The sequence below is a fragment of the Vicia villosa genome, linkage group LG3 (assembly GCF_029867415.1).
Source record: "Vicia villosa cultivar HV-30 ecotype Madison, WI linkage group LG3, Vvil1.0, whole genome shotgun sequence".
Classification (NCBI taxonomy): Eukaryota; Viridiplantae; Streptophyta; class Magnoliopsida; order Fabales; family Fabaceae; genus Vicia; species Vicia villosa.
The window spans coordinates 34,476,418-34,620,596 of record NC_081182.1 but is presented as its reverse complement, the minus strand read 5'-3'; the positions used below and the strand labels follow the sequence as shown (position 1 = coordinate 34,620,596).

Genomic DNA, 144,179 nt, shown 5'->3' with positions numbered 1-144,179 from the left:
CACCTTGGATGGTTAAATGTGACGTAAGAACTGGGATTGGAATGTATGAAACATGTTTCCCGTTGGTTATGTTAGATGGATTTTGAGGATTGACTGATGGTACTGTTAATTGAGAGCTGGAGAGTCAGGTGAAGGACTCTTATACGAGCTGGTTACTTGAGGTATGTTTTCGAGGACGAAAACTCTTTTAGTGGGGGAGAGTTGTAACACCCCATATTTTCTAAATTTAATTTAATTGGAAATTAAATTATTATTTGGAATTATTCAGTATTTTGAGGAATTATTTGGAAAGAAATATGAGATAGGCTATTGGGCCAAGTGTGGTGTTAGTAAAGAGGGGGTACTATGTTAGTAAAGCCTTTACTAATTAAAATGTTATGTTTCATAAAATAAGGAAAATTGGGAAAGGAGGAAAAGAGTCTTTAGGTGAAAAATGAGAAGTGGAAGAGAAGAGCTGAGGAACGTAAAGAGGAACCAAAGAGGAAGAGGACCAAAGATCAAGAACTCTTGGCTAAGGTAAGGGGGGACTCTCTGGTTATCATCTATTATCGTGTTCTTAGATAATAATATTGATTAGGGATGTTGTTGAGTCAATTGGATCATATGTTAGGTTTAGGGAGGTTATGAATTGATGAAAATTGCATGGATTATTGGTTGATTATGTGTTGTTTTGATGTGTGATGATGAATAATGATGCAATTGGTGATTAACTGCCTATATATGACGTTTAGAGACAGTTTTGGACTCAGATTGAGTCAGATCGCAGGATCTGACGCAGACCCGAAAGTCTGCGAAATCGCCAGTTCGCGCCGCGTCCCCGTGTTGGCGCCGCGAAGGCGTAACTTTTTCTCGTTCCGCGCCGCGTGCATAGGTTGGCGCCGCGAACGTGTTTTTGTGGTTCAGGTCGCTCCGCGAACTTTGGTTGCGCCGCGTGCTGTAGCGTTAGTTGTTTCTTGGAAAAGTTAAATGATGTGTAACTTTTGAACCGTAGGTCCGTTTTTAGTGCCGTTTCGTGCACGATGAATCTTATGAGATAGCCTACGTGTTTAAATGATGAAATGAGGTGTGAATCCAATTATTTATTAATATGATTTTATTTCTTGATGAATGATGTATTGTACATATATGTGATGAGATGTGTAAATACATGCTATGTTGAAATATTAATCATGTGACGATTGTTTGATTGGATGATGTATTGTTGACATATATGATGAAATGTGACAATATAGGATGTTGTTTTGAAAACATTATGATGTGATGATTTGTAGAGAATTGTATGATGTTGATTGATTTGTTTTGGAATGATGTGGATACATGTGTGTTCTTCTTATTGATGATGATGATTGATATGGACACATGTATGTTCTTTAAATGATGATGATGATGATGATGATTGATTGTATTGAATGATGCTAATGTATATAAACATACTTTGATGATGATGATGATGTTAATGATGATGATGAAATGAGTATTTGATGATGTTACTCATTAGACTTGACGATGGTATAAGTATGTTGTATATGTTGCATTCATTCATGTGCATTGATGATACTGTATCCATAAGGGTGTGTTGGATCAGTGAAGGGCATGATTCCCATTGTGAGGAATCTGTGCTGGCAGGGCCGTATCTGGATGATGTTGGATCGGTCATGGGTTATTCCCATTTGACGATGTTGGTACCACATGCATAGTGTCAGTTCATACATATGCATACTTTTATAACATGATTGGAAGTATTCCAGTGTTATAAATATTGATGATGTGATGCTTGCGTGTTTTGTTGAATTAGTGTTGAGTATGATTGTCTGTATGAAAGATGTGTTCTGATGATGTTTGTGTAAACAATGGATGTTCCTGATAATCTGAATATGATGTAATTGGGTGAATGATAAACTATGATGTGTTGTTATTTAAGATGCAATAACATTTGTTAACTGTGATGAGACTCACCCTTACTGTTGATATTTTCAGATTGAGGATAGCTGCTTTCGACTTGGTGAGGATTAGCTCATAAGTCGGTTTAGTTGTTGTGTCGGTGTCATGCTCTGATAGATGTAACACTGGGAATGCGATGTTTTGAGTTTCGAGTATAACTCTATTGTTTATTTTATTTGAAGTCTGATACATTAACGATGTAATGTTGACTTGATGATTTGATTCCGCTGTGTAAACATGATTTTTATCTAATGAGTTATAATTGAGATGTTTCAGTGAATGCATGACATATGCCGAACGTGTGTTTTCTTTTATTTTTGAATTGTGACACCCTTTGCATGTTTACTCTGATTTAATTTTGTTAATTACCGCGGGGTATTAGAGGGGTGTTACAATTGTCACCCTCATCAACTCCATAAATATCTCTCAACCTATTCGGAAACTCCAAATTGGGACTCCTATTCTGAACTGAGTTAAGATTCGGCCCAATTTACTTTCGGCCCAAATAATTTTGGAGGCCCAAACCACCCCTGAGCCCACAAAGAGCAAACAGTGCCCGTCTCCTCGAGGACTCAACGACACTAAAGCAAGCTATCTGGTGTCCGGCATAAGTGCTCCCCGTGAGCACCCCACCTGACGAGGACTTACCTCCTCTCCTAGACCCTAGCATATCAAGTGTGCTCCCCGCGAGCACCTTCTCCACCGAGGACCCTTCTCTTCATAGGGTTCCTTCACATCCAACCCCCCGAATAATACGGAGTCCACGTGGTCCCTAAAAGACCGCGTCTCCCTTGAACTTCGGAGTGGTTGACCAGGACGGAGAGCACTCACGCACCTCCGATATTTCTGCCTAGAAAACTGGCAGTCTCCTAATTGGGCCTGGAAATCCAGTCCAGTAGCGAGATCATGGTCCAACGCTGGGGGCTATAAATACCTTCTTTCACTAGAGGGTCAGGTATTCATTCTCTTCTAACCTTTAGCTTGTACTTACACTCTGATTGCTCGTCTTCTCACTTTAGCATCGGAGTACCTTGCTGGTATACTCCCCTCCACTTCTCAAAGATCCAGTTCCGTGCAAGCCTTGAAGATCCGTCTGATCAGATACGATCAACTTGTAATCTATGTCTTTGTTAAATAAAATTATGATCTCAATCACGCAGCGTGTACTACATAAATTAACTAAATAAGATAATTCAATTGATATATATATATATGATATTAGGTTTCCTATAAATTAATAGTTACATAAATTAACTAAATAAGATAATTCAATTGATATGTATTACGTAAAAAAAAAAAAAATAGTTTCATAAAACTCTTAAGTTTCACATAACTCATCAAAATCAAATACGCACAACAAAAAAAATTATTTTGATACTTGTTTTTAAGTGAACTACTTTGTAGCTTTGTGTCCATTTCAATCCTAACAAACTTGTAAGAACTTAAAAACATAAGTAAAAAATAATAATAAAGTCAAGAATAATGTTTTAAAATAACATTTTCAAAAGAGAGGTCTACACATAACAATACTAAAATCTTGCAAGAATATTTATATATTATGTAAAGAAAACTATTCTTCTAACATGACAACCTAGTAAAATAGAGTGTGTTTGCACGCATAAATTTATTTAATAGGATATAGATTTTATTTAAAAATAAATATAAATTTAAAGTGAGTTATTTAATTATAAAATATATAATATAAATTCAATTGTATTAAATAAACACACAAATAAAAAAAAGCCCGTGAAATGGAAAAAGAAAAAAATAAAAAATTTGGTATTTAAAAATAAAAAATTTATTTCTTAAATAAATCAAATTTTAATTAAAATAAAATAGATATTTTGTTCAAAGTGATCAGTAAGATAAAAAGTTAGTTGATTGTGCAACTATTGAATATTATCCAATTTGATAAAATAAGTTTTTAATATTATTAAAATTTAAAAATAAATTATTTAATTTTTTTAGTAATATTAATTAATATGCATAAATGTGACATGTCAGACAAAAAATAATTTTAATATGTATAAAAAATAGAATATTTTATTGATAATTTAAAAAAAAAACTATACAATTATTTTGTCTAATTGTATATTATAATATTTAAAAAAAATAAAAAGGAAATATGTCTTTCCTTTTACAAATGTAGTGAACACAATAAGGGACTTAAAATAAATAAAAAATGAGTTAGATTTATTATATTTAAATGATGAGTTTTTTTAAACTTAGTTGTTTCATTTGTTTGGATTCACATGTGTTCTTAATGTGTTTTTTTGTTTCTTTATTTATATTGTTGATAGATTTGAAAAAGTAAGATATTTGTTTGTATTCATCGGTATTTTTTTTTTTTTGTTTTTTTCTACTCTTTTATGTGTTTTTATGTTATATTATTTGTATTATTATAAATTCACAAAAAAACAAAAATAGATTAGTAATTATAAAAAGTATATAAAAGATAAAATTTCAAAATGTATAAAAGATAAAAGGTTATAAAATAAGATACCTAAGCAGTGGCGGATCTAAAAAATTTCTTCAAAAGGGACAAAAAAAAAATTCTATATACTTGATTAAAGAATTTTTTATAATTTTTTAAAATACAAAAAAAATAATATAATTTTTTTTTTCATTTTCGATAACACCATCAAATATACTAGTTTTCATATTCTAACAATGTTTTATGACTTTTTTTCATCGCCAAAAATACTATCAAATATATTAGTTTATATATATATATATATATATATATATATATATATATATATATATATATATATATATATATATATATATATATATATATATATATATATATATATATATGATCATGCTAACCTGTCCTAAGGGCACATGTTAAGGATACTATAATTAGAAAAAGTTAAATATACTTAAATGCAATAAAGTCATATTTAAAGTTTTGATACATTGAATGCACGCGTTTCAAAAAAAAATTCTATAAATATCACATTAACTTATGCCCTTAGGGCACATGTTAGCTTTTCCCACACACACACACACACATATATATATATATATATATATATATATATATATATATATATATATATATATATATATATATAACTAGTAACACAATAATCATTTCACAATTCATCTTTCATACGGTTGTGCATTATAGTTTTTTACAAAATTTCTAATGAATAATTTCTTTTAATAAAACTTACAACCAATTTTTTTTTCCAAACTTACTTTTGTAGCAGAAATAAAAAAGTAAATTTATATCCATTAAAATAAAATAATTAAAGAAAGGGAATTGCTAACCAGTGTCCGCAGGACAATGATTAAAACTTTAAAAAAATAATAAATTTATTTCGGTAATCTACGTATTTAATGCTTTGAAAATTGAAATATTAAATTTTTTGTAAATTTTTTTTAGAATGCTTAACCATTGCCCTGTAGGCACTGGTTAGCAAGACCCTTAAAGAAATAAAAGACAAAATCTATAATTTTAGTTTTAAAAGTCAAAATTTTATAGGTTGAAGTAAAACAACTAATAGAAAGTCAAAGGAGAAAATGTCTAAAAATTAAGGAGTATAAATATGTGGAGATTTTAATTAAAGAGTTATAATATGACTTTATGGTAATTGAATAAGTGTAATTTAATGAATTTAATTAAAGTGAAAAAATTTTGTGGGGCTACTGTACCTAAGAGGTCTAGAGTGATGAAGAAGGAGTAGTAAAGTGAAAAAAAATCTAAGAGATAAATGCATATTTGAAATGAAGAAACTAAATTGAAGTGTCAAGTAGTCTCATTGCATAGATGAAAGTTAAAAACACATAATTGTTACATCAATAAAATACTTATTAACGTAATTAAATTGAACATGAAAGGGTAAATTAGGCAGTGTGTTGCTGTGTTTCCTTAATAATATACTTGATTGATTGTTGAATGATTGATGATTAAGATAAAAAAATACTTATATTTAAAAAACAATTTATTGTATTGCAATATCTGTTATAGTAAAATGGAGTACTCCATAAAAGTGTATATATTGTCTCCTAGTGATTCATTTAACCATTAAGTTTCCTTGTTAAACCATCACACAAGAACAAACAACAAAACTGAGACATGGCAGAAGAAAAGAAACAAGAAACAACAGACACAAAAATGAAGAGAATTCTTCTCATAATCAACTGTTTATTATTAGCCTTAGGAAACTCCGGTGGTCCCCTCATAATGCGTCTCTACTTCATCCATGGCGGCCACCGCGTCTGGCTCTCCTGTTTCCTCGAAACCGCCGGTTTCCCTATAATGATCCTCCCCCTCACAATCTCATACATCAACCGCCGCCGTCTCCACCTAAGTCAACCACCATCAACCACCGCCGAACCCGCCGCAAAGCTAAAAATAATCTCCATGAAACCTCCTCTATTCTTCGCCGTAGCTTTCATCGGAATCCTCACCGGCCTCGACGACTATCTCTACGCGTACGGCGTTGCTCGTCTTCCGATTTCCACTTCTGCTTTGATAATCGCTTCTCAGCTTGGTTTCACGGCGGTTTTCGCCTTTCTGCTTGTGAAACAGAAATTCACTGCTTTCTCTATAAACGCCGTCGTTTTGCTTACGGTTGGAGCTGGCGTTTTGGCTATGCATACTTCTGGAGATCGACCCGCCGGTGTTTCTACGAAGCAATATGTTATTGGTTTTCTCACTACTCTTGGTGCTTCTGCATTATATGGATTTGTTTTGCCTTCAGTCGAATTGATTTATAAAAAAACCAAACAAAACCTTACTTATTCTCTTGTTATGGAAATTCAGTTTGTTATGTGTTTGTTTGCTACTCTCTTCTGCATCGTCGGCATGATAGCAAATAACGACTTTAAGGTAAGGTGTCCAGTTAGATTTATATCTTCTATTCCAATACAAAAAGTCAGACTCAGAGTCGTTGACAGATAACATATTTCTCAACGACTCTGAGTCTCTTGAGGAGATGATTTATATTAAATGTTTTTTGTTTTGGTTATCTAGTTAATTTTAATTGTTTTTTTTATTATTATGAAGGTGATTCCGAGGGAGGCAAGGAATTTCGGATTAGGGGAAAGAACATACTATGTGGTGTTGGTGATGAGTGCAATGTTATGGCAAGCGTTTTTCTTGGGAGCAATTGGAGTTATATTTTGTGGTTCATCTTTGTTATCGGGTATTTTAATTGCTGTTTTTTTGCCGGTAACTGAAGTGTTGGCGGTAATTTTCTATAAAGAGAGATTTCAAGCTGAGAAAGGGGTTTCTCTTGTGCTTTCTCTTTGGGGGTTTGTGTCTTATTTCTATGGTGAGATTAAAAAAGAGAAGGAGAAGAAGAAGAAACGTGCTATGGAGACAGAGATGGGTCATCCTCTTGAAGTACTACCTGCTCCGTGATTGTTGTAGAGTTATTGAAATGTGTGTTTTGTGTGTGAATTATTAATTAAGCGAAATGCTTTAATTAAATGTCTGATTAGAGGATAAAGGGTTGGGGCGTGCAAGTGTGAACTAAAATTTGGGTAATTTATAACTATTTTTAGGAAAATACTACTACTAAAGAGTGCTATGAGAGACTGTTAAATACTGTTACTAGTTTACAATAATACTCCTTCCAAGAGATTGGGATCTACCTGGGGTCACGGCTCTATTAATAGTTTAACATAATGTACATGTAATGTAAATATGTAATGTCTTAATGTAAATTCTCTGTTTAATTGTATATACCATTATATGCTATTTATTAATAATTTATTAAAAAATATTTAATAATTATTTTTATAAAAAAACTTGAATGAATATATTAAGGCTCTGTTTGGTAAGCCATGTTTCCGAGCTTATAGCTTATGTCTTATGTCTTATAAGCTCATATAATAATTTAGACCCGTTTGGTAACGGTCTTTTCATCACGAGCTTATAGCTTATTTTACTAGCTTATAGCTTATTTTCCAGACGCTATTTCAAATAGCGTTTTAGCTTATGTCTTATAGTTTATCATTTTTTCTTCCTTTTTTATCCTTATTATTTTAATTAAAATCCATTTTTAACTCTTATAATTTATTTTAATTTAAAATAAAATAAATATATATTAAATATCTTTTATGTCATTTTACATTTATAAGTTAATTGAACCGCTAATTTTACCAAACACTTCAATTAGCTTATAAGCTATCAGTCTCAATCATCCGCTATAAGCTATAAGTCATCAGTCATCAGCCATCAGTCATAAGCTATAAACTATCAGCTAGCTTATCAGTCAACCGCTATTTTTACCAAACAGACCCTAATGCTACATTACATTATGTGTAAGATATGTCTAAACTAACAAAATAAAGAATGACACTAACATGCTACAGCCTACAGGTAACTTGAAAAATAAAAACAACAACCTCAGTTTTTTATTATAAGTCGTTTTAGACATTTTATATATATTAAAAATAATAATAACTATGAAAATGAGAAATTATAAAGGTTTTTATAAAATTATTCTTCATTAATAACATGTGTAAGATAAATTTAGATGATTGAAATGAGAGAAAATAATAAATATTTAAGAATTTAATATGAAAAATATTATCAATTATTTATTAGAATTGTAAAACGACTTATATTAAAATTCAATTTTTTTCCAAAACGACTTATAATAAAAAATGGAAGGAGTAGTAATTTTCATTAAATTTTCATAAAAAGACAATAGACAATGAGGTAGATCGACGACAGTTTTCATCTCTTTCATACTTAAATTTTAGTTTTCAACCAATTCTTTTTCCCACTTTGATCATAGAGATGGAAAATTAAAATTTACCCTAAATAGGTTTTAGTTAGATTCAATTTCATCATGTCCACCATCATTTATGTAATGAAATTATTTTTTGTAATAAAAATAGTTATTTTTTCGACCATTAATTTACATTACAAATAACAAAGTAAAACAATCTTATAAAATTTAACTCATATATTTAAAATAATAAAATACAAACTAAAATGGTTATGTTAATATACCTTTGACCATTATCTTTTGTCACGTTACGATCCATCGGGATCTTCTGGCAGCAGGTCACGACCCACTAGGGTCCTCTGACCCTTGAGTAAAGTCAGTATAAACTCCAACTTTCATCGCGCTATGAATCGGGGCTTGCCAACCTAGTGCGTCTCAATTTTATTTTGGGATTCAATTACTTATCAATGACAATAAGCTCATTAGGGCTATTTAAACTATTTGCAAAAGAATTTAACCAACGAGGTAATTATAAGACGGGGCCAATATTATTTTAAAGTTGTACAATATTATAAAATTGTCATTAATAAAGAATATTTTATTTTTTTTGTTATTTTTCTTCTTCCTAATTTTAAAACAAAAAACCAAAACTAAAACTTCTAAAATCTATTTTAATTTTTTTTAGAACTCTTAAATAAAAAATAATTTTATAAAATTAAATTATCAAACAACTTTTATTGTTTTAAATTTTAAAAAGTAAAACACATTTAATCTTTAAAGATAATTAGGCTCTGTTTGGTAAGACATATTTTCGAGCTTATACCTTATGTCTTATAAGCTCATATGGTAATTTAGACCCGTTTGACAACGGTCTTTTCATCACGAGCTTATAGTTTATTTTACTAGCTTATAACTTATTTTCTAGGCGCTATTTCAAATAACGTTTTAACTTATGTCTTATAGCTTATTATTTTTTTCTTCCTTTCTTATCCTTATTATATTAATTAAAATCCATCTTTAACCCTTATAATTTATTTTAATTTAAAATAAATAATTATATATTAAATATTTTTTATATTATTTTACATTATAAGTTAATTGAACAGTTAATTTTATCAAATACTTCAATTAATTTATAAGCTGTCAGTCTCAACCATCGACTATAAGTTATAAGCCATCAGTCTGTCATAAGTTATAAACTGTTAAATAGCTTATCAATCAACCTCTATTTTTTTTTAAAAAAACCTTAATAGAATCTTGCTAGTTGCTGCAATCTAGAGAGAAATGAAAAGGAAAAAAGAGAGGAGAGGATCAAGTCCTGGAATTTATTGGACCAATAATTTGATTCTTAAACTTTTAATAGAATGTAGCTTCGTTGTTGCTTTGCTTCAACTTCACTAAAACGACTGGATAACAAACGGCCATTCTGTTCCACCATTCATTGTTGGTACAAGAATAAGATCCTACTATTACATTATCCACACCAATTTCAAGTTTCAACATGTCAAATCAAAACAAGCTTATTTGAAATTAAAGGTTTACTTTTTCTACAAGGTCACAATATATAGATTCTTCATACTACCATATATTGATTGCATTGACTAAGTTCCCAATCACTAAGAACTTGATAAGTGTTTGATTATCACCAATCAATAATTAAATTTAAATTTAATTTTATATCTTTAAAATAAATATAAAAATAATTATAATATAGTAATTTAAGTTTAATTAATATAAAATTCATAATAGACTAGATATTTGTAACATAAGAATTAATAAAAGCTAGAATTTATTTTAATATAATCGAAGTAAAAATCAGTTAAAAGCTGTTGAAGCTACAATTTATACATAAACAAATATTAACACAAACCAAATAGTTAAATTTATTATGTTTTTACGACTTCTAAATAAAAATAAGAAAATAACATTATACTAATTTGAGTCTAATATATACTTTAAAAAAATTGTCACGTAAAATACTTTTTACAATAGATTTAAGTTATGGCATCTAACTCATTTTTTTGACATTTCAGTAATAGTTTACACAAGAAAAACATCACTCAACTTCATTCGATTTAAAAAATTCACCCCAAATACTTTTTACAATACTTTTAAGTTATGGCATCTAACTCATTTTTTTGACATTTCAATGAGAGTTTACACAAGTAAAACACCACTCACCTTCATTCGATTCATAAAAGTAAATGACATCATATATATATATATATATATATATATATATATATATATATATATATATATATATATATATATATATATATATATATATATATATATATATATATATATATATATATATATATATATATATATATATATATATATATATATATATACATACAGTGGCGAAGCTAGAAAAATTATAAAGCCTGGGCAAAAATTTATAGACTACAAATTTATTGTATATAGTATATAAATAGTCATCAATCAAAATAAAAGAGACTCATCATTTTGTCAACAAAAATATAATTTAAAATAAAAGAGTTGAACAAGAAAATCGACTTACAAAACATGAAGTATGGCTTAGTATATGGACCAAGAATGTAGTGATACGGTCAATGACGATGCAGATGACAATCGACTTACAGAACTTGGGATATGACTTGGTATATGGACCAAGAGTGCACGGGTTCATAATTTATTCAAGCATAAAAGCAAGCAAGCAAATAAAACTCAAGAAAATAAAAAAAGCAATAAAATTATTACAAGGCTTCGGAAATGAGGATGAAATGAAAGCAATACAAGTCCCATACAAACAAGCATACACAAAGGGATTAAACATGAAAATAATAAGACAGTCAAATCAAATCAAATTAAACTACAAGTGTACTAGCAAAGTGAACTAGTCTTCTAGACGAGTAATTGGATCAATTAATCGAATAGGCCTCACTTTAAGAAAGCCCAATATCAAACTATGAACGTGTGCAAGTAAGCATGTGTCTCATTGCAAGAAAGGCTCACTAATGTGTCTTTCATGAAGGAGTAGTCATGAATATTAATAAAAAAATTACAAGCATAAAATATTGGAAAAATAAATTGCATAAAATACCTAAATTCAAATAAAGATGCATTAAAGTTATTAATAAATTAAATGAATTTATTTAATAAAATTAATTAAAAAAATAATTTTGAATTAAATAAAATTGTTTAAAATAATTAACCATTTTTAATTTTTTTTTTCATTGTGAAATTAATAATAACAAATCAAATAATCAAGAAACTATTAAAAAAACCTAACAAAATAGCAAAAAGGGAGGTTCAAGTAGAAACATAAATTTCGGTCAAAAAAAAAAAAGTAGAAACATAAATTTATAACAAAAAAGAAACAAACTAAACTTAATTAGCATTTAGTTACTAATAAGAAATAATAAAAAGAATAATTACATTTGGTTAATAATAAAAAATTTAAAAAAAATGAAAAATAAGAGTTGGTAACATAACGTGGTAAAACCAAACATAACGTGTCTTCTTTATAATTCTCTTAAACAATTTTTTAATATTATTAAAAGAATAAAAAAATGGCCAAAAAACAAGGGAGAAAGTTTGACTAATTAAAGAATAATTGAATATGATATTTAATTAACACAATGAAGCACCATGGACACGTGAGCTAACAACTTTAATACTCTCTGACGATGGAATTCATCTTCTCCGACAAACAAAACGCCATAGCCACCATGGCCGATTTCCAAAAAAAAACGCCATGGCCGATTCTCTCATCTCCAAAACTCAACAAAACAAACAAAAACTAGATACCATCATGTACGGTTTTTTCCTCTCATCACAATCATACAGTTAGTCAGTTACCCCTCTTCTTGCCCTTTCTAATTTTTTTTGCTTTTTTTTTAAAACTTTTTTGGGTCAAATTCAAAAAATAATTGGGCCAGAGCCTGGGCATGTGCCCAGCCTGGGCAGGCCCAAGAACCGCCTATGTATATATATATATATATATATATATATATATATATATATATATATATATATATATATATAGAGAGAGAGAGAGAGAGAGAAGAGATCAAATTACACCCGAAGAGTTACACCACGAGTTACACTCGTTCAATAACTACATCTCGAATTAATATTTTTTAAATTCAACCGTTGGATTGAAACATAATATCATATAGATCATACCTATAAAGTTTGAGCTTAATCTATAGTGATTTACTATATCATCAAGATATCCAAAGATTAACGTCAAAATGAGCTTTCATATAACGTTAATTTTGATGTGATTCAATGACATAGTAAATCCTTATAGATTAAGCTCAAACTTTATAGGTAAGATCTATATGATATTATGTTTCAATCCAACGGTTGAATTTAAAAAATATTAATTCGAGATGTAGTTATTGAACGAGTGTAACTCGTGGTGTAACTCTTCGGGTGTAATTTGATCCCTCCTTATATATATATATATATATATATATATATATATATATATATATATATATATATATATATATATATATATATATATATATATATATATATATATATATATATATATATATATATATATATATATATATATATATATATATATATATATATATATATATATATATATATATATATATATATATATATATATATATCAACATATATTCTATATATCATGTATATTTTTTTTTATCATGATAAAAATATTTATTATTGATAAATACAAAATAACAAATATTTATAATAAGTAATTATAAATAAAAACATATAACACATGTTTTGTATTGATGCAGAAAAAAGAGGAAAATGTTTATCATTGACGAGTATAGACTAATAGGGAAGAAAATATTTCTCACATATACATAAAAAAGTATAAGAGAAGTATTTATCATTGATTAATATAAAAAGTTTAATTATGTAAATTATATATATATATATATATATATATATATATATATATATATATATATATATATATATATATATATATATATATATATATATATATATATATATATATATATATATAAGGAGGGGTCGAATTACACCCGAACCGAAGAGTTACACCACAAGTTACACTCGCTCATAACTTCATTTTGAATAAATATTTTTTAAAATCAACCGTTGAATTGAAACATACTATCATATAGATCATATCTATAAAGTTTGAGATTAATCCATACTGATTTGTTATACCATCAAGATATCCAAAGATTAACCCCAAAATGAACTTTCATATAACGTTAACTTTGATATAATTCAATGACAGAGTAAATCATTATAAGCCTCCTTCACCATACTGATTTGAAGCCCCATCTAAACCCCTTCAATCATCCCTATCCACTTCTTCAATTATATCGAAAAACCAATTTTGACTCACATTTCTAACACCTCTTTCCACTAAGTTAATTCATCTCCACCACAAAGAGCTTAATTTAAGATCTACCCTTACCCTCTAGGGTTCCTAAAGACTCTCATATTTAAGGGTTAAAATTTTAGCCAAAGACTTTTTCTTATCAATTCTGAGACACCGCAACCATATCCCCAATAAAACCATATTAAAAATTCTCAAGTTCTTAATTCTGAATCCCCCGGTCTCAATACTTCTATGAATCTTATCTCAGCTAACCCTACTAATTTTTTTAATCTACATCACTCCCCCATCCAAAGAAATTTTGTTAACAAAGATTTAAGGCATGAGATGATACCTGGTGGAGCTTTGAAGAAAGATAGGTAGTAGACTAGGAGCGCCGACAAGACTAATTTGATAAGAATCACTCTTCCACCATGTGATACACTTTTACTAGCTCACCCAGTAGTCTCTTTTGAATAGATTTAATGACAGGTTGTCAAGTAGCTAGGCTTATAAGAATAGCCCCAATTGGCAACCCTAAATAAATGAAGGAGGGCTTCCAAATTGGAAATTCAGAGCCTTATAGGAAACCAACAACCTATAACGTGACACATTTATCCCCACTGAAAGGCTTTTATGAAAGTTAAACTTTAAACATGATATCAATTCGAAGAGGTTTAGAACCGTATTAATGGTTCTCACATTAACCAGTCTTTTGCTTCAATTAAAAAAGTACCGTCTGTGTACTGCAAGTGGGAAATATGATCATTTTGGTTATCAAACTTGAAGCCTTTGAATTTTCTTAACTCCACAATTTTATCCATTAGGGAATGAAATCCTTTCACCACAATAAAAATAAAATAAAATAATGGATCTCCTTATCTCAACTCTCTCTTCATTACAAATTTTTTAGTTAGACTTCCATTAACCACCACTGACACCGTAACCGCGCTCAAAATAACATTGACGCCATAATAAATTATAAAGAATTTTGATGAAATCTATCGTGTAAAGCTATGCGATTAAATCGTGGTGATTAAAAATATTAAATTCCTCCAATAAAAACATGAAGATAGAGAAACTAAATTAACTCTTTTTTTTGCCTAAATTTTTTTTACAACATAATTTCATCCCTTAAAATATGAATATGCTAAATATTGTGAATTCAAATGTCTAAGTTTACAATTGAATATCTACTTTTTTTATTTATTTTCGAATTAGATATTTTTATACAACCATCAATTATATGGGATTCAAATGTTCAACTTTATAATTGAATGTCTAAATTTTTTATTTTTGAATTAGATGTCTTCATAGAACTATTGATTATATGTGAATATAGTGTGGCTATATTAGTTATAAAATTAACAATAATGCTATTTGTACACCAAAGTGTACACCTACACCGTATGTACGGACGGTACTGTTCATGTACGGACAGTACTATTCACCGTCCGTACATGAACAGTGCAATATTATATTAATTTTTTTTTTTTTACATTTTTTTTAAATATTATTTTTTAAATATTTTTTTTTTATGTTTTTTAAAAAAATATTTGACAATACCTGCGGATTTATTTCCGGATTTACCTACGGATTTGATAATACCTGCGGATTTACCTACGGATTTGACAATACCTGCGGATTTACTTGCGGATTTACCTACGAATTTGACAATACCTGCGGATTTACTTGCGAATTTACCTACAAATTTAAGTAAATCCGCAGGTAATTTCAAATGCAGGTAAATCCGGAAGTAAATCTGCAGGTATTGTCAAATATTTTTTTTAAAAATAATATTTTAAAAAATAAATAAAAAACGTAAAAAAAATATTAATATAATATTGCACTGTTCATGTACGGACGGTAAATAGTACCGTCCGTACATGAACAGTGCCGTCCATACATACACCAATACGGTGTAGGTGTACACTTTAGTGTACACATAGCATTGCTGTAAAATTAATGATATTACTTGCATTTTTTAAAAATCATTTTCACAATCTTAGATCTTTAAGGTGATTGAGAATGGCATCTCACCATGATGTCATTTTCTTTGTAGGAGAAGTAACCAATTCTACAAATCAATTAAAGAAATTTGCTTCCCGGGGCCCGATGTCATGCCAAGTTATATCACAAATTTTAAGACGCCATGAGTACAAACGTCATTATTTTTATCATTAACATGCTTAAAAGTAATTGTGCTCCTAACCTTTATAATCTTACTTTCATTTACATAATTCAAAAGGTTAAAGTTCGACCTCCCTCCCAATGGGTTTAGACTTACTTCCTTTAAGCAAGGTTATCCTTAAAATCATTACTAAAATTATTGTCATTAATATACTTAAAAGTAATTGTGATCCTAACACTTTTAATCATGCTTTTATTTACTCAATCCTAAAGGTTAAAAGTTAAGAATTCTACCTCTGAATGATTGTTTACTCATTTCTTTATGCAAGGATAACTTTAAAATCATTATTAAAATTATTTCTGATAGATGATTACGAAAGTATTTTGTTCTTATTAGACTCTGACAGTAATGTATGATCTATAAATTTTATAATGAGAGATTAAACATTAGGTGCATAAGAACTACTTTTAAAATTTTTTGTTTTGTTTTGGCTACTCATAAATCCTAAGACAAATGCTCCAATGATAAAGTGAATGTAACAGGTGCGAAGAACAAGTAGTCATATTTTTTTTTAAGTAAGTAATTTTGTTCTCAAGAGCATTACTAGTCATCTAGATTAATCAGGGGACTGGTAGTGATCCCCGTCTCAATCCCCATTTTTTTTTTCAAATTGTTTCCATTATTTATGAGAAAAAAATGTGTCATCTCATTCTCATGTATTCAAACACATCTCACTCTCACATCACTTTGATTCTCTCAAAGATTTGTGCGTTGGAATGTTAATTTTGTAGGTCAACCTCTACCGTATTAGAACCTCAAGTTCACCGTAAGACTATGTACAATGGTTACATTATTCAACACCCTACTTTTTCACTTTTTATCTTCCACATCATCTTCTCTCTCTTCCACCTAATAATTCAACACCTATTCAATTTTTTTTCACTACAATGGTTTTGTTTAATAAAATTCAACACCCTACCCCACATCATATTCTTATTTTCTTTTAAAGTTTTGTTTTTATGATTATATATTAATATCTATTATCAATTAAAAGTGAATTTTTTTTTATGAGTCCAAATCAAATGAACCAAGTCTCTATTTATAGAGGAAAAAAAATAATGAATTTTGATAAAAATAAATAAAAAATTTATTTACTATGAAATAATTAATTTTAAATGATTAAAAGAAAATAAAATATAAATAATCACAACAACCAATAAAATTGTGTAAAGTGTTGCATGTGGCCCCACTTTTTTCTCATTCAACATGTTGAATCTTTTCAACACCAATTAATCCACATCACATTAAACACCTCATTCAACAAACCATTGTAGACATTCAACTATTGAATAATTTTTTCAACACCCCCATTGTAAATGGTCTAACAAACATTAATTCATCGTTCATCGAACAATTCTGGTTCCCTTGTCACTTCTTTACCACTCAACCCTCATAAATTAATAATTGTATTTCTGTTTTCTTTTCCAGCACTTATCTATGTAGATTTCTACCTGACTAAATGTCCAATCAAAGCTCATTTATGGTTGTATTATGCTTAATTATTGTTCTATATTATGTTTTGTGTTCTTGCTGGTGGTGTTTTATTAGTCGTTGATTGGTTTTGTATTCTTGTTGTTGTGTTTATCTATTTTAAGTTGTTCACTTGAAAGAATGGCTAAAATTACCGGATGCAACACTTTATTTTAATGTTAAATAAAGTTACAACTACAATTTGAATTTATGTAAAATTCGAGTTTATTAGACTCTTGAATACGACACCCTTGCTAGATTTAGAAATGTGAAGAACTGGATAATGCTTACATAAGCAGTAAAAGGTATGGACTAACTACGGAATCAGAGATATAAGCCTTTAACCCGTAATAAAATTTCAAGATTTTATGCACCTCTTTGGCTTGTACACCTTGTGAGTTTGAATATTTAGTTACTCTAACTATTAGGGTTCGTTTAAGAGTTGATTTTCGAAAGATTTAGAAGGGGAATATGTTGGAAGGTTGTGTTTAGGGGTGGCAAAACGGGCCTGACCCGTGGGGAAAGCCTGTTTTACCCGCACTTTTTCACGGGGCGGGGAGAGATTTTAGGCCCGCTCCCTTTAGTGTGCCCGCCCCGTCCCGCCCTGTTTTTTTACGGGCTTTTGCGGGCATGAATTTTTTCATACAATTTTACTATTTTTAGGCCTAAAAGGTTCAATGCCCGCGGGCTTTTTCTGCCCCACCCTCACTTTTTTGCGGGGCGGGGCAAGATTTTAGACCCGTACACTCTAATATGCCCGTCCCGCCCCGCACCGTTTTTTCGCGGGCTTTTGCGGGGCGGACTTAAACGGGGAGGGCATGCCCTTTTGCCACCCCTAGTTGTGTTTATATCTTAAAATACGTGTGATAATTTTAAAATTAAAAAAAAAACAATATACTACATTAACATATATAATCCGGGACGGACCCAAAGCTAAGTGTGTGGGTGTTGTGGCCCCCACTAAAATTGTTTATTTGTTAACTAGTATGCTTGCAAATATGTTATTAAATATTTATTTTATATGCAAATTATAATCATTGTTTATAGAGTAGAGAGATATAAAGTCATGTATCAAAAGGACTATGTAAATGTATGTCTTCAAAACTATTACAATATATAAATATGTATTTTATTTAAGTGCACTTGAAGTTTTTAACAATTTGGTATACAAATATTTAGGCACTTTAAAAATATTTGTTATATGGTGTATATTTATTTTTAATAATTATAATATTTGTTATATGATGTATATTTATTTTTAATATTTATAATATTTGTAATGTTAAATTTATAATACAAATTTTGCCCCCACATTCTAAAATTTCTGGGTCCGTCCCTGTATATAATCATATTGTTTTTTAAACTTTTTTAAAATATCAAACACATTTCAAAATATAAACAAGACGCTTCATAACATTTTTCTCTAAAACTCTCTAAAAACTTACTCTAAGCGGACATGCAACTTTTGATCGTACATGTGTGCTTAAGACTTGCGAGTCATGACTTGAGTTAATCGTTAAAAAAATGGTTAAATATACAATACCTCTTTGTAATACAGACGAAATTCGTTTTCCCTCCTATAAAAAAAATTGAATCACCCTCTTGAAATGTTAAAATCTATATTTTTTGCCCCCTAAATGCAAAAATTATAACCTGTAATATTTTTTTTCATTTATCCCCAAATTCGGTGTTTAATTTGTTTGTTTAGAAAAGAATCAAAAAAACAATTTTACAAGAGAATAACCCAAAAAAATATATTAAAGTGGATAATGCAAATATCACCAATACAGAAGAATAAAGTGGTATTAATCTTTAAAAAAAATGTTCACATAAGGTCATCCAATCAAACATTACTTTTGTATCTAACTTTGGTACTAATGTAGTTCGCCCTATCTTGGATCGACAACTATGTTATATGTTCTGAGAAATTCGATTATAATAAATTATTATCTCTGGTCCTTAATATAAAAAAAAAATTACTTTTTAAATTCATTAAAGTATAGATATATATGAACTATATATATAATATAAATACATTGATTTTTCAATAAATCTAAAAAATAAATTTTCTCTTATATTAAAGAGCAGAGGGAGTATAAACATAGTGAGAACCAAAACGAGAATAGTTTATATTTATGTAGCAAAAACACTCTGAATATGACTCCGATACTAACACGACAACATTAATAATAATTTAAAAAATAAATAAATTAAATGTAATCACAAATACCGATACAAATGCTGGTACTAATGTCCAATAGTGACATAGACACAAACGTGTTTTTTCACAATAGTGCTACATAAGTTCATCTAAATATAAAAACATTGACCAAAATTTGGTGCACCAAAAAAGCTACTGCCTTATTAAATGTAACACAAACACAATCCACACATCATGAGATAAAATACAAGCTAACAATGACCAAAGTTAATCAGAATAGGTAGTAAAATCATATGCACCAAAACACACACTACGCTCAGTTTTCAGAAATCTTGAATGTATCGCGTCATCTTCTCTTAATCAAATTATAGAATTGAAAAACTAATATAAATAATTAAATAAAATACTATAATTATTACTCTGGTCAGATTTATAAGAAAATATTCTCTTTTTAAATATATTAAATAAATAATATATTTGGATAAGAAACTATCTAAATACATTATTTATTCAATGTATATAATAAGATAATCTTTTCTTATAAATGAGACCGGAGATATTAATATATAAAAACAGTAAGAATATCGAAATTGTTCTATGGGTCAGCTGTTGTTGCTTGCTTCATGTTCACAAAACGACTGGACAAGAGACTGTCATTCCACCATTGAATTTGGGCATAGGAATAGGATCCACCAACATTATTTACACGGGTCACCAATTTCTACAGGTCAAATCAAAGCACGTTTATTTTAAATCATACATTTCCTTTTTTGGGGCCATTAAAGTAATTACTAATTACCACACCAATTGGTAATATAGGAATAAGTTTTGGAAAAATTTTATTAGGTCATAAAAATCTAAAATTATAAATAGGAAGGACCACTAAAACAAATTGAGAAGCCATTTGTCTAGCTAAAAGACAAGAGGAAATAACAAAGATGTCAGCAAAATAATTTCACTTGGATCATCTAAAGGAAACCACCTAGTTGTACTCTAGATGATTTTAGGCGGCAATTATTGGAAAAAATATATATCTTTGATGTTAAAAATTACTCCCTCCGTTTCATAATAAATATCTTATTTGAGCAATGCGCAGTTTTTAAGAAAATGATTGGATGTGTTGGTTTTAGTAAAAAAATTAATGTCATTTACTAGAATACCCCTATTAATAGTAGTTCAATAACGTCAAAGTTAATAAATAGGAGTATAATAGTGGAAAAATAATAATGATTGATGCATTAGAATTGTAAATGGACAATTAATTTGAGACAATAAAAAAATGCAAATGAAACACTTATTATGAACGGATGGAGTATGTGCTTATAAGTTTGAGAGAGAGTCAATTTAATCGGAGCACAACAATATATCCTTATAAGCATCTTGCAAGTTTCAAATATACACGTTCATTTTTCAACTCAGCAAGAATAACTGAACCAAAAGATGCTTATATTGTTTACATTAACACTTATGATTTATGAGAAGAGCTATAGATTGAATAAAGATATTACCAAGTGGTGTGGTAATTACTTTAGTAATACTATAAAGGGTTTTTATAGAGAGATTATATTTCATAAGAAAATATGTGTACAAGCTAAGCTAGTTTTAGGGGTGGAAATAAGTCAGACCGATAATAGGGACTTACAGACTCAAATTAGACCATACATTTTTTTAAATAGAAAAGGCTTAGGCATTTTTATAAGTCTGTTAGTTAAAAAGGCTAGACCTCAAGCCCTAAAAAAAGTCTTTTAAGCATATCAGGCCGGCCTATTGAAATAAATATAAATAATTTTTTATCATCATTATGTTATGTTTTGTACTTTGAATTAAAATACATAAATAAAACTTGTTTATCTTGAAAAACATGTGAAAATAAGATGAAAACACCTGATACACATTATTTTCGTAAATTCTCTTAAACAAATAGTCTCACAGAACTTATGCTAATATGTAAATTAAAATAAGTCAATGCAAACAAATTTTTAGTCTCTTGGTCTTTAGGTTAGTTAGTCTATTTAAGTATTGTTTTAATTGCTTATTTACATATGTCTAAAACAAATAGGCTTTTATGTAGGCTAATAGGGTAACCAGGCCTTCAAAAAGGTCAGAGTCAGACCTAAAAATAAGCCTACGATTGGCTACAGGCCAAACTTAGGCTTCGGTTTTTTGACAGGCCAGGCTTAGGCTTGGCAAAGCCTAGCTCCGCCCAGCCTATTTCCATCCCTAGCTAGCGTACATTAATGGTTTTAAGCAAGTAGAAAGTGAATCCCTCTACGATGAGTCAATTTCTCTACTGGTGAGAAATGTATAAACTCATGATTAAAAGATGATCATCGCATAATCTTTATGATTTTGAGCATATCGGAGGATGCCTCAGATGGATGTACTATGAGAAGGAAGTCTGATACGGAGGTAAAAGAACTGATTAGAAATATGGCCCATGACGAGTATCGTGCAAAATCGGATGAAGGCGTTAGAAGAAGAGAAAGAGGACCAGTTGATACTCAAAGCATGTTATTAGCAAGTCACAAACAAATGAAAGTTCAACTGGACTTCCTGGCCAAATAACTAGTAGGCTTTCAAAGGGGCAATATTAGATAAAATCGATACAAAAAGCACTAATTTGTGATTTATTCATGGGTGGTCATGAAAATGGCCAATGTAACTCAAAGATTTTCCTTAATAAAGAAGATAATTCCATGGTAAATTATCAACAGAATAATCTTTTTTTAAGAACGTACACATGTGCATGTAGAAACCACCCCAATTTCAAGTGGAGTCACAACATTGGGTAAGTTTCAAATTGATGACAACAAAACCAACCATAACTTCAAAATCAGCATCATAAACAACCTCATCAATTATGTCAAAATCGTCAACAACAATCTCAACAACGCCAAAATAAATATCAACAAAGATATCAACAGAGATATTAGAATGATCTCTAACAACAGCAACACCAAGATCAGTCTCAACTATATCAATAGTCAAATAATCCTTCTAAAAAAAACTTTACAAAGCAAGTTATTAGTAGTATGTTATATTTACAATAGTGTTATGCATATTAAATTTATCGATCAAGATCGCTAGGCAAGGTGGAATTTCGCTAGTGAATGGTAATGGAGCTTTAAGATCTCTTTGAAAAATAAAAATATCTGTTATTTTAAAATATAATTATGCAAGTCCCTAAAGACACGCCATTTGAAGTCTTATGTAATCTCTCAGACAATTATATAATTTCTACTTTTTCAAGTTTAACTTCACCTATCACTCAACTCGTGTTTTCATTATCTACAAATAACACGGAATCTATTGAACAAATAAACTTTTGATTCTTTGTTTAGTTAGTTGAATCAATAGCATTGACAATCAAATATTATATAGCGATTGTAATTCTAATTGTATTCCTAATAATTAGCATATACAAATTCAATTATTCTAAATATTTTAAGTAGAAAATCAATGTCTAGAATTTTCTAAATCAAAGAGTCATATTCGTAGTTTTACGTCGGAAAAGCATTAAGAGCGAGAATAACTACATCAATATACCAGATTTTTTTATAATTGGCTGACTAAGAATTTTACAATAGAATCTTAACTAAATAATCTCAACACAAAGAAAACTATCTACTCATACTCATGGTTGACTTACAAAAAGATAAAGAGAAAATGAATTTGTATCTGATGGCTTGATTCTCCCAAGTAGAAAAGTTTCACCTTGATGAGAGCATTGCTTCCATTCCTTTCATTTGATTATCTTCTTTATAAAATATATGATCCTTTAATTTTATGAACTGCATGACCTATTTAGAGAGTCTAATAAGTAAAATCTTGCCTAAAGAAATGTGTGGTCTCCTCACAATCAAGATTTCTTCAAGATGAAGTTTTTGTTAGCTCATCCAAATGGATCATTAATAAAATATTAATTCTCTATGCAATCAACCTTGCCCTCCTACGAATTTTTACTTGTAGAACCTTTGGAAATCTCTATTATAGGCTCACTATATGAGCTTTCTTGCTCGCCATGTCATCTTTCTCCTCTTGAAACCCTTCAAGTTCTTTTACTTTTCTCCCTAGGTCATTGATGATCCTGCCTTACAATTTTCTTGTAGTCTTTAGATCAATTGATTTTTGCTCCTTTATTATTCTTTGTGGGTTTTCCTACAAAAAGTGGGTGGAGTGGGGGTCATAGATATAATTTTTATGATTAAGTTAATAAATACAATGACTTAGGGGTTTTATCACAGTTTCTTGTAAAATAAGTTAATAAGTTTCGTTATTATACTATAGAAAATCACTTCAATTAGGCACTTATCATCGTACACGAAGATTGAGTTATGTGTTAACTACTTCATTTCGATTAAAGGACATCCTTTTTCATAAACGCGTAGGGAGAATATGGATTTGCTACTACAAAAAGATGTGTTTTTTTACTCATATGCATATTAACACAGCACATGTTGACTAGATAAAGTTTTTTTTCCCATTATTGTTTGATCAGACTTGGATTACATATAGGGATGTCAATTGCATCTGTTAATGGGGATCCCTGTGGGGAATATCTGTGCGGAGATCCGAAGTTGGGGATTTTTTTCCCCGTGGGGATGGGGATGGAGGGAAAAGTTCCCCCGATAACACTTTGGGGCGGGGATTGGGAAAGTATCCTCCGTCCCCGTGGATTCCCCGACTCCGAAGATATATGTTAATTTATATATTTTATATATTATATAATTATATAATTTTACAATGTATTAGAAAATGAAGAGTCATTAGAAGTTATAGATTTGTCACACATAATCAACCACTTGCGCTGGACGACATCGGTATTGTGGTAGTAAATTAGTGGAAGCACGGTAGCAAGAAGTTATGTTACTATTTATTTATTTTTACATAAAAAATATTAGCAACATCAAGTTCTTTTGCTTTTTTTATTTATTATTGATGCAAGATGTATTTTGATTTTTTTTATAAAATAAAGATGCAAATATATGCGTTTTAAAAAATACGGAAAAAAAACAAAATACTAGTCTCATAGTTTTGATCAAAAAGTGTAGAAATTTTTTTAAAATTTGATCTCCGTGGATATCCGTGGGGATCTGTGGGGATGGGGATGGAGGGAAATATTCCCCCGTGGCGGGGTTTGGGGATGGGGATGGGGACTAAATTTAGGGGCAGGGCGGGGAGTGGAGAAGCATCCTCCGAACAATATCTGCCCCGTTGACATCCCTAATTACATATGGTCTGGTAACTTCCAAAATGAGTCTTGTGTCAGTTTTGGTACGTGCAGAGAATTCCATACATTTAGGCGTCTATACCAGACCTCTTGTTAGTCGATATCAGGTTGATTAGAGGTATGTTGAGTACATATACCATGTGTTGTCTGCACAGAACCGGGCGATTGTATCCTACATTGTTGTGAGACTGGGGTGAGATACATGAGGTGAAATTTTCCAGATATCACATCACTTCCTGATTTCAACACTTGAAGGTAAGCTTATGAGACCACTTGTGGAGGAAACATTTGCATGCATCTGTATATGACACTTGAAAATTGAGTTATTATCTGGCGGGGACGGAAGGGAGAGCACTATAGTTCACGATGTTATACAATGGATTTTGAGGGAGGCTAAGGTTGCATTATGACCCAAAAGGTTGAGAAGGAGTCGAAGTAGTTCGCGCACGACACAATCGGATATTTTTCATATTTTGTATATTTTTTTTTAGGATCTTTGAGATTATAGTTTTATACATGATATCATCTATTATGTATTTGGGACGTTTTGTAATATTACGTTTTTTTTGTTTGTATTTTTTATTATAATATATTTGTATAAGTTAAAGGTTTAATTGTCAATTAAAAATACAATTTGTTGTAAAACATATGTTTATATTAATTGATAATTCAAATACGTGATGAGGTTAGTTCTAAAACTTTTTAATCTAGAATTTTTTTTATTGAGTGGTCTAGATTGAACCAACAACTTTTTTTTTTTCTTTATACCACCGGTTTAGTCTGGTTCGGGGGCGAGTTCTGGCATCAAGTGGTTCAATCCCACTCCCGATCGCAGTTGCGGCGTGGTTCTCCCTACCAAGTCCAGTACCAATCACCACTGGACCAACTAACGATTGGTGATTGAACCAACTACTTTTTATGGACTAGAATGCAATCGAATTTGTATAAATGATGTATTTGATTTATTCGCAGTTTATAATACAAAATAGTGAATTCTTATCCATACCCAATCAAATGAAATAGCAACCTAGCTATAATTTACTACAACAAAGAGGATTTTTCTATTTAATTAGGATCAACGTCAATTTTATATGGTATGATTTAAAAGACTAAGTTATGAGGAGGGTCATATTTACTCCAAGAGTAAGTTATAATAACTTACTCCACATCTTGACCATTGAGTAAGTTATAATAACTTACTCCACATCTTGACCATTAATTCTTTTCAATCTAATGGTTAAAAATAATAAGTCATTAAATGTGGAAAGAGAAAAATATTTCTTATTATTTTTAACCATTAGATTGAAAAGAATTAATGGTCAAGATATGGAGTAAGTTATTATAACTTACTCGTAGAGTCAATATAACTCTCCTCTTTTATATATATATATATATATATATATATATATATATATATATATATATATATATATATATATATATATATATATATATATATATATATATATATATATATATATATATATATATATATATATATATATATATATATATATATATATATATATATATATATATATATATATATATATATATATATATATATATATATATATATATATATATATATATATATATATATATATATATATATATATATATATATATATATATATATATATATATATATATATATATATATATATATATATATATATATATATATATATATATATATATATATATATATATATATATATATAGGGAATGTATCAAGTAGGAGGGTTTTTAAATAAGAGATAAGAGGATTTAATGCTAACCATTGGATTAATCAAGAGAGAAATAATAATTACATCAATATTTTAATAAATAATTTAATTTCCCCTCTTGATTAATCCATTGAATCCTCTTATCTCTTATTTAAAAATATTTACTCCAATAGTAAGTTATAATAACTTACTCTACATCTTGACCATTAATTCTTTTCAATCTAATGGTTACAATACGGGCCCTAACTGAATTAGATTTTCTTTTTCATTTAATTAGGATCAACGTCAATTTTATATTGTGTAATTTAAAAGACTAACTGAATTGTTATCTCAACTATTACAACCCAAACCCAAGAATGATGGTTCAAAATAATTTTTGTGTTAGGGTAGTTGAGATGGTAATTTTGTTAGTCTTTTAGATTATATAGTATCCTAATTAGTGATATCATCCTATCTTAAGTTTAAATTTTCCCTGGCTCATAATAAATAGTTATCAATAGTCATTATCATGGTGTGTTTTCTTTTTCCAATTTTTACTAATGGATTTCTTGGCTATTATGGCTAATCATGTTACTTCTATCTTTTTGATTTGCCAAGGCGCATTAAAATGTTAAGGTTCGGTAAGTGTCACACTCGCTAGTTGGGTTTTGTTTCATTTATTTATTACTGGAATTACTGGAATACATGTGGAATTCACTTCATATTTTTCAAAACTTAATTGTGTTTCTATTCTCGTTCTTATCAAAATCACTAAAATAATTTCTATACTTTAAAATTAAATATTAAATATTTTAATTATCACATTTGTTCTAAAAAAAACATATGTTGTATTCAAATAATGGTGTTTTTTAGCTTAAAAAATAGCAATAATATTTTACTTAAAATAACTTTTTTCCAATTTATATTTAGGACAATAAATAGAAGGAAATGGTTGCTTCTCTGGGCTTAAACACTAGTTAAAATGAAGATTATAAATTAATATAATATAAATTAAAATAATAATTGCACAATAAATCATTAGTTAAGAAGCTAAAATTTATTAAAGGTAAAAAAATATAAGGTATGATCAAAATTAAATAAATGTGATAATTGAAAGGTTAAAAAAATGCAATTTTAAAATTAAAACACTATTTTTATAATCATATTGATCAGGCACTCTGCAATTTGATAAAAATTTAAGTAATTTTAAAAATAAAAATATCTTAAGTATGATTTTTTTTTTCTAAATAAGATAAGCAAGTTTAGATTAATAAATATTTTAACCAAACTTTCAAGAAATAAATATAAATAAATAAAATTGATTAAATTCATATAGCTAATTTGATTTTTCATATAGCTAATTTGATTTTGAAAAACCATAATTTATTTAAATTTGGTCTCATGAAGTACAAAATTAAGAAAAATCATTTTGTTTCGGGTCGGACATAAGTTCAAGGGAGAAGATCCAATTGTAATATCTAATCTAGAAGATCCAACACAATAGAGTGATGAATAGGTCGACCCTTTTCAAAAGGTCGAACACCTTATCCAAATTAGTAGTACATCTTCCATCGTTAGATCTTAGACAACTTCCCACACTACACTACATATTGGGTTAGACATTAGCAATTTTAACCATCAGCCATATATATAAGCCTTACCACATGCTATAGCCATATATAAGCCCTACCACGCGATATTCATGAAAGGATTGGGAGGACTGTATGTTTCACGCAATGTTATGGCTAGAATGGGTTGGGAGCTTGATCAACAACCTCTTGACTAGGGCTCAACCTTACATTAACTATAAAAAGGAATTCACAGATAAAGAAGTGGAAAAAGGGCCAAGGATTAGGAAACACAAAAAATAGCTGAACGATGAGACAAGGTTTTTTTGTTTTCACAAGAGTCATTGGCATAATATGAATGAATGTGTGCACTTGAAATGCAGTTTATGAGCTAATTAAGAAATTGAGGCTAACTTGGTATACTCATGAGGCTGATAAAAAAATATGAATGTAGAAGAAAGAAAGAATTTGAATCTATGTGTTTGCAAGTATAATCGATTATTTACATCACCTAATCAATTAGCTAATCGATTAGGTCATTTAATTGCCCCATGGATTGTTTCCAAATTTACACAAACTCTTGGCCTATAAATAAAGAGATTATTTATCATTTCAATTCATCCAAAAAAGGTGAAAAGCCTCAATTTTCATTTATCTCATAATCTCTTTAAATCATTTCTACTTTTCTCGCATATTTTAGTCATAACGCTTTAAGAGTGTTCTCGAGTTTAGTAGGAATTTTGTTCTAGGTAAGGGCTTAATTGTAAATTTATCAAGAGTAAATTTTTCTCTTGAGTAAACTATTCTTCATTAGGAAGTGATTATTTTAGTTGGGAGCTAAACCATTATAAAAGTTATTTGTTTGTTTTTGGGGATTAGTATTAGTCCATGTTTGGCCGGTAAGCTCCGCCATTGAAGAAAAGCTTTATTTTCATTCGTGAAGATCAACTAGTGAAAAATATTCACAACGGTTCTCAAACTCATATTGGTTATAAGCTCTATTGGTTCGAGATCAGTCTGGTGTAAAATCTCACTCGGTTTCTTTGTTCACCCCAGTTAAAAGCTTAGTAGATTCCAGATCATCCCGGTAAAAATATCGGTACGACTTATGGTCAGCCCGTGTAAAATCTTCGTTTGGCTTAGAGACTGATAGCTTGATGCATTATTTGTTATTTGGTTTGGAGACTAGCCGTTTCAAGCCTCAATTTTTTGTTTGATTGGAAGTTAATCTCAAACTTCATTTATAAGGGGAGTTTGTGGATTTAACCTTATAAAAGTTGTCAAGAAATGATGGATACTCTCAAGATTAATTCTTAGCTAGTGGAGTAATTCACTTCATTAGATCGAACCTCTATAACTCAAATTTCCGCTGCATTTTTATTCAAACATTTTTTATAAAATGTTTCCAAACTCTAATTTCAAAAATAATTTTGTTTTAAATCAACAATTTTCAAACCTCTATAATTCACCCCCTCACTTCTTGTGTATTCAGTCAAATGTTCAGCAAGGAATAGAAGAGGTGAGACAAATCGCCAAAAAAAAAGGTCATCTATGCGAGAGAAAGCGTCCCACAAAAAGATAATCAAAGTTGCGACTCAGATAAAAAGAAGGATAACATTTATGAGAATAAGACCAAAGAGGAAAATGTTAACATATAGAATCTATTAAAGGAGGTCTTCCCAGACCAAAGAACCCTTCGAAAGGGACAATCAAAAGAAGGATTTTCTAGCTAATGAAAATTATTAAAGAGGGGGGAATAGTCCCCGAGGGGAAACCAAAAAGACTCATTCTTGGATTAAGGGACATCGAGAAGGTGGGAGGTATCGAGAATGAAATTTTTCCTCTAGTGATAACAATAACTATGGCCAAATTTGACGTGTCAAGAATTCTCATTGACGGAGGAATCTCATGTCCTTATTTGTAATTCGACAAAGGAAATGTGGGACACTCTTGAAATGATTTATGGAGTTCTCCAAGCATCAAATAAAAGAGAATGAACACTCGAGGTGAAGAAGATGAATGCTTCTTTCATAAAGGTTTTTCAATCTTTAGATATTTTGGAAATAAGATTAGAACTTTCGTCGCTAACGGATATCTAAGAATTAAGAATTGGAATCAGAAATCTGATCCTATCCTTAAATGGAGAGATGAGAATGTTTATGATTTTCAAGAAAAATTCAAGAAGGAAGAAATTGTTGAGAAATTAAATTAGTTAATTCAATTGTTAAAGGATGAAGGCATGAGCTTAAATCGAGAAGAATCTCTAAAAACTTCATCAAAGAACATCAATGAAGAAGAAAAATCAACTCCGCCACTCTCCTTTAAAAGAGCAGTCTCAATGGTTGAACGATTTTTTGAAATATTCAACATCAAATGGAAGAACTTCACCAAGAAAAAAATACGAAGAAGGAGTCTTTTCTAGTAGAATCTTCAAAAGAAGAAAGGAGAATATGACTCATGGTATTTCTCTTAAATATTGGTGGTCTAAAATTTCTTTTCTATTACAAGAGATATTTTAATTTCTCAAGCATTAGATGAAAGTTGCTATCTTCACATTTTGGATTTTCTTACCTAACTTCCATCTAGTAGAAAGAAATATTACACTTTTATGTTGACGTAGAATACTATGAGAAACTCCAATTGTTTTTCAAATATCATAAGTATTAGCCATTATTTAAAGGATTTCTATAAATAAAATAGTAAGTTTGAAAAATCGGGTCGAAAAATATATTGGACAAATAATTATTAGTAAATAGATCCCAAAGAATGTCATTCTGAAATGGCGAGAGGTTGTGGCGGGTGATACTAAACAAGACTCACTTAGGCCTCAAAATAATAATGAACCAAAAAATTTCAAGTCTTTAAAACCACTATTGATGTAGAAATTGTTAATGTGGAAAACTTATAAAAGAAAGACATGAATACTCCAATGGTTAGAAAAAAATGGTTCAAAAACTGTTAATAAGGAAGGAAAAGTTAACGATGGTTCAAATTATAATTTGAATTTTTTGCTAAAAAAGCTCATGTGATTCAGCATAGAAAAGTAGAGAAAAAACATTACATCGTATGGCTTAATTGACACTTTCACATATTGTTAACCATATTCCCCTCACGAATTTTACTAGGATGGTAAAAAATAAGAAAAAAAATTTACCCACCTCCACATGGGGTCACCCCCAGCGAAAACCTCATTTTACTTCTGTTTCGGAAATGCATTTCCGAAGTATTTTTTTTTTAAAATTTTCTCAGATTTCGGAAGTGCATCTCCGAAAACACCTCATGGGGGGTGTTTTCGGAGATGCATTTCCGAAAACACCTTTTTTCAGATTTAAGGGAGTTTCGGAAATGCACTTCCGAATTATGCAGAAACTGTGTTTTTTTTTTTATGTTTTTCGAAACAGTCTCGTATTTTTAATTAAACTGCAACGCCAAATAAAATAAGCCGATCCAAATAAGCGACATATAAACAGAAAATACTAATATGATAAATCAAATAGTAATAGGGTGCGAATGATACAATCCAAAAACAAAAAAAAAAATACCCGGACTCCTACTGGGTATGCCTAACCCTCTCTCCCTGGGACCTCCTCTGCCGCCTGTATGCCGCCGCACGGCCCGCATCAGTGACGATCATCTCCATCACTGCGACTGCCTCTGGACCGCCCTGATGAACGACACCTCGATCCAACGCGTCCCGCCCAAGCATCTCTATCCGCTGGCAGATCGGCAGGAGATCAATGGCGTGGTCATCCTCGGCCTGCTGGTTCTCCAGGATCTCCTCGTGTGTTGGCCTAGGAGCGTCGGGATCGTCGCGTCTCAGCAGAGGATGTGACACCCGGTAGAACCATGTGACGTACCCCTCCACACTGTGTCAGTCCTGGGTGACCCGAATGAGACGATACTCCTCCGGTACCACATGACGCTCCCAATCCTTAAATATGCCAGTGAGCTGCACTCGGGTCACTGTGTCGGGAGCAGCCTCAAAAGGTGACCTGGGTATCATCTGCACATACCCAAACTGCCGCATGCACCGCTCAGGATTGATGTGGAAGTCGTGGATGCGGGAGAAGTAAGAGATGATCCAGCTCTGAAACACAAACACGATAATGTATTAAAAATAAATACGAAACATAAATAAATACGAAACAATTAAAATGAAACGTACCGTAAGTAGTGTGCAGGATCCGGTCAACTGCCTCATCCTCCAGCTGGAGGCCTCATTCAGCTTCTAGTATAGGTATGCCAGAGTAGCTGCCCCCAGTTCCACTGGTGAACGGTGGTCAAGTCCATGAAGTAGCGGAGGTAGGTCACGTCGACGTACCTCGCACTCTTGTCCACAAAGATCGCAGCGTCCACCACAAACATGTACCAGCACCGGAGAGCGCAGCCACGGTGATACTGTGTAAATAGGACGTCACCCGCATCCTCGAATTCGGCCGTCGACACCAGGTGGTGCTCGAAATAGGCGCTCAGTATGGTGAACCGGATATGAGGCCCAAATGTCGTGATGCACTCATAGTCAGCAACTTCGGGCTCCATACCCAAATAGAGCGCCATCCACTGACTGGCTTCGACCCTCTGGATCCGGGAGTGGGTCAACAGCGCCCCCTGATCAGCAGGTGGAGAAGACACTGCACATCATGCAAGGTGATCGTCATCTCCCCAACCGGCAAGTGGAAAGAAGACGTCTCCTTGTGCCACCGCTCCACAAAGGCCCTCTGCATGCCATGGCTGATGGTGGTGTACCCCGTCATGCAGAGCCCACTAAGCCCTGAAGCTCTCACCTCGTCGTTAAACCACTCAGCAGTTGGTTTAAACAGACTGAAAACCTTCCGGGAGTGGTTCACCATTTTCAAAGGCTCTCTCTCCTGTTACAAAAAAACAAATAAAAAGTATGTTAAATAGACCGTTAAGAAAATATTGAATAAATGGCTAAATTATAAACGGTTAAATAATATAGTCGGGCAAATTATAAAAAATACCTCTCCCTCCCAGATACGCTGAGCGACGTGCTCGTGGTAGGTAAGCAGCACGGAAGTGTCACTGGGCCCTCCCGGGTAGCCCTCCTCCTGCTCATCCTCCTCCCCGAGTGGAGGGTCAACATCCGGTACCTCCTCCGCCTTGTGGTATGGCACTGCCTCCTCCTCCTCCTCCTCCTCTCGCTGGCGGGAAGAAGATACCCGAGGCAGACGACTCCTCGATCCAGATGTAGAGGTACCCTCGTCCATCTCCACGGGAACTCGCACACGTCCCCGACCCTGCCCCCGTCCCTGCGTCGACGCCAGCTGCGTCGCCCGCTCGCGTCTAGCCGACGTAGTCTGGGTCTCTCTACCCTGTCTGATGCGTGCTTGGTTGCCTGACATGTTCTTGAAAACAATTGAAATCGATTAATATGCGAGACAACAGAAAAAACTAAAAAAAATTGAAATTCTGATACACTTCGGAAGTTCATTTCCGAAACTGGGAATGGAGGTGTTTTCGGAAATGAACTTCCGAAACACCCCTGCGAAGAAGTTTTCTGCAACCTCCAATGGCAGACCCCAAAATCCTAAATCATAACTAATTTTATTCATTCTAAACAACCTAAATAGCAGTTTAGAGTTTGAGTAATGGATCTAAACAACCTAAACAACCCTAATAGAGATATAATAATGGATCTAAAAATTGAAAAAAAATTGATAAACTTACCACTAATAGAGTTTGAGATGATTTAGGTTGAGATTGGAAGAAGATGTTGGCAATCTCTGATACTTCACACTTGCTTTTTGCAGAAATTTTGAAGAGAGGCTGTGTTTGGAAGAAGATTAGGGTAAAATGAATGGGGGAGGGGGGTTGTTTTGCTTAATCTGTAAAACGCGCAGTATTTCGGAAATGAACTTCCGAAATGCTGTTTTCGGAAATGAACTTCCGAAATAAGACAAATTTTGAAAAAAAAAAAAGACGCTTTCGGAGATGCATCCCCGAAAACACCTTTTTCTTGCATTTCGGAAATGCATTTCCGAAGTCAGGGGTATATGTGGTTTTTCACCAAAGGTGACCTAGAAGGTTGGGAGGTGGGCAAAGAAATTCTCAAAAATAATAGGTAAATCAATCTCATATTGCAAGTATTCTTCAAAATCATCAAGATACTGATGGTGAAATCCTAAATACCAATGTTGCTTAAGATATTTGCATACTGAAAGAATTTTGGAGAAATAATAACCAATGCTTTCTTGAAATTGTTTCCAAATCTAAAGAAATAATAATTCAAAAAATTGTTTCCAAATCTAAAAAAATAAGAATTTAAAAAGACTATAAAATTAGTTGTCTATAGTATAGAGAGGTTATCATGGTTCTCACTAATTTGTTTTTGTTTTTGTTTTTGTTTTTGGTTTATGTCCCTTAAATTTCTCTTACATTTAAAGTGAATTTTGAAATGACAATTTGTCTCATATCTTATAGATATTTGTAAAAAATATCCACAATAAAAAAGATAAAATGAATATGGACACGAGCACGAATAATTACTTATTAAAATAAGCAGGTATAAGTGTATACACATATCTTATTATCCACCCCGTTATAAAACCCGTATTATATATTTATTTAATGTCATCGAGGTGAGACTGCTAAGCGGGAAGGGGGCATGCAAAAATATGAATTTGTTTATATTATTATGAATTCCTTCCAACTCCAAGTCACTCCCATCATGGCCAAAAGTGATTGTATCTCGAGTTATTAATTAACAATTTCTAAGAGTGTGTTTGGATGAGATAATTGGAAATTTTAAAGAAATTTAAAATTCAAAGCAATTTAAATGATTCAATTGAAATCCATTCATTTTAAATTATTTTGTATGGATGGAGTATTAAGGTAATTCATTGTTAGATTTTTTGGGTCATTTTTTATAAAATATAATTTTTTGGATCAAATTAAAAAATTGAAAAGTAGGGACCAAATTGCAATTTTTAAAAATTTGAAGGACTAAATTGTAAAATTTAAAAATTATTAAGAACCAATTTGCAATTTTTTTATAAAAATTAGGGTCAATTTTGTAATTTTGGAAAAAAATATGAGGACCAATTTGCAAATTTTGAAGAACTAGTAGTAACAAATACATTTTATGGAGTATGAAGAAATTTCAAATTCTTTGATTTTTGGTGTCATTTCAAAATGATTAAATTTAACTTAGATAAAATACTCCATAAATTTCCATCATTTTAACAATTCTTCATTTTTGTATCCAAACAATAAATTTTGTGCAATTCATTTTAAATTCCCTCAAAACATTACATCAGTGGCGGAGCCAGAAAAACTATGAAGCCTGGGCAAGTTTTCATTCGTTCCGTCATTGGCTTCATAATTTTCTACCAAGACATATTTGAAATAATAATTTTATGACGAATCGTAATAGAGATACGTTTTCAAAAAAATGTTAAAGGCTCTCACAGAAAAGAAGAGGAATGAAATCCTTCAAAGGGTGTCCCAATGGTCCATTTTCCTGCAATCTAGCTTCCATTGAGAGCAAAGAAACTGAGACTTGTTCCTGGTGGAAGACCGAAAGTCATGAGAGGTTTGTTACCCTTTTCAGATGGAATACTTGGTTAAAGAAGAAATTGAGACTCGTTCCTGGTGGAAGATTGGAAATCATGGAAAGTTCGTTACTCTTTTCAGGTGGAATACTTGGTTAAAGAAGAAGCCGAGCCCTATTCCAAGTTGAAGTACATCCGCCGCATATCCCATTATTTGCTAAAAGAGATATAATTAATTTAAAGTCCAAAAAGTATTTGATTACGTACGCGATGAGAATTATTTAAAAGCTAATAATTTATTTTCAAATGAAGTGAGAATTTGAATTTAATCGGAAAAATATGGACAAGAGTAGTGAAATATTTACCGGTGGTTATGAGGCATTAACTTAAGCCGAGAATAAAAATATACAGCTTATTAACTTAATTAACTTAATTGAATGGATAACCTATTTTATTTATTTTTTTGTATTTTCATATATTGATTAAATGAAAAGAAACATACTTTTGATATATTTTTTTATTTTATTTTGAGGACATCTTCCTAATGGTTATAAGCTAAATAACATAACATGAAATTAGAAACTAAATTTAATTAAAATAAAAGAAAGCAAAAAATAGACTAAGAGTGTATGTTGCAACAAAGAGGTATGAAAGAAAAATAGGGCCCAGAGCCCACTTGTCTTAAACCCTACTTACCATCAAGATTTAAAAACAACAATAAAATCTAAAGAAGTGAAAAAAAAAAAAAAACAAAAATATAGGGAGTCAGAGGCGCCTCCCCCATTGTCTTATCAGCATTTAATAAAAAAATAAATTTGCCTCTATTTGACTTTTCAAATTTTAAACACTACCACTTAAACTAAGACACTTAGATCTAATTAAATTAAACAGATAAAAAAACAAACCACATATTTACATCAAAGTAGAGAGAGAAACTAAAATAGTTTAACTTAAATCTTCTTCCTCTCTCTCGTTTTTGCAGGAACCGAAGGAAAAAAAAGGGAACAACAAAGAACAGCAAGCATGATTAATCAATGAAACCCAAAAAAAAATGTGGTGGAGGCAATTTTGTCCGCGTGCGCGAAGGGTGCCTTGAACGGTGGTGCATCGGTTTCATTGGACATGGCTTTTTCGGAGACGACGCGGCTTGTTCAAATGGAGCATATGAGGTTGATCTTCAGAGTGGGAGCTCGTAGCCAGCGGAGCCTGGGCAGCTACCCTATCTGGTCGGGCGCTGGCTCCACCACTGCATTACATTACCTTATTAAAATGCTTCATCCAAACAAACTCTAAGAGTCTAAAAACCAAAAAATCTACAAGTACATGTAACATACTCCTAGAAATGCTCTCGAACACTTCCTTGGCAAACTACTAGTTTTGAAAATATTAGTACTCACAACTCTTTGCATCCTATGATAATTAGTCATCAATCACTCATGGGTTATCTTCCAAAACAAACAATGAACAAACGAATATGTTCATGATCCTTCAACCATCAAACCCAATATTTAAAATTTTATGGTTGTATTATTTACTCCAACTTGCGAATATTACAATAAGATAATTTTGAATAAAACATTTCATCACCAATATCTTTCTACATAATCACATGTGATGTGTGCCATTAACACTAACAATGAAACAATGATTATAATTATTCACCAGCTTCAATAGAATGTGATGACACATTCTTTGCTCGTTTCACTCCCGTTATGCTAATATAAAGCTTCTAACACTACTACATAACTCAAGAACCAATACATTCTTAATCATTGAATCTATGATACGCCTTCCCTTGTGGAATCCAAGGGTAATCGTAAGATTTAACATTAACGTGTTTCCCACCCATTACACTCACACTATGGATTAGGTGATCCCAACATCCATAAAGATTCCTTCAAAATTTAAATCATACTTTTACCATCACAACATTTGGAATCACATCTTGACCACACTTATATTTGGGAAAAGGTGAACCTTAAGGGTGTGTTTGGTTTTGAAGAGAAGTTATGAAGAGAGAAGTAGGTTAGAAATAGTGAGAGAAGAGAGAAAAATGTGAGAAATATAGTAAATTTGGTGTATTATTTGTTATAAGAGAAGTATGAGAGAAATAGAAGAGAAAGAAATGTAACTATTTTTGAAAAGACAAAAATATCCTTTACTAAACAAAATTATTACACCATGAATTTAAAAAATAGATAAAAGTTAATATTTTAATAATTGGATAAAATTGGAAAATGGATACTCTTTCTCATTGGAGAAGATTAAAAAAGTAGTGGGGCCCATTGATTATAGTTTTCTCTCTTCTCTTTCTCACCTCAACCAAACAAGAGAAGTTCTACTCTTCTCTTCAACCTCTCTCGCTTCAACTTCTCACTCTTCTTTTTCTCCTCTACCAAGCACACCCTAAGAGTTTATTCACAGTTTCTCTAAAAAAAAAAAATCTACATTTTATATCCTTAAGATCATACACATGACAAGATAAACAAATAAATTGCATAACATAACTCCAAGATTGAATGACCGATTTGGTTAAAGTACACCTTTTAACAAAAGAGAGTGCTATGCTAATCCAAGTACTTAGGGCCTGTTTGAAAGGCTTTTTAAAAACTCTATTTTAGTTTTTGAAAATTTAAAAACTAAAAATTTGTTTGAATATAATATTTTACAAATGTGTTTTTAAAAACTCTTCACAATTTTTCAGTTTTTAAAAGCAAAAAACTGAAATGGCTAAATTGTGTTTTAATTTTTACTTTTCAGTTTTTAAAAACTAAAAACAAAAACTATTTCAAACAGATCCTTAATCTTTGATCCACTTTTTTAATTATAATAAAACAAAAGTAATTCTTACCAAAACGACATAAAAAATTTATATTATTCATTATTGTATGAACATAAAAATAGTAAAAATATGACACTATAAAGCGCAGGGGTTATCATGAAACAGGTCAATCAGCGAACCCAACCCAACCTTTATTTTTATTTAAGCCAATCATATATGGATCCAATTTGAACCAACTCATTTAAATTCATTGGTATTTGATTCAGATAACATATTTAAAGTTTTAAATCTACGAACCTGCAAAGCCAATCATGTCACGCTATGATTATTTTATTTTATCTATAAATTAGTAACAAACTCGTCCGTCCACACGAGTTCTGGTCTGGTACGCACATTTGTTTATATAATATATTTATTCTAAATAGAAGATTTAAAAAGAAAAAAATATTTCGATCAATAATAAAAAAAATTGTATATAAAAATATTTAGATCAATAATAGTTTTTTTCCCATATACCATTTTTGAATCATAAATATATGGTCATAAATACTATTTTTCGTATATAACAATATTTATAAAAATAATAGATTTTTTCCGTATATAAATGTTATTTTTGTTTAGGCATCGCTTACAAAAATATTTGGATCAATAATAAATTTTCGCATATAAAAATATTTATATCAATAATAGATTTTTTTCCGTATACCATTTTTTAATCAAAAATATTTGGATCATAAATACCACTTTTCGTATATAAAAATATATAGATCAGAAATAGATTTTTTCCCGTATACAATTTTTTTTTAGGGATCATTTACAAAAATATTTGGATCAATAGTAAATTTTTCAATATAAAAATATTTAGATCAATAATAGATTTTTTCTCTATGCCATTTTTGAATAAAAAATATTTGGATCATAAATACCATTTTTACTATATACAAATATTTAGATCAATAATAATTTTTTTTTCATATACAACTATTATTTTTGTTTAGGTGTCATTTACAAAAGTTTATGGATCAATAGTAAAAATTTGTATATAAAAATATTTAGATCAATAATAGTTTTTTTTTCCATATACTATTTTGGGATAAAAAATATTTGAATCATAAATACCATTTTCGTATATAAAAATATTTAGATCAATAATAATTTTTTTTCCGTATATAAATATTATTTTTATTTTTACAAATATATCTGGATCAATAGTAAATTTTTGTATATAAAAATGTTCAGATTAATAATAATTTTTTCTCTATACCATTTTTGAATAAAAAATATTTGGATCATAAATACTCTCTCCGTCCCAAAATAAGTATCGCTTTTAGTTTTCAATACAATTTTAGTGTTTATCTTCCAATTAAATCATTTTATTAATACTCTTAATTTACTAATAATTTTAGAAGAGCGTTTGAGAAACCAATAATTTAAGTTGTATCAATACTTGGTTTCTATTTGTATAAAATCAACATTTATATAAATACATCTACATGTAACCAATTGCTTCATGATCATATTAAGATTATTTGTGATATGCATATGTTTTGTATAACTATGTTACACTATGAAGTTGAAGACCATTTTATAGCTAACACCTAGGGGTGGAAATAGGCTGGGCCGAGCTAGGCTTTGCCAAGCCTAAGTCTGACCTGTCAAAAAAACTGCAGCCTAAGTCTGGCCTGTGGTTTGTCGTAGGCTTATTTTTTAGGCCTGAGTCTGGCCTTTTTGAAGGCCTAGTTAGCCTGTTAGCCTATATAAAAGCCTATTTGTTTTAGACATATGTATATAAGCAATTAAAATAATTTTTAAATAGACTAACTAACTAAAAGATCAAGAGACTAAAAATTTGTTTGCATTGACTTATTTTAACTTACCTCTTAGCATAATTTTTACAAGACTATTTGTTTAAGAGAACTTATGAACACAATGTTCATCAGATGTTTTCATCTTATTTTTACAAGTTCTTCAAGATAACCAAATTTTATTTATTTATTTTAATTCAAAGTATAAAACATAACATAATGATAATAAAAAAAGTATTCATATTTATTTAAATAGGCCGACCTGTTAGGCTTAAAAGGCTTCTTTTAGGGCCTGAGGCCTGGCCTTTTTAACTAAATAGGCTTATAAAAAAGCCTAAGCCTTTTCTATTTAAAAATAATGTATGGTCTGGCCTGAGCCTATATAGGCTAGCCTGTAGGCCCCTGTTATCGGCCTGACCTATTTCCACCCCTACAAACACCCAAAGTCAAGGTAATATAAAAATGCATAGGTTATATTATAAATTATTACTATGTATCTGAAGTGTTACAGGAAGTTCACAATGAGATCCTTAAAAAAAGCCAAAGTAATAAAAGAAACATGAAACGAATATTAATGTAACAGAGTTGTCGTATAAAGTACATATAGAAAGTATTATAATATGTCAAGGGTGTACTATCATTGTTCATGGTACAGTGAAAAACAAGAAAGCAAAAAGGAGAACATACGTAAAACTTTGTTTTTTCATTTCGTTCAGAATTTTCTTTGACATCCAACCATCAATTACTTTAAAAAATATTAAAATAATGACTACAATGTAATAGTGTGGTAAACGGTGTTTCAAATGTAACCAAACGTGACATTTGGTTGGAATCTGGTTCATTTAAACATATTTTGCCCTCAATTTATTTATGTGACAACAAACTAATCAAGGTTAAAAATGGTACTTTCAGAACCATTAACTTTCTTATATTATAGATTATCTACCATAATTCTTACAATGCATATTTTTAAAATATAATTATAGTTTTTATTAATTGTAAAAGCTTAAATCTAAATAAAATTTGAGAGATCAAATTTCTTTATACAAAGTGAGATATATCTTTACCTTTTAAATTATATTTTACACCATTTATATATTTTTTTATTTGATCGGAATCTTAAAGAGTTTTTAGGTATTAAACAATAAATTTTATTCAAGTTAAATACTAAAATTTTATGATTTTTTAAATATTTTTGTAAAATAAATGTGTTAATTCAATTGATATTTTATTTAAAATTTACAAATTATATTTAGTGGATAACTCGTGAATTCAATCCAACCCAATCCATTGATGAGCGAATTAGTTTGGTTCGAATTTAGTCTTAGAAGTATGGGTTAAACATTCAACTCAAACTAAAGACTATTGATTGGATTTTGGGAATCTCTTAATGCATCTTATATGGTCCAAAAGAACCCTATGCAAAATCGAAAAATATCGATCTATTTCTAGAAATACATTTTCGGACACACCTTTTGTATCACACACAAACGAGCAAAAATGGTTTCACCCTACAAGCAAATTAAAATTTTTCCGGAGATACATCTTTGTAATTTTGATAAAATAAATTGTCAATTGACCATTATAGGGAGTTATCCGGAGATGTATGTCTGGATAATTAAAGTGGGAATTTAGAAATCTATCACTTTTGCATGTCAGGTTATTCCGGAGATGCATCTCCGAAAAAATCAATTGTGTTATTGCTAAAAACAACCAACTGCATGATCAGAGTTCATTTCCATTTTTCCATAAACCCTCTCCAAAAATCCATCCATTCTCAATCCTTTTTTTCACTCTAAAACTCCATTCTTATGTTTCATCAAATCAAAAGGAGCAAAAGTAGTTTAAATTTAAGGTAAAGTTCATTCATTTTAACCCTCATTGCTTATATTAATCATGTTTTGAAGCTGAAAAAGGTTACGCTGTCTCCAGAAGTGTATCTCCAAATTTTATATGAACTCATATGAAAATGCATTTTCGGAAACTGTCTATACAGATTTTCCAACAATCTATTTTTTGTTTTTGATGCTTCTTAGTATTTTATGTTTTTGTTTTCATTAGGGTACAGGACAGGGTTTGTGAGGTCCATATTTGTCTCCCACTATTATAAATGAGTATTGCTATTCTTACACCATTTATTACACCAAATACTTACACCAAACACTGTTCACCGTATTTGGTTAATGCAGTGTAAAAACTTGGTTAATGCAGTACTGAAGTTGGTTAATGTAACATACAGGTATTAAAAATAATTTTTAGCAGTCACCAAACTTGGTTAATGCTGTGTAAAAACTTGGTTAATGCAGTAATAAAGTTGGTTAATGCAACATTCAGGTATTAAAATTAATTTTTAGCAGTCATCAAACTTGGTTAATGCAGTGTAAAAATTTGGTTAATGCAGTAATGAAGTTGGTTAATGCACTTTCAGGTATTAAAAATAAATGTCCGTACATGAATAGTATTCGTCCATACATGAACAGTGTCGTCCGTACATGAACAGTGTCGTCCGTACATACGGTGTAGGTGTAAGAATTGGTGTAAGAATAGCATTTTTGATTATAAATATAGATCACTTGTCATTTTGTTTCATACCAAAACACAATACACCATAATGAACATCATTTGACATGTTGAAAATGTTCTCTTTACCAGCGTTACACCATCGAGAGAATTTAAGATTACTGAGTACACCTTTCTTGAAGATCCATAATACACGCTACAAGAGCTTATACCATATTATGACAATTTCAAAATTGTGAAGATCGAGTACCGCTTGTCATCCATTGACAAAAAAGGGAAAGCTTGAGTTCAGCAACTATGAGCTGAAGACGGCCATTGATTTAAAGGTTATGTGGATAACTTTTTTTCGTTTAGAATCAAAAATTTCGATCGAATTGGATGTGACTGTTTCGAGATCAATGTTAATTTTATTTTGTGAACATGTTATTTTTGAATTCAGTTTCTGCTTCGCAACATTCCAAAAATATATCCCTGAAATTTTTTACAAATATACATCTCCATAATAATTGTCTCATCACTAATCCTTTTATACGTCGGAATATACATCTTCAAAACTTTGAATCATTTGAAATATATGATGCATTAAAACTTTTTTTTGGACTTAATCAAATTAGACCCAATCTAACCTAGAAACATGTAGCTCAAATTTGAATCTGCGCCATCTTACTTGTCACGTTTAACCTCTCACTTGGATTTAGCGGCAAATCTGTGTGCCATTTAACACAGTGAATCTACCGTGTAGATCTTGATCGGCGACGCCGTAGCTTCAGATGGCGACCCACTCTCTCAACACCTTCCTACAACGGTACGACACCCTAACTCTCACTTCAATCCCTTCTTCTCTCTTCGTCTTCTCACGATGAAACATTTCGCAGCAGCATCAGTTTTGTTTTGAGCGCACGAAATCTTCGGACCCAAGCAGAATCTCGCGCTTCTGCATTTTCAGACAAACCGAACCTGAAAAGCCTAATTGCTGGATTCAAATCTCCTAGTCGGAGTCCATTGCCGGTGCTTCAAAATTGGATCGACCAAGGTAACAAGCTTTCGCCCTCGGAACTCAGGTGCATCTCCAGAACCCTAATAAAATCGAAACGCTACAACCACGCATTTGAGGTTCGATTTTGAAACATTTATTCAATTATGCTTATAAATGAATTTAAATTTATATTAGTACTTGAAGTGTGATTTAACGTTTAATTATCTTACTTGGGAGCTATGCTTATGAATTTAAATTTACACTATAAATTCAAAGATTTTCCTTGTCCTACTAATGCTATTTTATATGCTTATTTAGATTTTTCTATAATCTTACAATTGATGTTAGTGATGTTACGGTTCCACAATTTCTTATTTTACTCCCCTACCTTGATAATAAGTATGTCATGCCTTACATTTTGAGTACTTTTAGAATATTGAGCATTCATTGTGTATAATATAACTTATAATTTGCTTTATTTCATCTATCTTTTGCTACAATGGCCACTCCACAGTCTGTTATTTCACTACTTTCCACGATTGGCTGCTTACAGCCCTGCACCACATATTGTAACTGATCATTGCTTCTTTTAGTCTCTAGCGGGCATGTTGATTTATGTGTTTTATAAGACAGTCTATTCAATTCGCCTAGCTATTTAAATAGGTCAATTTGTCTTTTGCCCAGGTATTGAAGTGGATGGAGAACCAAAAGCAATTCCGTCCAAACCCAGCTGATCATGCTATGAAAGTGGAGTTAATCATTGAAAATTATGGCCTAATGGAAGCTGAAGAATATTTTATGAGCATACGTGACTCGGCTGGAAAGAAAGCTGCCTATCTCCTACTTCTACGTGGCTATGTTAGAGACAGGGACACCAGTAAAGCTGAGAGTTTCATGGAGAAGCTCTATGAACTGGGGCTAGTGGTGAACCCTCATCCGTATAATGAGATGATGAAACTATATCTTGCTACATGTGAGTACCGGAAGGTACCCCTTGTTATCCAGCAAATGAAACGGAATAAAATACCCTGCAATGTTCTGTCCTACAACCTTTGGATGAATGCTTGTGATGAGGGAAAAGGATATGGGGTTGCAGCAGTGGAAACAGTTTTTAGAGCAATGCAAAATGATGAGAATGTTGAGGTGGGATGGAGCAGTCTTGTTACTTTAGCCAATGCTTATATGAAAGCAGGACAATCTGAGAAAGCCATTTTGGTTCTCAAAAATGCTGAAGAGAAACTATCTACCTGTGATCGTCTCGGTTATTTCTTCATCATAACATTATATGCCTCTTTGAAGCAAAAGGAGGGAGTCTTGCGGTTGTGGGAAGCCAGTAAGACAGTTAGTGGAAGAATCAGTTGTGCTAACTACATTTGCATACTAACATGCTTGGTGAAGCTTGGGGACATAGCACGAGCCGAGAGAATCTTCAAAGAATGGGAGTCTAATTGTCTGAAATATGATATCAGAGTCTCTAATGTTCTTTTAGGTGCTTATGTGCGGAATGGGTCAATTGAAGAAGCTGAAGCATTACATCTTCACACATTGCAGAAGGGTGGTTATCCAAACTACAAGACATGGGAGATTCTCATTGAAGGATATGTCAAGAGGCAAAGGATGGACGAGGCTATTATTGCCATGAAAAGAGCTTTGGCTATGGTGAAAGACTGTCATTGGAGGCCGCCACAAGGACTTGTATTAGCCATAGCTGAGTATTTGGAGAAATGTGGGAATTTTGAATATGCAAACGAGTACATCACAGATATTCGTAATCTAGGTCTTGGAAGTTTATCATTGTATAAAATATTGCTTAGAATGCACTTTTCTGCTAAAAAACCACCTCTACATATCCTTAAAATGATCAATGAAGACAAAATTGAGATGGATAGTGAGACATTTTCCATTCTTAAAGCCTTCACAGATAGGTAGCATAAAATCCCTTGGGATTTGTTGATTGTTTGTTGCAAGATGTACGTTTTTTTGTTTCCCATAGAATAATTCATGTCATGTGTACATGTTCAGGTTGAAGTGTTTGGAGGAGAAGCAGTAATCTGGAAGTCAACTTTTTCATCCGGTGAATATTTTTTTAACAGACAATTTAATTTGTTTTCATACTAATACCATTCTTAGGGTCTTGCTTATTTGTGCCCTTAGAATACCATTCTTAGGGTCTTGCTTATTTGTGCCCCTAGAATTATAGTTGAGCGGTTGAAATGGAGGAGGGTTTCAAGGATTTTATGTGAGAGAAAGATACCGCTCAAGTTGAAGGGAAAGTTTATCGGACTGCGGTAAGACATGCAATGTTGTATGTGATAGAATGTTGGACGCTTAAGAATCAACACGAGAATAAAGTAAGTGTAGCAGAGATGAGGATGTTGCGTTGGATGTGTAGTAAGCTATGTGTAGCGTATGGGTTATAAGCTAGTGTTGTAGCAAACTCTTTCGTAGTCGAAGAGCTAGTGTAGCTGTCGAAATGTGCTAGGTTATTAGCATGTCAAATTGGACCAGTCTATTAGCCTAATTGTGTAGTATGTTAGTTGAAAGCTAGGGTTTAGTTTTCTTATAATTAGCATACTTGTCCTCACTTCTCAATAATCCTGATTAAAGGAAAAAGTGGTGTGGTTGAGATTCAATTGTAAACATTGTTCCCTAATGTGTAATTGAATCAAGAATCTAGAGTTTTATACCACTTTGAATCGTCTTTCTCTTCTATCTTTTCTCACTTTGTGGTTTTTTTGCTGATAAAGAAACCAATCATACTCTGTTTTCTGGGCATCGTTTTCACAACACTGTGTACCACCGACACCTCTGAAAAAAGGCATCTCAGTTCGTATCGGTGTCAGACACCTGCACCGACACTTGTGATTACGTTTAATTTATTCATTTTTTAAAAATTATTACCGGTGTCGCCTTGTCAGTGTTGGGGTCGTGTTTGAGGTGTTTGTGCTTCATAGGTGGTAAGACTAGACATGATAAGATTATAAATGACTATTTTAGAGAGAGTGTTAGAAAAATGGTGGAGAATAAACTTCAGTGGTTTGGGTATGAGAGAGAAACTTGTGGATTCTGTGATAAAAAAAGTAAATCAAATGGAGAAGAGTCAAATAGTTAGAGGTCGAGGAAGACCTAGAAAAATTGAGAAGTTATTAAGAAAAATTTCGAGATTAACAATTTAGGTAAAAACATGATCTTGGATAGAATTTTATGGCGGAAGTTGATCCATATAACTGACCCCACTTAATAGGATAAAGCTTGATTGTTACTGCTTATTTGTGACCTTAGGGCACCTATTAAGGATTCAAATAGTATAAATTTTGCATTGATAAAAACAATATTTTCAACTTTTACCGCATTGAAAGCATGATTATGATGACATTATTTTTATATTAAATTCTTTAACACGTGCCTTTAGGGATGGACACGTGTTAGCGTTTTTCTTATTGAATTGAAATTTTTGTCAATTGCAGATCACAGAAAATAGACATTTGTTCAAATTCTGCTATGCAACTGGTTATAGTGCTGCTATAGCCGGCTAGTTGTTATTTTAAAATACTTTATACTACTAAATAGCATATCATAGAACAATAGTATTGATTTGTTTGAGTTGTGCTTGTAGCCGCTATTTAACCACACACCTTATTGAACACAGAAACCAAGGTGCAACATTGTCACATATGACTCAGAATGAAGGCTTTGCAAAGATTAGCAGCTGACTACAATCTACAATATCTTTATTCATATATTTTTGTAAGTCCCATTTGAGTTAAGAAGGAAGTGGCAAACTCTTTTGTAACTAGTTTTGATATTCGAAACCCCCAATTCTCAAAATCATAGAAATGCGGTGTCTATAATTTTTTATAAAAATTCAGTATGGTTAATAATACCTTAAATCTTGGTGATTTTAGTTGAATTAGAGACGAGCCACTTCTTTATCTTTGTTGATCTGTTACTCACAATTGTCTCTAACTTGCAGAACAAAGACTGACCCTATTCCTGTCATACTTTTTATCAGCTGGTCAATGAAACTATAAATTCCTAGACGAAAGTAAAAAATTAATGGCTTTCTAGCTTTTGGTATATTTGCAGAATCTGCCAAAGATGGCCACCAACCAGCTAAAGAAAGAAAATCTATAATTGGTAAGAAATTTTGTTTGTCCCCATTACCTTTTGTATTTACTTTTCTTCAAATCATTTTTGTATTTCTTTAGCAGGTTACATCATGAATTCTAAAAAAAAAGTATATCTTACTCGACCATTGGTGTTTGATATGTTTTATGATGAAAAATGTCAGAAATTAGTTGTTAGATATGTTAGTGGAGTGATTCAAACCCACACTGCCTTATCTCTCTTACCCCGATAATCCTATACAAACCACCTGATCTACAGTGCATTATGATCATATTGATGTTTTTTAACTCTCGTCTTTATAATATTCAGTGTAGTGAGTTCTCTATTTCTCCTAAAGTTAGTCCTCAGCTTTTCTATTTCCACAAAATACTAATTGTTTTTTTTTTATTCATCTGTATATGATTTGCGGTTCAGTGTTAAATTTTCAGCCCAAGGTGCGGACAGAAATGGTTGTTCATAAAACAAAAGATTCAGATTCAAATGGATATTCAAAGATTGCTTAAGATGATAGAAACTGGAAAGACAGATAGAGACGAGCACCAGTAGCCTACAGCCCTCTACTAAATTGGGAATTCGGGTTTGGAGGACAGGCACCATGGCTACTTTAGATTGGTATTTTGTTTGGGAGGCATTCTGATGAGCAAATTGCTGGTTTAACGTTGAAAACACCAAGCATATGTTAGCTCCAAAAGAACTATGTAGTTTCTTTGTGGCCAACCATTGGTTTGCAATGACTCATCAGTAAAACAAACATTATAAATGATATGACTGACAGTTTTTTGTTCTTCTAGTTTATCATCATGCAAAATATTGCTTAGGATGAACCTTTGTAATGATAAACTGGCCTCTTCCATCTTCAAATAGTGGAAGAATGATTGAACCATTGCTATTTAGCAATTAACATATTGATGAAGTAGGTTACTTACTTACTTCCCATCAAAATTTCATTACAAGAAATTGTAATTTTTCTTTCTGTGCTTACATGACTAGATTAGGTACGATTGTTTATTTATGGCAACTGCACTGCCCATTTATCAGACACATCAAACATGAACATAGCTGTAATATATTGATTATTCCCACACCTCAGTAAAAAATCATTAATGTTGTTAAAATTAGGAAATGCACTTCCAAATACTTGGCAATTTTTCATTGGATCCTTATACATTTTTTTAGGTTTGGTGCGAAATTTCTAAAATATTTTTTGTTTTCGGAGATATATTTTCGGACGTACTAATTTTTTACTTTATGTAAAGGTAAATTCCGTGATAAAAATATTTTAGAGATCCATCTTCTCCTTATTCATTTAAAATAAAATTAATATATTTTATTTTTATTTTTAATTTGTTGACGTTGTAACGATATGATTACACAGTATAATTACACAATATAATATTTCAAATTTATTTAAGAATGCAATTTCATATATATTATAGTATTATCAAGTTAGAATAGTCACATGCACACCCTTTCTTATAATTACACAATATAATATTTCAAATTTATTTAAGAATGCAATTTCATATATATTATTCTTTAAACAGAAGATAGAATTGTAAGATACAATTGATATTTATGCATCAATTATAAATTTATTTTATGGTATATATGAATGACAAAATATAAAATCATGTTAACCAATTATGTTAACCTCTATATGTGTATGTATGTCTCAATAAAAATCTAGTAAAAAATCGAACCAATCTAAATCGCATTGAACTAGGTGAATATATTTAAAGCTCGTGTCAAAGTCTCTCGCTCACATTTAAAATGAATTGATATATTTTATTTTATTTTTCGTTTTTTATTTGTTGAAGTTGGTAACGATAAGATTAAAATAAAGTGTACATATTGAGGATAAAAAAAATTATAGTATTATCAAGTTAGAATAGTCACATGCATACCCTTTTTTATAATTACACAATATAATATTTCAAAATTATTTAAGAATGCAATTTCATATATATTATCCTTTAGACAGAAGATAGAATTGTAAGATACAATTCATACTTATGCATCAATTTATAAACTTATTTTATGGTATATATGAATGACTAAACATAAAATTATGTTAACCTCTATATGTGTATGTATGCCTCAATAAAAATATAGTAAAAAATTGAACCAATTGAACCAATCTAAATCGCATTGATTTGGTTTAGTTTGATTCGATTTTACTTCTAAAAGTCAATCAAACCGTATATTTTTTCTCTTGTCGTTTGAATGTTTTTTAACACTAAAACTGCCCAAACTCACAGCGAACACCCCAAATTTAATTAATATTTAATTTTTTAAAATAATTATTTGATATAATTATAAATATTTCATCAATATTTTGATTTATAACAAATTATTAATGGAACATGTTAATGGACGTGTTTTGTTATTTTCTATATGTTAAGCTTTGAAATCCCTTTCCAGCATGAAATGTATTATTTTAAAAATAATAGCATAAAATACACCAAAAGACACGACAACAGAGAATATACCGATGAATATGATGTTTTAAAAAAATAAACATTATAAACTGATCAACCAAACCAAACCGAACCAAACCGATTTTTTTAGTTCGGTTCCAATTTTGAAAAATGTTGAAAATCGAACCAAACCAAACCGATGAAAATATCATTGGTTCACACTTTTTTTGAACTAAAACCGGTCCAAACCGATCTGATTACACCTCTATTCATTCATTATCTAATTCCTAACCAAATTGCACAATGTATGAACTAAATTCAGATTGCAATTGAGATATTTTCATTTCAAATTTCACAAAATTTCATTCAGATTTGAGTCACACTTTGTGCATTTTTGCACAATCCCTAGACCAACATTTAACCTAATCTCTAAGCCTATAAATCAAATCATTGCCAGCAACAAATAACAATACTACTAGCCTAACCAAAATTCGGCATCAAATTCAAGTTTCTTTGTCTTGAAGAAACTTTAAATTAAATTTGAGCAAAAAGTCTTCTATCTTGATCCAATTGCCATCCAATTTCCATGAGTCATTACATGGCATAATTACCATCATAGTTCCTAAAAAAAACCACTCACGAAACTCAAATTCATTCAAGTTCATTTTGAATTTGATTTTAAAAAAGTTTTCAAAACTGTGAAATAATGCTAAATTAAGGATGAGGAAGTTACAATGATTCCAAATCTGAAAAAAAAAGGTGAAAAATAAGTTTTGCCGAAGCTTGATCAGAATGCGGATTTTTGGCCGGAAGACTTATTGCGTTCTTCATTTAGGTAGTCCTCAAATCTTTGATTTTCTTTTTTTTTCATGTCATTGTGTTTCGGCACAGTTTAAATCATCAATTAATTTTATAAAAACACTTTGGGTTGATGATTTCTAAAAGTTTGGTGTTCTTGACTCATGAATGTTGTTGAACCTTAAACCTGAATTTTTCAATTTTCGCTTGTTTCATGCAAATTAATATAACAAATCAATTCCAAAGCAATGTTAAATACATTTCCATAATCTCTTTCACGTAAAATCAAGAGTTATGGCCAAATCAAAGTTTTAAGTTTGAATATGTGATTTTTCAAGTTTTGCTATTTTGTGGTGGATTTGTTGTTTTGATCATGAATTCATATTTGTTTACGCTCATAATGCATGATTGCTTTCATTTTTATGAATTTTGGTGTTAATTTGGAGTTTCGAGAACTTGTGTTCATGAGAATAGGGGAAACTAGAGAAAGACGATGAACTGGGGGTGGGGTCCATACGGGCTGCTCACGACACCCCCTCCGCTACTTCGCGCGCCCCTGCGTCTGTTTTTTTGTTATTATATCTTTTTAAAAACATTGGGCTTTGAGGCCCTTTTAGACTTTTCACTCCAACAATTCTATTGCAGCCCCTTTTATTTTAATTTGATTGTTTTCTTTCATTAATACAATAAAATAAAATAAATTATTTTGTTCTCTATAAAAAATCAAAGTTAGTTGATTTATTTTTATAAATTAACTAATAAATCAATAAATATAAAAACCAAGTTAATTTTAAATAAAAGAATGTTTTAATTAGATGCATGGTGGTGATTGGTTGACAGTGTAAAAATATTTTACACTGTCAGTGCATGACCCATTTTCTCTTATAAAAATCAAAACCATTTGATTAACATCAAGTTCTTTTTCAAAATTAAAACCCTTTCATTTCAACAAAATCATTTTTAAGTCCAAAAAATCAATCAAATCACTGGATCAAAATCAAGTTCTTTTTCCGTTTAATAAAAAACATATCAAAAATATTTTCTTAATGAAATTGAATGAAAAAGGAATAGTTTGATGTATATCCCTCTTTTCCTCGAGTATTTGGATATCTACTGTATAGCTTGCATTTTGAATGTTCGTCATCCTCTTGAAATTACTTTCTTAATAAAACCGAACGAAAAAGGACTAGTTGGATGTATATCCTTCTTTTCCCCGAGTATTTGGATACCTGTTGTATAGCTTGCAATTTGAATACTCTTCATTTCCTCGAAATTATTTTCTTAATAAAATCAGACAAAAAAAGACTAGTTGGATGTATATCCTTCTTTTCCACGAGTATTTGGATAACAGTTGTATAACTTGCATTTCAAAAACTCGTCTTCCACCTAAAAACAATCTCAATCAATCAAACCTATATTTTCCTTCATTAGTGTGACGAAAAATTTTCATAAATGAATGATGTTTTATCCATTCTGATGCGAAGCACGAATTAACACTTCAATCCTTTCATGTGCGAGTAGTAAGCAATGATGAGCAAAAAATGTGATGAAAACATAATCTGTGAGAATCCAGATTATGTTGTCCATTTTGAGGTGAAGCACGAAGAGCGTTCCCTAATCGCATGATTGGATATCAAGCAACATTGTCCGTTCGAATGTGATTAAAGCATAATCTGTGAGAATCCATATTATGTTTTTATCCATTCTAATGCGATAGACACAAAAAGTTTCTTACTCCCATTACTGGGTAGCAAGCAATATTTTTTGCTCAAAGGCAATTTGTGCATCTTTCGCTGAAATCGACCAACCCACATATATTTGCTACCCAGAACTCTGTAGCTTTGAATTCCTCATTGCACCAGAGTATACGTAGGAGCGAGATTTAACGTCTCGTCAAACACCCTAATAAAAAACCTAAACATTTCCCCTTCCTTTTGTTTTTGTAAATACAACATAATAATTAGAAGAAAACCTATAATGTAAGCTAACACTCTTATTCACAAAACTAACTAAATAATTTTCTTTGAGTATAACGGATGTGAGGGGTGTTAATATCTTCCCCTCGCATATTCGACTCCAAAATTGAATTTAATTGCAATGACCATGTTTTTATTCTTTTAGGGTTTTATCGATATTTTCTCTTCAAAAATAAACTTTGACGGTGACTCTTGTTGACTTTTGAGCGTTCGTGCGATCAGGTATTTTTTGCGCCGCTACACGATTCATCGAAGTGATCTCTGATTCCACACCGACGAGGTGCTAATTATTGTTAAGGTGGTCGAGATGAAGTATTTGTACCTTCATCCCAGAAAAAGAATTTTTATTAATGTGCCAAATTCTAAATTTTCCGTCGCGCTATCATAATTTAATATATTAAACCATAATGTGTGAGTTATGTAAAAAAAAAAAATAGCGAAAATGAATTTATTTCAAGTGTGGGTTCGTATCAAAAAATGAATTTTTTATGAGAAATTATTATATTTTATAAGGATGTTACTTTATTTTCTGCACACATGTTAATAGTGATATTAATGTTCATATCAACCATACAACAACTAGTCTTACCAATTCCACAAATCATAATAACCGTATAGCTACGCCTAGCCTCAGTGGCGGATCCAAACATTTTGTATAATGGGGGCAAATATTAATATAGTAAATTTTTTCTTTAATACATGAATAAGAGTTTAAAATATTGTAATTTAAAAATAAAAATTTTAAATTTGTAATTATGGTGTGATTTGTCACAATTTTTCTATTTATTAAAAATAAAATAAAAACTTAGAATAAAATTTAATAGATAAAAATGTTGATATAAACAATATGAAATAATTATATATTTGTTTAGTATTTCAAAAAGAGATAAAAGTAATTATTCAAAAAAGTGAAGATGATAAAAAAAATTAAAAAAAGAAATAAAAGTTTAATAATGTTAAGATACTCTTTTAATAAGCTCCCTTTTGATTGTTAAATTTTTATATAAAATCCATCAAAGTATTTGATTCCTGTAAATTAAGAGAAACTTTAATAAATTGTAATAAATAGAAAACATGTTGGATGGTATAATACCATAATTTCTCAAGTAAATTGTGTATGTTAGGTAATGAAAAAAATAACAAGATATTACCTTACAAATTATAAAGAAAGTAATAAAATTCTATAATGACATTGAATGAATTTTATAAAGTAAGAAAATTCAAGCAGGCAGCCAAATAAGATATGATTATTAGAACACAACAAATAGTGTGATGCAATGAATAAAACATAAAAAATTATGGGGGCAGACTTCTCTAAACTTGATATAGAAAGAAAGAATATTAGTATTGTCAAAGAAAAAGAAAATTATATGGTGGGGGCTTAAGCCCCCATATCAATGTACATGCATCCGCCCCTGCCTAGCCTCGTTCCATTCATTGAACATGAACTTTGCACTCCTTCTGAACCCTTGTATTCTCTTGCCTTCAATATGAATATTCTCTTACCAACCCTTGCACCCATTAGATAGCCCACTAGAACCGAACATGTATCAAGCTACCTAAAAAACTATCATTGTTATAATGCTTTAAGCCTTTTCTATCCTAGTACATCATTCATTACTTATCCATTATCCCATTATATGATAAGCATTCCATCCTATACAAACATCAATGTTTACTAATGAACCTAAAACCTACCAATGAGCCTAAACACTTGATCGTGACAAGAAAACAATAGATGCAGAATTGCGTGCTCTTGTAAAAATCAAAGTCATACCATGATTGATATTCCTAATGGCAAGGTCCCTATTGGTCGTAAATGGATTTATAAGCTCAAGTATCATGTTTATGGACGATGTAGATTACTTTGACACATGTTGACGTGTTGCCAAGATTACTACAGTCACGATCTTAGTGTCTTTGATAACTATCGAGGATTGGAAACTTGATCAATTAGATGTAAACAATATAGAAATTTTGGTACTTACAAAACAGAAGTCAAGACTGATGTCCTTACACCACACAATGTCAAGACATATGTTATAACATCTGCCGACTGACAACACAGATATCAAAACTAAAATAAACTGCAGAATGATAAATAACACAGTAAATTGTTAACTCAGTTCAGTGCAACAACACATAATCTGGGGCCTACCAAGTCAGGAAGGAAATCTAGTGTAATAGTATTTGTTCATAGCCTAAACAGTCCCAGTTTACAACTTTTTCTCCTATTTACTATCCCGTGCAACTTCTACCTATAAATCAACATCTAGATATGAGAAATCACCGTCTCACTTCCAATTCACACGCCTTGTGACCATAGGAACCAAATAAAAAGATTACACTTTCAAATAAACAATCATTTATCTTGCTTAAAAGCTTCAATCAAGAATAATGCTTAACTCTTTTTCTTAAAAGCTTCAAGAGTGAGAACAAACAGTCCACCTCAATGTATCAAAAGATACATGAGTGACACACAAACAAAACACACGAAAATCTTGAAAGACTCTCAAAACACTAACCCTTATTTGCACTCAGGGTTTCTATTTGTGAATGCTTTTTATATTAGGTTTAACAAGTCTTTATCTATAGACTCTTGCAGTATGGGCTTGGACTTCTGAATAAAATCTAATCTTCTCCTTTTTCAATCAGCTGGAAGATCTTCGCACAAAATATAAACAAATCAAATCAAATCTTAGTTTCCTAAAAAAGTCTCAATGATCCTTTTTCTGAAACTAAATTAAATCTGCATTGTCCTAAAAACTCCTTGATTGGCTGTGCTTGTATGAGTGTCTGAATCTTCCAGAATCTCATATTTTTCAATCAAATCTTCAAGGAATAAAATCCAGTCTGAACTGTCAGAATATTCTGGTATAACATGTCACAACATCTGGCAGAACATCTGTCTAAACTCATGACAGCAGAATCTGTCATGACAGTTGGTGATGTTTCAACATCTTGCTCAACATCAGTTAAGAACTATGTTTTAGCAAAACTATGTCAATCACAAAACTATGGAACTAACAAATACATTTTTAAATGGTGACTTGAACAAGGAAGTTTACACATCACTTTGGTTATCCCACTTCAAAACTCTCACAAGTTAATAATAAATCCCTTTATGCTATGAAACAGTCAAGTAAACAATGTAAGTTATCATTTGCCTTGGTTTCTTTGGGATATACCCATTGGTTATCATTTTCCTGGTTTTCTTTCGGAAATACTTAGTCATAAGTTGACCAATCTTTATATGTCAAGACCACTTATACTAAATTCATTACATTGGTAGTCTATGTTAATGATATTATTTTTCATGGGGATTCCAACCATGATACACTTTTTGTAAAAAAAAAATCTGGATGGCAAATTTTACATTAAATGTCTTGGTCAACTCATATTATTTATAGAACTCGTGTTTACATGATTGAAATCTTCTTGAATAAAAGTGTGTGTGTGTGTATATATATATATATATATATATATATATATATATATATATATATATATATATATACAACTCCGTAACAAATTATAAGCAAATTATATATTATTTCTTTTGATCTTAAAAGAATATTGAATGATTAATGTATCTGATCTACTTAACCTCCTAGAAGACTAATGCCTTCCGGTTGCCAAACTATACGGTATTCCCTTTGATCTTAAAAGAACATCTCAACCCTTAAAGAATTACCACTAGAAAATTTTGCTTTGTATATAGGTTATTTAGTTAATTGATTTACCTAACTAATATTAACCATGACATTCTCTTTATGTCAACACCATAATTGTTGTATATCTAATCCTCTTGAGCCTCACTATTAACTGCAACTCATGTTTGTACGATACCTTAAGACTTTTTATACAGAAAATGTGTATTTTTATGTTCAAGTGTTATGAAGCTTCATTTTTTGTTAACTCTAGTTATATCAGACATCCTAACACACCCAAATATGTAACCAGCTATCATATCCTTGTTGTTTCTTTATGATTCACTTAATATTTTAAAAGCAAAACGTTATTTCTAGATTTTTAACTAAAGCTACATAGCGCGTTTTAACCTTTCATGTGAAACCTAATGACGTATATATCTATTAATGAAGTTTTTTTTTTCATTCATGAAAAAATGTATTTTCTCAGTTGAAGTGTTATAAAGTTTCATTTTTTCATTGACTCTGACTATATCAGACATCCTAATACACGCAGATCTGTAATCATTTATCATATCCTTGATGATTCTTTTATGATTCACTTAATATTTTAAAAGCAAAACACTATTTCTAAATTTTTAACTAAACTTCTCAGTGCGTTTCATGTGAAATCTAATGACTTATATACCTATTAATGGACTTTTTTTTCATTCATTCAAAATTAGAAAAATAACAAATTATTGACAAAAATATAGTATATCATATAACAATAATAATCAACTATCTACACCATGTTCTCATTTCCCCTTTGTGAGTGCTTTGTATGTGTCAAGGTATACCCTGCTGGTAAGCACATCACCATTTATGCTAAATCTTTATCCTAAAAAAAAACAATCTAGTCAAAATAATCAATAACAACAATTTAGTCATTACAAAAAAAATATTAAAGCATTAAAAAGAATGTTACTCCAAGTGTAGGGTCATTCGGTATATAGAAAAGCTCAGGAAATCAGGTGAGACGATTACCAAAGCACGTGAGTCAGCGTGTCTTGTCAGCTATTTATTTTAAGTCACGTGTCGTACAATAGACCCCTTTATTGTCGGTTTCAACCAAAGACTCCTCTTCACTCTAACCAGTCCCATCCTCTTACCGTGGACTCGCCCACACTATATCCCCTACCCCAGCAGCCAAAGTAAGCAATAAACACAAATAACCAACAAAAAGTGGACACGCAAGTTAAAATCACAAAATCAAAAACATCACAATATATATAGATAGAGAGAGAAAAATTAGAGAGAGAAATTAGAGTCTTGTTCTATTTCTATTTTCTATTATTCACACAAAATCACAATCACAATCACAAAACCTTATTCAAAGGGATTTCCCCCAAATCTTCCATCGGAGAATTTTAGGGTTTTCTATTCTTCACCAGATTTTCTCCATTATTCTTCGGGATTTCCCTTACTTTATTTCTCTTCTTCAACCTCATTGCCGTTATCTTCGCGCCACTCCAAACCCTTCAGGTTTTTTCTCTTTTCTTTTTCGTCTAATCTCACGCATTCTATTCTTTCTTTCATCATTACTAACACCGTTACTCTCTTGATCGTTTCACAATTTCGATTTTGTTCTTTAACGTCAAAAATCGATAAATCTTTTTTTACTTTCTAGATATCTGGTTTTGTATGATTGATGTTTTTTGTTTTGTTTGTAGAAGATAATTCTGGAGTGTGTTAGAATTGAGATATGTAGATGTGATCTTGAGATTTTTGAGTGAGGTTGATTTTTGTGTGAAGCTATTTTATAATTATGAGGAAGAAAAGGAAAGGAAGTGAGACTGATGCTGCATCTACGAATCTGGGGGTTGTTGTTTTGCCTTTGGATCGTGGTTCTGGTTCGGTTGAGTCGTCGAATTTGAAGTCTCATTATTCGTTGGAAGATTGTTGTAGGTTGAAGAAAAGATGTAAAGAAGATGCTGCTACTGAGACTGCTGGTTCTTTTAAGAGTAGGCTTGCTGGCATTGCGACTGCGCCGCCGTTTGGGACGTCGTCTTTGCTTACTCCCAGTAGAGGTTTGAAGAGGAAGATAGGTTGTATTGATGTTGCTACTCAGATGGGAAGGAAGAAGAAGATTGAGGATGATTATGTTAATGGTGAATCGATCGGGCAAGGGAAGTTTGGATCTGTTTATTTGTGTTGGTCTAGGGCTAGTGGAGCGGAGTATGCGTGTAAGACTTTGAGGAAGGGAGAGGAGACGGTTCATCGGGAGGTTGAGATAATGCAGCACTTGTCTGGACATTCTGGGGTTGTGACATTGCAAGCAGTTTATGAAGAAGAGGAATCGTTTCATCTTGTGATGGAGTTGTGCTCTGGGGGACGGCTGATTGATCAAATGGTTAAGGATGGACCTTATTCGGAACAGCGGGCAGCTAACATACTCAAGGAAGTCATGTTAGTCATCAAGTATTGTCATGACATGGGAGTTGTGCACAGAGATATCAAGCCTGAGAATATTCTGCTCACAAAATCAGGAAAGTTGAAGCTTGCGGATTTTGGACTCGCCATGAGAATTTCGGAAGGTAATTTGCAAACCCTATCTCGATGTTGTTTTCCTTTTATGTGTGTGAATGTATTTAACTTTGACCGAATCCTTTCATAGCGTTCTCTTGTTAAAAAAAATATATCCGTTAGGTATCTATCTGCATTGTGATTATCTATGTTCGACTGTACTTGCTTTTTGTGATTTCCTATGACATTGTTAAAAACTTTTTTTTTAAGTGTTTATCACGGTCATCTTTCAACTTGTACTCATGAATTTTGGAAGTGTTGTTTCAGCAACTATTTGCAATTTCCATATATTCCATCTTTAGTTGTTTTTAAATGTTTTTAGAAATAAAATATGGCGGGGTTTCATTTTGCTCGGCTATCTCGCGCAAGTTTTCTATGTTCATCATCAAAAATGGAATAAATTAAACACTCACTTTGATCCTCCAGATGTCATTATCAGCGCATTAATTCTCTAATGATTTTTTATTGCAAAATTGATCATGTAATTAATCGTGTAAAGATTTAAATGGAAAGTTTATCAATTAGCGGAGGGAGTAGTTGATAGGTACCACGACCCGACCCGACCCGACCTGACCCATAAAAACACCTGACCGATTCGTCCTTCTAAACACTTGATCTGAAATAGTTAAACCTAATAGTAGATTAACCTCTTCGGCTCTTCGGCCTCTGTCATAGTTCATAATATTGAGCAGCTTCATACATGCGGCGTCAAACTCTAAAACCCATATTTTTGAACTCATGACCCATTTAGTAAACCCTAATAATAGAGTAATCTCTTTGGCCCTTCACTATCAAACTATCGAGCAACCTCTTAATCACACCCTTAATTCTTCAGCTGGAATACTCATTTATTTTCTTTCAGCCTGTCATTGTTCATACAATTGAGCAACCTCGTACCTGCGCAATCAAACTCTAAAACCCGTATTTTTAAACATGAGACCCATAGAGTAAACCCTAAAAATAGAGTAATCTCTTTGGCTCTTCACCGTCAAACTATCGAGCTGCCTCTTAACTCTTCAGCTGGAATACTCATTTGTTTTCTTTCAGCCCGTCATAGTTCATAGTTCAGTGTTGTCAAATTGCGGCCATAGCGGATTGCGGTTGCGGAAAATCAAAATAGTGCCATGGAAAAGTTATGGCGTTGCGGATTTTGCACTGTGGCGCCATGGCGGCCGCCACAAGTTTAAGGTTCATGGCAGTATGGCGGATATTGCGGGTTGTTTTTTTAGAAAATCTGAAAATTTCTGTATGAGTATGTATTTACTCAACCCTAATGATAATTCTGATTAAATACCAATATGCCTCATTAAATACAGATAATTACTCTGGTTAAATATTTATAAAAGTAAAACACCCTGCAAGCTTTCTATTATCCATATTGCTTCTTCTCCCATGTGTATTATTCTGGGTTTTTTTCTCTTTTGTTTCTTCATTTGTTTTACTCTGTTATCCTTCTTAAATTCTACTCGTGTATCTCTTCTTCTCTAATGATCTTCTTTTTCTTGTTTCGGTTACATGTTATGCTATTGCTGCTTATTTTTTAGTTCTAGTTTTTTCTCAAGCTCGGTTTTTTTAGTGTTCTATATTTCTCTCTTTATTTGTGCTCTGTTATTACTTTAAGTTTTCTACTGTTTAGTGTATACAATTTTTATTTCTTGTTTATGTTTTTGTTATTACTATTATTTTTTAGTTCTGTTTTTAAGTATTTGAGAAATGCTCCATCTATTTTATTTACCTTATAATGTCTATTTAGAAAAACTTGAGATATGAATTCTACTTTCTTACCTATATAATTCTGTTTAAGTTTTATGAATTCAAATTTTTGGTTTTATTTTTGTACTGTTACTGTTTATTTTTGCGTGTATATAATGTTTTTTGTTTGTCCGCCATGCTTCCGCAATTTCCAGTCCCCCCATCCGCCATATTTTTATGGCGGATTTTTGGGTCGCTGCTATTTTCCGCAATCTGCCATAGACAACACTGGTTCATACAATTGAGCAGCCTCATACCTGCGCCATCAAATTCTAAAACCCGTATTTTTAAACATGAGATCCATGTAGTAAACCCTAATAATATAATAATCTCTTTGGCTCTTCACCGTCAAACTATCGAGCTGCCTCTTAACTCTACAGCTGGAATACTCATTTGTTTTCTTTCAGCCCGTCATAGTTCATAGTTCATAGTTCATACAATTGAGCAGCCTCATACCTGCGCCATCAAACTCTAAAACCCGTATTTTTAAACACATGGCCCATATAGTAAACCCTAACGACAGTAAAATCTCTTTGGCTCTCCACTGTCAAACTATCGAGCAGCCTCTTAATCACTCTCCTTAACTCTTCAGCTGGAATACTCATTTGTTTTTTTCAGCCCGTCATAGTTCGTACCATTTAGCAACCTCATACCTGTGCCATCAAACTCTAAAACCCCTATTTTTGAATACATGATCCATATAGTAAACCTTAATAATAGAGTATTCTCTCTAGCTCTTCACGTCATTATCGAGCAGCCTCGTAATCACTCCCCTTACTCTTCAGCCGGTGGTGACCTGTACTATAGTCTCCTGCCTCTATTTTCTGACAAAGTTCATTTTCCACTTCTCAAATTCCTTCTGTTGTTATGATTTTCTTATCCATCCTTTACTATTATGGTTTTTTTCCTCCTCTATTCCGTACTATTTGAGCAATTTATTATTTTTTATGTTCTCTTAAATTTCTGTTTGGTACCATGATACTTTAAGTTTACACTTCACAGTTCTTGACAAATTTTTTATTTGGTTAAAAATTAATATTGAGGTTTTTTGCTTACTTTTTATGCATTATACTTTTTGGCTTGCTGCTTTGAACCACCAAATGTTGTCATATTGGTCCTCCAAAACTATTATCACCCAGTTTAGCCCCTCAAAGATGCAAAATTATCAGCAAGTTGGTTCTTTACTATCTCTACCTCAGCCTTTCACATGGACAAATATGGTGACTATTATTTTTCCTTGTGTGGCTAATTTGGTAAAAAATTCTTTTAAGAACTAGCAAAGTAACACTAATGGTTTGGGACTACTTTGGTCACAGAAGTCTTTGAAGGGGGCTAGTGTGGAACATCCCAATCTTTGGAGGGTAAATTGATGGTTTACTCTTGAAAAATGTGTTGGTGGTTTGGGACTGGGTCATAGGGAAAATGCTTGTATATGTTCAAACTTGTTCTTATGGTAGGGAAAAATATTTTTATTTTATTTCAAGTTATTACAAACTTTATTAACACAGTTGACATTTTAATCCAGTTCAGTTATCAGTCAAATATTATTTGCTAAAGCAATGTCTTATAAACTTGAAATTTGTTTCTCAGGTCAAAACTTGACTGGATTGGCTGGAAGCCCTGCATATGTTGCTCCCGAAGTATTATCGGGAAAATACTCTGAGAAGGTTGATATATGGAGTGCTGGAGTGCTCCTGCATGCTCTGTTGATTGGCTGCCTTCCATTTCAGGGAGATTCATTGGAAGCTGTTTTTGAGGCTATTAAGACTGTCAAATTAGATTTCCAAGCAGGGATGTGGGAATCAATATCTAAACCTGCACGAGATCTTATTGGGAGAATGCTATCAAGGGATACCTCGGCCAGGATATCAGCTGATGAAGTACTTAGTAAGTTCATATGATAGATCATGAAAATTTGTTGTTCGGTGCCTCTGATTTAATTTTTTCTATTGAAATTAAATAAAATGAAAATAGATGATAATTCCAAGTTTTTTCTTATATTTATCTTTTATTGTGCCAACTCAAGGAATTTCAATAAATTAAAGATTTGCCAAGTTACAACAAGCTTACAAATCAAACGTTTTTCACTGCTTGTGTTAATTTATCTTTTATTTTTTGGGTAGAATGGCGAATCTGTTCATGCTCTAGTATACTATCTATTTCGTTGCATGTTCTGTATCAATACCTATGATACTCTTTTCGAGATTCCTAAATACTTTTTTTAAGAAAACATTTTGAGAAATATCGTTTGGTTGTTTTAAAGTTGTCATCCTTGCATGTTATACTAAATATTCGGTTTTCCAATTTCAGGGCATCCATGGATTTTGTTCTACACTGCCCAATCCTTGACGATGCTGCCCATCAAAGCAAAATTGAAGAATCAAACTGGCGGCGTATGTAGACGGCTTATCGCTGCACCAGAACCTAGGTTAGGAGGAAACATGGCAGATAATGGCTCACTTAGCGAGCTTTTAACCTCTGAAAGTTGCAATTCAGAAGATCAGGATGAATGTGCGTTGATTGATGCACTTGCCACTGCAATTTCCCATGTGAGGATATCTGAACCAAAGAGGAGCAGGTTGTGTAGTCCCACCGGCCCCATTGTTCAGCAAGGTTCATCTAACATGAAGGCTAACAACCTTTGTAAAGCATTTTGACATAACGACAGGCTGACACCACTTGACTGTTTTTACTATTTTAGCTGTGGGAAAAAGTGGATTTTACATGCTGACATCCCATGTTAAGTTTGGCCTGGGTCTTCTCAAAGTTCCTTTTTAGTGTGAGATATAATTGCAGTACGTTTTTTTATCCCTTTGCTCGGTAACCTCAATAATAGTTGACTGACAACTGAAATAATTGTACAGCCTATGTAAATAGAGAATTAATCTATTATTTCCATGTTCTTGCTCGTCCCAGCAGTTTTGCCAAGTAGAATATTTTCACTTGATGCTCATTTGAAGATTTTAGCCCAGGAATTTTAGGGTAGTTAATTAATAAGGATCCTCTATGACAAAATGACTGTCAGTCTCATTATGATTGTCTCATGAAAATTGGATTTGAGATAATAAACAATGCGACTTGATTATTGGAAATAAGTGTCATTGATCTTGCCTTTTCAAATTGAAGTTCTTTGAATAATTGTGTCAACCGGTTGTTCTCACATGTTATTACCACTGGGGTCCTATATTCTGCCTCAATGGGGAATTATTGTGTCAACCGATTGTTCTCACATGTTATTACCACTGGGGTCCTATATTCTGCCTCAATGGGCTCTCACATGTTATTACCACTGGGGTCCTATATTCTTCCTCAATGGGTGAGTCCTTCAATCAACGTTTGAGTAAGTTATTGAGTATGTCTACTAATTTCTAGTTAGGATCTTCTTTTGGTGAATCTTTGATGTTTTTCAAATTTTAGATTACAATATCTATGTGTTTTTGACCAGAAGAATTTAAAATCTGACTAACCATAGTAATTGCAATGGAAATATCTAGATGAGTGATTGTGAAATACTTTAATTTTGAGTGACCTGTGATGTGAGATTGTTTAATTTCAAAAAGTTCATTTCTCATCCCACCATTGTTACATGAGACATCCGGAGATGCATTTTTGAACGCATCAAATACCCTTTTTTTTGCCAAAATTTAGTTTAGAGATGTATATCTGAATCCACCCCTAGGAAACATTCGGAGATGTCTCTCTGAAGTATTTTTTTGTCCTTAAAAAATCAAACAACCCCCACATTTCTTAAGGAATTTGGTTCAGAGATACATCTCCAAATTTTTTGCCTGTATAATTTTTTCAGAATCAGATTACAAGTATTGTAGTGTTTTTCATCCAAACTAATTTCAATTCGATTAAAAATATCGTTATTTATTTCAACGATTAGTAAAAAGGATATTATAGAACCACATAAAGCTTTAATAAAACCAAATATTATAGAAATCAAATATATTAGTACAACTATTGTTCTCAAAGTCAATTAAATTAAAATAAAATAAAATAAAATATGCTACTGTGAATTTCTAATCTTAACACTCTGGTTCCTCCTCTGCTTACGGAAAGCCACGCCACTCCATGTCTCAGAAAAATGGGTTGTGATAGTGCGATTGCTTCATATCCATCCCTCGCAATCACTTCAAACTTAATGTCCTGATGTTTATCTGCATAATGTTCTGACTGCACGTAAACACATCAACGACATGGTCGTCTAATGCCTGTTGATTCTCCAGGAGCTCCTCATGAGCAAGCCTAGGTAGACGTCTAGGAGCGTCTTGTGTCATGTAAGAGTGTGATACTTTATAGAACCATGCCATGTAATCCTCAACATAGCTCCACTAAGATGTGGCCTTATGAGTCTAATACTCCTCCAGTACCAGATGACTCTCAAAATCTTTCAGAATGTCATCCAGGTCTTTGTAGATAATACGGGTAGAAGTAGTCTGGAAGGGTGACCTGAGAATGATATGCACATACTCAAACTTCTGTATGCACATGTCGGGCAGATACTTGCACATGATGTTGGTCCCACATGCCAACCATCCAGAGTATAAGGAATTGGGGTCGAATGGAACTATGTCCTGGTGAGCATCGTATGACCTCTATTTTACGTCGTCATGCTGAGTGCGGTCAATATACACATGGTACGACAAGATATGATAATTCTCTCTGCTAGGGACAAACCATCAAACATACGGCCAATCATGAGTATAGGTCGGGGAACGTGCAAACTCGTGGACGTTGATAGTGAGCCAGGATCCATTCTTGAAAATTAATAAGAAAAAAAAAATCAGTAACAAGTGTAAAAAGAAAAAATTAGTTCGTAACTTAATAGTGGGATTTGAAAATTACCGTAGGAGGATGCATGAGCCTATCATCTGTTTTGTCGTCCTTTCGCAAGCTTCGTTCAGGTTGTGGTAAGGTAAACCAAGCACGTTGTCCCCCAATTTCACTCGCGAATAGACTTTAAGTTGATGAATTATTTTAGGATTTACGTACTTAACACTTTGGTCCACAAACATGGACGTTCCAAAAAAGAACATGAAGTAGCACTTCATGGCACACTCCCTATGGTACGCAACCCAGGAATCATCGAAGTTTGGATTTTCGGATGTCTCCAAGGTTTTTCATATAATTTTGCCAAATAGAAAAATTTGACATGTGCATCTGTGGTGCTTTTACATTGTTTAAAGGAATCATCATATTCAACTCCAAAAAATCGCAATGGTGTGGATTTCAAGAAGTTGACGGCTCGAGGTTCAATTTCAGTGGGAATTCCATAAATAAGGAAAAACATTTGCTAGAATAGTTGAATGTTTCACTTTCAAGACTACTGTAAGATTATCATGTAAACATTTCACCAAATAATTGATGTGCAAAATTTCTAAGGAAGAAAAATTTCAAGAATTTGATTTTTTATTTGTTACAGGTGATTTATGATTGTACCCATCCAACAATCTAGAGTAGTTAAAAGAAATTTGAAAAGTTGTTTTTATACACTATGTCACGTAGAATCCGTTTGTTTTGACTTTTTAAAAAATGATTTTTATAGTTATTATTAAAACGTTATTTTAGATATTTTATCATTTTATAAAAAAAAATGTAGATGTTAAAATTTTAAAAAATCACTTAATTTTTGAAACAACCATTTTTAAATACAACTTTTTTAAAAAATTGTATTTTCAACTATGACAAGGTGTGTTGGTCCGTGGAAACGAGTGGAGATTTCTCAATAGCTTTTTGTTATCAATTTTATGCTAGTTTTCGTACTCCTTTCGGCCCTCGAAATAGGAATGATGCGTTGTTGGGCAAGATTTGAAAGATGGATGTTCCTTATAAAATTAAGGTCTTTGGTTGGAGATTTTTTGTGAATAGACTTCCAACAAAAAACCTTTTGAAGACTAGAGGTATTACCTTCCCTTTAAACTCCTTAAAGTGTGTTTTTTGTGTTATTGATTTTGAGAGTAGGAACCATCTCTTTTTTAATTATAAAGTGGTGAAGATTGGTAAACCGGTTCTTTTAGAGGATGGGTGCTTGGTGAATTTTTTGGATTGATATTTGTTTTGTAAGGGGAAGAAGGTTAGGGAGGACAAAAGGGGAGTTATTTGGTTAGCAACTTCATGGTCTATGTGGTTATTACGGAATGGGATTTACTTCCAGAACGATGGTTGGAATGTGGATAATACCGCATGGAATATAAAGATTTTAGTTTGGAAATGGTATTTTTGGGAGAAATTACCAATCCCAGTTACGAGTTCACTAAGGATCTGCTGTCTTTCCTTTCGTAACTTCAATTGGTTGGTAATTTCTTCTCTTTTTTGTCGGGTTGTTTTCCGATTTATCGTGTAAACAGGTTGGAGAACCCTTAGTTCTTCCGCTGATATCATCTTGCTTACACAAAAAAAACTATGTTTTGATATTAATTAATATATATATATTTATTAGGGGTGTTTGTGGACCGGTTTGGTTCGGTTATGAGAGAATATGATACCCGAACCGATTAAAATTATATGGATTGGTTTGGATTGAATTTGCAATTTTTTGCGATAAAGTCCAAACCGAATCAAATCAAGAAATAATGGGTTGGTTTGGATTGGATTGATCGGGTAGATAAAAAATGAAAAAATATTTGAAAAAAATAACTTATTTAAAAAAATTATTTTTTCATGATAGTATAAAAACAAATATAGTATTAATAGTGTTTAATCGTAAATATTAGACTAGCAATTTTCCTCTAATAGATTCAAAAATATCTAACAAGAAAAATTTTAACGTAAAAACTTTTGAATCTATAATTAGTCACTTGAATTAGTATCACAATGAATATGTTTCATAGCTTTATGTTCATTTATCACAATACACTAACAATTTTTTAATAATAAATTAAAATATATTAACTTGTCGGTATATGTCATTTCACTTTTTTTCTTCTTTGAACTTGAATGTTTGGTAGTAATTATTATGATAATTACGTATGATTGATTAAGGTTGGGTTTGCGGGTAGAAAATTGAAAATCTAATACCTAAACCAATTGTCATTGAATTTCATTGGTTTGGTTCGGTTCTTGCCCAAACTGAAAAAAATGTCTAACCCAAATTGGTTTGGATTTCGGTTTAGTTCGGATTTATCCGAACAATGAACATCTCTAATATTTATGTTATAAGATGTCAAAATTAACTTTTCGATTTTAAAAAAAATGGATTAAAAAAACTTAAAAATACTTTTAAAATTGATTTAGTAAAATCTATTTTTAAAAGTGTAAAAAGAAAATCTATTTTTTTATTTTTAAAGGTGAAACTAACGTGCGCATAATCTCTCGTTATAAATTTGCTATGTCATACACCGGTTTTTATGGATGAAGACGATGCAATTTAAACTATTAAAATATAAATTAAATTTTTTTGCTCTACCCATATCTCATAACCAAATTGACATTAAATTTCAAAGTAATTGTTTAAATCATTTGTTTGTGCACACAGGTCATAACATAATGATATTATTTAAAAACATATACAGTAGAATTCTTTAAATTAATAATGACAGAGAAATTTATTAATTTAGAGAGTTATTAATTTATTGATAAATTAATAATTATTAATTTAAAGAGTTTTTAAGTAATTATAAGTAAATGTAAACAAGAGAAACAAATGTGTTCAATGTATTCTTAAAGGAAAACAGACAACTATTGAATCATATTTCAATAGAGTGTAATATTTTTTTTCCAGTTTCTATGAATTATTAATTTATGATTTTTTTGGGACCGAAAATTATAAAGGAAACTCCCAAAAAATTATTATCTTATTATTTTATCGAATTTTTTAATTTTTTACATTGGCCCCGGACAATTTTATTATTTTAAAGAATTTATTAATTTACCGAGTATTAATATAAAGAGTCTCTAGTGTATATTTGTTAAAGTGATGCATAAATATAAGAGAAAATAGTAAATACTGTTACATGAAAAAAAAAAAACTTTTATTTATGTTATAAATTTCAAAAAAGCTTTATGTATCCCACATTTGAAGTAATATTTCATTTATATGTTCATCATCATTAAAACAAAATTTCAAATCATTCATTGAAGTAACTCTGCAACATATAAATGATCTTGCGAGAACACTGAGTGTGAAAGGTACGATTCTACCTGCTTAAGCAATTACCCTTAATTCTTCTTAATAGTCATTGCAAAATGAAGGATGTACATGTATATTAAAAAAAATCTTTCTTCTCTTTCTGAATGATGGTAATTTTACCAAATGGAAATGTGACATACAAACTGCTAAACACCATATTATCTTTTTTTCTTCACACAAAAACCTACTTCGAATCCATGAAATGTTAGTATGTTACACTGAAAGTACTGTATCACAAAGGTTCTCTATACAACAAAGTTAGGCATCAGTGAGTCATTGAAAGAAGGACTTGGATGGAATCTTTTCAACTACAACGCTGGAGGAGTAGACCCCTGAGAAGCCTTATTTTCTGGACATCTTTGACCAAAGATATACAATCAAGAAACAGATCAATGCAAAAGCGATCACATGAACAATATGATTTGCACCATTGCGCACGATGCTCTTGTTCAATCTTCTTAAGTTATTCTTCACCCCAGCTTGAGCTTTTGCCATTGTCATTTGCTGTATTAAAATAGATAAAAGCAAAAAATTAAGACAGGCATACATTTTCCAATATAACTGATCTAGTACTGCAAATCAACATTCAACAAAAACCAGCCAAAACATTTTTCCTCCTTATTCATTTTCAGAAACTATAAATCTTTCTAATACAAATAATATAACACACGGGACAAAGTTCTCACCAATTTAATTCATCTTCATATGCAAAACCATAATCCTAAAGTAACGAGGACCAACTTCTTGAAGGCCAAAAGAGCGTTTGATAAAGCACAATTTTGAGATAAAATTTCTTTAACTAAAACTGTGTTTGAAGTGAAGTAATTTCTATTTGGATGTTTTTACTCTAGAAGCAAGTTTGAGGTAAAACTTGATTCATCTTCATCTACAAAACCATAAAGCACTACTTATAATCCAAAATATAACCTAACATCCTAAAGTAAGGAACATCCAAAGATAGATGATCAAAACATCATCCAGATTCGAGTCATACATAGAGGTCTACTAGAAATCATAAATTGTACAGTGAAATCATCTTCTTTTATAAGTCAAAGGTTCAAAATATAGTAGCAGCATTAACAACTGATTTCCCAATTTAACTTCAAGTTTTGTGATCCTTAACATCATAAGAAACTGACCCTGATTAAGTTTTTGATTGAAAAACATATCATGCCACAGTTAGTGTTTCAGAATTCAACATCTAAAAAATTAAAAATTTGATAGTAAACCCATTTTGCTGGTATTATAAAGCAAACAACTCTAGACACATGTGAGTATGCATGTAGAATATATATAGATAGGTTATCGAATAAATAATGTACCATCTGTTCGAGAAAATCTTTATGAGTCTTGACTTCTGTACCTATCTCTTCAGCAACCTGCAGCAAAAATGTATTACAACATTGGGAATCAGAAACAAAATCAGGAAGAAAAAAGAAAGAATATCTGCACCTAAAACAGTTTCATCAAACAAATTCTATTCCGAATAAAATACTTAACACATAATTCAACAATAAGTTAAGCTGCTGAGATTCTAAAACTCAGCTGGAAGCAGCAGGCATGCAAGCAAGCATCAATTATCAAATATCATACGATTCGTATCCACAATTTTTAAAATATCTCCATCACAGGAATACCGAAAAAATCGATCAACCAATCCAAATATCAAGTGTATAGTGATTAAACTCAAATCATAGTTAACTAGAAAAAGAGTTTACATGCATAAACACAAACAAGATGAATTTAACTATCCTCTTTTCCAAAATAGTAAAACCTAAAAATCACAATTTCAAAAAAGAACAAGGTGCCTAAATAGAAACAAAAATGAGGTGAAATTGGGGAAATCAGATACATTACATTTCTCAATTTTCGAACTTGACCACGAAGACCGGAGATTTCATCATCGAATTCCATGACAGGATCAATACGCAACTGAATTTCATCGGAGGGAGCAGCGGCGGTTCTGGTGGTGAGTCCCTCTCTGCAATTCAAAGATATTAATATCAAGAAATTGAGGGAAACGAAGAAAGATGGAGAGGAATGGTGTTACCTTGATCGGTAAGGATCAGCATCGCCGTAAAAGGATCCACCTCGGAACGAATTCGACGACATTGAAATGGAAGATTGAGGTTGGTTCTCTTTGCGAGAAGAAAAGCGAAATCGAATTCTTGATCCAAGAAGTTGATTGAATTCGGTTATAGCGAAATGAATTGCCTCTGTTTCGGTTTTTAGTTTTCCTTACCGGAAGCAACAAGAATGAAAAATAAAATTCGTGATTTTTATTTTATTTTAAACAAAGCGATAGTGTGATGTATGTGATGTTTGGATGAGTTTGATGTGTGATGATGATTATGTGTGATGTATGTGGGGTAGTGTGGATTAAGGTGTTATTTAGAATAATATACTACTTAGAATTTTTAATAAGAATTATTTAATTAAATAAATAAAGATAATAATAATAATAATAATAATAATAATAATAATAATGTAGAAACTATGAGAGCAGGGTAATAATTGATAAGAGGTTAACTAAGGGTAAGATGGGAAGACTCTATTAGAGGTTAAGGGGTACGTTGGACAAAAGGGAAAAGGGTGTCAGTTTTTTTTATTCTGTGCAATCGTGAGAATTGGGAAGAAGCGGTGAAAGAGAGTTAGGGCACAAGAGCTCAGAGGAACATAGAGATCTCGGTAGAACATGAAGTGAACGTTTTGTTGCTAGGAATCTAAGGTAAGGGGAGTTATTGTAATTATTATATTTGATAGAAGGTTTAAATAATTGTAGGTTGTGTTTTGGGACTTTTGTTTGATTATGACAATCTAATGATTGTGAAGAAATTGATGTGGTAATGATATGAATTGATGTATATGATACCTATGATGATGTGTTGCTTTTGTATTGTGAAAACATGATGATTTATGTGCATTTTTTACTGATATTGGATTGGAATCGCAAGAAATTGGGACTGATTTAGTGCAGGAAACACAAATAGAAAATCTTTGTTCGCGCAAATTCGTCATGTCAGGCGAGATCGTGGCGAGGAATATACAATCCCTATAAAAATGTATGGGGATATGGGTTTCGCCCCTAGGTCGTTAGAAGAATGAAACCACGAGGAATTCGCCCCAGCGCCACGGGGCGAATGAAGCAGCGAAATCCCATAGTCGCTCAATTCTTTAGGCGAGCTCCTAGTGCGTCGGGCGAGCTAGAGGCGAGCAGTCTGTACCATTTGCTTATAAATGTCGTAACTTGAGTTTCTCGATTCCGTTTGACGCGTCGTTCAAAGCGTTAGTAAACTTTGGTGGGTAAAACGGAATTATATGAAGTATTTTTCTAATGATTGTACTATGATGAGGTGATGAGATCATGTCTTGATGTAATATGATGTATGTTTCCTATGATGAAATGATGTTGTTTTGATAATAATGTCGTGTATAATGTGAAGTATGTGATGAATATTATGATGGTTTTATGAATGGTGGTGCGTTTTGACTAGTCGTGGTCACATTTATTTTGTTGTTGTGCATCATGCATTCATGGTATATATAAGGACATTTGGTCCAGTGATGTTTGCAAGACAATTGGTCTAGTGATGGAATCTCACAGTGTGGATTGAGTGCAATATTATGAAGTGCTCTTGTTCCAAGCGGAAATCGATCCTATTGGAGTGTATCTTTGGAGAATGATGACTGAGTCATCAGTGAAGTTTTGGTACCACATGCATGATTAAATGATGATGCATTGCATTCTTTGTGATATTGCATACTGGTTGAGTAAGTGATGACTTAATGGTATGTGAATTAAATATGTTTCGATGGTGATTGTGATTTATTTACATGATTATGTTGTGAATGGTTTAGTGATGTGAAAGTGTGAGTACATATTTGTAGTATGATGATTTATATGTATGGGATTTTTTATGACAGTTGTGTATCTACTATACTCATCCCTTATGTCATTTATAATGCTTATGAATTACTCATCCTTTTTGCTTGGAAATGTTGCCTCGATACATGGGTAACTTGCAAGTGATCAGAAATAGCTTGTTGAAGCTTAGAGGATAGCTTCAGAGTGCATTATTTACTTCTTGTCAAATAGAGTGGGTCTTGCTCTGATATGTAACATCGATGTTGAGATAGTTTGTTTTGGAACTATGTTCTTTTGTTTATTTTGAGATGATGAGTTACCTTTCATTGTATTTAACTGTTTTGACTTATGATTCATGAAAAATTAAGTATGAGATAGTTTTTATGAAGTATTTAATAAAGATATTTTGAACTATGAATTCTGCTGCAAGAAGTAGAAACATTATTATTGTTGTTAAAGAAGTATTTGTTTAAAATAATTTTGAAAACCTGTGTTACGAAGCAGGTTTTGTTATTTGATGTTTGTATGAAGATGTGACACCCTGATGGTGGTTTTATTTGATTTTATTTTCGTAATATTTATGCGAATTATATGTGGGTTTAGAAGGGTGTTACATTATTCACCAACACCTTAATATGTCAGTGGTTGTTCAAGCAGTATGGTGGATGGACCAAATGATGGAGAACTAATTACTGGAAATTGCTTTGTTGGGACAATTTATTGTTGACAAGTTTGCTCAAGCACAAGAAAGTGTAGACATGATGAAGTATATGCTTCAATAGTCACATGCAAGTTTCAAATTTCATGAGGCTTTATTGACGTTGCAAAGAGAAAGTTTGGCATATGTGGAGATGAAATATTTAGAGGCACAACCTTCTTTAAAGAAATCGCAGGGAAAGAAGAAGAAGAAAGGAAACATTGTTTAAGGATTAAATGAGGAAATGACATGGTTAGAGGATGAAGTTAAGAGTTTAAAATTGGTGGTTTGCATCTAAATGAGGAAATGACATGGTTAGAGGATAAAAGTTTGAAAAAGAGGAAGGGTGAGAAGAAGCAGAAAAGTGATGTGATGAGAACAAGCTGGATGTGATGAGGCATTGGTAAAAGAGTAAATCCGAAAAAGTTAAAATGGATTGGTTAGTTTGGAACCAAAGAGAGTGAAAATCAATTCAAAGCATGGTTAAAGTGAAATAAAGTGGACATTTTACAACTAAATCGGTTGAAATCGCTAGTCTGATTCAAAAGTAAATTTTTGCATCAAATTCGCCCTAGAACGAGGATGTGACTGATGCAAAGGGTAGGACAAATATGAGTTTTCCATAACATATTATTTTTTTTATATTAAGATAAACCATAAACATATTAGACAACTGATATAAATTATAAAAATATTTGACCAATATCACACTAGAATAAAACTTAAGTGTTGTTTTAAATTTAAAAATGTTGTCATACTCATTGTTTGCTCCCCCAATTATGACACACTACATGTACTACGTTAAATTTAAAATACTTTTATTTACATTATGAAACATATCATTCATGCATTAAGTTGTGATCGAAAAATAATAAAACACACACAACAAAATGCAATGGTTTTATATATTAAGGTCGACAACAACTTGTGATTGAAAAGTAATAAAAAACATACAAAAAAATACAATAGTTTATAAATTAAAGTCGGCAACAACATAGTTTTTAATCATAAGAATCTATGTGTTTTTTCCACAAAAAAGATGTATACATAAATGCATAAAACAATCAAATAACTTTAATATGCAAATTGTTCAAATGAAAAAATAACACACAACATTTAACTTAGGGATGAACATAAAACCGAGACCCACCTTAAAAAATAGCATATTTAAGTATATTATTGGTTTGCGAGTTGATTTTTTTATATATTAAATTAGTCGATAAAACTTAGTTCACGTAGACAAAATTATTCGCAATAGACTGAACCATACGAGTCACCAAGGTTATGCATAACTATATATAATTCTATAACACAAATCCTTTAATGATCATGACAAAGACACAACACTACCACATTTATGTTCATAAAAAGGCACATCAATATAGGTAGTAATCTTTTTACTTTTACTTTCTTTTAAACTAGTATAACAAATACTACCTCCGTTTTTTTAGGCTAATTACCCCCGTGGTCCTTTAAGTTATTTAATTATAACACTTTGGTCCCTTATGTTGGTATCGCTACAACTAAGTACTTTAAGTTGACAAACACTTTCAGCGTTGCCCTTGTCCATAAATTATGTTCCAAAAAACGTGATGTGGCACAAACGGTGCTTAGGCGTCACTTAACCTTGTTGACTGTGTCTGTTAACTCACTTAAAGAGAAAGATAAATGGATGAAACTAACAATTAGAGGAACAAAACGTGAAACCCCAAATTCCATAACCCTAATTTTGAAATTCATCATCAATGGCTCAATACAGTGGCAGTGGAACAAATGTGAGAGCTGAGAACTCGTTTTTGCTAATTTCTAGTGGATCCCAATCAGGAATCGAACCAACATGCATGTGTGGATCCATAGCTGTGATACGTTCAGTTAAGAAGAAAGGAAGGATCTTGGGTAAACTTTTTCGGGGCTGCAGATACTTAAGGTACGTACGTATTTTGTGAATAATTTGGGTATATTCTCCTTTGTTTTCATGAGTTGGGTTTGATGTTACTGATTTTGGTTGCAGAATGAACATGAGAATGTTGGATGCAATTTCTTTATGTGGTATGAAAACCAACAAAGTGATGAAGTCAAACCAGAGACACCACCAAATGCATTCTTAAGGTGTTCCGAATGTGATGAAAAGGAGGTACAAATTAAGATGCTTATGAAGGATGACACATACAATAAGGAGATGATGAAAAACGTCTTGAAGATGTTGAATATGTTTTTTTATGTCATGATATGTTTAATTCTGATTATTGTAGTGTTGATTTGTATGTTGTTTAAAAATAAGTGATCTTAGTTTATGTTAAGGTTAAAGTTGTAAGACATGGATTATGGTACTTTGATGTAATCTTTTGATGACAATTGCAAATTAATATCAGTTTTGCTTAGTTTTGGATATATTTGCCTTCTAATTTTGTTTCTATAATTTAATACCATGTGCAATTAATAAATAATTAAGGACAACTTTGATACATTTTAATAAGAAGTAGGTTCTGGTTGATACAATCTAAAATGAAGGAGGACCTACATGTTACAAGTTAACAACAGAATATAACATTAATAATATAGCATTCAAATTCCTGATTTATAGCATTCATAATATAGCAGATACAACATTCAGAATATAGCATCCAAAATATTGTTATAACTCTATAATATACTTCCAAAATACATAATAGATGATCCTAAAGATTCAAAATAAGCATAGATACATCATACTCCCAAAGTACATAATCAGTGGTCCAACAAAAAAAACAGAATTCTTGCAAACTTTCTATGTTGACTTTCTCTTATAAGGCATCTTTGGTCTCTAAGATGCTGGTGGCTGAAATGTTGTTGTTGGTCTTTTTGTAGCCCTTCTCATGGCAAGTAGCTGAGAAACTATGATGGAATGACGTGTTTGTAATCCTTGGTTTTGGGTTGATTGTCTTGTCTAAAACCTCTGATTTGGTTGGGAACTGCTAGTGGCATTTTGAGATTGCCTAGTCTGAACCCTCTGAGATGGTTGAGTTTGATTGTTAGAATCTTGAGATTGCCTGATCTGAACCCTCTGAGTTGGATGAGAATGAACAGTTGGGACTGCAGTGGTAGGTGTTTGGGCTTGACTTGTTTGGGCCTGACTTGTTGTGGATTGTCTTGGTGCAAAAGGACGGGATGACTTGTTATGGCCAAAAAGGCCACAACCTGAGCATTTATTTGGCAACCCTTTTCTGGATACATTTGTTATGTCTTTCCTTTTTTATCAGCATCTTTATTCCTTCTTTTCTTTGGCCTTCCAGGTGCTTTTCTGGTTGGGGGTGGAAGAACATCAGGATATGGTGTCAACTCCCACAAATTTTCTCCATTTCTTGGATATATCAACGGTTCATATCAAGACTGGTAATTCTTCTTCCTATAGTAGGAAGGAACATACCCAAAAGGGTCTTCATGTTTACTTTAAATGCAAGTAATGGCATGGTAGCAGGGAATTCCAGTTAGCATCCAGCTCCTGCATTAGCACTCAAATTTCTTGAGATCCACTGTGAATTTATCTCCACTCACACTTGTATGCCTTACTTTGTATATCAAGTCACCTAATAAACTGATAAGCATATCAAATACATATGTTTAACATATCAATTATCATGTCAGTATTATACATTGTACAAAAAATTGAATTACCTAACTATAAAGTATCTTGAGAATTTCTGCCTTCTTGCAATTATTTTTTTAATCCTTGGAAGTATAGAGTCATTATAGTCTTCAATTTTTGCTCTATTACTTGCCCATCTGTCCATGAGATACCCTCTGATCTCCTCTAACATTGTTACAATTGGTTGTTGTCTTGGTCCAATTATAACACTATTAAAGGTTTCAGACATGTTGTTCACAAGCACATCACTTTTTGTATTGTATTTGAAATGCGACTTACTCCAGTATCTAGGGGGATCTTTAACAAATGTTTAAATGCCTCCTCATTCATTTCCCTCTCCCATGCTTGGGGATATGTTGCTTTGGATGCCTTCCACATTAACTCCTTCAACAGCTTTCCTGGAAACCTTTTTCTGAAGTTGCTATACAAATGTCTAACACAAAACCTATGGTCAACCCCAAGCAACAACTCCTTTATTGTAGGTAACAGGCCCTAATAATGTAGTAAACAAATTAGATTACAATGTAATGTGATCAAATTAATAAACATAAGGGCATGAATGTTACCTTTTGCTGATCTAAAATGAAAGTAATGTTCTTGCATATTTCTGGTCCTCCCAAGTCATTAACTAGTAGATCAAAGAACCATGCCTAAGAATTTTTGGTCTCAGCTTCTACTACAGCCAATGCAATGGGCAACATCTGATCATTAGGGTCTCTGCCAACTGCTGCAAGAATTTGACCTCCATAGTTCTGAAGTAAATAGAAATGTCACGAGAAGGGGGGTTGAATTGTGTCCCTTTTAAAATCTAGCTTTACCTTAACAAATAAAACACAACCTCTCAAGGAATCCTTGGAGAAGAATGGTTAGAGTAAATCTCATATAATATTTAGTGTAGTGTGTGTAACAATGTGATTAACAATATATAATAAATAAATAAAGTAGAGTTTAAGAGATATCACACAAGAGATTTATCCTGGTTCACCAATGTGGTTAGTCCAGTCCCCACACCTTGTGAGATTATCCTTTATTGAATCTTCTTACAATAACTTTTTCTTCTATGTATTCTTAGCCTCGCCAGGCTTACATTTCTGAATGGTATAGCTTACAGACAGTTTACACAATAATTGGTTTTGTATATCTTTGTTGTGATATACTTTGTGATCTCAGGATGTTTACAATAAGTTTCTAGATACTCTCTACATGGCAGTGAGTATATGAACTGAGATTTAGAATGATAACTTTAAAATTTATGTGTTCACTATTTGGTAGTGAGTATTGAAAGTCATTTGTAGAGTGAATGATAATATTGGCTTTATGATTTTGGCTTTCTTTGTGTGCTTCAACAAATCGGTAGTGAGAGCATAGAACGCGTCTTCTATTTATAGAGTAAGGCTTGTGTTTGTATGAGAGGTGCCGAGAGTTGCTTTGAGTAATGCTGGGAGCTTTGTCTTTATTTCTTGTAAGACTTGGTCTTATGCTGGCAAGACTTGGTCTTGGTTCTGAGTAATGCTGACAACTGGAAATTCTGACATTTGACTCTTTCCACAAAGACTAATTCTTGGCAAAGTAATTCTGGAGGAGTAACTCTGGGGCATAAACTCTGGAACAGTAATTTTGGGAGAGTAACTCTGGGACCGTAATTCTGGGAGAGTAACTCTGGGACGGTAATTCTGGAAGAGTAACTCTGGGACAGTAACTCTGGGACAGAAACTCTGGGACAGTAACTATGGGATAGTAACTCTGGACAGATGCTGAGAATTACTCTTAGTAACTCTAAGAGAGTAACTCTTGACTTGTTCTGAGATCTATTCTTGGTAATGCTGAGAGTAACTCTTGACTTATTCTGGGATTTATTCTTGGTAATGCTGAGAGTAACTCTTGACTTTTCATAATGTTATTCTCTTAAGGATCATAGTGTAATATCTTGAGTGAGAATGAATGAACCTGTCTTATTTATTTCCACTAAAAAGCACACGTCAAATAACAAATAAGATCATAATCTTAATTATATTTACACAAGAGTTTGTTATCTTCAAAACATCAAAAAGGATTTTTCCTCAACAAATTCCCCTTGAGAAAACATCCATCAACACTTATTATTGGTCTGCAAAAACTAAAAAATTTCTTGCAAGCATCAAGGCACATATAGAGTCTATGGAAACTTGGTAGTAGTGGTCTGCTAACATAATCCTCTGGATGTTGCTCAGTTTCATTAGGATTTTGTTCAGTTGCTTGGACATTCATCTTTATGGTGCTGTTTGGGTTAGACCTCATAAGCTCATGCGTGTAGTCATAAAGCCTACAATACTGTTCTTTGAATGACCCTTCAACCATATCCAGTGCTTGTTTTCTAGCCCTATAAGCTTTCATTCTATTCATTCCTGATTTCCATTTCTCATGTACTTTTTCACAAATAGAAGTCAATTTTACATTGGGGTTAATTCTAACTGTTGAGTATAATTTCTTCCCTAGCCAATTAGTGATAAACATCCTTACATTATACTCTCTATTACAAGTGTGATTGTCTTTCGAAGTTCTTAATTGCCAGGTATCCTCATTAAGAAACTTGGAACATAATGCCACATATCCACATCCTTCCTTGCAACCCATTCTAACCATTGTCTTGTCATTCTTCAAATATCTCAAATCCCTACCATTATGAACAACATAACTTGTTATTGCTTCCTTGAATTCCTGTTTTGATGAAAACAAGCTCCCCAATTCCCACTTATAATCATTAAACTTCTTAGGCATAACAAATGATCGATACTTTACCCTCCCCCCTCATCTAAGTAATCACTACTCATATCATCTTCACTTTCTATATCTTCAGTTTGATAGTCTGAATTTGATAACCCATGACATAACTTTTTACCAGTACTCCTTTGCCTAACTCCAAAGTCCAGCACATCTTCCTCACTTGATGTTTCAACCCCAAATTCAATTGTTTTTCCTTCAACCATCCTTTTTTTAACAGGCTTTCCCTTCTGTTTTTTTGGAGTTGATTTCCCATCCTTATTTTCTTTGGTCTTCCAGTATTCCTCTTTCTTTTTTTAGGTGTTTCCTCTAGTATGAGTTCATCAATGGGTTGATCTTATTGGCCAACAACGAACCTTCCTTCTCCTACCAACACTTCATCAAATCCATTAAAATCTCATCATCTGAATCAGAAAACCTTAGTCCTAAAGCACTATCATCACTGTCAGGTTGTTGTTCAATATGATCTTCAGGTTGTGCATCAGTTGGATCATCTAAAACTACTTCAGGTTGTGGCTCAATTGGATCATCTAAAACATCTCTAGGTTGTGGCTCAATTGGATCTTCTAAAACTACATCAGGTTGTGCATCAGTTGGATCATCTAAAATTACTTCAGGTTGTGGCTCAATTGGATCATCTAAAACATCTTTAGGTTGTGGCTCAATTGGATCTTCTAAAACTACTTCTGGTTGTGAATCAGTTGGATCGTCTAAAACTACTTCAGTTTGGGCATCAGTTTGTGGCTCAGTGGGTTCATTTGGAACTACTTCAGCTTGTGGAACAATTGGTTCATCTAAAACTACTTCAGGTTGGGAAATAGGGTGAACAATGTATATAACAACCTTTCTATTGCTTTTCGCCCAGTTCAAAGCTTCTAAAGCACCAAAGTCATCTTATAGTTTCTTCAATATATATAACTACTTCAGGTTGTGGCTCAATTGGATCATCTAAAATATCTACAGGTTGTGGCTCAATTGGATCTTCTAAAACTACTTTTGGTTGTGCATTAGTTGGATCATCTAAGACTACTTTAGGTTGGGCATTAGTTTGTGGCTTAGTGGGTTCATTTGAAACTACTTCAGCTTGTGGAACAATTGGTTCATCTAAAATTACTTCAGGTTGGAAAACAGGGTGAATAATGTATATAACAACCTTTCCATTACTTTTGGCCTAATTCAAAGCTTCTAAAGCACCAAAGTCATCTTCTAGTTTCTTCAATGTTCCAACAAAGTCATACCAAATTTCAAGACATCCTGGATAGTTTAACCCCCTCACAACCGTCAACATCTCAAAGTAACTCCATCTATCACCATCAAACCTATCGTCTGCCACTTCCCCTTCTATGTAGTTATCACCAACAAAAAATCCCCCATGATGAATTTCAACATAAAAAATATCTGAATCCATTTTTCATAATGATGACACATAAACCCTAACATCAACAACAAAACCACATGCAATAAATCGTTAAGTTAGACAAAACATAACATACCTCAATGTCTCGATTTCGTCAACTTCAATTACGCCTTCGTCTTCTGCAAGTACCTTCAGCAAGTAGCTGCAATGACCTGCTTCTCCTTCGTCTTCGCCTCTAACGTTTCCTTTCACTGATTTGGGATTAGGGTTTAACAAATGCAAATTGTTCTTCTAATTGTAAGTTTCAGCCTTTAAGTGAGTTAACAGACACAGTCAGTAAGGTTAAGTGACACCTAAGCACCGATTGTGCCACATCACATTTTTTGGAACATAATTTATGGACAAGGGCAACGCTGAAGGCGTTAGTTAACTTAAAGGACTTAGTTGTAGCGAAACCAACATAAGGGACCAAAGTGTTACAATTAAATAACTTAAAGGACCACGTGGGTAATTTAGCCTTTTTATTTTATTATATAGTAAGTCGTTTTGAACTTTTCACACATATTAAGAAAAATAATAATTATTGTATGAAAATGAGAAATTATGAAGGTTTTTACAAAATCGTCCTTCATTAATGACATGTGGAAGGTAAATTTACATAATTAAAATGAGAGTGAATAATAAATATTTAAGGATATAATAGAAAAAATATCATTAATTGTTCATTGGAATTGTAAAGCGAGTTATATTAAAATATAATTTTTTTCAAAGCAACTTATATTAAAATACAATTTTTTTTCCAAAGCGACTTATAATAAAAATTGGATGAAGTAGTATTCTTACGACGCTCACCACACTAATACGCTACTCCCTCATAATAACTCTTATTGAAATTTGAAGGAAAAAATATAAACTCACAATTTAAGCAAAATTAAAATTAAATATTCACTCCCTCACTTTAGAAATTATATAAGGCCATTTAATTTAATTAATTGTTTTCTTATAAAAAATGGATGAAATAGTATTCTTACTACGCTCACCACACTAATGCGTTACTCCCTCATAATAACTCTCATTGAAATTTGAAGGAAAAAAATATAAACTCACATTTTAAGCAAAATTAAAATTAAATATTCACTCTCTCACTTTAGAAATTATATAAGGCCATTTAATTTAATTAATTGTTTTCTTACCTTTTTTATACCTTTTTAGTTTCTTTCCGTCTCCACTAACACAATCGCCTAAAATTTCAAAGTTTTTTTAGTGTAACGAGAGTCCTTTACCCAGAAAAAATATGAAGTGTAATGGTGTGCGTGTCTGAAAGATTTTTCCAGAAAAACCATTGACATTCTCCATATTATTGTAGACAGTGATGATATATTAGAGCAAAGTCATTGAACAAAGGTCTAATGAAATCACCATGGTCGCACATGGCACTGCAAGCGACCAAATTCTAAGTAGTTCACTCTTCTTCTTTCTTTTCTTTCACCAGTTTCAGCCTACCCATAGAAACAGCCACCCGAGCCAATAGAATAGTCATCCACACAGATGAAGATGTGTTGAGATTTATCGTCAGACGATTTTTATTAGATGAAGTTTTACGATATGAAATTCTCATTGTCCACCCATAATTGATTGAACATTCAATACCATATAAGAAAAACAAAGATCCAAGCTAGACAAAGAACACAACTAAATGAACAAATTAATGAAATAACAAAATCACAAGCAAGCGAAATCTCAAACATAAAACAATTGAATCTTGATCAAACAATTACTACACAATGTATAAAATTTCAAAGAATGAAGTAAAAAAAATACAATCACAATTAACTGATTAAAAAAAAACAAACCACTTGATTTAAAGTCGAGCACGAAAAATCATTAGAAAAAAACCAGAATTTGTCATTCACTCAATCAAAATTCAATAGAAATTACAATTCATTGTGCGACTACGGTTTGAATCGTCTTAAAAATGTGAAATTTAAATATAAATGATAATGAAGTTAAGAAATTTGATAAAGATTATACAAATTAACATAGAAATCTAAATGATTAATTATCAAAATAATTCTTGATTATGCACCAAAAATTTGGATTAGAATGGGCCAAAACCTAGGGGCAATAATGGGTAAAATGATGAAGCACCCTATTTCCACAATTTGTTGGTAGTATATTCTTGCACCCAAAGCAGCGAGAGTATGCGTCAGTTCTCACTATATATACACATACTCAATTCCTTGCTTACAAAAAAGGGCTAAACCTTGTTCTGTACAAACCATTTTTACAATTATTTCACACCGATTTCTAATCGAAATCCTTCTTCTACCGATTTCGGTTCTTCGTCGGATGTGTATGCATCCATCCCTTTCTATCTCATCTATCTCATCTCCCAGGTATATCTATCGATTCAACATTTTTTTAATATTATTTATTTAATTTTTTCTTATGCGATGATTAATTGAATATGATTCATTGTTTATTCTGAAGATGAATTTTCGATTGGGTGAACCGTTAGGGATTGATTGTTTGTTGTTTTTGTGTTTTGATTTGATTTTTGAGGGTTTTAATTTGAATTTGAATTTGTTTGTGGTTGTGGCAGTAGTTCTGAAGAGTAGAGAGGTTGAGGTTAGATGACATCGTTAAGATCGAGTTGGCATTCGAGGCTTCGTCAACTGTTGTCCAACGAAGGCGCCATTGGGCCTTCTATCAAACTTGATTCTGAACCTGTTAGTTACTTCTTTCTCTAACACTTGTTGTTTGAGTTCAAAGTTTAAAGTTATTGTTATTGTGTTGTTTATCTCTTTCAGTGATAAGAAAGTGTATTTTCTGTAATGTAATGTGGTTTGAGATTAGGTTAATGTATTTGTTTTCCTTTGTATTGAAAAATACAATTTTTAAACTTTTAATGGAATGAATGCAAGCTTATAAGACTATTTTTATTTTCTATGTTAGCATTTGCGTTTTTCTATTAACATTTCGGTTATTTATTGGCTGATATACTATATATATGCGAGGCTTTTGTATGTTTTTGTTTTGGATTGTTTTGACGAATTCTTTGATTTGAAATTTGTGAATGCTCTATCATGTTATGTTGTCAATCGCACGTGTAGCGGAATAGCGTGGCAGTGGTAGGGTATGACTTGATGCTTTTGACCCGTCATTTGCAATAGCTGTTGTTGTGGGTGTTAATTGCAGTGAAATTGTGGCTCCAAACTGCCGTTGTGTCCCTTATTAGGGTTTTGCGGCAAAATTCCACAAATCTTTTTTTAAAATGAAATCTTTATTAAGCCCGTTATCTGTTTTTAAACCATTATCTTCGTTGTTGCAATGAAATTGTAACCCCAAACTGCCATTGTGTCCACTATTAGGGTTTTGGGGCAAAATTCTTCAAATCTTTTTTTAAACTGTTATCTTCATTTAAACTGTTATCTCCGTTGTTGCAGCGAAATTATAGCTCCAAATCGCCATTGTGTTCACTATTAGGGTTTTGGGGTAAAATTCCTCAAATAATTTTTTAAACCGTTATCTTTTTTTAAACTGGTATTTCGTTGTTGCAGCAAATTGTAGCCCCAAACTGCCATTGTGTCCACTATTAGGGTTTTGGGGCAAAATTCTTCAAATCGTTTTTTAAACTGTTATCTTCATTTAAACCGTTATCTCCGTTGTTGCAGCGAAATTATAGCTCCAAATCGCCATTGTGTTCACTATTAGGGTTTTGGGGTAAAATTCCTCAAATATTTTTTTAACCGTTAGCTGTTTTTAAACTGGTATTTCGTTGTTGCAGCAAATTGTAGCCCCAAACCGCCAATGTGTCCACTATTAGGGTTTTGAGGCAAAATTCCTCAAATCTTTATTTAAACTGTTATCTGTTTTTAAATCATTATCTTTGTTGTTGCAGCGAAATTGTAGCCCCAAACCGCTATTGTGTCCACTTTTAGGGTTTTGGGGCAAAATTCTTCAAATCTTTTTTTCCAACCGTTATCTTTTTTTAAACCGTTATCTTTTTTTAAGGGTATAAATGTCGATTTGAATCCTTTAAAGAGTAATGTTTTGTTTTTCATTCTATTACTTTCTTGCTCACAAACAATCGTTTTGTTCTTCCTACTTTTAGTTCAGTTCTCTTACGTTCTTCTTCTTCTTCTCTATTTAAGTTATGTACTTTAGGTTTTTAATTATTAAGTATGGCGGTCTCTTTAATTGTGTATTTTTCTGTTTTCAAGTATTTCTTTTTTACTTTGTATGCCGGTTGATAATCTTTGCAATAGTGGCTATTACCGTCATGGCATTTTACGGGGTCGGTGCTATGCGGCGCAATTCCAGATTAACAACATAGCTATTATGTATGAGTTAGAGAAATTAATGGTATAGGTTGGTTTCTTTGTTATTAATCCAGCATTTGCCGACTTAGAATAGCATATGTATTTTTGGACTTTTAGTTAGTAATTGAAATTGCAAATAAAACTATGGGCGTTTGGTGAAATTATAGATATTTTTTTGGGTTATAAAAAAGTCTCTTTTTAGAAAATTCAAACATATGGAATCTAAGTAAAAAAAGCGGAATGGGTTCTTCTCCGCTACTTTTTCAAGAGCCAAAGTGTATGGTATCTCCTGAATTTATGTTTTTTCTAGAAAAGGAGAATCTTTTAACAGAAAGTTATGTGGATTTAGGTTGTGATTGGTTATATATCTGGTAATTAAATCTAAAGTGTAAAGATTAATCAGCGGTTGCAGTATACACTACTTCCGTTTTTTTTATATTATAAGTCGTTTTAACACTTTTTACACATTATGAAATGTAATTATTATTGTATGAAAAAGAGAAATTATGTAGGATTTTACAAAATCGTCCTTGATTTATGGTATGAGAAATAAAAAGTTAAAGAATTGAAAGAATAAAAAATACTTAAGGGTATAATAGGTAAAATAAATTCATTGTTTTCTCAAAGTGACTTGTAATAGAAATTGGATGGAGTATTTTGTTTGTTGTTGTGTTTGAATAGCAAACATTTAGCTGACTTTGGCCTAATACTTAAAAACGCCTTTATAGTTAGCAAGTAGTCCGAAAACTATTATTCTCTACCTAGAAAAATCATCAAGCCAAATCGAATAGCATGCTTGGGAGAGATTAATTTTTGTAAAATGACTTTTTTCTCTATACATTCTCCCGAAACTAAAATAAAAATCAACTATATTCCCAACACAATCTAATGTAAATACTGAATAAGCATCTTGCTTCTTATCACTCTTACCGAGATTGTATTTTATTTTTAAAAATAGTTTCGGCCTTTGACAACAGTAAACAATTGTCATACATGATTTCTATGAAACGGGTATTTTGCAACAAAAAAAAAAGTATCGCTAGTTTAACTTTCTTTTTTTCATTTTATTTAAAATCCGACGAAGTTGTTATCCAATCCATTGTCAACTTATATGACATAATAAAGATGATAACACGTTTTGCCAAATATGCTACCTTAACATTTGTTTGGGATATGCTGGCTTTCTTTATTACACTGGCACATACTAACAGCCTATGTCATCAATCATTCACTTCATTTGTTAGTGTAGTTTGCTTACATCTTAAATGAACAATGGCTGTGTTAGTTTTGATGGCCCTAAATTTATATACATCCGCGGTGCCTCTTGATGCTCTCTTTTTTATATAAAAAAAATCTTAAGGGCCATTGATAATCTGAAGTTTAGCTGGGAGGTTGCTCATTTGCTGTGTCATGTGTGGCCCATAGAATTTATGATATTTTTATTTGTTCCCTCTCCCTTCTTACTGGTGTAAGGTAATCTGATTTAGCAATTAATTGATTTCAGCCTCATAAGATCAAAGCTTTTATTGAGAAGGTCATCCAATGTCCATTACAAGATATAGCTTTACCTCTCTCTGGGTTTTGGTGGGAGTACAATAAGGTAATAATAACATGATAATCTGCGTCATATAGTATTTATTTTCTCCCCTCACACGTCTTACATAATAATGTTATTTTTACATCAGGGGAATTTTCATCACTGGAGGCCACTGTTGCTTCATTTCGATACATACTTCAAGACATATTTGTCATGTCGAAATGACCTAACTCTGTCAGATAAACTAGAAGATGACATCCCATTACCAAAACATGCAATTCTGCAAATACTACGGGTGATGCAAATAATATTTGAGAACTGTCCAAACAAGAGTACAATTGATGGCTTAGAGGTAAATTATAAAGAAATAATTTTCCAGTTCAATTGCAGCCTTAATTTTATTTATTTATTTCATGTTATATTCTATTTTAGTCTAGTCATTCCTTCATTTTTTTATTTGACATTATTATTTCCTAATATAAGGCATCTCTTTTTCTTTTCAGCACTTCAAGCTTTTACTAGCTTCAACAGATCCTGAGATTATTATTGCAACATTAGAAACTCTTTTTGCGCTTGTAAAAATAAATTCCTCTAAGCTTCATGGAAGTTCAAAGATGGTTGGTTGTGGTTCAGTGAACAGCTATCTCCTGTCCCTAGCACAAGGGTGGGGAAGCAAGGAGGAAGGTCTTGGGCTGTACTCTTGTGTCATGGCAAATGAGAAAGCCCAAGATGAAGCACCATGTCCGTTTCCTTCTGATACTGAAAATAGTAGTGACCAATCCAATTACCGTGTAGGTTCTACCCTTTATTTTGAGGTGCACGGATCCTGTGCCCAAAGCAAGGATCAAAGTGTAGATACAGTTTCCTCAGGCTTGAGAGTTATACACTTGCCAGATATGCATTTGTGTAAAGAAGATGACTTGCCATTATTGAGGAGATGCATTGAACAGTATAGTGTTCCTCCAGAGCTCCGATTCTCATTGCTCACAAGAATCAGATATGCTCGTGCCTTCCAATCTCCAAGCATAAGCAGGCTTTATAACAAGATTTGTATTCTTGCTTTCATTGTGCTTGTCCAGTCCAATGATGCTCACGACGAGCTTGTTTCCTTTTTCTCCAACGAACCAGAATATACAAATGAATTGATTAAAGTTGTACGTTCTGAAAAAACTATATCTGGATCCATTAGAACACTTGCAATGCTTGCATTAGGAGCTCAGTTAGCAGCATATACTTCATCCCATGAGCGTGCAAGGATTCTTAGTGGATCTAGTATCACTTTTACCGGAGGGAATCGCATGATTCTTCTGAATGTGCTTCAGAGAGCTATTTTATCATTGAAGAGTTCGAATGATCCATCTTCCCTTGCTTTTGTTGAGGCACTTCTTCAGTTCTATTTGCTACATGTGGTGTCAACCTCATCTTCCGGGACTAATATTAGAGGGTCTGGCATGGTACCCACATTCTTACCTCTACTGGAAGATTCTGATCTTGAACACCTTCATCTGGTTTGTTTTGCTGTGAAAACCCTTCAGAAGCTTATGGATTATAGTAGCTCGGCTGTATCTTTGTTTAAAGAGTTGGGAGGTATTGAGCTTTTGGCTCAAAGATTGCAGACTGAGGTTCACAGGGTCATTGGTTTTGTTGGAGAAAATGATAATTCGATGCTCACTGGTGAAATCACAAGACGTAATACTGATATGCTTCACTGTCAGAAGAGGCTCATAAAAGTGTCCCTTAAGGCACTTGGTTCAGCAACTTATAACCCTGCTAACCCTACCAGATCTCAACACTCTAATGATGGCCAATTGCCAGCAACTCTGATCTCGATTTTCCAGAATGTAAATAAATTTGGAGGTGACATTTACTATTCAGCTGTTACTGTTATGAGCGAAATGATCCACAAAGATCCTACATGCTTTTCTGCTCTGCATGAAATGGGTCTTCCTGAGGCTTTTTTATCTTCAATTGTATCTGGAATACTTCCTTCTTCGAAGGCTTTGACATGCATTCCTAACGGTCTTGGGGCCATTTGTCTTAATGCCAAAGGCTTAGAGGTTGTCAAAGAAACATCATCACTGCAGTTCCTTGTTGACATCTTCACAAGTAAAAAATATGTCTTAGCCATGAACGAAGCTATTGTTCCTTTGGCAAATTCTGTTGAGGAGCTTCTACGACATGTGTCTTCATTGAGAGGTACCGGTGTTGACATTATCATTGAAATCATCCATAAGATTGCATCCTTTGGAGACGGTAGTGCTGCAGGTTCTTCAGGTAAAGCTAATGAGGGCAGTGCAATGGAAACAGATTCTGAAGATAAGGAAAATGAAAACCATTGCTGCCTGGTAGGTTCAGAAGATTCTGCCGCTGAAGGTATAAGGGACGAGCAATTTGTTCAGCTATGCATTTTTCATTTGATGGTGTTGGTTCACCGGACTATGGAAAATGCTGAAACTTGTCGGCTGTTTGTGGAAAAATCAGGAATTGAATCTTTATTGAAGCTGTTATTAAGACCAGCTATTGCACAATCCTCAGATGGCATGTCTATTGCGTTGCATAGCACCATGGTATTTAAAGGATTCGCACAACATCACTCCACTCCTCTGGCACGTGCTTTTTGTTCCGCCCTTGGAGAGCAGTTGAAGATAGCGATAACCGGTTTTGATGTAGATCCACGACCTTTGTTATTGGATCCAAGGATGACAACTGAAAACAACACTTTTTCTTCACTTTTCCTGGTTGAGTTCCTCCTCTTTCTTGCTGCTTCCAAAGACAGCCGCTGGATGACTGCTTTGCTTACGGAATTTGGAAATGACAGCAAGGATGTTCTTGAAAACATTGGTCATGTCCACCGTGAAGTTTTGTGGCAAATTGCTCTACTTGAAAATACAAAGCGTGAGATAGAGGACGGTGTTGCTAGTTCTTCAACTGATTCACAACAAGCTGAAGTTGATGCAAACGAAACTGAAGATCAAAGATTCAATTCTTTCAGGCAGATTCTTGATCCATTACTCAGAAGGAGGACATCAGGCTGGGGAATAGAATCACAGTTTTTTGATCTTATTAACCTCTATCGAGATTTGGGCCGTGCCACTGGTTCTCCACACCGAACAAATTCTATTGGTTCTTCAAATAGGCGTTTGAGTTCCAGTAATCAGGTGAATCATTCTGGGTCTGTGGATGTTTCTGGGGCTAATAATAAGGAGTGTGACAAGCAGAGGACGCATTATACTTCTTGTTGTGACATGGTCAGATCACTTTCATATCACATTACCCATCTGTTCCAAGAGTTGGGAAAAATAATGCTGCAACCTTCTCGCCGACGTGATGATATTGTGAGCGTAAGCCCTGCTTCAAAATCAGTGGCTTCTACTTTTGCATGCATTGCTTTAGATCACATGAATTTTGGTGGCCATGTAACTGAAGCTTCAATATCAACAAAATGCCGTTATTTTGGGAAAGTCATGGATTTTTTTGATATTATTTTAATGGAGAGGGTAGATTCTTGCAATCCTGTTCTGCTGAATTGTTTGTATGGGCGTGGAGTTATTCAATCTGTATTGACCACATTTGAAGCTACTAGTCAATTGCTCTTTGCAGTTAATTGGACCCCTGCATCACCTATGGAAACTGATGATGGGAATGCAAAGCTTGATGACAAGCAAGATACAGATCATTCATGGATTTATAGTGCTTTAGCTAGCTATGGTAAACTTATGGACCATCTAGTGACCTCCTCTTTTGTATTATCATCATCAACAAAGCACTTGCTTGCACAGCCCCTTATAATTGGTGATTCCCCTTTCCCGCGGAATGCAGAGATATTTGTGAAGGTCCTCCAATCTATGGTGTTGAAGGCAGTGCTTCCAGTTTGGATTCATCCCCAGTTTGTTGATTGTAGCCATGATTTTATTTCCACAGTTATCTCTATGATTAGACATGTTTATTCAGGGGTAGAAGTAAAGAATGTAAATGGCAACAGCAATGCTCGTATTACCGGGCCTCCTCCTAACGAGACAACAATTTCAACAATTGTAGAGATGGGTTTCTCCAGGTCTAGAGCCGAAGAGGCATTACGGCAAGTTGGGTCAAATAGTGTGGAGTTGGCAATGGAGTGGTTGTTTTCCCATCCAGAGGACACACCTGAAGATGATGAACTTGCCCGTGCACTTGCCATGTCCCTTGGAAACTCTGAATCAGACATAAAGGATGCTGCAGCAACTGACAATGCTCAACAGCTCGATGAAGAGATGGTCCAACTTCCTCCTGTTGACGAGCTGTTATCAACTTGTACAAAACTTTTGCATAAGGAATCTCTAGCTTTTCCTGTCCATGACTTGCTTGTAATGATATGCTCTCATGATGATGGTAGATATAGATCTAATGTTGTCACTTTTCTTGTTGACCGGATCAAGGAATGTGGATTGGTTTCTACTCCTGGAAATGATACCATGTTGGCTGCACTGTTTCATGTTCTTGCTTTAATTCTTAACAAGGACATTGTAGCAAGGGAAGCTGCTTCAAAAAGTGACTTCATCAAAATTGCGTCAGATATACTTTATCAGTGGGATTCAAGTCTTGATCAAGGGGAGAAAAGCCAGGTTCCTAAATGGGTCACAGCTGCTTTTCTTGCATTAGACAGGCTGCTGCAAGTGGATGAAAGATTGAATTCTGAAATTGTAGAGCAGTTGAAGAAGGAAGTTGTGAATAATACACAGACATCACTTACCATTGATGACGATAAGCAACACAACTTACCGTCTGCATTGGGCCTGTCTTCCAAGTTTGCAGATATACATGAGCAGAAGAGACTTGTTGAGATCGCTTGTAGTTGTATGAAGTACCAACTTCCCTCAGACACAATGCATGCTCTTCTCCTACTATGTTCCAATCTTACAAGGAATCATTCTGTTGCTCTTGCCTTTTATGAAGCTGGTGGGTTTAGTTCACTTCTTTCCTTGCCAACTAATAGCCTCTTCTCTGGGTTTGACAATGTTGCTGCTTCTATTGTCCGTCATGTTCTTGAAGATCCACAAACTCTCCAGCAAGCAATGGAATCTGAGATAAAACACAGTCTTATGGATGCATCCAACCGGCATCCAAATGGGAGAATCAATCCCCGCAATTTTCTTTTGAATTTAGCTTCTGTGATTTCCCGAGATCCAATAATATTTATGCAAGCTGCTCAATCTGTTTGCCAAGCTGAAATGGTAGGTGAAAGGCCTTACATTGTCTTGCTGAAAGACCGTGATAAAGAAAAATCCAAGGATAAAGAAAAGGAGAGGGATAAATCATTGGATAAAGACAAAGGACATAGTACTGATGGGAAGGTTGTTCTGGGAAGTACTACCACAGCAGCTTCTGGAAACGGTCATGGAAAAATTAACGATTCAAAGGGTGTCAAAAGTCACAAAAAACCTAGTCAAAGTTTTGTGAATGTGATAGAGCTTCTTCTTGAGTCCGTATATACTTTTGTTGTCCCACCTTTGAAGGATGACACATCCTCAAATACTGTCCCTAGCTCACCAACATCAAGTGACATGGACATTGATGTCTCTATGGTGAGGGGGAAAGGAAAGGCAGTTGCCAGTGTGTCTGAAGGAAATGAAACCAATAGCCAAGAAGCTTCTGCATCACTTGCAAAGATAGTATTCATTTTGAAACTTCTGATGGAGATATTATTGATGTACTCGTCGTCTGTTCATGTCCTGCTTCGGCGAGATGCTGAAATAAGCAGCACTAAGGGAACTTATCAAAAGAGCCACACTGGTTTAAGTGGGGGAGGAATATTCTGCCATATTCTTCGTAATTTTCTTCCTTATTTTCGAAATTCCAAAAAGGACAAAAAAGCTGATGGTGATTGGAGGCAGAAACTAGCTACCAGAGCTAACCAGTTTATGGTGGCTGCATGTGTTCGTTCTACAGAGGCAAGAAGGAGGATTTTTACCGAGATTAGTCATGTCATAAATGAATTTGTTGATTCTTGTGCTGGTGTTAAGCCACCAGGCAATGAAATTCAGGTCTTTGTTGATCTACTTAATGATGTTTTGGCAGCTCGTACACCTGCTGGCTCAAGCATCTCAGCGGAGGCCTCTTCCACTTTTATGGATGCCGGTCTAGTTAAATCTTATACTCGCACTCTCCAAGTATTAGACTTGGACCATGCTGACTCGTCTAAAGTTGCTACTGGAATTGTCAAGGCTCTTGAGTTGGTAACCAAAGAGCATGTTAATTCAGTTGATTCAAGTGCAGGGAAGGGTGATAATTCAACAAAGCATTCTGATTCTAGTCAACATGGAAGAACAAATAATATTGACCACATATCCCAGTCCACGGAAACCTCATCTCAGGTCAATCACAACTCCCTTCAAGTTGACCATGTTGAGTCATACAATGCGATTCAGTCTTATGGTGAGTCTGAAGCTGTTACTGATGATATGGAACACGATCAAGATCTTGATGGGGGCTTTGCTGCTGCTAATGGGGATGAGTACATGCATGAAAATGCTGAAGATGCCGGAGGACGTGAGGATGGGATTGAAAATGTGGGGCTCCGATTTGAAATCCAACCCCATGGCCAAGAAAACCTTGATGATGATGATGAGGATGATGATGATATGTCTGGAGATGAGGGTGAAGATGTGGATGAAGATGATGAGGAACACAATGATTTTGAAGAAGACGATGTCCATCATTTACCACATCATGACACAGATCAAGATGATCATGATGAGATCGATCCTGATTATAATGCATTCTTGAATGAAGTCGAAGAGGATGAGGATGATGAGGACGAAGACGGGGTTATACTTAGACTTGAAGAGGGCATTAATGGTATTAATGTATTTGACCATATTGAGGTTCTTGGAAGAGATAATAATTTTCCAAATGAAGCTCTTCATGTGATGCCAGTTGAAGTTTTTGGTTCTAGACGTCCTGGACGGACAACATCTATTTACAACCTTTTGGGCAGAACTGGTGATAATTCTACACCTTCGCGCCATCCTCTTTTAGTTGGACCTTCTTCCTCATTCCACCAGTCTAGTGGGCAACCAGGTCAATTCCTTTATGAATTTATTAGCTAGACATTTTATTACTAGTGTTATTATTAATTTAGTTATATATTTCCATTTCAATAATGACACTTTTTTTATAAAAATTCAGATCGGACAGCCGAGAACTCGACAGGTTTGGATAATATCTTTCGATCATTGAGAACCGGACGTCATGGTCACCGTTCAAACATGTGGAGTGAAAATAACCAGCAAAGTGGCAGGTCAAACACTGGTGTTGTACCACAGGGTCTAGAGGAGTTGCTCGTCTCTCAATTAAGGCGACCCACTCCTGAAAAGACATCTGACAACAACTCTAATGAAGCAGATCTTCATAGTAAAATAGTCAAGATCAGCCAGATGCATGATTCAGGAGGTTCAGGGATAGAAACCCCAGTTGAAAGTAATGCAATTCCGGAAGGTGGTATGGTGGCTCACACATCAATTGATAACAATAACAACAATGCTGATAACAGACCTGCTGGAAATGGACCGCCCCAAGCAGATGTATCAAACACTCACTCACAAGCAGTCGAGATGCAGTTTGAGAATAATGATGCAGCTGTGCGGGATGTTGAAGCTGTCAGCCAAGAGAGTGGTGGTAGTGCGGCAACTTTTGGTGAAAGTCTTCGGAGCCTAGATGTTGAGATTGGAAGTGCTGATGGCCATGACGATGGCGGAGAAAGGCAGGTTTCTGCAGATAGGATAGCAGGTGAATCACAGTCTGCACGGACAAGAAGAGCAAACGTGTCTTTTGGTCATTCTTCTCCTCTAGGCGGTAGAGATGCATCTCTCCATAGTGTTACTGAAGTTTCTGAAAATTCAAGCCGAGATGCAGATCAAGATGGCCCAGCAGGTGAACAGCAGGTGAACAATGATGCTGGATCAGAAACAATTGATCCTGCTTTTCTGGATGCTCTTCCTCAGGAGTTGCGTGCTGAAGTCCTTTCAACTCAGCCGGGTCAAGTGGCTCAACCATCAAATGTCGAATCTGAAAACAGTGACGATATTGATCCAGAATTCCTTGCAGCTCTTCCCCCAGATATTCGAGCTGAAGTTCTTGCTCAACAGCAGGCACAAAGGCGACATCAATCTCAGGAGCTGGAAGGTCAACCTGTTGAAATGGATACAGTCTCAATAATTGCAACATTTCCTTCTGAGTTACGAGAAGAGGTAAGTTTGTTGGTTTAGTCCGGTTTCATAAAAGTGAGTTTGTCTTTGATGAATCCTTTCTAATTTTGTTCAGGTTCTTTTAACGTCATCTGATGCTGTCCTTGCCAACCTTACTCCCGCTCTTGTTGCTGAGGCAAATATGTTGAGGGAGAGGTTCGCACATCGATACAGCCGCACCCTCTTTGGAGGGCATCCTAGAAGCCGTAGAGGTGAGGCTTCTAGACACGGTGAAGGTACCGGTTCTGGCCTGGATGGTGTAGGACGAAGCACTGCTTCACGCAGGTCTGGTGGAGCTAAGGTCTTTGAAGCTGATGGAGAACCTCTAGTTGAGACTGAAGCTTTGCACGGCATGATTCGGTTGTTTCGTATAGTTCAGGTATTACTTGATAGGAACTATAGTTCAAGTCCTTAAAAGTAAGCTCAAAATTATTGTTTATTATTTGTTTGTTTTTTTGCAGCCATTGTATAAAGGTCAATTGCAGAGGCTTCTTTTGAATCTATGTGCTCATAGTGAAACTAGATCTTCTTTGGTGAGAATTCTGATGGATTTACTAATCCTTGATGTAAGAAAGCCTTCCAGTCATTGTAGTACAGTTGAGCCTCCATACAGATTGTATGGTCGTCAGAGCAACGTAATGTACTCACGTCCTCAATCTTTTGATGGTAAGCGAACTTGATTTGTCTTTTTTTGTACCTAGTCATTATTGACAGTTAGTTATACTGATTTTAATTTTCTGAAGTATTGTTAGACTTAGGTGGTCTCTTAGTGACAGTAATTTGCTGACCCTCAAAGTTATATTCCTATTCTTTCTAGTAAGATACTAGGTTCTTAACAAGTAATGCCCTGGTTTAGTCAGTGCACAAATTCAACTTCTGTTTTTTTAGTCTTCAAGCTTGTTTTCTTTAGTGCCCCTTTATATTATTTTGAAAATGTGCTTTTAAATGTTAGTATCAGATAAATTTGTCAATGCCTTCTATATTTGTTTGATTTTGCAGGAGTCCCCCCATTGCTCTCACGGCGAATACTTGAAACTCTCACTTATCTTGCTCGTAATCATCCATATGTGGCAAAAATGTTGCTTCAGCTTAGGCTCAATCGTCCTGCATCAATAGACCCGGATAGGGCTGATATTGCACGCGGCAAAGCTGTGATGGTTATTGAAGATCAAGTAAACATAGGTGAAAACGATGAAGGATACATATCCATTGCAATGCTTTTGAGTCTCTTGAAACAACCTCTTTATTTGAGGAGCATAGCCCATCTTGAACAGGTGATGATTTGGTTTTATTGGTGCCTTTAGTGCTTCCTTTTTTCTTGTAACTGCAGACAGTACTGACATGATATACTTTGTATTTGTCCTCAGTTGCTAAATTTACTGGATGTCATCATCGATAGTGCTGGCGGCAAGTGTAGTTCGTCTGACAAATCCCATGTGTCTACAGAGCCAGTATTGGGTCCACAAATTTCCGCAGTGGAGGGAGATGTAATTACAAATTCTGCTATTTCATCCGGTCTTAATGCATGTCCTAAAGTTGACGATTCGTCCAAACCCACATCCTCTGGTAGTAAGGAATGTGAGGCTCAGCAAGTATTGGGTAATCTGCCACAAACAGAACTCCAGCTCCTGTGCTCATTGCTTGCACTAGAAGGGTATGATGATTACACCTATGCTGTAGATTGTGTCAATTCTTCTGTCTGGGTTTTGTCAGTTTGCCTTTTTTGCTTGCACTTGAAGTCCTGACTTTTTATTTACTCATTTTGATACTTGAATCTTGATATTTATTTTCATGTTATTATTATGCTATTATTTACAAACCGTACGGGTGACTCGTTCTAACAAAAACAATTTTGTGGATGGAATTTGCCAATGATGGACCTCAACTGATGTTTCATGTATTCCTTTCAGTTTGTCGGATAATGCATATGGTCTTGTTGCCGAGGTAATGAGGAAATTAGTGTCCATTGCTCCAATTCACTGTCAGCTTTTCGTCTCGCACCTGTCAGGAGCAGTTCGAGACTTGACTTCATCTGCTATGGATGAATTACGCACTTTCAGTGAAGCAATTAAAGCTCTTCTTACTACGTCTGCTAATGGTGCTTCAATTTTGAGGGTTTTGCAAGCCTTGAGTTCCTTTGTCACCTCATCGACTGAGAAAGAGAATGATGGAACTTCTCGTGCTCATTTTGAGTTTTCGGAAATCAATTTAGCATTAGAGCCCTTGTGGCATGAGCTGAGCTGCTGCATAAGCAAGATAGAATCCTACTCTGAGCCAGCATCTGAGATTTTTACACTTTCTACTACATCCGTACCTAAGCCGTCTAGTGCCACGCCTCCGCTTCCAGCCGGTTCTCAAAATATTTTACCATACATAGAATCGTTTTTTGTGGTATGTGAGAAGCTGCATCCTGCACAGTCAGGTGCTAATAATGACAATTGTATTCCTTACATCTCTGATGTTGAAGAAGCCAGCACATCAGGTACTCAGCAAAAAACATCTGGAGCTTCTATGAAAGTAGATGAGAAACTTGGTGCTTTTGTCAAGTTTTCAGAGAAGCATAGGAAGCTGCTAAATGCTTTTATCAGGCAAAATGCTGGCTTGCTGGAGAAATCTTTTTCCCTTATGCTGAAGATTCCAAGATTCATTGATTTTGACAACAAGCGATCCTATTTCCGATCAAAAATCAAGCATCAGCATGACCATCACCATAGCCCACTAAGAATATCAGTAAGAAGGGCATATGTTTTAGAAGATTCTTACAACCAGCTTCGAATGAGATCAACTCAAGATTTGAAGGGAAGGTTGACTGTTCACTTCCAAGGGGAGGAAGGTATCGACGCAGGTGGGCTTACAAGGGAATGGTATCAATTGTTGTCTAGGGTGATTTTTGACAAAGGAGCACTCCTTTTTACTACTGTGGGCAATGAGTCAACGTTTCAGCCAAACCCAAACTCTGTTTACCAGACAGAACATCTATCTTATTTCAAATTTGTTGGCAGAGTGGTGAGTTCCTTTACACCTTTTTTTAATTTATGCTACTTGTCATATATATATGCTTCTTATCCCTTCTGCCTTTTCCAGGTTGGAAAAGCATTATTTGATGGTCAGCTCTTGGATGTCCACTTTACACGATCATTCTATAAGCACATTTTAGGGGCCAAAGTTACATATCATGATATTGAAGCTATTGATCCTGCTTATTTCAGAAATTTGAAATGGCTGCTTGAGGCAAGTGCATTTTATAGTTTGAGTCCACCCTATCAACGTTCTAAAAATTGTTATCTGCATGTTCATTGCTAATATTTTCTTATATTTGGTATGATTGCAGAATGATATCAGTGATGTCCTGGATCTCACTTTTAGCATTGATGCGGATGAGGAAAAGTTGATCTTATATGAACGAACAGAAGTATTGACTTTGCTCTGAGACTTTTTGAGATAATATTGATGTATTGACTTGCTCATTGTTAACTGTCTAATCTTAATGAATATGTCCAGGTGACTGATTATGAGTTGATTCCCGGGGGACGAAATACTAAAGTTACGGAGGAGAATAAACATCAATATGTTGATTTGGTTGCTGAGCATCGACTGACTACTGCTATTCGGCCTCAGATAAATGCTTTCTTGGAAGGGTTCAGTGAAATAATTCCTAAGGAGTTGATATCTATATTCAATGACAAAGAGCTAGAACTATTGATCAGTGGACTTCCCGATATTGATTGTGAGTTTGTAACATTATTTTGCCTAACCTTTATTGGGAGTTTCTTTCATTATTTTACATTTTCATTTATTGACATCATTCTTGCTCATTTGATCAATGCTGGCTATATTTATAAGTCTTATTTTATTTTTTAATTTATGGAAAAGAAAATATAACACTCGCTCTTACATTTTATTTCAGTGGATGACTTGAAAGCAAATACAGAATATTCTGGATATAGTGCTGCATCCCCGGTTATTCAATGGTTTTGGGAAGTTGTTCAAGGTTTCAGCAAAGAAGACAAGGCCAGGCTGTTGCAGTTTGTGACAGGCACATCCAAGGTATATTATACATTTTTTTTTAATCTTTTATTGGCAGTTTGAAAGTATCCCAAAATCGTATGGTGATTTTCCATGCCAAGTAACTGCATTTGGTCTTCATATTGGTAGTGCTTTTATTTGGCATTTGGATGTATAAGATGAATAAGATTAAATGCAAGCAACATTTTGTTGCACCCAACTTTTGTATTCAAAATGCTGGATTCCTAAGCTCTCCCGTACTTTAAAATGGTTAACGAACGTTGGTTCTTTGTATCAAAGACTTAGAGCTGTTAGAGTATGTACTATGATTAGTGGGTCTGAATTTTGCTTCCAACGTTTCAGGTGCCTCTAGAGGGTTTTAGTGCTCTTCAAGGAATCTCAGGATCTCAAAAGTTTCAAATACACAAGGCATATGGAAGTTCTGATCACTTACCTTCTGCTCATACATGGTACCATTTTTCTACTTTCAATTCGTTATTTATTCTGTGGCATTATATTTTAGGGTCAAGCTTTGGCTAGATTACATCTCGTCTTGAATAGTTTTTTATGCGAGTTGAAGTGACACAGATTCTTGTTTATGCAGTTTCAATCAATTAGATTTGCCTGAGTATCCATCTAAACAACATTTGGAAGAGAGGTTGTTACTTGCAATTCATGAAGCAAATGAGGGATTTGGATTTGGCTGAGAATTTCTTTTGCGCAAAATACTGTTACATTCTAGGTTAGAAACTATTTAAAAAGTGGTACAGGGTTTGACAGATTTTTAAGTTTATATCATGTTAATATGTTGTACAGACAGGCCTATAAATTGCAATGGGAAATGCTCTTGGCAGTTTTTCAATTACAACATGTTTTGTCCCTTTGTCACAAGTAAATGACGAGGCTTGTAACTAACGCTGCCATTCGTTATCACTGGTGACTAAATTTTTGGCATAATACGTTGCATAACAAATGTCTATAGTTATGAAACTAAAAGCATAATGAAATTGACACATTCTTTTTAGAGGAATTGGATGCTTTATGCATGGTCACATTGAAATGTAGAAATTGAATCAAATTTAAAGCGCATTTAGCCAAACAAATGTTCATGGCTTCATTTGGTTGTGGAATAAATAAAATCAAAGGAAAGAAGAATTCTTTTGGATTAAATAAAAGAAAAGCGATGTTAATTTCTCTTGCTATGATTAAAATCAAACCCACATGCTTTTTTTTTTCTCTTAAATTTTTCATCTAATGATTAGAGTGATTTTCTTTACCTATTCATTAAATTTTTTTGGAAACCTCTTGAATTAATGAAAATGTCTTTTGGATTCTAGAATTCAATGTGTGTTTTTGAGGCTCTTAAAATAATTAAATTTTAATCATTGAATTAAATCGAGCACGAGCTCAATAAACATTATGAGACGAATCATGTTTGAATAGTAACTTCTATAGATCTTATTAGAGTTATTAGAGTAGTGTCTAACTGGATGTCTCAATGAACGGCTTTGACCAAGAATATTGTTCACGAAATTGACCAATAATATTGTTATTATATCACCATCTTTTTAAAGTTGCATGATGAAGCCAACATGTCCATCATAATTGACTGATGGACGGCGACATTCAACACTAAGAGCACCCTTCTTGTGTTGTGGTAGGATCTGAAAATTTATTTGGTTAAGTATATGTTTTTTTTATTAGGAAGTAACATCGATGTTGATCATAAACGAATAGGAATGCGTCCCTTTGTTGCCTTAAATTGCATGTACTAATATAATTTTATCAGACCCTAAAAGAGCATAATCTATGAAGAAGAAGGATGATCCAAATATATTGGCTGTCTAATATATGAATTAGGCCGTCCGAAGTCTTGCTTCAAGACACCCGCCGCTTGGCGATAGTTGTCTGATACGGAGCAAGAGGTCACTCAAATGTAGTTAGTTAGTGGTTCACTTGGACTCGGACCATTTCAATTGAATTCCACTCACACATTGACTATGGGTGGTAACGTGTCTCAAATAATAAATAACTCATGGTTAGTCAAAGAGAGAAAACCATTTTCCTTATGATTTTAGTAAGAATAAGTTCTCACCTAACCACGTCTTATGGTCATGGATCCAAGGTAAAAATGATTATTTGATTCTCTAGCCTAGGACTAAGAGTCTCTATAAATACATATGATTTTTGTAAGAATAAGTCCTCACTTGACCACGTTTTCTAGTCATGGAGCTAAGGTAATAATGGTTCTTTGGTTCTCTAGTCTAGGTCTAAGAGCCTCTATAAATATCTCTGTCTTAGAACATAGGAGAGAATACTGATTTTTTCCCCACATAAACGCATATAAAGAGCTTATCACCATTAGGTGTGAGCTACCCCTAAATACTGGCAAAGTATCATCAACACCACAAACAATCCTACAAACACATGATTAGAGATGTAAATAGATATTCATGGGGACGGATAGTATGATATTCGTGTCCGTCCCGTTGGATAAATATGATATCCTTATCTGCTCTATATCCGTGCAGATATCCGCTTAACAGGTAATGCGGGTTTTAAGGTATTCACGGATATTTACAGATATCCATGAATAATAGTATTTTTCTAAAACTATATTTTGAAAAAAATATTTTTCAGTTTCTTTTAAAGATACAAGACGTTATTATCACATAACATTCATACAAGTCTCTCTTATTTTAACAACAAAATTTTAACAAATTAATTTCCTTCATTTTCACAAAAGCATAATGTCACATATATTTCATTTTTAACAAAAGAAAGAATGATATTGTGATTGTGAGTTATGGTGGAAGAACAGACGACATAGAAGTAGAAAGGATGACATAAGTTGGACAGAAAAAAAACAGTACTGGTTTGTTGGCCGATGAAAATATTGAATTGAGATATGGAGTATAGAAGAAGCTTAAATATGAAATGACCAATAAGATTTATATAGAATATACTCCTTCCGTCTCATAATAAATGTCTTATTTGAGTTTTGCACGGTTCTTAAGAAAATGATTAGATGTGTTGATTTTAATGATAAATTTAATACTTTATTAAAGTACCCTTATTTATTATAGGTAGTGGAATGGTTGACAAACGTGAAAGTTAATATATAGGGGTATAGTAGTGGAAAAAAAATAAATGTTACATTGGTATTCTAAAGAGACATTTATTTTGAGACATAAAAAAAGTGCAAATGAGACACTTATTATGAGATGGAGGGAGTAAATGTTTACTTCAAAGAAAACTTAAAAAAAAAATGTGGAGACTAATTTTTTAGGTTTTTAGAAGATGAAAAGATATAGTATACTGAACTCCGCGGACACGGTGACATTAAACCCGTATCCATATCTATTAATAACATTAAACCCGTATCCATATCTATTAATAAATAGATATTTTAATATCATTTATTTTATCCGTTGATATCTATTAAACTATCCGTCCCATATCCGTGATAGATTTTATCTACGGCTATTCGCGGATATAAATAATTTTTATGGGATAATAGCTATTTTGCCCCCTGCCATATGAGCGAGGTTTGAAAAACGCCCCTGTAAAAAAAAAGTTTGGATTCGCCCCCTAACATATGAAGATTCTCCTGTTTTGCCCCTTCAAGAAATTTAATCATCAAAATTAATGACATGGCAACCATATTTTTTATTTTTTAAAATTATTTTTAATGACGTGGCAGGCTTAGTTAGAATTTTTTAATTATTTTTTATAACTTTTAATGACGTATTTTTTTTTAATGACGTGGCAGGCTTCGTTGGAACTTTTATTTATTTTTTATTTATTTTAATTCCATGTGACATGTTTTATTATTATTTTATTGTTTAGTTGTTAAAATGTCAAATATTAAAGCTAAAATTTTGTCTCCTATGTGTATTGAACCCATCTCTTAGTAATTGCAAGGGAGCACCACCAACCACTAGGCCATTTTACTTTTCTTGTCATATTCTTACATTAATTTGTATTTATCTACTTTACTTTTGTCAAATATTAGTTACTTTTCTTGTTCTATTTTACTTTTGTAAAATATTAACGTTAATATATTTATCTACTAAAATATTTTTTAATATATTAGTTAATTAAATTATAAAATATATCAGTTAAAATATAATAATTATATTATAGTTATTAGTTAATATTAGTTAACATTATTATTAATTAATACTGTTATAATTAATATTTATTTTATTGTTAAAATTAATTAAATTATAAAATATAAATTAATTTAGTTTTAATTTAAACTATTTTAATTTGGTTTTAATTTGGTTTATTTTTAATTGCATAAACAAATTTAATTTAGTCATGTTTTATAAACTAATTTAAAAAATACTGAACCAAATTAATTTAGTTATATTTTATAAGCTATGTTTTAAAATATACTGTTAGTCATGTTTCATAGGCTATGTTTTAAAAAAATAATGTAGCTTTTAAACTAATTTATTAACGTTATTTTTAATTAATAATTTAAATAATTCAAGTTATTTAAATATTAACGTTTTTAAATATCAATGATATTTAATATTTTTTAAATATTTATGTACAATATTTTAAATATTAACGGTAAATATGCAATTCATGTAATATATTAATGTTAATATATTAGTTAATAAAATATTATTAGTTAATAATAATAATAATAAAACATATATTAAAAATTCATAACCGAAATAAATATATTAACGTTAATATATTGATTAATAAAACATTACCATTGATTAACAATAATATTAAAACATAAGGACCTAAATAAATACTTAATAAATATGTTTTCAGAAATTATTATAATATATATATATACTTTAATGCAAGATTAGAACAACAAAGATAAAATAGCTTAGTGGTTAGTGGTGCCCCCTTGCAATTACTAGGCCATGGGTTTAATACCCATGGAAGACAGAATTTTAGTTTTAATATTTGAAATTTTAACAAACAAACAATTAAATAATAATAAAACATGCCACATGGAATTAAAATAAGTAAAAAGTAAATAAAAACTCCAACTAAGCCTGCCACGTCATTAAAAATAATTTAAAAAATAAAAAATTCCAAGTAAGTCTGCCACGTCATTAAAAGTTATAAAAAATAAAAAAAATTCCAACTAAGCCTGCCAGGTCATTAAAAATAATTTTAAAAAATAAAAAAAATGGTTGCCACGTCATTAATTTTGATGATTAAATTTCTTGAAGGGGCAAAACAGTGGAATCTTCATATGTTAGGGTGCGAATCTAAATTTTTTTTTTACAGGGGCGTTTTTCAAACCTCGCTCATATGGCAGGTGGCAAAATAGCTATTATCCCTATTTTTATCATCGCTACACGTGAGTATTTTTTTTTAGCAACTGCATTGTAGTTAGGTTAAAGTCTATTCTTATGGAGTACGAATGAGAAAAGTTTAATATTTTTCTAATATGAATTATAAATGAAGCTAACACATCATTTTATACATCACTAGTCCATAAAAAATATTGATGCAATATAGACCACAAAATAAAATTCAATAACTCCTATGCAAGACTTTAGATTACAAAACTCGAACTTATGCTAAACGCCACTCAATACCCTTAAATATGGGTATAATTATAGAATTTAGACGCATGCCAAAACACCCATCAACATTGGTTCAAATTATAAACCCAAACTATGCCAAACACCTTATTACAGGATCAAAGTTTATATCATTGATAATAACCTTAAGAGTGTGTTTGGATGAAGCATTTTAACGAGGGAAAGTAATGTTTTGAGGGAATTTAAAATGATTTGACCAAAATCCATTGTTTGGATACAAAAATGAAGAATTGTTAAAATGATGGAAATTTATGGAGTATTTCATCTAAGTTAAATTTAATCATTTTGAAATGACACCAAAAACCAAAGAATTTGAAATTCCTCTCATGTTCCATAGAATGTATTTGTTATTATTATTTCTTCAAATTTTACAAATTGGTCCTCATATTTTTCAAAATTATAAAATTGACCCCAAATTTTTTTTAAAAATTGCAAATTGGTCCTTGAATATTCTTAAAATTTACAATTTGGTCCTTCAAATTTTTAAAAATTGCAATTTGGTCCCTACTTTTCAATTTTTTTATTTGGTCCAAAAAATTTATATTTTATAAAAAATTACCCAAAAAATCTAACAATGAATTACCTTAATACTTCATCCAAACAAAATAATTTAAAATGAATGGATTTCAATTGAATCATTTGAATTGCTTTGAATTTTAAATTCCCTTAAAATTTCTAATTACCTCATCCAAACACACTCTAAGAGTATATTTGGATGAAGCATTTTAATGAGGTAATGTAGTGTTTTGAGGGAATTTAAAATGATTTTCACAAAATTTATTGTTTGGATACAAAAATGAAGAATTGTTAAAATGATGGAATTTTATGGAGTATTTTATCTAAGTTAAATTTAATCATTTTAACATGACACCAAAAACTAAAGAATTTGAAATTCCTTCGTACTCCATAAAATATATTTATTACTATTATTTCTTCAAATTTTGCAAATTGGTTATCATATTTTCTAAAATTATAAAATTGACCTTAATTCTTAAAAAAAAATGCAAATTAGTCCATAATAATTTTTAAAATTTACAATTTGGTCCTTCAAATTTTTAAAAATTGCAATTTAATCCCTATTTTTCAATTTTTTAATTTGGTCCAAAAAAATTATATTTTATAAAAAATAACCCCAAAAATCTAAAATTGAATTACCTTAATACTCCATCGAAACAAAATAATTTAAAATGAATGAATTTCAATTGAATCATTTGAATGGCTTTGAATTTTTAAGGTTTTTTCTTTACCCACCTCCCTATGGGGTCACTCCAACGAAAATTCCATTTTACCCCTGCTTCGGAAATGCATTTCCGAAATATTTTTTTTTCTAAATTTTTTCAGACTTCGGAAGTGCATTTCCGAAAAAAACCCAAAGATTGGGATTTTGATTAATTCGGAGATGCATCTCCGAAAAAACAAAAAAAATCTAAAAATTCCAAAAATTAATTTTAGGATATGAATTAATTTATATATTATAAATTTGATATAATTTATGAGTGATAAATAATAATAATTATATATTTTGATATAATTTATTAGTTATGAATAATAATTATTATATATTTCTATTCTGATTCATATTTTAAAATTTAAAATAATTTAAAATAATTTTAAATAAAAAAATTAAAATAATTTTACTTACAAAATGAGTTATAATTTTTAATAATCATTATGTATTTACAAAAAAAATTAAAAAAATGAGTGTTTTAGTTTATATATTTATATAATAATTATTATATATTTATAAAAATTATTATATATTTATATATTTATATAATAATTATTATATATTAATTATAAATATATTAGTATATTTATATAATAATTATAAAAATTATAAAAATGAGTGTTTTAATGTATAATAATTATTATATATTTATATATTTATATATTAATTATTATATATTAATTATTATATATTTATATATTATATATTTATATATTTCACTTACAAAATTAATAATTATTATTATATATTTATATATTTCTACTCTGATTCATAATTAAAAATGAGATAATTTTTTATTTAGTTTAAAAAAATTTAAAAAAGATTTTGTCTTAATTTTATTTAATGAATAAATTTTATATTTAATTCTATATAATTCAAAATTTACTTATGGAATTAAAATGTTTTTGATTTATATAAGTTAGTAAAATAATTTTTAACTTTCAAATAATTTAGGATGTTTTGATTCACCTTGATTTTATTCATTCACCTTCATTGTATTGATTCACCTTGATTTTAATTTTTTTAATAATTATTAATTATTTCGGAAGTGTATATCCGAAACATTTCAAGACCAATTTGGTCTTGAAATATTTCGGAAGTTCATTTCCGAATTCCTCCAAGGGGGTGCGTTCGGAGATGAACTTCCGAAAACACCACATTTTCTGAAAAGTAACTTTATTTCGGAGATGCATCTCCGAAATCAATATTTTATATTAAAAAAAACACGTTTTCGGAGATACATTTCCGAAAACACCTTTTTTAACAAAAAAAGTACCTTTTCGGAAATGAACTTCCGAAACAAGGGGTAGTGTGGTAAATTCACCAGGGGTGGGCAAGAAGGTTAGGAGGTGGGTGAAGAAATTTTCATTTTTAATTTCTTTAAAATTTCCAATTACCTCATCCAAACACACTCTAAAAATATTTTAAAGTAACAATTGAATCAAATATATATATATATATATATATATATATATATATATATATATATATATATATATATATATATATATATATATATATATATATATATATATATATATATATATATATATATATATATATATATATATATATATATATATATATATATATATATATATATATATATATATATATATATATATATATATATATATATATATGACATATCATATGAGAATGTAAGAATGAATCTGAATTGTTAGATTTTAAAATAAATGGTGTAGATTATTTGTGAATATTTTTTTATCTCTCTTTCATTATTAAAATAAATGATGTAGGAGAGAAAAAAAATTCACACATAATCTCCACCATTTATTTTTAATTTATAAATATTTTTTTTTTGTTTTTCTTGACAAATTAATATTACTAATAAAGTGTCTTTTTTAAAAAGTAAATATATTAAAAATTTGTAAAATTATATTAAAAATAAATAGAGTATATAACATGCGAAGTTGAATACATCATTATATTATACAAAAAATAGAACCAGATCCAAACAAAAACGATCATAAAAAATGTATCCTATTTGGTCTTCATCCTCTTAAACTGTAATGCAACCTTGACTTTCCTCAAAATCCTTCGAGTAATTATTTCAACATATGAGTGCTCCTATATAGACCCACAAAATAGTAATTCGACAACTATGTCTTGGATGTGTGTGCATGCAAGGATCAAACTACCCACACTTCTATCTTCCTCTGCCTACTTTACAAGGACTTCGTTCTCAACTTTTTTAGGAGGTTTTCCTTCTGGTGTGAGAAACAAGTAGGGATGTGATATTCTACATGCGTAGTCATCCACCATCTGTATATATTTGAAAAAAGTTATACATACTAGGAAGGTGTACATCAACGACTAACTGCCTGCACAAGTTAGTCTTCACATCTCCATCCTTCTCTTCTATGAAACTCACAACTAACATATACAAGTAAAAAATCTTCTTTGAGGAAGCTGAGCCATTTATGAGTCCTCCATGATCTTTTCAACTTCGTAAAGGGCATTTTTTGGGTATGATTTAAGTAGCTAGACCAACAACACCATTTCTTTCTTTTAGGTAATAGTTGTGTGCTCAAATATACGTTCATATACAAGAAGATGCAAAATATGTGACATGTAGTCAGGTGACATTGTTATCTCTCCAACTGTAAGATAGAAGTTGATTGCATTCTTGCACCTCATTTAGAGAGTTGTTAGTAAGCCATGATCAAGTATGTTGAACCCAATGGTGGAAAGGTTGGCTAATCTATAACCTTATTAGAATCAGCAAAACATTTAAGGGGCCTATCATGTATTTTTTTTAAAAAATATAGTGAAATTAATTATAAGCAACATAAAACAAGAATTAAACAAAATACAATACATAAGAGACGTAACATACATCTCCCTCATAGATATCTCTGGTCACATGTTCTTCATGATAACATAATACAAATAGCACATAGGCTCATGTATATACCTCTAGCCTAACTACTTGTTCCTCAGGGGCACACACACCTCTAACACCTTCACCTTGGGAAACTCCACCTTAACTTATTGGACCTCATATTGAGGTTGTGGCTCTGATGGTTCAACATTATCGATGTATATCTTATGTGCATATTGTTAGATGCTAGGCTACGATCTAGATGGGCGTGAATAGATCCCACTAAAAAATTTATTTGTTTTTAAATTTGTTTTTAGAGAAGGCTTGCGGAATCGCTCTGGGATCGACTTGCGTGTATTCCGAACCACTATTAGTAGAATCAAATATGCGATTAAATCTTTACCATAGAAGTTAAAGCAATATACAAACAAACTCAATTTTGATGTTGATTTTGTATCTTCTCTCCCCTTGATCTTAAGCAAGATCAAGTCGCCCAACTATGTCGAATCAATCCTCTAGTTACCGTTACTCCCTTAACCGAACCCACTGTTCTTCAAGGCTTTCACTCAGCTGAATTGCAATCGAAATTTTTTGTCACCCAAGAATTTTAATTGATCCTCCATCAACTGTTACTCCCTTGACAGAATCCACCACTCTTCTAGGCTTTAACTCGGCTAAATCAAGTCCAAAGCTTTTTGTCAAAAAAACCAAAGTCAATCCTACCTTGGAGGACAAAACCCGAATGGTTTTATTCAATGAATCCCCCAAAATTCTTCACCCAATTGGAATGTACAAATTTATAACCTTAGACGTTATCACTCTTAATATATGACCACTCAAGCAAAAAGGATTATGTATAATTGAAGAATGAACAAGAGAAAGAATGAAGATGAGAAGAATGTTTGTCTCTTTTGTGTTTCAAAGTTGTTTTGAAATGGATGCATGAATGTATTTATATGAGTGTGTGAAAGAGGGATGAAATTGAAAAATTTGTGCACAAAAATGCCCAGAAAGAAGCGATGCGTCGACCTACACAAGGCAGTGAGGTATGGAGGTGAAGTGCACTGCATGCGTTGACCTATGGCATGCCATGTATCGACCTACAACATGATATGCGTCGACCTATGGCTTATGTGAGTCGACCTATGCTTGTCATAATTGTTTTTAAGAATTTTTCCATTACTTACTTAGTGGAGGTCGACCTCCAAGAGTTATACATGGACTTATGATATACATTTTCACCAAAAACCTTGTTTTTTACTTATGAAACTGATCCACATGCATATGAACAAGTTTAGAATGATTATGGAAACATTTTCATGCAATAGTGCATCTTAGGTCAAAAGGATATCATCCAATACATTCTACTTCTAAATACCTAGTTTTGACATCACACAAAATACACTACTTGACGTAAGCACTTACTCATATTCATGCCTAGAAGAGGAAGTTAATAAGTCTTTGTTTCCTCTTGATCGGGTTCTCAACATGTTTTTCATGTTCATAACTAACAAAAAAATAAACAATCAATTTGACAAAAGAAATGACATAAACCTAATTACAACACAATGTTTTTCATGGTTTAAATTATAAACTTTGAAGGCATGTTTGAGGGCTTATTTCCGGATTCTACATTCTAAACAATATTAGTAATCCAAAGAAAAAAATATAGTGCATAAATCATGTAATCAAGCAAAGGTGTATCTGAAAGACAAATACTTGTCTAAAATGGGCCAATGCTTAGAACTTCAGATTTGGTGATTCATGGGTGTTGAAAATTAAGTTGTTGAAGTGAGGGAAATAAAAAGAGTTTCAATGGTTGAAAGAATGTTCTAAATCCGATCATTTGAAAGGTACAAAACACAGTCCACATTGTAGAATTTAAAAACAATTGTCATTTCTAAAGATTTTAAAGATAATTTAAGAGATGGGAAAAGAAAAAAAATTATTAGTATCTATATATAAATGTACATTCCGATCTCTGTAGTGATTAAAGTGATTGGGTCGGGTATGAACCCATGCATGGAATGATTAGGCCAGGTATGAACCCGAGTAGGGAGTAATCTCAACATGGATCAGAGCGAATACATAGGCATATCCAATTGATAGCAAATACACTAATATAGCTTTAAAATCATATTAAAATTCATAAATGGTCAGTTTCAGATAAAGAAATAAGAGGCTTGATGTCCATTTAGTGTCCCCAGTTAGACAGGGAGACAAACACCATACTGACAAATAATTTAGTTATAAAGAATTTAGAGCCTAGGAGAAATTATATAAACTTGTAATCAATACACATTAGGGACAAAATTTTCATACCCTCCACACTCAGATAAACATTGTGACTTTTACCGGCCTAGTATTGATAGAGTGATCAAATAAATTTATTCTAAGCGTTCATTTAACACTCACCGCGGGGCCCGATAAAATTGATCCAAACCAAATAACCATATACAATTATCAACCTCTTATTATCCCACGATGGTAAGAGTGACCTCTAGAAGCACCAATAGCTGCGATCAAGCCACCACAACAGAAATGCTCATTGCTATGGGGGATTTGCGTCACCAGAACGAGACATTTGCAAGACAATGTGCACGATATACAATAATAATAAATACAACCTAAAATTGACGATCAAGAAGACCCCATAGATCCCTCACGTGTCAAAGTATTGTTCATTGCTATGGGGATTTGTGTCACCATTTTTGAACAAGACCGCCTATCTGATACTGGAGTCTTTTTTTTGAAATCTTGGTGTCCGGCCTTTTGATCGACTAATCCAAAGGGACCCCGTTTAAAGCCAAAGCAAAGCAAAGCTCTGTATGAACTGGTCCAACACATGAATTGTTTGCACCCAGTGAGATTCGAACCTGAGACCTTGAGAGGAGCACACTCTCAAGACACAAGCCTCAACCACTAGGCCAACCCATAGGATTAATACTCCTTTTGAATTAAATGTGAAATATGAACCCTCTAATGGTTCTCCTCTTTCAGATCCTACTTTGTATCATACTTTGGTTGGCAGCCTGGTGTATCTTATGATTGCAAAACCTAATAGTGCTTATGTTGTTCATGTTGCCGATCAGTTTTTTGTCTATCCTGCTATAGTACATTAGGTAGTTATTTTTCACTTTTTTTCGTTATCTTTGAGGAACCCTGTTTCAAAGCCTTTTATTTCTCTCATCGTCCTCATTGAATTTATATGCTTATTTTAATGTTGATTGGGCTGGTAACTCTATGGATTGTAAGTCCATCACATATATTTGTATCTTTCTTGAAGACTCTCTTATTTGTTGAAAAAGTAAGAAACAAGATATTATATCTTATTCTTCTACAAAAGCTAAGTATTGTGTTACGACATCTACTGCTACTGAAATAGTTTAGTTGCGATATTTACTTTCTGATATAGGTGTTTTTTTTGAACCAACTCTCATGTATTATGATAACAAGAGTATCATTCAACTTGTTCATTAATCAATATTTCATGAGTACCAGACACATTGAGATTGATTGTTACTTCACTTGTCACTTTCTTCAACATAGAACATTTACTATATTGCTTGTTTTATCCTCGTTACATATAGTTTATTTGTTTTTGAAGACGCATTCTATTAAAAAAAATTATTTTTTAATTGATGAATTCTCGATGTTTATTTTATAATACAGTTTGAGAGAAGATGTTAGATAATATGTAATAGACCTTTTGTTATAATTAAGCTAATAGTAGTTTAGCTAATTATGTTTTATTATATAAGTATTCTTTATAATCTTTATTTTTACAAGGTATGTTATTCAGCTATTAAAATTCTAGTCTCTTTTTTATTCTTCTATTTTGACATCTATACCATTAACAAACTTAATAATTAGGGGTTAATATCTCTAAATCGCTTGAGATAATCAAGATTGCCATTACAATAATCAAATCGGTAGGATTTACGGTGCAAATGGATTTTTAGCGGCTAATTATCCATTTTACTGTGCAACGATGACATTATATACACGTAGTAATTATCATTTGTGTTGCTTCATCTTACATCTCAAAACTAATAAGTAAACCAATGTAGGGAGACATTTCTTTGTTCTTGAAAAATAAATAATTTAGTAGTCAAGATCGGCTAATAGACAGTTTACTATCAGACCAATATTATCTCAACCGATAGAAGGTTAAAGAATGCAAATACAATTGAATCTTAGATGAAAATTCCATCAATTTTTTAATTTGACAATTTACTCATATTTATATTTATAACACCACTAATAAAAAAAAGTTAAAAGCAATAAACTACGATGCGAGGGAAAACTTTAACATAACTAGCACGAAAAGTCGAGCAACCCTGACTTCGATATGCCGCGTGGTTTTTTTCGTCAATAAATATTAGAAAATTTTTCAACCAATTCCATGGATCTCTTACACACCACATAATTTTATATTTTTTCCCCAACTTTCATAGATGGATCTCCGGAAGCACCCCATATTTTGAAAAAAAATTTCTCCTTTTGTAAATGCATCTACGGAAGCGTAACATACTAGTATATATTGGGAGAGAATACACATAAAATCAGTTCAGAGATTATTCCGTATATGCATTTACGGAATGCTCTTAGCGCCACATTCTTCAGTAGATGCATCAAATCAAAAGTTGCTAGAAGAGTCTGAATTTCAGGTAAATAATCACTTTCAACCACTACATTGTTCACATTATCAATCATTTTCTGTGCATAAACGTAACGTGGCTTCCATAGATGAATCTACGTAACGTGTTGAGGAAGAACACTTCCGTAGATGGATCTACGGAAGAGTCCCTGCAAGTTTTTTTCCAGCATTTTGTAATTCTGTGTGACTTTTGGCAAAATAGGTATGGTGCACCCAGATAATATTTCAAGTAAATTAGCTTCTTTAGTCAACACGGGTACAATCCTCCTCTAAAGAAGTTTAAAAAAGACGACACGGATAAATTAGCTTTCTTAATTTTCAGTTTGAAATTCCGTTGTAATATCTATTAATCAATGAATCAATGCATGGGTCTTTTATGGTTCAAAATGCTTCTGTTCTTGTCTGCTTCCGTGGATGGATCCACGGAATGGTTCCGTAGGTGCATCTATGGAACAAAGTAAACGTAAACAAAAAAAAAGAAGTGCTTTCAGAGATCCATCTACGGAAGTACAGAGATAAAATTGTCATTTCGATGATGCGCCTAAATACTATGGAGTGGAGTGGGAAATTTTCTAAATATGAAACCTGTAAATTTTGCAACACACAATCAATAAAACAAACTAATTTACGCTTTTTTTTCTTATATTTTGCGCATTCATCACTTCAATCGTTTAAATGATCTAAACAGGCTTTGGCTAATATGCATAAGGATTTTACTTATGCACCATGCATAAGCCTACCTAAGCCATTGGATCATGTTTTTAGTTCAGTATTGAGTATTGAGTAATAACAATTGATGTCTAGAATATGATTCAATGATCCAAGGGTCCATAGTAATCTATGCATGGTGCATAGATTTTTATCTATGCACGGTAACTGCACCCATCTAAACATGATATTTCACTCTCTTAAAAGTAGTTAAGATTAAACCAGTAACTTAAAGTGACATTAATAAATTACTAATCCAGTTTAAGTAACATATATGATATATTTAATTAATTAATTTAATAATAATATTAATATAATTTTCACGAGCACTATCGATTCATGTTGAAACAAGTAGAAAACTAGCGCAGTGCTATCATAGCTATGGAAGTTTATTCATATTCAACCTCGTTAATCCATTCATTCCCTTCTCATTCTTCATTCTCTCGATTCCATTCCCAAAATCGCAAACTCAACAACACGCTAAACCTAATCCCAATGTCTTCTTCATCACTTCCTACAAAATCACCGTTCAATTTCCCTTCCAATTCCAAATTCAACCGCACGCGTCGAACACCTCTAAGCAAATGGAGATTCCGCGCTTCGTCTTCGTTGGATTGGACCAATGCGTCCAATCGAACCGTTTTGTTAACCTCCGGTATTACTGTTAGTTTAGCAGTTGCGAATCGCGTGCTTTATAAGCTTGCGCTTGTTCCGTTGAGGAGTTATCCGTTTTTTCTTGCTCAGTTCACTACTTTTGGGTAACTTTTTGTTGATTGATTTTGGTTTGTTGGTTTTGTATTTGTTTGTTTGTTTGTGAAATGATATGATAATAGTTTAATTGTTTTTGTGTTGTGGTTTTGATTGGATTAGGTATGTTGTTATATATTTTAGCATATTGTATGTGCGATACCGGTTAGGGATTGTTACGAAGGAGATGCTTGCGATTCCGAAATGGAGATTTTTTGTTATTGGATTTTTAGAAGCTTTGGGATTGGTTGCTGGAATGTCTTCTGCAGGTATTGTTCTATTTTGCTTGTGATCCTGCTGGATTTTCCTTTTCAATTTTGATTTTTTAACTGTATTATTCTTGTTGAGTTTATTTATTTAAGTGAGGAGAGGGTAAATAAATGTAATCTGAGTGAGGCGTGTTTAAATTGACTTATTTCAGAGAGCTTATGAAAATCAGCTTATGACATGTCTTTTTAAGTTGTTTTCAGCTTAAAGTTCTCCATAATAGTTTATGAAACTACCATAAGTTTGTTGGGGGATGATTGAATGTAGGATTGGGAACAATAGATAGGTTCGAGAAGTTTCTAGTCAGTTATCTTAGTTGGTGACATTACTGACGTTCGGTTACGAACACCTTCATTAGTAGTTCTACTATTTTTTGCAGAAACTATAAATGCAGCTGTAATCAGCATATTATAATTTAATAGTAGATGATATTTGCTTTTTTAGTTCTTGAAAATATCTTCTCACTTTTCTCTCACTCTCTAGATTCATAAAACTGAACGTTGGTTACCTTCTGCAGCAATACTTCCTGGACCAGTCATACCCATATTGAATCAGGTATTTTAAATATTTTGAGTGGACCTTGTTGTCAAATGACATGAGAGTGACAAAAGAAAAAACAATTGTCTCTGTTTTCGATAATAGACATCTGCCCTTTATTTTCATTGCCATATTTATAATAGGTTAGTAGCGTGTAGCAATCACTCAAAGTATAGGAGGTTTGTTATTTAAAAACATATATTGGTATGTATTGACAGCATGTCTCGACATATTCCCATTATTAGCCTCTGATAGGTTCAATTTGATATAAACAGTGTAAGCAACAGAAAAAAACAGAAGAATATAGGAAAGATTTGATTATTTCAGCAACATCCTACTAGAGTTCAAATGGGATCTAGTAGAGTACAAGTACTAAGACTGAAAATAGAAATAGAAAAGGAATTAACCCTAGCTAGGCAGCTTCGAGAGGCCTATCTCTCCTAAAATTTAGTACTGAATTCTGACATACTGACTCACTAATGATTGCTGCTATTTATTCTAAAACCTGGGACCAGTTTGTCCAATGACAGCTGGACACCTAGCCCTGCCCATGTGCTGTCCTAACAGTTTTTGTCTTATATGCCAGCTGTTATTTTCTTCTCTCTCTTGCGTGTCCTTTTATAAAATCTCCCAAATCTACCAATTCTTCCCCCTTCAAAATTCTCCTTGACCTCAAGGAGAAATTCTGGAAATTCTGCCTTCAGTTTGTCTATACTTTCCCAAGAGTTTTCAAACTCAGGTAACTCCTTCCACTGCACCAAGACTTCCAATCCTCCCTGTTCATTCTGCCTCTGTTCCAGAATCCTCTCAGGAGTTGGTTCTAAATGCCACTCCTCATTGATGCATAAGGGTAAAGGTTGTGTGGCCACAGAAGGGGATACAGCCTTTTTGAGCAATGATGCATGGAACACAGGGTGCACTTTAGTGTCCTCTGGTAGCTTTAACTTATAAGCTACTGCACCAATCTTCTGAATTATTTCATAGGGACCATAGTACCTTGGGCTCAATTTTTGATTCAACCTCTTAGCCAATTTCCTCATTTTATAAGGCTGGATTTTCAGATACACTTTATCTCCTACATCATACTCCACAGCCCTTCTATGTTTGTTTGCTTGGCTCCTCATAATATCTTGAGCTCTAAGTAACTGTTCCTGCAACTCCTTTAAAACCACATTTCTTTCAGCAGTCAACCTGTTCACTTCATCTACTGCTGATGAAGGAATGTCCCCTCTTACTAACACAGGAGGGGTTCTCCCATACAAGGCCTCAAAAGGAGTGGTTTTCAAGGAAGCATGATAGTTGGTATTATACCAATATTCAGCCCAAGCCAGCCATTTTGGCCACTGTTTTGGTTTTAACCCAGTCACACATCTCAAATAGGTCTCAAGACACCTATTTACTACCTCTGTTTGCCCATCAGACTGGGGATGGTATGCACTGCTATACTTCAGTTTTGTTCCTGCTTGTTTAAACAACTCGGACCAAAAATGACTCAAAAACACCTTATCTCTGTCAGAAACTATGGAGCTGGGAAACCCATGTAATCTGACCACATCCCTTATGAACACCTCTGCAATTTCCTTAGCTGTGTAAGGATGACTGACAGGTATGAAATGTGCATACTTTGTCAATCTGTCAACCACTACCATGACTGTGTCTACTCCAAGAGTTCTTGGTAAGCCTCCAATGAAGTCCATGGAAATGTCATTCCATGTTTGAGTGGGAATAGGCAAGGGCTGCAGTAATCCCCCAGGGCTCAGGGTTTGATATTTGTTCCTTTGGCAGATTTCACAAGCTTGAACATACTCTTGTATTTTCTTCCTCATTCCCTCCCAATACACCACACTGGCTATTCTCTTGTAAGTTCTCAAATAACCCGAGTGTCCTCCTATTGCAGTGTCATGAAATTCCTTCAAAATCCAATCAATCCTGGGAGATTGTCTTGGAATCACAATTTTGCCTTCATGATACAGCCTCCCTCCCTTCAATTTAAACCCTCCTTGACTGGAAGGGTCATTCAGCACTGCCTGCACTATAGATTTAAGCTTTTCATCCTTCTGTACTTCTTCCTCTAACCCTTCCCATGCTTCACATTGTATGGTAGTAATGCTAGCATATTGCATCTGTCTTGACAAGGAATCTGCTGCATTATTTTCATTCCCAGGTTTATATTTTACTTCAAAATCATACCCTAATAATTTTGATAGCCATTTTTGTTGCTCCTCCCCCATAATCTTCTGCTCAGTGATGAACTTCAAGCTCTTTTGGTCAGTGTGCACCTTGAAATGCCTTCCCAACAAATAAGGCCTCCACTTCTGAATTGCAACCACAATTGCCATCAACTCTCTTTCATACACAGACTTTTGTTGTGCCCTATCTGACAGGGTCTGACTCATATAAGAGATTGGTCTTCCTCCTTGCATAAGGACAGCTCCAATCCCTTTCCCTGAGGCATCTGTTTCCAGCACAAACTCCTTCTCAAAATCAGGTAATGCCAAGACTGGAACAGTTGTCATGGCTACCTTCAGAGCCTCAAAAGCCAATTGAGCATCCCTGCTCCACAAGAAACAGTCTTTCTTTAGCAATTGAGTCAGTGGCCAAGCAGTTTTCCCATAATTTCTAACAAACTTCCTGTAATAGCCAGTCAGTCCCAAAAAACCTCTTAGCCCTTTTAGATCCTTGGGAGCTGGCCATTTCAGCATGTCTTCAATTTTCTTTGGATCAGCTGATACCCCTTCTCCTGAGATAATGTGTCCCAAGTATTCAATCTCCAGCTGACCAAAAGAACACTTTTTCCTGTTAGCATACAGTTGATGTTCCTGGAGCAGAATCATCACCAGCTTCACATGTTTTTTATGCTCCTCTCTGCTTTTACTGTAAATCAATCAGGATGTCATCAAAAAAAAAACTAAGCAAAACTTCCTTAAGTATGGCCTTAATACTTCATTCATCAATGCTTGGAAAGTTGAGGGAGCATTGGTCAATCCAAAGGGCATTACTAAATATTCATAATGCCCTTCATGTGTCCTGAAAGCAGTCTTGGATATATCCTCTTCCTTCATCCTAATCTGACGGTATCCAGCTTTTAAGTCCAGCTTTGAGAAAATCACAGCTCCTCCCAGTTCATCCAATAATTCCTCAATGACTGGTATGGGAAACTTGTTGGGAATTGTTACCTTGTTCAAAGCTCTATAGTCAGTGCAGAACCTCCATCCTCCATCTTTTTTCTTTACTAGTAACACAGGGCTTGAAAAGGGACTAGTGCTGTGCCTCACAATTCCAGCTTGTAGCATATCCTTTACTATCCTCTCAATTTCATTCTTTTGATAGAATGGATACCTGTATGGTCTCAAATTTGGAATGGCAGCATCAGGTTTCAATCTAATAGCATGGTCATGGGCTCTCATAGGTGGCAAACCTGATGGTAAATTAAACACCACCTCATAAGGCTTTAATAATTCCTCCCATTCTTCCTGGCCCCCTGTTTCACTTTCTGCTCCCAATTCCATGGATTGCACATAGAACCCAACACCCTCATCCATTAAATTTTTTACCATAGCCTTCCAAGTAGACTGTCTTATACATAAGGCAGGATCTCCCTTGATTTCATAGGTCTGACCCTTCTTCCCCCATTTCAAACTCAACTCTCCAAAATTGGCCTCAATCTTCCCCAAACTAGCTAGCCAATCCATGCCTAACACTAATTCAGTACCTCCTAACTCCATCAAGAAAAAATGCTGACTGAAATTCACTCCCTGCACATTGAATTCCAGCCCTTCACACACTCCTTGATTTCTCACCTTTTCTCCATTTCCTACTTCAATCACATAAGTAGGAGTCTCCACCATTCTTACATCTAGCTCTGCTGCTACTTTTGAATCAATAAAATTGCTGGTAGCACCTGAATCTATTAAAGTTAGCAGCTTCTTCCCCTTCACTTCCACCCACACTTTGAAAGACTTGTTAGAGGTAAAGCCATCTCTACTCTGCATAGACAGTTGCAAGGTTTGCAGTTCCTCTACCTTCTCTTCTACAGTCAATTGAGTTTCCCCTAACAGCTCCTCTTCTGCCTCTTCCCCACTACTATCTTCACATAATTTCAGACTCATATGTTTGAATTTACAAACATGTTCCCTGTTCCATTTGTCTCCACATTTGAAACAAAGCCCTTTCTTGCTTCTTTCCTCCAACTCTGCAGGATCCAACCTCCTACCCTTTCCCTTGTCACCTCCTCCTTGATTTCTTTCACTTTCCTTCTTAGATCCTCCAGCCTCTGCAGGATCCTTTAGTCTGAAAGTGCCTCCTCTATCTTTCCACGAGCTACCCTTCTTGGTGACTACTTCATTTTTCTCCTCAATCAATAGGGCTTTGTCCATCAACTCAGCTAGGTCCTGGCTTTCATGAAGCTTCAACTCAGCCTGGATTTCCTCTTTGAGTCCATTCAGAAAAATGGAGTCTAGCATGATTCGTTCCTCCCTCCTCAAAGGTGCCACCATCATCTCAAATTTCTCTCTATACTCCCCTACTGAGCCTTTTTGTTTCAGACTCAGTAATGGTCCCAGAGGGTTGTGCAGTAACCCTGGTTGAAAACGTCTCATCACGGCTATCTTGAATTCTTCCCACGTTTTCAAAGCTGTTTGTTCTTCCCACCACTGGTACCAATTTAATGCCCTATCTTCCATGGCCAGCATTGCTACATCCAGTTTGTCCTTTGTCCTAACTTCGTTCAACTGGAAGTATCGTTCTATCTTCACCAGCCAACCATAAGCATCCTCTCCTTTGAACAGCGGAATCTCCAGCCTTCTACGACTTCCAAAGAATCGTGGACGACCCTCACCTCTGTTTCGCCGGTAACGGGGTTGCGATTCGCGTGAGAGGGAGCTCCTGTCGCTCTCTTCTTCCTCTTCGTCGTCGTACCCACCCCTTTGTGGACGTCCGTTCCTTCCATGGTTTCGCCGTGGTTGTTCCAAGATTATCTGGCGGATTTGCTCAGCTGTAACGTGCGGTCTCGCTTGTTGTTCCAACACCATCAAGCGAATCTGTTCCAACGTTCCTTCGAAAGTGTTCATCCTTTGCTCTACTGAGTCGACTCTGTTTTCCATTGCGCTACGAGTAACCACCATCCACTGTGTTCTTCGAACCAAGGCTCTAGATACCAAATTGATAGGTTTAATTTGATATAAACAGTGTAAGCAACAGAAAAAAACAGAAGAATATAGGAAAGATTTGATTATTTCAGCAACATCCTACTAGAGTTCAAATGGGATCTAGTAGAGTACAAGTACTAAGACTGAAAATAGAAATAGAAAAGGAATTAACCCTAGCTAGGCAGCTTCGAGAGGCCTATCTCTCCTAAAATTTAGTACTGAATTCTGACATACTGACTCACTAAAGATTGCTGCTATTTATTCTAAAACCTGGGACCAGTTTGTCCAATCACAGCTGGACACCTAGCCCTGCCCATGTGCTGTCCTAACAGTTTTTGTCTTATATGCCAGCTGTTATTTTCTTCTCTCTCTTGCATGTCCTTTTATAAAATCTCCCAAATCTACCAGCCTCTCCTATTATTTCGACTGGAATGGAAGAACATGACAGAACATCCGTAAAATCTGTGGCAAGAATGTTTATTAACTAACCGGAGTTGTTATCGTATAATAGTGAGAGCACACATTATTATCGTAGAATCTGTGTTTCAGACACATTTACTTTCAATATTCTCGCAATCATGTTGTTTAAATTTTCAAATGAATTGATTATTGTTCATAAGTGATGGCTATACACGATTCAAGTTTTGCAGAAGTTTTATTAATACTGGTTTTATTAGTACGGAGAAAATTTTGTGATATGATGCTCATCATAATATTGCTGCATAAACACTAGTTTGGATTTTGTTTTAATATTTTAAATTTCAAACAACGTATTGTCATCAGAAGTACATTTAAAGCATCTCTAAATAGTATTGTACCAATAAGTACAACTACTTGGGAACATTGCATTGATTTTGAAATTTCAGTGGAAGTCCAAAATTCCATGTATGCAATTTAAGATTAATTGAATCCTGATTTTGAAAGCAACTGAACCTATGCACGCCCTCATATAGGTCCTCTAAATCATGTGGGGTCTATTCTCTATTCTGTTGGCTCCATTTCCAAATTGTTGGCATTTCTCTTGTGTTTTTCTTAACCAGTGTATTAGTTATTTTAATGTATTACTATGTGTAACATAAATTCTCAAAACAATGTTTGTATATTCTTTTTTTTGCAGTCTTATTTAGTTTGGCAGTTAACGTTTTCCACTCTTATCCTGAGGAGAAGGTACTCAATCAGCCAAATTGTTGGGTGTTTACTAGTAGCTGCTGGTGTCGTGGTTGCTGTTTCAAGGTAGTTTAACTTTCTTATCTGGAGAAATACAATGATCCCTGTCACTACTTTCCATATTTTATTTCATGTGCTGAGCTCCCTAAATAATTTGAATACTCGTGTGTGAATAGCTTACTTTATTTTGGGCATAAAGTTTTTTCCATGAAAATTAAGGTTGTGCAAGCTAGTGCGGTGAATGAGCTGGTATTGACTTGAAAATATCAGACTTCTCGCCTTCCTTTCCAATAAAAAACAGAGTAAACGCTCTACATGTGGTTTGGGCTGTCTAAGATATTCAAATATTGTATGTTTACTTATATTTTTACACTTCCCTCATGCTAGAGTTTGTTAGTCTGTAAGCTTGTTGCAGATATACCATTTAAAAGGAAAAATATGGCACCTGATATAACCAGCCACTAAAAGATATCACCGTTTAAGTTCACGTCGAAGAAGAAACCACTGAATAACCAGCTAGTGAAATCACTGTTGACTCTCGACTCTCACAAATAAACCAAAACAGATAAGCTTGCTCCAACAGTAGCTGAAGTCTAAACTGGAAGATATCACAATTTCTAATCAACCCAAAACCAATATTGGACCAACGCTTACTGCAAGTGAATCCCTAATAGGTGTAAAACTTCTAAAATTGAAACAATATTGAGCCAGAGCTAACCACAACTGAAGCCCCAACTGGAAGGTGTCACATCTTCAAACCAGAGTGAAATGTTGAACGAATTAACCACAATAAAAGACAAAAGCTACCAAAGCTTAACAACCATCAAGAGCATGAAATAAAAGATGAGCCTTGGTAACTCAAGACAAAAGCAAAAACGCGAATGCTTAACCATTATTTAAACAGAAGTCGTAAACACTCAAAGTGTAACCACTCAACTCAACAAAAGTAAGTCAAGTGAGTCTGAACTATGCGCTGTCAAGAAACCCTTATATATACAAGAAAACTAATCCAAATAAACGGGAAAGTAATCTTTAGAGATAATCGATGATAGTCCAAAATTACAAACTAATGCCATAAGATAGACAAAAATACTTTTGTATTAGATACGGAAATATTTTTCATATATAATATTGTGACTCACATAAAGTGGGCTTGTCTGATTATTTGTTTCCCTTAATTGCAGTGGCTCTAATGCAGGTCAGATGCTCTCTAATGTTGATTTCTTTTGGCCAGCCTTGATGATAGTTTCTTGTGCCTTTCAAGCTGGGGCTTCGATAATCAAGGTTAGTCCAGAAAGAGATGTTGAAATTAAGTAAAACCTTGTTGGGGAACAAAATAATCACTGCATTTTTTTTACGGCAGGAATTTGTTTTTCTTGATTCTTCCACTCGATTAAAGGTATTTTCTTTTACTCTTTTTGGCGGAAGGGGGTTAAGGTCACTGGAATCTGTACTATAGTTTCCATTGGCATCTCATTCATGGGCATGATTTGAAGTCTGTAACATGTTCTCTTGCAGCAGAAGTCGTTGGATATATTTGTGGTCAATTCTTTTGGATCTGGGTTCCAGGTATGTCTTGCAATAATAACGTGAACTACAAATGGTTTAAATATGATGATTGGTGCAATATAAATTACAAAGAATAAGTGCGCCTTTCACAATTTATAAATGACCTGATAAAACAAATGTGTAGTCTCTATATCCTGTTTTGCTGATATCTTAATAGATGTGCTATCTTGTGAGTTCAAATTATATGTATGCTCTCTATCCTTTTAGATAATCTCAAAATGCATTACTTCTGTTTGTCCCATTACAATAACAAATGTGAACTGTTAGAATACTTGTACTATTAGTTACAAAATTCGAGTTTATTTTGGTCATGCATATTTTATGTATCTTAATCAAATAATAATTATGAGCCATATTTATGGTTGGCTTCTGATATATATTGTAGGCTCTTTTTGTACTTCTCTTTCTACCTTTAATCTCTAACTTGAAAGGAATACCATTTGCTCAACTGCCTTCATATCTTAAAAGTGGTGCTGCTTGCTTTCTAAACATTGGAGCTGATAAGACAGGTATGCTCTAATAGATACTACGTAACAATACAATAACACATCTTCCTACTTGGTTTTCTATTCTTATCTACATTTCCTTTTATTTCTTTTGTTCTTACTTCTTACATCACAACACTATCAGATTAATTGTTAAGAGTAAATGATTGTTTTCTTAAGTGCATTGATGTGTCGCAAATCACAATCCAATTGCAAGCTATTGGACTTGAGTTCCACAACAGAAGCATACGACCATGAACCCTCCACCTCCAACCTCAATAGCTAGCTTTAGCGGTCTGATTCTCCTAAGGTTTATATCAATATGTATCAGAGCCTTCCACCATGTCTCTCAACTGCAAACAGGCTTTGCATGTGGTGACACTGACTACAGAGCATTGTAAAATGTTAGGACCCTATTGTAAGGTATAATAAGTATGAGGGACTGATGGTTTATATGATTCTTGGGTTTTCTTAGGATATGACTATCTTATATGTTACGGTTCTCTCTAAGTTCATATCACAATGCTATAGCTAAGAGTGAGCCACAGCCCAAATTGAATTTTAAATTGAAATTCTCATAATTATACGAAATTTGTTATTTGACCTCTCTCCATTTTTTGTGAAAAGGTTCAATAATTAACAATAATTAAATAGCTCTTCTTCCCTTTAATGATTTTGAACCTTGTCGAAAACATTAATTTCCATGTCTCAGGTTGTGATGGTGCTCCCTTGCTTCCACTGCTTTACGTAGTTACCAATCTGGCATTCAATATATCCTTGCTTAGCGTACTGAAGCGTTCTTCTGCAGTTGTTGCTTCTCTCGTGTTAATGTTGTCAGGTTCTCTCTCTCTCTCCCTCTGTCTGCATGGGCATGTGTAGGATCAACTGACCCTAGGTGTCAAATTTTATACATTAATCACTTATTTAGAACGAACCAATTACTAAGTGGTGCAAGTGTAAAAGTTTGATACTTGATGGGATCCTATCTACTATATTTTTGTGAGCTTTTGAGCTAATCCGTACTTATGGTGTTTGCAGTACCAATTTCTGTTTATACTCTTTCCCTTCCATTACCATATCTTCCCGAGGGAGGAACAGCTTTGAGTCCATTTTTTCTGCTTGGCTGTGCAATTCTTGTATGCGGGCTTTATATGTACAACACAACCCGACCTGCAAGGAATAGTTCAGAAGTTGACTGAAACAGATCTATTTGTGTAACCAATGCTGAGGATAAAATACAAGTTTTGCAGCTAGCACTGTAGCCACGGTGAAATGTATTTTCTCCCACTGCAACCAAATTATATATACTCTGTATTATTATTATCATTTATTTTTTATTTTGAGGGGGAATCAATTTAGTTTCCATGTTTTAAAGGGTTTCTCACTTTCTTGCTTTTTTTGTACATGTGTTATTACTCGTTGTGGAAGCATATTCTCCCAGATTACTAATAATATATAGAGACAGTCAAACGTTATTGGCTGAAATGCAACAACTACTTTTTGCTTATTAATTGGTTATGCAACCGCAGAAATACTTGAATAAATCAGATACTTTTTTTTTCATGATATTGATCCCGACAATATTTTATTTATTTTTAGTTCATGCAAATAAATGAGTTAAATGTAATCATTCCCTGTGAATAGAAAGTGTTTTACCCTTGTGTCGATTGTAGTCTGTCAACTAATTCCTTCCATTCAATTGCTTATATTTCTAAGAAGCTTACGACTCATCTTCTGGCGTCTACCATGCGTCTAACTTGACACAGACACTATCTGCCATTGCTTTCTCTCTCTCTCCGACTACTATACACTCTTTATTCCCCCCTTCTTAATTGTCATCCCACCTATGTTGGCAACCTTCATTAAACTCAAACCACAACCGCTCACTGAGTGAACTCGCTTTGCTAATGTCGACCTCTGCTGAAATTGTCATCCACTGCATAAACAATCATGCTCAACTGATTCACTGCAAAGGCACTGATCTTCGTACCCATTCACTAGGATAGCACAATAAAGCAAAGGCACGCTCAATCATTTGAAACAATATTCTCTTCTGGAAGAACCCATTTTTGCAAAGAATAGTTAAACAGGCTCTCACAATGACAGCTTCTGTAATGTCACTTAAAGTTTGCTCAATGTAAGGTAATAGATATTCCTCTACACTTCTTTGGCCAACAAAAAAGCAGACATAAACAATCTTTTCATAGAACACTGTTCTTAATTGCTCATCTCGGTCATTTAAGAAGCAGGATAGAACACTGTTTTTTTCGGAAGTATACTTCCGAAACCCTAAAAAATGGGTGTTTTCAGAAATGCATCTCCGAAAACACCCCAATTTGATGTTTTCGGAAGTGCATTCCGAATTTTGATAAAATTTTGAAAAAAAATGACTTCGGAAATGTATTTCCGAAGTTTAGGGACATTTTAGAATTTTCGCCAGAGGTGACCAAGAAGGTAGGGGGTCAGAAAAAAAATTCTATTGAGTTGTCATCTCTTCCTTCCTCTTTGTCTTTCCTACCTTTCTTTCTCCTCTATTCTCTCTTTCTTCTATCTATTCTCTCTTTCTCCTATCCCCATGCTCACTTAAATTTTTTAATCAACTAGCTCCATTAAACTTATATTTTTTCTTATCCAACCTCCTTCCTCCATCTACGTGTTTTTGCATCGTGGTTGTAAGTATTTTTCTATAATAATTACATTTTCCATCTTCTCCATGTTGTGTTCATAGCATTGAAGGGCATAGAGACAACCGTGGTTCAAGATGCCGAGCAAGGAACAAACTCATTACAGATTAAAGGATTATTTTGAGTGAAAAAACAATAATGTCTCCAAAATCTGGAAGATAAACTCCGAACACACTTAAAATGCAACTACAATCAAGTCTCGGACTCAGACTAAGGAAACAATTGTGGTATTAGGAAGCGCAACATAAATTAACAAAAATCTATTTATGGTAGTTAACTTTGGGAATCCTCTTGATTATTTCACCAGAAATAATTGTGGATATAAAAAAACAAAATAAATAAGCATAAATCTTTATTATGATATACATATAATATGTAGCATTATATAGATATTCACTAAAATAAATCTACTATTACATTTCATTATCAAGAGATGGTTGAGGACGTTTCAACATCTTTAAAATATCTTCGGCCGATCTTGCAACTGTCATATCCACCTTGATCAAATTTTTTGTTTCATAACGATGAAATCTACTCCACATAACAGTTAAATCGTCATATGTCTTCACCTCAATCTTGTTGAATTGTATCCCTCTTCGTTGTGAGTCGAGTGTGAACGATAATAGAGTTTCACAACTCTTCGATTGTCTAGGTATCACAACAGATTCTCTAGTGTGGATTTAAGATCGACAAGCAAGTGAACTCTGAACCTAAATTTAAGATAGGGTCTCCCGCCGTTGAATTCACAAATGCGAGATATGAATATTGAGACATTATGTGGTGATTATATTAACAACATGAGAGACACTCATATTTATACAAGTTTTAGAACAATATAGGCCTCATAAACTCAATCTTATCTCAAAGGGTATTCTGAAACTTAAATTTCGGAATAATCCAATTACATTTAGAAAAACACAAGAAAAAAGGTTTGTCTGGAACTTAAATTTTGGATTAAACTCTGTTAATGGTTGTTTTGCAGAAATTGTTTTCGCATAATGTTTTATTCATAAAGAGAAACTTTTTACATTAACGTAGAAAATTTTATAATTTATATTTATATAAATAATGTCGTATATACATTAAAATGTATCAAAATGTGTTAGGATTATATTGTTGACAATAGCAATCAAAATGCATCAAAATATGTTTCATCAGCTAAATCTATATGTACGAGTGGTTCTACCTTTGAATTTTGCTTATTTGATTCTCTTTCAATCGCTCAATTTGGTGAATTCTTCCATCCTATTCGAAAAGTTATTCAGTCAAGTCTCAACTTCCTTTGTGTAGTGAGTTGTTCACTTCGGTAATATCTGTGGTATAGGACATCCTAGTTTCAAATAAACTTAAACGAAATATAGTGATTTTGAAAGTTGTCCAATACACATAATGCACCCGATTGAATATTTTGGTGGGTCACTTTGAAGTGGAAAAAATGTCTTCGAGAAGTCAAATCTTGACATATCGACACATTTGTTGTAAGGTGACCCATTTCAAGGAAGTGCATCCATTTTTTCTCCAGTGCCAAATCGTTTACACAAGGAATAAAAAATTCATTAACTGCATCAAAATGTTCTTTTTTTCCGTATAGTGATGTGTATGATTGCCTATGCGCCTTCAACTTTTTAAGAAGTTATTGAAAGACAAGTGTATGATTCCCCACTCCTCTATCGAGCAAAGTTGAAACAACGAGATAATCGCAATTAACGACACCCTTAACATCTACAATCTTGTTAAATTTATTTGTGCATATAAAAATTGACATCTCTTCAATCTATTTGATTTTTGGTAAAGGTGGTGCATAGATGATTTTCTAAAGTGAGCATCTTGGAAAACATTTTTTTTGAGATTTTGAAGTTGGAGAATCCGAAAAATGTGTGTCAACATGTTCGAAATAAGGAGATTGCTTCGTTGAATTGTAACTATGTGTTGGTTTGACCTTTTATAGAGCACCCTTTATTTTTACATGTTCCGATTGTGGTTTCAAATAGGTCGTTTTTGGATAGAAAATATTTCTCATATGCTCTTAATGTGCAGTTTCATGTTGTATCAACTTTCAAAAATATCGCTTAAATCACTTCACATTTGGTCATGAAAGATATATTTAATTCGCCGTCATTATCAAATCGAAGTCTTTTCTAATGTCTGTAAACCTCATCCATTTGTATGGGTTTATCAAGTTTCATATTCTGTGAAATTAAACAAGCACACGAAAGATTGTATGACTTCCTAAGTGTACAACCATACTTTGAGCTATTTGAACCTATTTACTTTGCTCGCTTGACTTTATGATAAATAAAATTCAACCCCGCTCGAGATATATTGCCCATCACATGTGAATAAATAGTTTCTCTAAATATGTGTCCTAACAGTGTGTAACAATGCGACCAAATGATGTCCGTATCTCGTTATACTTATTTTCCATAATTTAGTTCATAGAGTTCCAATCTCTACATAAATCACATTTACTATTTTCCAACCAATTCTTCAATGTAGCGTGATCATATTTAACTTTGTTAGTTGTTGTATTTCTAAAGTGTCTAACCTGATCGGTCCAAGCACAAATAGTATTCTACTTCACCTGGTTTATAATTGTACTTTCAACATATTTCAAGAAATTCAAATATTTATTACACACCCTCCTGAAATGTATTACATTTTCAGCACATAACTCTTCTGCGGAAGAATTAATTATAACATTTCAGATGTCCATTATACTTTCCAATATCACACCAACTTTGACCATTTTTTCATCTTCACCCTTGATTTTTTTTATCCCTACCGCATGATTAAACCTACTTCTCACTTTTTTTGTTAAGTGATACCTACAAAGTAATGCATATGATGTAAGAAACACCTTTACAATCGAATTCATCAATACGATAATATGATCGATCACAATTACTTTTGGAATGTTTTCTTGGTCCTTTTACATAGTCTGGCTCACTTCTAAAGCCCAAGTAACGTTGTCCTCTTCTTGACTTTTCAAAAATATAAGTAACACCAACAATTTCCAAAAGTGAAAGTTTATACTAGTTGGTCTTATATGTTAAATAAATTATGAGCACAGTTGAAAATGTGTTGAACAACTTGATGGAATCAGGATAAGTACAAAATATATCTCGAACAGTTTCTCCATCCTCGTACAATATGTACCTAGATACATAATGATCATTATCAAAACCCTTCAACAATTGTTGATTTCAGTTCTTGGACCTCTTATCGCCTAGTTGTTTCAGGCACGAACATTGTATACTTATTTTGTATTTGAGACATTATGAGGTCTTTTCCATTTCAAAGATTGCAAGTATGCTTTTAGGTTGCACCATGTTTAATGTCATGTCAGAAACAAGATCATTCTCTTCCAAATTAAAGCATACTAAAGGAACAGGATCACCTAGTATTTGGAAATCGGCAAGTAGAGACGCACATGGTAAACCATGTGTTTTCTAATGAAACAACCCCATGTACCTTGGTTGACGCCAACTAATTTTACCATTTCTAGCTCCTTTTCAATGTGTTGTATACACTGTCTTGAAACGAAATCGTGCAATCTGGTGTAAAATGGAGTGTTATACTGATGCTCAATGTTGACAATACTTTTTTGAAGCGACACTCTGATTGATCCTAGGTGCAACTTCAACATGATGTTCACAACATTCCAACTTCGGTATAAATCTCTCAGGCTCGTAGTCAACATGTTTTTTAGTCTCCAATGGGCAAAGTTCACCCTGAAAACCATGATATAAATATATGTTAAATTATGTTTAGTAATGTAATAACTTCAAACCCACATCCATGTACTTATTCGTTGTTGTGTTTCCTAAATGAGTGACTATATTAGTCCAAGCAGCAACAAATATTTCTTTATAAGATGTAAACCATGTTTCACTCACATACTTAACAAATAAAGGGATATTAGCACAAACAACCTCAAAACACTTCAAGTGTTCCACAAACTCAGTCTCTCTACTTGAATACATGATGTTGTTTCATAGATCCATGACGTGTTCTTTCCTTTCTGATTTAACATACTTCTTACACTTCAAACTAACGTTTATTGAAATATAAAACGTACACAACATATGAGTTAAGTTTGGAAACACAACTTCCATGGCACTCATCAGCGCAAAATCTCGGTCTGTCTCTATAATCTTTGGTAGCAATTTCTTAGAAGAGAACAATTTTTTAAGCTTCTCCAGTGTTCGTGTGAAGTTCTCCTCCCTTTCATGTCTAAATAGGCACAGTCAACCGAAAACGTCAACTTTATTGACGTTACGCCAACAATCACAAATAGTGATAGTCGCTATAGGATGACGATACATAGTCAATAATCAACATCTAATCAACAAAAAAATAAATTAAATTCTACATTCTTAAAGTAGTGGTAGCCATTACCTATTTGTTTTGTATGTGAGGTCAAAAGTCAACACCAAATAAAACATAGTATTCAACAACTTCACTTAATTACAATGTGTCCAAAATATATTAGCAAAACATTTGAGTCATCCATATTTTTAGTCCAACACATGTATTTTTCTCCATAAATATGAACTCAACAACAGTTTCATTTCCGTCAATGGATATTTCTTGCTCATGTTGTATGTAGCTCTAGCCTTGTACACTTGAGTAACACTCATGAGGTTTCGTGGATCTTTGTCTTTCAAAGCAGCAACTATGTACCTTGGAGTTATATTGTACTTCGTCATGTCATTCACAAACTGTCTTTCATGATCTTTTAGGCGGCCCAGTATGTCATGGTCATCTAAATCCTTATATAGTTGATTATTGTGCAACCCGCGCCCAACTATCACCTTCCAACTGCTACCACTTAGCACATATCTCCGCCTAAAAGGACACTTAACTTTCATACTATAAATGCTCTCTGAGAAACTTTTGCTTTCAGATGAATTATTCTTTTTGTAGTTTCCTCCTCTCTTACAACCTATAATCAATTTTATCTCTCCTCTCTCACATTTCATTTGCAATATTAGAACGAACAGTGACAACAATAATACCATATTGTTTATCAATGAAATGTGTCCATGCTAATACTTCGGCTCGGAAGGAAAACATTTGTTATTCACAAAATATCAATAATAAACAATCATTATCATAGAGACGGAAAAACGTTTAAATTCTTAACAGGTTGCAGAATTTTTCAATTCTTCCACAAGATTTCGGAATTTTTCAATTTTCCCGATAATTCTCCAACGGCAATTTCATAAAACCGGGTAAAAATGAATGTTTTTTCCCAGAATATACTGAATTTTCTTAAATTTCCATTATAAATGCAAATCACAAAATGCAAAAAAAAATCGTACCAAAAATTTCAAATTTCACAGCATACAAGAAAGTGAATTTTTAGCATACAAGAAAGTGAATTTTTTTACCAATTATAATTTATGGGAAATAGGTATACATTGAAGGGTGGCAAGTTAAAAACTTGAGAAAGTGAAATTGGATAGCCCGCATGCAGTAACTTTGATCAGTAAAGGCGAGATCATTTACTTTTAAAAATTTTATTACCACTCCATAATACTCTTGGGCACTCGGCACAATTACATTTATGTCCCTGGTTTCTGTAGATACACCTCTTGAAACTTCAAATTTTGTGTTTTTCTGGAGATGCATCTATAGAAGTATTTTAAATTGAGAAACATTTGGGAAAACTCTCAAATAATTCAATTAAAAAAGATTTCGTAGATGTATCTACGGAACAAATCAACGTAAAATCAAAAAAAGTACTTCCGGAGATATACCTCCAAAAACATAAGGGCAAGTTTGACAACGCAGATGGTATGTGAGAAACCTATGGAATGAGATAAGATATTCTAAAAAAAAATAATTGGCTTTACTATGTAAAAAATTGAAAATTACGATATATATTCAAAAAATAGTAATATCACATAATATATGATATGGCAAACAGTCACTCCAATAAAGTTTGAAGTGATAGAGAGGAAGGGCGGGTACCAAGCCTACATTGGTAGCTAGACACGGACCGGACCGGAGTAATGAGAACACAAATTAGAAAGGTTCGCATTCAGTAATATGAAGTTTAATTTGCTTTACAGTTCACCTCTACTTGTTTAAAATACATCAGCCAATAAACAATCATTTCATTTTTTCTAAAATCTCAAATCCAAGTTCTCAATAAACCTAAGCACGAGCCAATTTCGATGATGACTATGATAATAACAAAAATTAAATCTACAATCCCTACTTGTTTAGCCACAGTGAGTGAGGAATGCAGCAATCCAACTCGGGCTTAAACACTCACTTGCATTACTTCCTCCAAGAGCATGCAGTATTTCCAAATAACAGTGGTCTGGTAGTAGGTCGAACCCCAAATTTTCTTTCTTCAATGTTTCCTCTGCAAGGAATCCAAAATTGTTAGTTAGTCCCTATAGCTCAACTGAAACAATATAATTCAACATACTGAATTGCACACGATATATGAATATGTATTACGCGCAATGACACAGAATGCTAAAAATAGTTGAAAAGAAAAGGGCACATAGCTTGAGGAAATATCACTTTTTGCTTCCAAACGTAAAGGAAAAGTGCTGGAAGGAATTGAATTTTCAAATACTTTAAAGTGAGTAATCGGTTTCAAAGGGCATTTAAATTATATTTCTTCCCATGGTAATCTTCAAACCAGTTCCGACTATGTTGTATAGTACATACTACATAATTCAGAATAGTCATAACAGGTGAATATAGTAGAAATTATTCATAACCAGAAATTGGTTGAGTGCGACATGACAAGTGTGACTATATCAATAACCAAATAATCATGCTTGCTTACTACGGAGGCAAGGTAACAGGAAATAACATGTATTTGGAAGATATGGATCTCAATAACACTATTTATTAGCTAAAGGTAACCTTAGATTTTAATGAGCATCTATGAGGTTAAACAGCATGGGTTCATCACTCATCACAAAACATTAGATAGTTAGTGACACACAAGGAACAAAGGGAAGGGACCTCAGAAAATGAGTTTCTAGAAGGTGATCATCAAATGATTAAGTTTGTTATCCGCAATGCAGATGCAACAGAGCACAAATCACATCCACCAAAATTGAACTAAAGTGTACCATTCCAATGTTAAGAAAGTGTATTATTATTAATGTTTTCATGTAACAATTTCAAAGGATCAAAATCAAAGAGACACATGCCTTTCGCTTCTTCAGCTTCCCATGCTTCCCATTTCTTTTGCTACCCTTTTTGAAGCCCATTGTTTGCTCACCAGAATCATCTTCAAAGTGTAATCCTTTGACTTCATCAAATAAACTTTCTGTTATGCCTTGCATCCTGGAAAAAATAAACACAGAAGTAAGAGTAAGTAAAAAATAAGTAAAATTGCCATCGTGCATTTGATGCTTTTAGAAAGGCATTCCCCATACCCATTTGTTGCTTTCTTCATGTACTTCTCTCTCTTCCTCTCCTGTTTCGTCATAGGAACACGGGTGAATAGTTCCTCCTCTTGCCTAGAACGCTCGTCCTGTTGGCTAACATACTTATCCACTTCTCTGCTATTTCCCATAAAATCTCGTATCTGTGTAGTAAGCAGCAAACACAAACCATTACATAAACTCATTAAGTAGTTATGATTCCACACCCAAAATACACTAATAATGTCACCTCTTCAGGTCTTTCCTCCATATCATTCACCATTGTTCTGATAAAATCGCTTTGCTTAGCCTGTTTCAGAATTTCTCTATCTCTTCGGATGGCATTTCTTTCTTGCTTTGAAGATTTATCCATATCCATAGAAGTAGGAGCAATTCTAGGAGGACGATACACATCGTCACCATCACCTTCCTATAGCATAAACGAATTAAGTTAGAGAGACAGCACACAAATATCTTTTGCATCATACTATCACACTCCGCACCTCAAATTTTCACTTGATATTATTAAATAAACTCACCTGGGCGGTTGGTTGTGTTTTGCTAATAAGACCATCAGGATTTGGTCGATACTTTGAAACGTCCTCACTCTTACTGGACGTAGCCGGCACCTTCTCATTGGCATTACTTGCTGCACTTTCACTAGCTTTAATAACTTTCTGGATTTGGTATTGCTGTTTTTTATCAATAGGACGAATCTGCAGCAGAAAGCTGGATGTCAGATACACACCATAGTCAAACTTAAATATATAAAGTTGACACACAAGAATAAAAAAGACCTTTTCTAAAAATAATCTGATCTCAACTATACTTCGAACAACGGGATGTTCTTCTATAGAATATCCCTTAGCCTTTCGCAATAGATAATAAACAAGGGATTGACAATAATTCAAAAGAAGCAAATTTTTAGCTTCGAGATAACTGAATCCATCTGCGGTAGAACTCTGAGCTTTCACCTGATATAAGAAACACGCAAATACACATTAAAAATCAACTTACTTATATTGCTATCATATAATGAAACTCGCTAATAACAGAAAAAGTGCATTTCAACCTTGGCAGTTAAAGTTTGAATTTTGCGGTTAACATTATCAAGTCCTTCCTTCATTTCTTTCAACAATGCAGCAAGCTGAGATGCTTCTCTGAAAACACAATAATAAATAAATTGAATGCTGAATTAACTAACCTAATCTTACAGAGTTCCAATTTAATTCAGTGACCTGAGTGTGTATTCAGATAAAAATTGGAAACTACGCGAGCAATAATTGAAGCATATATAAGCAAAAACAAATGCACAAGCTTACTTTTCACTGATATCGTCAGTATTGAGATGATTTTCAGGCTTCTCCATGATTTTTTTACAGTGTTCAACAACTTCCAAAACTGCAAGTAATTTTCGATAACTGTTAAGATGAAGAGTATTGTAAAATCAGAGAATAATAAAGCGTAACCTAGGTAGTTATTAAAGGCGATAATGGCGGCGTGAATCAATGTCACGGCTGCCTCGGAAGTGTTGCACGAGAACAGCACGGCGAGAGTAGCTGCCGAGACGGAGTTTTGTGCTCGGTGTGATGAAAATATAATGAAGAAAAAAAAGTGGAAAGAGAAGGGTGGGGAATTACGGTGGAAGGAGGAGGGATGGTGAAGAGGAAACGCAATAGGAAGGATAAACGAAGGGCGGTGCTGAATGACAGTGGGGGATAGGGGCTGCAGAATTTGCTAGGTTAAATCCAAAGAATAAATCAATTAGAATTGAATAAAAATATATTAATCCTATATACCAGTATACTCCATGCGGTCTCAAATATAAGCAAATTTGCAAAAAAAAACTCACCCATTAAGGAGAATGTCTCAATGCATTTAATTTTTACTCTCTTTCTAATTCTACCCCTATTTTGCCAACATTTAAAATGTAAAAAATTGTAGGGGTATATTTAGAATAGTGACATTGAATGTAATAAATATTGATTTATTTTGCTTATATTTAAGATCATAGAAATTATTTTTTTGTTGCTTATATTTGAGACCGGAGGAATTATTTAGTAGGCACACATATTTTTGGTGTCCTTAACAAATTTAAATGATAATACTACATTACTACATTCATTTTTAATAAATAAAAGGAAATTTCTCTACCAACCCTATACCCTTTTTACGCACCATTGAATTGACTATTTTGCTCTCGGATTTTCGTAAATATATTTTCGGAAGCACCATTATTTTTTGTTTAACATTGTTCTGTTCCGTAGATGCACCTACGGAAGTCTTATGTAGATGCATCTACGGAATCAATCCAGACCCAGAAAACCAGAGCAGAAGCATTTTTAACTATAAAAGACATTGCATTAATTCATTGATTAATCGATATTACAACGAAATTTCAAAAAGAAAATTAAGAAAACTAATAGATCTAAGAAATTACAACGGTTAAAACAATGTCATCTAATCCATACATAATTTGAATGCAATCCATGTCGAATTTCACCTCAACCCACAAACGTTTCGTTTTTCCGGTCGCAAACAAGGTACTTGTTCTAAGCCTATGGATCCTTTTGATTTCTTCTCCGGGTTTGCATTCCCCCTCTAAAAAAGACATGATAGTCCTATTGAGTTGGTCGAAGGATTGGATATTCCAAAACTTCACCGGCACTAGTGGTTTGACAGAAGATAGAATGACATGTCCATCCCTTATGCGGTATTCCGGTTTAGGATCAAGACGGTTCATTGATGTTCGGTGACATCCATCTGGTCTAATGCGAGACATTTTTGTGTTTGTGTTTAGGGATTGTGCTTGTGTGTAATGCAAACCTAGAAACCCCAAATTTATATAAGCCTTTAGAGAATATGGACCACACAATGTCTGTCACATAAAGACCCATAGATGTATCCACTGAAGGGTCATATGTAACACCTTTCCGTAGATGCATATACGGTAAAGACCTAAAATTTTTATTGTAATACCCTTCCATAGATGGATCTACAGGAGTTTTCCTACTATTTTTTTAGCAGAACAGCAAGTAGTAGCAGTAGCAACAAAATTTAGAATACAAAACACACAAACACAAAAAAACATTATATTGCAATGTTATAGAGTGCATATATTACACTTCGGAACTAGATAAATACATGAAAAGAATTGTCGCCGGCTAAATTTATTGGTGGTTTCAATTTTGACTTTTTCGCATTCGAGATTTTCCGCATTCGAAGCACCTTTTGTCTTAACGGGTTGAGACGGCGGTTTCATGTCGGTTGTTTCACGAAATCCAATCCTCCACAATTGTTCTTTGATGTATAATTTCGTGTTGTCATCAGCCTTCGAAAACCTCCCTTGTATCGTCTCCAATTCGGAAATAATAGAGATATTCGAATCTTCTTCGACACAACCATCATCATCAAAACTAAGTCTCTTCCAATAAGGAGTGATTTCATTCATTGTTATTGGCTCACCTAATCTCACTTTTTTAGCAATAGCATAAACACACGGGAGACCATACGTGATAGTAATAGTGCAACCACACTTTGCGATCAATTGAGAGTAAAGAATGTTGTTCTTAAATCAATGCTCCAAAACCGTAATGCTCCAGCCGAACGACGTTTGTATTTCGTTGTGTTGGTTCGAAATCTTGTGATTTATGGTGTCCCATGCTTTACACAAAAATGTTGGGACTATTCCGTAGATGCATCTACAGAAGTGTTTATCTTCAACAGGTTCTGTAGATGGATCTACGGAAGCAACGTAACTTTTTTACAGAAAAATTCATTGACAATGTGAAGAATGTAGTGGTTGAAAGTGATTATTTACCTGAAATTCAGACTCTTCTTGCTCTCTTTGATTTGTTTCACCAAAAAGTTTGAGTATTGGAGTGAAATAAGGTATTGATGATGTAGGGTATTTAGGGTGTGAAGTATGATGAGTTTGGAGAAATGAAACAATTGGGGAGTGATCATGCCGGTTCAAACTATATCAGACCTTTGCTTAGATGCATCTACGCAACAATGTGGCGCTAAGCTGTTCCGTAGATGCATCTACGGAAGCTTCCCTTAAGATATTTTAATGTGTATTTTTATTTCATATACACTAATTTATTACCTTTTCGTAGATGCATCTACGGAAGGAATCAAATTTTTTTTAAAATATGTGGTGCTTCCAGATGTGGACCTATGGAAGTTAGGGACAAAAATAAAATTTTGCGTGGTGTGTAAAATAACCATGGGGTGGGTTGAGAAACTTTCTAAATAAAATTAGATGTATTTTTGAAAATTTATTTTTGATATTTTTACTTTTTATTTTTGATATTTTTATTTTTTTATTATAAACTCACCATCTCCTATTAGGGGTGCTCGCGGTGCGGTTTGGGCGGTTTTGACGAAAAAAATCATCCGAACCGCAAGAGAAAAAATAGTGCGGTTTGGTTTGGTTCGGTTGGCTTTTAAAAAAAATTCGAACCAAACCAAACCAAACTAATGCGGTTTGGTTCGGCTCGGTTGGTTCGGTTTTTTACAAATATTTTATTGAGCCATACATACACATATAGATGACAATATAATTTTGTATTTAGACATTCATACACTATCAAATAACAACAAAACTCGTCATATTTTGACAACAATTTTCTATTTAATATGTAAAAATTAAATTAGACAAAAGTGGAATATTAAACATAAAATAATAGCATAAAATAATATAAAAATTATTATAATGAAACAAAAAATTGAAGAGACGAAAGATTAGTGAAGGTGAAAAAGAAAAAAAAGTGTTGAGCGATTAGATAAGAAGATGTGCGATAAAAATGAAACTGAAATACAGAACATTTACATAAAATTGAGAAGTTGAAAAAGAAAGAATATAAAAGAGTACAGAGACTATAGAAGAAGTGAGAAGATGTATGTAGCAAAGAAGGTGTGATAATGTTATTAGAGATTTGGAAGATCAGGACTGAAATTATATGTGTAAGAATGAGAAAATTGTTCGTAATCATAAGGCTAATGTATAATAGGTTTAATTTTGGGTTGGATGTGAGTTAAGTAAATTTTAGGTTGTAACATAATGCGGTTTGATTCGGTTTGGTTCGGTTTACAAAATACAAATCGCAAACCGAACCGAACCATGCGGTTTTGTTAAAAAATGACCCAAACTAATCCGAACCAAATGCGGTTTTTTGCGGTTTTGGTTTGGTTTGATTTGGTTTGCGGTTTTCTATTGGGTTGGTTTGGTTTTGAGCACCCCTATCTCCTATTGAATAATTTTTAAAAAAAAATCATCTGACGGATGTGATATTTTCATTTAAAACTTAGTATTTACATGGTAAGTTAGTCAAATACTCGTGCCGCCGCATGGGTAAATTTATTCGATATAATATAAATTGTATTTAGATATGTATCAAAATTTAAAATTATTAATTTTAAAATGTACAATAATTATATAAATCCAATTGTAATAAATAATTAAAATAATTATTGTTAAAAATAATATGTGTTGTGATGATAGTGACTCATATTTTGCTGATAGTTTCCATTTGATAATTATTTTTTATTTTATAATTAAATAACTCATTTATTTGATACATATGTAAATTTGAAATTGATTATTTATTTTTAAAATGAAAAATAATTATCATGCAAAAAGGGCCTAGCACCATCCCTTTTATCAAAAAATAATAATAATGCAAAAAATGACTCGTGAGATAAAGAAATACAAAAAAGTAAATTATGAAATAAGAATTTTGTCTTTCAAATCAAGGCAACTTATTGATTAAAATAAAATAGGAATAATGATTCGTAGGATGCAAAAATTATTCGATGCAATATAAAATATATTTATAAGCTCAATCGAACGCATGTATAACATCACAACGTTTTGCTCTTTATGTAATGACTCATACAATACATTGTTGAAAATTAAATCAATAACAATTAATCACATATCCATGTTCTACATATTATACCATGTACTTTAGTGCATGATAGAATAAATAAATATGAACATGTATATAATTATAGGATCTACGACGTGTTAGTATATGAGATATGAGATTTCAAGAATACTTGGACCCATAAGATAAAAGTCTTTTGTAAATGATAATTGTGATCGTGAAACGCAAAAATGTAGAGACAAGTAGAGATGACAGGCAGACCCACACCCGCACCTGCGCCCGAGTCAACGGGTATAAACCCAAGTTGACTGGGTTCGGGTTCGGGTGCCACCCGAAATTTCGGGTGCAGGTTTGGGTAGTGTGAAACCTGCACCCGAAACCACACCCGCTTAAATATGAAATTACATAACTGCCCTTATATATATAAATATAGATAAGTGTAAGAAATTAGGGTTTCTAATCTTTCACTTTTTGAAACCGTGAAAGCTGCTGCTGGAGAGTAAAGCAAAATCGTGAAAGTTGGAGAGTGAAGAAAATTGTGAAAACTGCTGCTGCTACAATTATTACGCACACGTTAGTAATCACTACCAACAAACTCTCTCATTTCTCTCTGAAATCAAAATTTCAACGAGGTTAGGGTTTCACAATGCTTCCTCATTCTTCTTTTTTGTCATATTGATTCTTCACATTTTTCTCCGCTTCCATTGTTTTTGATGGTTTAATGGTTCTCTGCTGCTATGAATCTACTTTGTTGCTATGAATCTTTTTTTTCGTTATTGGTTCTCTGTTTTCACCTTGAAGGTGCCAATTTCCATTGAATAATTATAGTTTAGTGTCAATTACTTAAAAAGTTTCAGGGATTAGAAATGTATAGAAATATATCAATAGTGTAAAAATCTCATTTGTAGTGGTTTGAATTTCTATAAATTAACATTTTTGAGTTTAAGAAAAAGTGTTCTTTAGATCATTTTAAGTTAAAGTGTAAAGTTCAAACCTTATAAATTTCCCAAATTGAATCAATGATTATCTGACTGTTATAGACGAACAAGATTCATTCTGTAAGGTATTAGAAAATTATTTTCAGCATAGCAGTATAGCATGAAATGAAACTATTTTCAGCATAGCAGTATAGCATGAAATGAAACCATAAGTTAGTAGAATCAAAGAGATGTGTTATGATTTGCTCAATGATTATCAACAGATTAAACTCAGAGATGCACAATCTACTGCTCTATCCATTGGTACAACAACTGTTGTTGATGATGAGGCTGAATTTGATGCATACATTGAGACGATTGCAGACAACTCAAGTTCAACTGTTAAGTATAAGTTGGATCATTATTTAAGGAGTCGGTTATAAAAAAACTCCAGAATTTGATATTTTGAATTGGTGGAAGGTAAATGGAGTTGTGTATCCAACACTTCAAGCAATCGCAAGAGATGTGTTAGCTATTCATATCTCTACAGTAGCTTCTGAATCGGCATTCAGTAATAGTGGTCGAATATTGAGTTCTCATCGTAGCCGACTTAACTGGACTACCTTAGAGGCTTTGATATGTGCTAGGAGTTGACTATGGGCTGTTGAGAATAATGGTATGTCATTGTCAAATAATCTTTATTTTCTACCTTAATATACTTGTTATATATATAATGTATTGCTACTTTGGCAAGTGAACTAATTTTTTTTCTTCTACATGTGATATATATAGGAACTTCTAGAGTTAAAGAAGAAATTGCTACTGTGTTGAATGAAATGGAGTCTGACGATGAAGGTATTTTGTACTTCATTTAGTGTAATAGTTTTAAGCTTTGATGTTTTATTTAACTTTAATTTACTTCTTAATACAACTGAATTGATGGAAAGTTGTTTGGGTTACCATTTTGAAGACTAAAAGTTGTTGTTTCTATGCTTTAACAATAACATGGTGAGTATTGAAAATCAATTTTGAATTTACTTACTGTTATATATATATATATATATATATATATATATATATATATATATATATATATATATATATTCCATTTGCTTTTATCTAAGTTAGTTTCCAACATTGTTATCACTGCCACTTAATGTTGAATTAGAATTCTGAATTGTGAATTTTGATTAGGGGTGCTCAAAACCAAACCAACCCAATAGAAAACCGCAAACCAAATCAAACCAAACCAAAACCGCAAAAAACCGCATTTGGTTCGGATTAGTTTGGGTCATTTTTTAACAAAACCGCATGGTTCGGTTCGGTTTGCGGTTTGTATTTTGTAAACCGAACCAAACCGAATCAAACCGCATTATGTTACAACCTAAAATTTACTTAACTCACATCCAACCCAAAATTAAACCTATTATACATTAGCCTTATGATTACGAACAATTTTCTCATTCTTACACATATAATTTCAGTCCTGATCTTCCAAATCTCTAATAACATTATCACACCTTCTTTGCTACATACATCTTCTCACTTCTTCTATAGTCTCTGTACTCTTTTATATTCTTTCTTTTTCAACTTCTCAATTTTATGTAAATGTTCTGTATTTCAGTTTCATTTTTATCGCACATCTTCTTATCTAATCGCTCAACACTTTTTTTTCTTTTTCACCTTCACTAATCTTTCGTCTCTTCAATTTTTTGTTTCATTATAATAATTTTTATATTATTTTATGCTATTATTTTATGTTTAATATTCCACTTTTGTCTAATTTAATTTTTACATATTAAATGGAAAATTGTTGTCAAAATATGACGAGTTTTGTTGTTATTTGATAGTGTATGAATGTCTAAATACAAAATTATATTGTCATCTATATGTGTATGTATGGCTCAATAAAATATTTGTAAAAAACCGAACCAACCGAGCCGAACCAAACCGCATTAGTTTGGTTTGGTTTGGTTCGAATTTTTTTTAAAAGCCAACCGAACCAAACCAAACCGCACTATTTTTTCTCTTGCGGTTCGGATGATTTTTTTCGTCAAAACCGCCCAAACCGCACCGCGAGCACCCCTAATTTTGATCTTACACAATGCTGAATTTTGCATTATATTAAAATGCTGAATTGTGAATTTTGATCTTACATAATGTTGAATTTTGAATTTTGATCTTACTTAATGCTGAATTTTGCATTATATTAAAATGTGAACTTTTTAAAATGTGAACTTTCTTTTTTCGTATTGAGATTCATGGTTGCTAAACTAAATTTGTTGGTAATAGTTGAAATGGATCAAGTGAACACAACCTCGAAACCGGAAGGAAAATCTAATCCTACACAAGAAAGTACGTGTCCACCAATTCAAAAAGACTATGTTACCTTGTTGTTGTTGGAAAGTTGTAATTTGATTGTAGACTTTAATTTTAATTGTAATGTTAAGATGTTGAAGACTATGTTAAGATGCTTGTGATTGAATTTACTTAGAAACTATGTTAAGAACTTAATTTTAATTGTAATTTCTTTGAGAGACCTTGATGAAGTTCTTGTGTTTCAAATTTCAATACTGCTGTTGTATTTTTTTGTGTTTTTTACTGCGGGTTCGGGTTTAGGTGAAAAAACCCGAACCCAAAGGGTGTGGGCGCGGGT

The 144,179-nt window shown here is 32.9% G+C and overlaps 7 protein-coding genes across 13 annotated transcripts; 5 read left to right on the top strand and 2 right to left on the bottom strand.

Annotated features, from left to right (window-relative positions):
* The first annotated feature begins 5,964 nt into the window (after positions 1 to 5,964).
* Positions 5,965 to 7,640, top strand: LOC131655377 (purine permease 3-like). Its single transcript, XM_058925260.1, has 2 exons — positions 5,965 to 6,784; positions 6,962 to 7,640. Exons 1-2 carry the CDS (start codon positions 6,029 to 6,031, stop codon positions 7,316 to 7,318), a joined length of 1,113 nt encoding a protein of 370 aa, XP_058781243.1. The 5' UTR covers positions 5,965 to 6,028; the 3' UTR covers positions 7,319 to 7,640.
* Positions 7,641 to 43,431: 35,791 nt separating this feature from the next.
* On the top strand, positions 43,432 to 47,623 carry LOC131660954 (pentatricopeptide repeat-containing protein At5g27460). Of its 3 annotated transcripts, none has more exons than XR_009301083.1 (5): positions 43,432 to 43,705; positions 43,776 to 44,013; positions 44,561 to 45,801; positions 45,899 to 47,386; positions 47,526 to 47,623. XR_009301083.1 is itself a non-coding variant. In XM_058930327.1 (5 exons), the coding sequence occupies exons 1-4, from the start codon at positions 43,671 to 43,673 to the stop codon at positions 45,924 to 45,926; spliced, it is 1,539 nt and encodes a 512-aa protein (XP_058786310.1). In that variant the 5' UTR covers positions 43,432 to 43,670; the 3' UTR covers positions 45,927 to 45,950; positions 47,526 to 47,623. The 3 variants fall into 3 exon arrangements, 2 of the variants coding, with proteins under 2 accessions (XP_058786310.1, XP_058786308.1); XM_058930327.1 differs by having other exon boundaries at positions 43,779 to 44,013; positions 45,899 to 45,950; XM_058930325.1 differs by having other exon boundaries at positions 45,899 to 45,950.
* Positions 47,624 to 58,143: 10,520 nt separating this feature from the next.
* On the top strand, positions 58,144 to 64,070 carry LOC131660953 (serine/threonine-protein kinase PEPKR2). 2 transcript variants are annotated; one of them, XM_058930324.1, is made up of 4 exons: positions 58,144 to 58,369; positions 58,561 to 59,421; positions 62,753 to 63,049; positions 63,473 to 64,070. In XM_058930324.1, exons 2-4 carry the CDS (start codon positions 58,653 to 58,655, stop codon positions 63,817 to 63,819), a joined length of 1,413 nt encoding a protein of 470 aa, XP_058786307.1. In that variant the 5' UTR covers positions 58,144 to 58,369; positions 58,561 to 58,652; the 3' UTR covers positions 63,820 to 64,070. The 2 variants fall into 2 exon arrangements, with proteins under 2 accessions (XP_058786307.1, XP_058786306.1); XM_058930323.1 differs by having other exon boundaries at positions 58,558 to 59,421.
* Positions 64,071 to 69,368: 5,298 nt separating this feature from the next.
* On the bottom strand, positions 69,369 to 71,601 carry LOC131655376 (bet1-like protein At1g29060). Its single transcript, XM_058925259.1, has 4 exons — positions 71,347 to 71,601; positions 71,154 to 71,277; positions 70,619 to 70,675; positions 69,369 to 69,800 (listed from the first exon to the last, which is right to left on the bottom strand). The coding sequence occupies exons 1-4, from the start codon at positions 71,406 to 71,408 to the stop codon at positions 69,639 to 69,641; spliced, it is 405 nt and encodes a 134-aa protein (XP_058781242.1). The 5' UTR covers positions 71,409 to 71,601; the 3' UTR covers positions 69,369 to 69,638.
* A 12,124-nt stretch (positions 71,602 to 83,725) lies between these two features.
* Positions 83,726 to 100,554, top strand: LOC131660951 (E3 ubiquitin-protein ligase UPL1-like). Of its 2 annotated transcripts, none has more exons than XM_058930322.1 (17): positions 83,726 to 83,996; positions 84,206 to 84,329; positions 87,427 to 87,522; positions 87,608 to 87,811; positions 87,963 to 94,515; positions 94,624 to 95,684; positions 95,758 to 96,060; positions 96,143 to 96,347; positions 96,681 to 96,955; positions 97,049 to 97,335; positions 97,592 to 98,687; positions 98,766 to 98,912; positions 99,013 to 99,093; positions 99,183 to 99,408; positions 99,589 to 99,728; positions 100,050 to 100,156; positions 100,291 to 100,554. In XM_058930322.1, the coding sequence occupies exons 2-17, from the start codon at positions 84,234 to 84,236 to the stop codon at positions 100,391 to 100,393; spliced, it is 10,980 nt and encodes a 3,659-aa protein (XP_058786305.1). In that variant the 5' UTR covers positions 83,726 to 83,996; positions 84,206 to 84,233; the 3' UTR covers positions 100,394 to 100,554. The 2 variants fall into 2 exon arrangements, with proteins under 2 accessions (XP_058786305.1, XP_058786304.1); XM_058930321.1 differs by having other exon boundaries at positions 84,203 to 84,329.
* Positions 100,555 to 115,045: 14,491 nt separating this feature from the next.
* Positions 115,046 to 126,116, top strand: LOC131660950 (protein CLT2, chloroplastic). 2 transcript variants are annotated; one of them, XM_058930320.1, is made up of 10 exons: positions 115,046 to 115,470; positions 115,583 to 115,728; positions 116,244 to 116,281; positions 122,528 to 122,643; positions 123,762 to 123,861; positions 123,941 to 123,976; positions 124,099 to 124,146; positions 124,532 to 124,655; positions 125,344 to 125,469; positions 125,670 to 126,116. In XM_058930320.1, the coding sequence occupies exons 1-10, from the start codon at positions 115,094 to 115,096 to the stop codon at positions 125,828 to 125,830; spliced, it is 1,272 nt and encodes a 423-aa protein (XP_058786303.1). In that variant the 5' UTR covers positions 115,046 to 115,093; the 3' UTR covers positions 125,831 to 126,116. The 2 variants fall into 2 exon arrangements, with proteins under 2 accessions (XP_058786303.1, XP_058786302.1); XM_058930319.1 differs by having other exon boundaries at positions 124,096 to 124,146.
* Positions 126,117 to 133,345: 7,229 nt separating this feature from the next.
* Positions 133,346 to 136,491, bottom strand: LOC131655375 (uncharacterized). Of its 2 annotated transcripts, none has more exons than XM_058925257.1 (9): positions 136,356 to 136,491; positions 136,038 to 136,116; positions 135,788 to 135,875; positions 135,513 to 135,689; positions 135,255 to 135,431; positions 134,966 to 135,145; positions 134,728 to 134,879; positions 134,500 to 134,635; positions 133,346 to 133,691 (listed from the first exon to the last, which is right to left on the bottom strand). In XM_058925257.1, the coding sequence occupies exons 2-9, from the start codon at positions 136,082 to 136,084 to the stop codon at positions 133,680 to 133,682; spliced, it is 969 nt and encodes a 322-aa protein (XP_058781240.1). In that variant the 5' UTR covers positions 136,085 to 136,116; positions 136,356 to 136,491; the 3' UTR covers positions 133,346 to 133,679. The 2 variants fall into 2 exon arrangements, with proteins under 2 accessions (XP_058781240.1, XP_058781241.1); XM_058925258.1 differs by lacking the exon at positions 136,356 to 136,491 and adding an exon at positions 136,185 to 136,342.
* Between the last annotated feature and the right edge of the window lie 7,688 nt (positions 136,492 to 144,179).

Coding starts and splice junctions, on each gene's coding strand:
- LOC131655377 (XM_058925260.1), top strand. CDS start 6,029: ATGGCAGAAGAAAAGAAACAAGAAACAACAGACACAAAAATGAAGAGA. Junction 6,785..6,961: donor TAGCAAATAACGACTTTAAG/GTAAGGTGTCCA, acceptor ATTATTATGAAG/GTGATTCCGAGGGAGGCAAG.
- LOC131660954 (XM_058930325.1), top strand. CDS start 43,671: ATGGCGACCCACTCTCTCAACACCTTCCTACAACG. Junction 43,706..43,775: donor CTCAACACCTTCCTACAACG/GTACGACACCCT, acceptor AACATTTCGCAG/CAGCATCAGTTTTGTTTTGA. Junction 45,802..45,898: donor CTTAAAGCCTTCACAGATAG/GTAGCATAAAAT, acceptor GTACATGTTCAG/GTTGAAGTGTTTGGAGGAGA.
- LOC131660953 (XM_058930324.1), top strand. CDS start 58,653: ATGAGGAAGAAAAGGAAAGGAAGTGAGACTGATGCTGCATCTACGAAT. Junction 59,422..62,752: donor CGCCATGAGAATTTCGGAAG/GTAATTTGCAAA, acceptor TTTGTTTCTCAG/GTCAAAACTTGACTGGATTG. Junction 63,050..63,472: donor ATCAGCTGATGAAGTACTTA/GTAAGTTCATAT, acceptor TTCCAATTTCAG/GGCATCCATGGATTTTGTTC.
- LOC131655376 (XM_058925259.1), bottom strand. CDS start 71,408: ATGTCGTCGAATTCGTTCCGAGGTGGATCCTTTTACGGCGATGCTGAT. Junction 71,278..71,346: donor GCTGATCCTTACCGATCAAG/GTAACACCATTC, acceptor TTTGAATTGCAG/AGAGGGACTCACCACCAGAA. Junction 69,801..70,618: donor AAGATTTTCTCGAACAGATG/GTACATTATTTA, acceptor ATTTTAATACAG/CAAATGACAATGGCAAAAGC.
- LOC131660951 (XM_058930322.1), top strand. CDS start 84,234: ATGACATCGTTAAGATCGAGTTGGCATTCGAGGCTTCGTCAACTGTTG. Junction 84,330..87,426: donor TCAAACTTGATTCTGAACCT/GTTAGTTACTTC, acceptor AATTGATTTCAG/CCTCATAAGATCAAAGCTTT. Junction 100,157..100,290: donor TTACCTTCTGCTCATACATG/GTACCATTTTTC, acceptor TTGTTTATGCAG/TTTCAATCAATTAGATTTGC.
- LOC131660950 (XM_058930319.1), top strand. CDS start 115,094: ATGGAAGTTTATTCATATTCAACCTCGTTAATCCATTCATTCCCTTCT. Junction 115,729..116,243: donor TGCTGGAATGTCTTCTGCAG/GTATTGTTCTAT, acceptor TACCTTCTGCAG/CAATACTTCCTGGACCAGTC. Junction 124,147..124,531: donor CTTTTGGATCTGGGTTCCAG/GTATGTCTTGCA, acceptor TATATATTGTAG/GCTCTTTTTGTACTTCTCTT.
- LOC131655375 (XM_058925257.1), bottom strand. CDS start 136,084: ATGGAGAAGCCTGAAAATCATCTCAATACTGACGATATCAGTGAAAA. Junction 134,880..134,965: donor TGGAGGAAAGACCTGAAGAG/GTGACATTATTA, acceptor CTTACTACACAG/ATACGAGATTTTATGGGAAA. Junction 134,636..134,727: donor ATGAAGAAAGCAACAAATGG/GTATGGGGAATG, acceptor TATTTTTTCCAG/GATGCAAGGCATAACAGAAA.